This window comes from Pholcus phalangioides, unplaced genomic scaffold, assembly GCF_987345545.1.
Source record: "Pholcus phalangioides strain wild (caught in Gottingen) unplaced genomic scaffold, Ppha-v1.0 ptg000020l_1, whole genome shotgun sequence".
NCBI classification, from domain to species: domain Eukaryota; kingdom Metazoa; phylum Arthropoda; class Arachnida; order Araneae; family Pholcidae; genus Pholcus; species Pholcus phalangioides.
This window is the reverse complement of record NW_028301613.1, coordinates 1,598,644-1,742,822: the sequence shown is the minus strand read 5'-3', so window position 1 is coordinate 1,742,822 and position 144,179 is coordinate 1,598,644. Positions and strand designations below refer to the sequence as shown.

The window sequence follows — 144,179 nt, the reverse complement described above, 5'->3', positions numbered from 1 at the left end:
ATAATTGGTGGCACATATCTCTGTGATTCTCGCCAAATTAACGACAAAAACGACGATCAGCACCTCCTATAGATAGGCCTCTGCACTGTTTGCCATAAACGTCATTCAGACTACCTAGCAAGTTTGCCACATTTTGAAACACAGCATATCCTATTTCGTTTCTTCTTATTTTGGCGTAGAATCTTCCTGATTGGCTCACAAATACCGCATAGTGATTGGATGTGGGGCACAGAAATTGCCAATTCTGAGCCCGATCATTTCTTTTCCTCACAACGATAATACTGGTACGAGAAGAGAATTTTTTCCCCTGAATATTCTGAGGGAAAATGGACTACTTACTGACGTCACATGCAGACTGCGGAGACCTATCTCTATAGTTTGTTTCAGGTTAACTTTGCAGTGGAGAGAAAGGTAGAGAGTGTATTCCTTCGCCGCAAAATATAGTTCCATACATCGGAGGTTTATGATGATCATTTATATAGAATATTTCAAATTTTTTTATGATTTTGAAAAAGATACTGAAAAAATACCGTTTTGAACCAATGTATATTCGTTTAAAATTTTTAAATTAGAAAAATATTGGTTACCATTATCAAAAATCCATGGCGAGCTCAAGAACATTTTGGCGCGATTTCCAAGAAATTTTCCCCGCCAATATCACTGTCGTGCTTTTTTTTTTTTGATTGCTCAGTTATATATGTATATTATATCGTCATTTTGTTGAATTTTTTCCGATACAATTTTTCATTCAGTTTTGCATGTAGTTATAGGCCTACACACCCAGACGAATATTCAATCAGGTTTTTTTTTCTCGCGAAAATAACCTCCAACGAATTCAGATATTCACTCACAGATTACAGGAAGTGTCCCTCTTTCACGACAGCGCCGATACCGTTGTGAGGCTCTCTTTATGGGTGTAGGTTACGGTTCCAGACCCCCCCCCCCCCACCTCTCTTTTTTTAATATCTATTTCTTGCCGTGTTCGTAGGATAGGGGTGGTTTCTGAATTCCAATAGCCGATAGCGGAGGGTGTTGACATAAGTAATGTCTCTTTTCACCACACCAACTTCCTCCCCCACAGCAGAGGCTGCTCCTCCAGATGACCCTTCAGTGTCTCTCCAGATAAATATAAATAAGCAAGAGAGAGAGAGACCCACAATGGTTTAGGCTTGCAGTGTATTTTTTTCTTCTGTGACGGTTGTATCTTGCTTTTCACCAGAGATAGACACGCTAAAACGTTCTCCGTTCTTTTTGGCAATAATGCATAAAGCACGTTATTGAAAAAGAATAGGAATTTCGGATTGCAGGTGGCCTGATGGAACACATGTTGGAGCAACAACAATTAATAAGATAGTTCTACAACGTCAAGTGAGGATTCCATAGAATGGGAATCCGTGAAAAATGACTAAAACTGTAGTGATAATAAGTGGCATCGACGTATATGCGTTCGGGTGGATGAGCGACGGAAATTTCGGCAAGAAAAGTGAGTAAAAGAATTCTAAATTTTGCCTTATCATTTTTATTATTATTATTTGGGGCTATTCCCAAATTCAAACGTCAAAACCGGTTAATAAGAGTTACTAAGATACTTTTCAATAAAAAAAAATGATTTCAAAAACCGCAACTTTGATTTCTGAAAGTATCGACAATGATTTTTTTTTTTCATTAGCTAATTTTTTGTTACTAACTGACTGCAATTTTTTCTACAAGCATTACGTTACACGTAAAAAATATTTTTTTCTGCGAGATTGGCGAGAATCAGCCATACCTTACCAAGGCCGCGCATCGATACATAGGTTAAGAGGCTTTCGTTGCCATAACAACGAGTGATGCGGTTCCCTCGTAGCTTCCTCTTCACTGCAAAGTTAACCTGAAACGGACTATAGGAGGTGCTGTTCCGATGCGATGCCAAACCAGGAGTGTAAAGATGTTTTTGGAGAAGATACTAGAAAAATCTCGTAGCTCCTTTCATGCCTATGAAAATGATACCACCAGAAGGGGTCAGTTTGTTGGACTTCATCCTCAGTGCGAGAATTCTTATTTGTAGGCCGCTCTCCGATTAGCGTGTTATCGTTGCTTGTAAATACCTGCTCTGTGACGTCCTGCATTTTGTTTCATCCTTTGCTCATTACAAGGACTTGAACACCACAAAATTATTTTTTCCCATCCAGATGAAGTTTTTAATGACTACTTTACTTGTTGAACCCTCAAACTGAGCGCAAAAGAAAAATTGATAAACCAAATGGGGTTCACATATAGCACCCTCATATAACCTGGAAAACGATACAATTTCTGCTTTGGCGGAATCACTAATTGCAATCGACTACATTTGTATTATTTGGAAATATATTGATCCGGATAATGTCTCACAAGTCCTTGAATCAGAGGATGAAACAGTTTTCAGGACGTCACAGATTTATTCACAAAAAACAGTTGTTTTATACGTACTCACAATCAGACAGAACGCCATCGACAAACAAGAATCTCGCACTAAGCTCAAAGTCCAACAATTCTGTTTTTATAGATACGACTAAAAAATTCTAGAATTCCTCTAGTTCCGGTTTTGTGGCGCCATCGTCTGGAGACCTCCTAGATAAATCTAGAAGCTTCGATCATATATTGATATTTCCGGTTTGGCAACAGATTATTGTCCCGAGGGGTTCTTCAAAATATGTGCTACGATATTTTTCGTAACAATATCGATGATTTCCTTGATTAAAAACATTTACACAAATTTTGTTGATGGGATTTTGTAAAAATAAAAGGAGGTCAAACGAGAAAGTAGGACATTTCAGCAAAAAAGTAGGTCAGTTGGCATAAGGCATAATCACTTGTGTTAAAAAAATAATCCTTTACGAATTGTCACATTGGTTCACAGTATGGCAATTTTCTATGCCAAGAAGTTCACAAGGTTTAAAAAACAGTGCAACAACTGAACTGAATTTTAAATTTTTATTTCTTCACATAACATTCAGAAAGACGAGAACATTAGATGAAATCTCTTCTTTTTTTTCCCCGCATGTTAGAATATGTTAAGAAACGTTATGAAATAATATAATTAACATCACAGGCACTCTATAAAGACAACTTTTCGCACATTATATAATTATTATTGCAGTGATTATAAACTCCAATCTACGGCCATATCTGGATCCAAAAGTACATCATCGGTAGGTAGAAATATGTTATTACACGGTACCAGGGAGGGAATTTGTGGAATAGTCAGTCACAGGATAATCTTTCACATGCACTATTATACCTTCGCTATCACTCGCTGTAATTTTTGGCATTAGAACTCACTTTCGGATGGTCAGTTGAGGTGTAAATATGCTACATTCAGCATACTCAAAAGATAGTTGTTCATTCGAAAATGGCACGACAATGCCAAAAACAACAGCTGAACTATGGAACATGCTACTCACTCTCACCTCGCATAAATATCATTTGTATAAATACACGTTTCTTCGGCGACAAATAATATACAATAAAACAAAACAAAAATCACAGCGTAGCACAAACGTAACGTCATATATATATTTTTTAAAAATCAAATAGGTCACCATGGATTCTACCATAATTTATATACAGTCAAACCCTGTTATAACGAACCTCAAGGCACAGTCTAATAAGAGAACGTCCTATGGGACAGGGGACTAAAACCTTTGTTCATTATAAGTGAGGTTCAACTGTGACCAGGATCGATATGGCATGTCGGCATAAGTATGGAGGAACATATCTTTGAAACAATATCAACAAGAGCTACAACGGACAAGGTTCAACACGACGCACATTTAAGCAAGATGATATCAGCCAATGGGAACGCCATTCAGAAACAATCACTTTCGTCAAACCCTGGTTCATCTTAAACACACAGGAGCTAATCCAATCAAGGCTTACAGCTTAAAGTAGAGTGACATACTTTAATGCAGCTGGGAACCAAGGAAATTGATATGCCTCTGAGTGATGGCCACCATAAACACAAGCTGGTGATGCTCGGAAATTTCAGTCCCATGAGGACTGATATTCATGAGCACAGTGATCGCTTTTCTTTTTCATTCTTTCAATCCGAGCACACTCTGATCAACTTGATCACCTTGGCCAATTTACTACCAATTGAGTTGTGCCGGACGTGTAACTGCATGTACCTAACAGTATGAGTGAGCATATAGTGTTGAGAATTTTTTGTGCTGCCATCTATATTTCAAATTGTGGGTGAAGTGTAGTTATTGAATATTTGTACTGTTGTAGGACTATTTTTCTCTCTCTGTGACGAGACTTTCTAAAGTGGAGACCGGCTTGCATTTGTGCCTCAAAGTTGGGAAACACAGAAAACTAACTTCTGGAAAACTCTTTGAGAACATGCGACTCACCAATCGCTTCATCGAAAGTATGAGAAATCATTGTGCCGAATGCGTGGCCACTAGAGGTTGCCACACTGTATTTAAGTTCAGCATCACATTAATCTCATCATTCTGTTTCGCTAAAGTTGGCCCTCGTATTGTGAACCTTTTTCTTTCAACCCTTTTCTTTGGATAATTAAAAAGTAATTATTATCGTTGTTTTGCATTTTATTCTTCTTCCATAACCCTATTACAGCGATGCGTTCCTTTCTAATGCAGATTTCCTGAAATATTCACATAAACAGAAATTATTCGAGGATGAGTTGCCATCTGGTGGCAGTGTCAGCAATTGCGAGCTTATATCTGAATAAGGTTCGACCGTCCATGTACGGGTCCTGTTCAGTGCACATGAGCTCTAAGGAAAGATTTAAGATATTCATTGCCTTTGTAGTCCAGTGCGCTCACCCGGCAAGTGAGAGGACGTTCGCCCACAAGGACGAGTAGAATTTTCTCTCTTTCCTAAACTCACCCAGCTGTTAACCTTCATAAACAGCAATCATGCTTAACTTTTGGACATGAATCCAATCAAGCTTTCAGCTGCTTCATTGAAGCAGAACTTTTTTTCAATGGAAAATGCTTCGATAATGCACTTTGTCAAATTAGGTGATACATCGCTGGCCTGCAAGCCTTCTATTAAGTGTGAAAGTGATACTGCCGATCTGTTGAAATGCATGTTTCTTAAATTGGCACAACATATTTTGCTAGAATATTCAAATCAAATAAAATCAAAGGCGACATTCGCATTTCAACCAAGATCTGTATGAACACAATTTCGAACATGAATCGATTTGCTATTTGACATAACACTTTCGGAATTGCATTGCCGACTGCGATTCCTACGCAGTGTGCCACAGAAATCTGGGTGCGTGTTAATTCGTTCAAAAACTAATATACAGAAAAAATTTATTGGATATATATATATTTATATCGGTGCTGATTTGAACAAGGGCGAACCATGTTATCACCATAGTTACGAGACATGCCATACCATCAGTCCAACGAAAGAAAGTCATAAAGAAAATAAAAACGGCTAAACTTTTCTACGGTATCCTTTAACGACATTCTATAATGCACATATATTAATGCATGTATAATATATACAATAATGTTTTATAAAGGAAGCAGCTAAAAATCATTCATGAAAGTATGACGCGAAATACTGCAACAATAAATGACAATTAATGGGAACAGAACGAAATTGTGTTGCACCTGAGGAACATGGGAAGATGTCAGCACCAGTTTCGAAAAATTAAAGTTTCCGTCACATGCAATATGAAACAGTCTAGGGGGGGGGGGGGCAAAATCAAATCATCCCACAGATGAGAACTTAACGAGAAGTTTAACCCTAATCTCACGTCTTACTACTCGAAAACTATTCATATAATAATCACTGAAAATCTTTGAAACAAAATTATTGCATGATTCTATCACGCAAACGGTCAGAGGCGGATTTAACGACGGGCGCACCTTGACCCAGACTTCTATATATAAATATATAAAGGGCCCAAAAAACCCAAACTTCACACTTCTTCCAATTTAAGGGGCCCATTATTTTCTTTTGCGCCTTGGGCCTCGACCGACTTTAATCCGCCACTGCAGACAGTGCAAGCAATTTTTTTTTTATTTTGGAAACCAAATGTTTAGAGGTTATCAAGGCCAATCAATCGCTCAATACTAGCATTAGGGAATTAAAACGTGAAAAAAAAATTTCTGCACAAGAAAATTCATTGAGGTATATAATATGGGGGAAGAAAGTTCTTGCCAGAAATGATAGGGGGCATCATAAGCACTATCTACCTTCGGAGGGGGGCCACAAATATTTTCCCCCATTCTGAGTTAGCGCCGTTCAAAAAGCATTCAAATTAACAGAAATTGGTTAATATAGCATACAAAGGGTATTTTCTTTCAATGTTTAAACTTTGACTGAAATATTACACGGCTTAATTACATTTTTCTTTACATTTTTGGTCGGCTTGGGCAACCCCTGCGTAAGCCTCTGGTGCCAGACAAGCTGCATCAGTTGTGTTTATTGTCTAATTTGCGCAATTACAATCATTTTGGAAATGTTACAGTGTGTTCTAGTAGTACGCAAAATTTCGTTAGTTGTTTACAACAACTCGATAAATAGATTCCACATCAATTGACTCAATGATGGACAAGCGCATTGAGATTTTCCAATCCTAGCTGCAAAGGGCGGGAAAACGATCCATTTCTCAATCGCATAATCACCCGTGATGAGAAGTGGGTGTACTATGGACATTCCAGCTGGAGTTTGCCCAGTGCAAGGGCAAAAAAAAAGGTTGCCGGACGTACACTGGCCCACAAGAAGGCCCTTCGTCTGTCTGGTAAGATGGAATAACCTTCTATGATTTTCTTCCCAGTGGATGGGCAATCAATACTGAAGTATATTAGAGCTATTTGGACAGTGGTTTGCAAAATTTCAAAGCAGAAAAGGGCATCACTTGTGAACCACAAGGAAATTCTTCACCTCCAAGATAACGCTAGGCAGCACACTAGAAAGCCAGGAAGACAAAGATTCAAAAATTGGGTTGGGAACTCTGCTGGACCACCCTCCATACTCTCCCAACCTTGCTCCCACCTATACCTGTCCCTACAGAATCACTTGAACTAGGGAAAACCGAATACTTCTGAAAAGACCAAAAATGAGGTAGACAATTTGCTCAACTCAAACACTCCCAATTTTTTTTGAACGAACTTTCTAAAATTTGAAACAGAGATGGCTGTGTGTGAATGATATAGATAACTATGCGGATTATTTCAAACAAGATATTTTTTTCTGTATTCTTTTATCCAAAACAAATTTGTCAAGAACTTTGTCCCCCCCCCCCCACCTTATATCATCTGTGGGGTTTCAGGAACCTTGAGCGGAACTGTCAAGAACAGGCTGATAATGACACATAATACACAATATGCTGTCATAAAAGTAATGAGTGTGTGATTGAGTCCTCGGGTCGACTTTGAAAGTGAAATAAAAACAACCATTTTCTCAGAAATGTTTGCAATTGAACACTGTAACTGTTTCCAATGTACAACGTTCTCATTTATTATGCAACCCAAACATTAGTAGCAATGAATAAGAAAGCGCAGCGTGAGCATTTCTATTTGTGAGCATCGAGAGAAGCCGCTGTGGTGGTTGAGTGGTGACGGACTCGCATCGCGAGGATCCGGGTTCGAACCCCACAGACGAAACAATGGTGGTCGGCTGAAGTTGGTTTTCTGTGGTTTCCAACTTCAAGGCGTGAATGCGAGCCGCTCTCCCCGTTAAAAAGTCTCGCCACAGTGAGCAACAGGCCTACAACATTACAAATATTCAATCATTACACTTCACTCACAATTTGAAGTATAGATGGCGGCACTGAAATATCAAACGCAATACTAGCTACACACTCAGACTGTTAGGTGCACTCACTTTGTCTCAGATTCTGTCATGAAGCTGGGCTGGAAGAGATCTTGGCAACAGGATAAGTCCAGTGGCAGAGCCCCTGACGTTCATTCAGCATCAGGAGAACCTTAGAGACGGCTACTGTGGAGGTTGAGAGAAGAGCAAGGATTTTTTTTAGTAGGGACGCCCCCCTCCCCAAAATACAAAGCGAGAACGTGAACACGGTGTGTGTAAATACACATCATGCATTCATTGTTAAAGATTATTTTCATAGCATTGGTGGAGGGTTTCGAAACCGGCATCTAGTGAAAAACGAGTATTTACGATCATTTGATCATTTTTGTCGCACCACTGTCATTTACTGCACACCATGACTAATTAGACCGGGACCTACAATTTATTGCCGAATCCGAATGGCAGCCTGGTTTTTTTTACACTCATTGAGAGGTTGGTGTGCTAACCTCTTGATGGGGGGACTTCCCTGTGGTAGCAATCTTTTTCTGTGGTCATATCACTGTTTTTGTTGCATTCCTGTGTCAGGAAAGTTTCTGACAAGGACGAACAGGGTATCGAACTCGTGACACCTCTAAACATGCTTTGGTACTTCAACCAAAGACCTGGGCTATTGTGCCCAAAAGGATTTACGAGACCATTTGGCCATGTTTTCTGTATTAATTTTTAATGTTCTGCCTGCAGCAGTGGCGGACATATTCAGATCTGGAGAAGTTACTACTGAATACCGACCAATGAGGTGTCCTCCTTATCAACTTGTTTGGATACACTACCTGTAGTTCGATATAATTGGCTGGATCCCCTGACTATTTTCATTAGTCATCCTATGGGATTGTTCAGAAATGTTTTAAAAACATGTTTCCAGATTCTCCCATGCCTAAAAAATTCATGACCGAGCGTATCGTCACGCACCAATCTTCACATTCACAATAGAACTTGAGAAAAATATTCAACTAGTGCTTGTGCCTTAGACAAACTCACTGAAATTGCAACATCAGTGAAAAAGTATTACAGGCCAGCATGCATGCACAAATCTCAGCGACACTCCCCCCCCCCCCCGCCCCACAGAAAAAGAACCGAAGTATTTTTTTTGTTAGCAGACACACTGACATAAATTTCCAAAATTTTACAGTTTTCTGCATGCGCACTATGTTGGATAAAGTTTTCTTCAGTGATGAGCAGTGCCGTCTACAGAAGAGTCGAAACGTCGGGAAAAAAAAACACATGGAAATGAATGCTGAATCGCCTACAACCTTCTGAAATGTGCCGCAAAGTGTCGAATTGAACAAGATTGACGTTTTTTAACAAATTTTACAGTGTTTGGATCACTTAAACATAATTTCTGTCTGTTTGCTTGCAAAATAAATTAGAAACTCTACTTTCGACCAAATCTGTACAGTTACAGACACAAATACGGCAGAAGGTTTGAATGAAATTTCAAATTTTTTTCAGATAAGTCATAGTGGAAATGTACTACTAACATTCGAAAAGTTCAGAGACTTTATTTTATTATGGAAGAATGAATACAGATAGAACCTGTTTATTTCGTGTTTCCTTCAAAGTAACTATCCTATGCAATTATGCGTTTTTATCATTGCTCATACAAAGATGTAAATGCAGATTGCAAGCCTTTTTTTCCATCACATCCTCCAGTGTACTTATTGGTTCTTTACCAACCTAGCCTGGGGCGACCACCAATCGATGGAGCCTTCATTTCCCGTCCAACTCCACTGGTTGGAAATTGGCTTATGGCGACATATGACTAGAGTTAGTGTGCATTAAAGTAGTGTCTTCGTCGCTACTCACTACTGCACTTCTGAACTTGAGACTTGTTGCCTCTTAAACAAATTTTTTATTCACATTGGGCAATGTGAAAGTATCGGAATGTAATGTTTTGGCAAGTAATCTGACACCAAGAGGGACCCGTGAGTCATTAAACATCTGCAAGATTCGTTGAGATGCAAGCAACAAGATCTTTGTAAGGCCAAGTCATAGATGGTCCATGATGATAATGTGCCGGCTCACAGGTCCTTCCTGGTGTCAGATTTCCTGCAAAAAACACAACATTCCGATAAATATCACAACCAGCTAATACCCCCAACCTCACATGATTTTTTTCCCTCTGATAAAGCATTTGCTTAAGCAGCAACGATTCTCAGGTTCCAAAGACGTGCAGTGAATAGTGACAAAGGCACTGGAGGATGTGACAAAATGCGGCTTGCAACCCGAATTTAAATCTTTGTATGAGCAATGGCAAAAATAGTTACTTCAAAGGAAACACCAAATAAACAGGTTCTATCTGTATTCATTCTTCCGCAATAAGTTCCGGAACCTTCCGAATGTAGCAGTAGTATTACCAACACATACATATATCATAATTTTGATTATTTTTCGCCCGTTCCATTCTTCCATTCGGGGACACATTTCCTTGCGTGATTGGGTTTCCAACATAAGATATGCGAAACATATGAGTGAGCACAACATAAGTGAACCGTGTGTGAAGCATAATGTTTATGAACGGCAGTGTTATTTCTTAAAACAAAAATATAGAAAGATCAACAGCGACGAACGAGAATAAAAGCAAAAACTATAAACTCATCTCCTGTCAAAAAACAAAGTTAAAAACTCGAACAACAAAAACACTCGGGTCAGAACAAACATACACAAACACCACAAAACGGAACAAGAAAACAAATTAACCAGTCAGTAGATAAACGACAATATCATTTAAAAAAATCTAATAAATCTCTCGAAGTCAATCACAATAACATCTACAATCAATTTTTCAAGATCGGGAGTAATTTTTCCTGTACAAGGTAACTGATGGCACGCTCTTACATGATTAGGAACAGGGCTGATGCTAGACATTTAGACACCTGAAAGCGCATAATATTTCACTGCCTTTGACATACTCAGGAAAAAAAAGCGGGAAAAAACCAGACCACTGTGTATGGTTGCATTATCCCACTTGCAAACCAAAAAAATTCATGCACTAATCCTATTCTTGCACTGAGATTAAAGAAGCCACCCAGTAAAAACTTCTGTCAGTGCAAAGCAAGGGATACAAACGTTCTGGCCTGAAAATGGTACAACAGCATGCACATTCCAGTAAAAATGTCTCAGATGTAATCTGATTCTCGTGTCGATTGTTCAAAACAATCATAGAGTCATACTAAGAATACTGATGTGGACCAAGTCAGCAGTTAAGACGGAATCAAATGCAGCCGACTTATGATTGTTATTGCTATGAGAGCATCTCGAGTACATGATTACTAGAACAAGGGAGTCAGTCGTGGGTGGAAAAGCATTCAAGAATCGCTCTGTATGAATGAGCCACCATAGTATCAACCAAGACCCCAAACAACAATCCGAAGAATGTTGAATAAAGGGACAACACTCTCCATATGAAGTCCATTTGACAGTTTTCATGAATGGGTAGTCCCAGCGAATTGTGAGACCTCAAATCACAAGAGAACGCTATGCCTGCGATTCTTTAGACAAGTTATTTGGCGCTATTTATCAATTATCAATGCATCTATACCGCAATGGATTTCTTAGTTATTTGATTAGCAGGAAAATTTTATCTATATATAAAAACACAATTACTCATGCAACATTGCAGTTGAAACCGGTTCTAATTCCTAATCACGAGAAGACGATATGATACATTACTGAGGGGAATTTTAAAGATATGAAAAGGTTGAGAATAATTCCCCAGATATTGATTTTCATAATAAATCTCTGAAATGATATTAATAATCGAAAACAAAGTGTTTACTCGATCATTTTCTTCTTTTCTGTAAGGCAGATAACGACAGATTCTCTTTTTTTCTTTCCAGCGCAGCATCATTGACGTAGTTGTACTGATATGGAACTTAAACCCAAGAGATTCAGCAGATGATGATGATGATCGTCATCATATCAAGTGCACTATTGTATTTTCTTGAGGCAAACGGCCTGACCTGAGAAGATCGTCATAGCTTGGGGGCGGCATCAAAGGACTGAAACCTTCTGGGAGACCAACGTCAGACCTGCAAAAGACGGGAGCACAGATGATTAGTTATCGTTGATTCATGCATAGCTAGAGATTGCAGCAGGCTGGAAAAAGAAATTGAAATGCTGTTTTCGTGTTAAACAGCGCTCCCACTTGAAAAATTAGAAAGAGCAAGTTGAAGGGAGACTACCCCCCCCCCCCCCAAAGCAGAATGTGTCGAAATCTGTGACGTACGTCGCAGAACAATTTGGAAGAATTTTAAGAAAAAGTGCAAAAAACACTATTACATGTATGGGGATTTTTACCGCAGAACATTTCCAGTCAGCCAAGGGCTCGTCGCAGAACAGTACTAAACATTCCTTTGGGGGCTACCCCCCCCCCCCTTTTCAAATTCATAGCACTATTTCAACGTCCCGTAAGACTGACTCGAGTCAAAGCAAAACGACTGAAATGACTTGGTTGCAAAAGTAATTTTCGGTCAAAATGGTGCACTAGCAAACACAGATAATTCTTTTGTCTCTCTTCACAATATATATTACATTTTTTTTGGGCAGTGGGGGGTCTTCCAAGGTACAAAGTCTGTCAACTTTCTTCGACAATGCACACAGCAAATTATGAAGACATGAACGTTTTTTTTTAAGAACGACGCTCTTTCGAGACCACTTTCAAACAGCACAGTGCAAAATGTGTTTATTTGATCATTTTTGTCGCACCACGGCTAATTAGACCGGGACTCACAATTTATTGCAGATTCCGAACAATAGCCCTTTTTTAATACTTATCGAGAGGTTGGTGCGCAAATCCCTAGATGTGGGACTCCCTGAGGTGGCAATCTTTTCCTGTGGTCATGTCACCATTTCTGTTGTACCCGTGGTTATATGACAAGGATGAACCGGGTATCAAACTTGCGACACCTTTAAACATTCTTAGGTACTTCAGACCAGTGTCTTATAGACCTGGGCTACAGCGCCCTGTAAAATGTGTAAATTACACGCTTCAATGTAAAAGTCAAGGTGAACCTTTTACTGTACCGTCCCCCCCCCCCTGTTTTAAAGGTATTTGTTTTCATTTTATTGTTCAATATACCAGTAATTGCTTTTAACAAATGAAGCACTTCATTGGTGTTTAAAAATAATAATCTTTAAATTTTAGGTAGAAACCGGAACGAATTCAAATGATTTTCTACGAGAAATTATGTTTTGGCTAACAAACGTGATTCCGGAATGAATCATTTTTGCTAGCCGAGGTATCACTATAATATTAAAGTGAAATATATCACCGTTAAATTTGACAGTATCATGGCAATAAAAATCTTTCAGTTACCAGTTCTTTAAAGTTTATTTAAATAATGAACGGAACAATTAAAATTCAATATCAATCATTTTGATACCACAAATAATTTCATTTTCAATTAAAACCGATCAACCAATTGTATTTATAATTATGGTGAATTTCAAAGGAAATTGGTAATCGGACAAAACATTAGCTGAATATTCGGTATTCGGCCAACGTTTCGGCAAATCACTATATTTGTCCCATCCCTGGTTAATAGCAGGGTGTGGCGATTTAAAACCCCTTGATTTAAATCAAAAAATTCCAATTTTGTTTTTCCTTTACATAACTTCAATGAAATTGAAGTAAAAGTAACCTAGTATCAAGGTTGGGAAGTTTCTGCCGCAAAAAAAAACCATGGTAAAAACCACCCCAGGCAAAAATAGTTTGCCATATTTTTTGCCAGTGGCAAAAGTTCATAGTATTAAAAAATTAAATTTATCTGTTTCAAATTTTATGAATAAATAATTATAAAGCGTTATACTTATCATTTTTTTAAATAAATAATCTGGACAACGCATATTTTATTTGCATAGCTGCCAACTTTTGAAAATGAAAATTCTGGAGATTTTCGCGCAGACACGTAGGCCTATTTTATAGTAAAACAACTCCATAATACATACAAAAGGGATTTTTCCAAATAAAATAGGGATTTTCTACACATAAAAGTTAAAGTGTAGGGAATAAAATCTCTACTCAAAAATTAAAGTCAAATAAAATAGGGACTTCACACACATGGAAGTTAAACCCTTGGGAATAAAATCCCTACGCTAAAAACAAGTGAAATTGGAGGCTAACACTTCAATGGTGATCTAAAAAAAATATATAATGTTCAATCAGAAACGATGTGAACAAACATTCTGCTCGAATGACCCCAAAATCATCAGAAGATGAAGGGAAAAAGCATCAATTTTTGAAGAACATGTGACTTTTTGTGACACTTGCTTGACGTTTTTTTGATTTCACATGGGTGATAATGTCAGCCTTTCCACCATGACCGATGTTCATGTCCTTAACACAACTTGTCCTTTTTCTGGAACGTGCAATGAAAGGAAAATTAATCTGAATAAGTATCTTTAAAATTGATTGAATATTTTTTTGCTTATCACTATCTATGTTGTGTTATTGCACGTACGTAACTACAACAAAAGAGGAGGTAATGACGTACCACATGCGCTTCACTATAATCTTCAATTATTATCCAGGACTATTGGCTGCTAAGCCATTTCCCTGCATGATAAGACAAACAAATTTTCTTGTTACCATCAGAGGGTTTGTAAAACTTCCTTAAAAAAAGGAATTTTTCACTATTCCCCCTCCCCATTTACGACGTGTGACGTCATTTCGAAAGGGAAAAAAAACAGACAAAAGACATTTTGCTCTACGAGAAATTCCTTAGGGATTGTTTTCAGAAACAGGGATTCTTTTCAAATGAAGTAGGGAATTTTTAGAGACAATTAAGGGTTTTTGTGATTTTCGTAAAAATTGGGGAGATTTACAAACTTTTCGGGAGGTCGAGAGATGAAACTGAAATTCGGGAGACTTGGCAGCTATGTATTTGGGTAAAACAAATACTTTTGCCATATTTTTGACACCTGGCAAAAATTCATAGCATTAAAAAAATTAGATTTATCTGTTTTCAATTCCATAAATAAGTAATTACGAAGTCTGTCACTTATAATTTTTTATAACAAATCTACAGATGTGTATTTTATTGGGATAACGCAAACATTTTTGCCACATTTCCGCAACCTTCATGTTAATACATGAAGATAATTTGGGCTCAATGACCTTTCATGTGACATGAACACAAACTTTTGATGTTCATATTTTTTTGCTTGTAGTTCATTCGTAGCTTATTCATTAATGCTTAATTAAATTTGAGCGATTAGGAGAAAAAAGCATGTAGGTGATATGGAAATATGCATTCTTAATGATTATCGAGATGTGCTTCAATTAATAAGCAGTTTGTTAATTTTGATGAAAAAAATCCGATTTAAATCAGAAAAAAATGTTTTTTATACCCTGGTTACTAGTGTAACTTTTAATTTCGTGAACGTTGAATAAATGTTCTATTGTGGAAAATGGACTTGCGTCTATTTCCTCTTGCTGTCTGTCAACTCGGGATGAACAAAAAGAATCTGGGAGCGCAAGTTACCCCAAATTACAAAAGAAATCTAAGCAACAAATTACCAGAAGAAAAAGGCCCAAAATAGCGTTTCATTTGACTTCTTCCGGGCATATTGAACACCTCTTTCAAGTTGGCAAATATGCTGCTATAAATTCGAAACATTTTGGTGCTGCTCCCAGTCTGCAATTTAATTACACAAAGAAAATTTTCGGCATCAATACTAATTTGTTAAGTCACCTCGATGACCTGGCACCTGGAATTCGTCCAGCCCTGCCTTACACTGAATTTCCAGTATTAAACAATGCATAGGTGGCAATTCGCAGACTTTATCAATCAGCAGATTATCACGTCATGACACATTACGAATGAAAGAAAAAACTTCAAACGAATAAAAGGGAAAACCTGGGGACTTTGAAATTGCAATGGGTGACCATAGTCCTGTCCTGTTTTTCCGGGATAAATTTTTTGCTGTCCCGATTTTTTTTCGCCAATAATTAGGCATTTTGCTTGCTTTTGGCAACAATTAGATTTTTCATACTTGCCGATTCCCCATATTTTGCCTGAGAAAATGGGGTCAGCCTGAAATTGCGAGGACTGAAAGAGTATTTTCTTTAGGGATTTTTCCATTCAAACAAAGCTCAATGAGGACTTTTAGGGATTTTTTCATGAAGGAAAAATTGGAAGAACTATATTTCCAACCGGAAGATTTTAATGGGGCAGGAAAATCAGATGCATTGACACCTATAACAATGGATATTTAATCTTCCTTACTCACCGTGGCAACTGAGGTCCAACAGTGCTCAACAGCGGTCTATGCACTTGCCCTAGCGGAGGTGATTTGTGATACGCGGGTCCCTTGGTATACCTGTGATGACTGACAACAGAGCCAGACCTGTGATATGGCGCCCCGTGCAAGAACTTAGACTGCGCAGATTCAGTTGGGGATTGTGCAAAAACTTCCTGGCCGACAGGAAAGTCCTGAAACGAAGGCTGACCAACATTCGGCGAATGCATGTGGTAATGTTTGTACTGAAAGGGCTGAACGTCGGCGGTCGGTAAAGTTTGAACCACGGGGGGCTTCTCGGCACCAGACGAGACAGTCAATGTTTTGTACCGCACCATACCACCGGTCTGAGTAGAGGCCTGAACTGCAGACGGACGTGCCGCCGCCTGATAAGCTCTGGCCCTCCTCTTCTGCTTCCGACGCACGCAGCACTGGATCATCAGCAGGACCGTATTGACGCTTGCCAGCAGCACCCCGATGTAGACAAACACCAGGAGCTCGCCATTTTGAATGTGCATGACTGTGCCCGCAATGATCAGCGCGACGCCCGTCATTATGGCAAGTATGAAGATGGCCTGCTGGAAGTAGTAGCATACCTCGTGGCACGTGCATTCCGTAGAAGAAGAAGACGTCGCGGATGGGGGAATGTGGTCCGTGTGCGTCGACGTCCCGCCGCTGCGGCTCGAGGGCGCTGTCCCATGAGTCCTGTGCTGGTGATGATGGTGGTGGTGCGTTTGGTTGTAATGCGGCCGCGGAGCGAAGGGTGGTGCTGCAGAAGCACTGGTTATGGTGGTGGTCCCTGTATAGCTTCCTGGAGCCGGGGGCTGAGGGAACAAGCCATGAGATGTCGGCAGTGTCAACCTTTCTCTATCCGCATCAGACATGGCCTGAAATGAAAATAGTTGTGACATGCGATTAAGATGTTTCAAATGCTCACTACATCATTCTTTGCCTGCCGTAAAAGCAACATATTTCTTACCTTGACTAGTCCAAGGTTCCATCCCCAATTAAAACAACTTCAAATTTCTATCACCATGAAGATGAGGAAATCTGTAACAAATAGAATGACCAATCAAATGGTAAACTAATGGTTACCAACCAAATAACTGAAAACATCCAATTATTTCAGCGATAGAAATTTTACCCTTTTTTGTCACACCATTGTTATTTTATGCTTACAAGAGCTATGTATGGCAAACATGACCTAAAGACGTCAAAAACTATCACAGTTTAAGGCGTGTATACAGTAGCGAGCCAATCTTGCAACGTACAACCCCCTGCAGCGGTTCTAATCCATCTATGGGCCCACAAACATCCTTTACGTTCTTTTCTTTCTTTCATTTAAAAAAGAACTGATTGCAGGTAGATCCCGTTCAAACAGATCAAGAATCGTTCACAACACCTAAAAAATTACTGAACCACCAATTGTGAATGCTTTCATTGCATGATCCGTGCACTAACCCATACACGCCTTTAAGCTGTTGCATCAAAAACCTCAAACACTGCTTTTCAATGTGAAAATTCCCATTGGAAATACATGCGTTAATTGCGTGTAATGGTTAAAGTGACTACTACTACTACTACTTCAGAAATGCACCTCGTGCCCATATTCCTCTACGGAACTTCTAACGAATCGGTACATGTTGGAATCTGTGTATGTGAGAATAGTGAACTTTCCGTGAAGTTTGTTTTTGCATGTGTAACAAGGGCGTAGCGAGGGGGAGACTTAAGGTCTGGTTCCCCCCCCCCGAAATGTGAGAAAATGACTGAAAAAGATGGCCGAATCTATTGTTCTGTCACTTTGGTCCCCCCGATTGAAATTTCTGGCTATGCCCCTGTTGTGTAATGTTTGTTATGTGTAGTGCTGCCATCTGCCATCCATTTTTATAACTATACATGAAGTGTAATGATTGAAATAGTATACCGTTGTAGAACTGTTGCTCTCTGCAGTGAGACTTTTTGACGGGGGGAGATCGGCTCACATGCTCGTGCCTCAAAGTTGGAAACCACAGACAACCAATTCCAGCAGATTCGGCAACAGCGGGGTTCGAACCCGGGGCCCAGCAATGCGAGTCCGTCACTATGACCACTCGACCGCCACAGCGGCTGTTTAAAGTGACTCTGTTATACAAATAATAAATATTTAATACGACTGCAAAAGGATTTCCTACTTTCTACAGAATTATTTTGAAGAATATACGGCCATACTTCTGCATTCCTAGGGGGGACCTATAAATACGGGAAATCCACAAATAACACAAACCCTAAAATTGTGTGTTGTTTAGGCATCTCATTTTTACAGTATCTGCTTTGTGTGGAAGAAGTAGGAGGGGGAGTCTCGTGATTCAAAACGATGCTTTCTGGAAAGAACAACATAATATTTGTGAGCCGTTTCTTCTAAATTCCAATCAATTTGTTACAGCCCGGATCCAGAAGGGCTACTGCCCCTTCCAAGAGTCAAAAAACAACAGAAAAAATTTATCTGTCCCTTAAAATACGAGACAATCCAACGAATCAAAGGTTTCCTCCGCATCCTCTACATTCGCAGCTGATGATGATGCAAACATCACTCAATTCGGAGCTGAACATGTGAGATATCTGCCTTAGCTTTATTCTCAGCTGATGGCCTCCACCCCATTCCCCGCTAAACCTCTTTGCCTCAGCTTCATTTGCAGCTGAACATTTCTGAATTCACTCCATTCGCAGCTGATAGTGTCTGCTCGATTTCATTTGCAGCTGGAGATGTCTGTCTTCGCTTCGTTCTGGGTTGAAGAGGTCCACTTCCTTCATTTGTAGCTGGAGATATCACCTCAGCTTTATTTGCCGCTAATGGTGTCTCCCTCGGCTTCATTTGTAACTGAAAATATCGGCATAACCTTTATTCACAGCTGAAGATGTCTGCATCAGCTCATGCATGGTTCAGAGGGGGACAATCGCCCCCTCCCAAAAGTCAAAAATGAGAAAATTCAACGAGCCTAAACAATAAATCGCACCATTAATGATCACCACGCACGAGTGATCACCATTACCTAGCACATCGCCCTAGATCATAGTTTCTCAACCTTTTTTGTCCCATCGCTCCCTTCTTCAGAAATTTTTTTCTCTCATTGCCCCCAACGCAATCTAACCCATAGGATCCTATGTTATGGCCGTAGCTTTCACCACCCCCCTGGAATATTCCATCGCTCCTCCCAAGGGGGCATTAACATCCACATTGGGAATCACTGCCCTAGATCAACACCAGTTTGCAGCACTTCCCCCCTATTCATGGGGGGAGATATGGGTGACGTTGGGGGGGGGGGGGACACTGTCCCCTAGCATCAAAGGTGAGGTTGACTGCTCTAATGTATATATGCATATATGAATTGACATCATAATCGTGCCCCCCCCCCAGACTCCCAAGTCTATCTCCACCTATGCAGGATAGGGTCACATTTGGAAAAAGGGCCAAGTGTGACCCCATCCCTCAAATTTGCCATCCTGGACTATAGCCAGGACCGTAACTAGGCTGGACAACCAGGGCACTGACCCCGGGCCAAATGGGGCCCCACAAAAGTTTACACTTGTTTTGCATAATAACAATAACCCTTGGTGGTCGGCTGAAGTTGATTTTCTGCGGTTCCCAACTTCAAGGCGCGAATGTGAACCGATCTCCCCCTTTAAAAAATCTTGGCACAGACCTACAAACAGTACAAATGTAATTCAATCATAACACATCACTCGCTTCCCTTCTGAAATATAGATGGCAGCACTGAAAAACCAAACACAACACTACATATGCACTCAGACTGTTAGGCGCACACCATGGCCCCCACAGGGCTGGGGCTGACAGGGCCCTGGGATAATTCTCATAATTTTTTTGCTTTTTCACGCTATACATGACATATAGCAAGGCCTGTGAGAAGTCTGACCAGGGGCCCTACTCCTGGATGTGGGGGGCCATGGCGCACACACAGTTACACTTCCGGCGCAATTCACAAGGTAGTAAAACGCCCTTAAATGGTGACAGGCCCAATGTGCTCAGTTTGAAATAAACAAACAATAACCCTTTCAAGAGCCCCCCTTTCCTTTCCCCCCCCCCCCGGGAGAAGGCTGGCTGTAGCCCTCTAAATAAGCCTCTGAACACCGAAACTTATGTTACAGGCTGTCGTGACCATGTTTAACACATCTATCGAGTTATAACACAATTTTGAATACATACTAAAAACATCACATATATATATCTATAAATTGAATTATTAATAGCAATTAACACAATATTTTGAACAATATCACTGTCAATGATGACTGTTGGGAAAAGAAATTAACAAGAGGCGAAGGGTCGGCTAACCCCACGATGACCTCCTTGAAGAGGTGCTCTCTCAATAACTCTCTCTTTCACACACACACACATAACTTCATTACTCACCTGTGATGTGTGTGTGTTATGAGGAAGGAAGAAAAATGTTTCTTTTCCTCATTTCTCTCATGGGTTAATGAGAACTCATTAATAAGGGACGGGTGGTCCACCGAGAGGCTCCATGTCGCACAATGTTGAGGATCATGTCCACTCATTAACTAGAGTCAACACTTTTTGTGACAACATGATTCATTCCCATCCACACCTGTCAAAAATTACCTGCGCAAATTAATTTAAAATATTACTATAATACAACAGCGCCGTCCATCCCTCCACGCACCGTTGCCACCGACTTGTAGCAAAATTACAGCACATCAAATCGGAAGCTTTCTCGGCCGCTCAAATCGACCAATAAACGTACCGCTTATTGATGACTCCGAAACAAAATATTCTTGGATTGGTTCAAATCGATAGTCTTGAGGGTGTGGTGAAAAATTAGGTTTTTGTTTTTTTTTTACGTTTTGGTAGATTTTGTTCATGAGAAAAACAGTATTTTGGTACATGAAAAATTATTTATATCCTTATTTATCTCAGTAACGTCTGTTTCGATCTGTTTTGTCCCTTTGAATTTTACTGACATCTAGTGGGATGTATGATAAACTGTCAAGTGGTGACTATTTCGATCTCTTGAATCAGTGGTTCTCAAACTTTTGTCACCTGCTGCTGCTCCCTTTGTCCTAGTCATGGCTTATATGCGGCTCCTCCATAGGCGGAGATAGACTTGGAAGTCTCGGGGGGAGCACGGTCATTATTGCTGGGCGGGCACGATGATGATGATGTCATTTCATATATACATGTATGCATTTGATAAGTCGACTCCACTTTGACGCTGGGGGAGGGGGGGGGGAATGTCCCCCCCACGCCCCCTCCTGTATCTCCGCCCATGGACTCCTCAGAATAGTTTGGTGGGTACTTTTACTTTTAGAAGAACCACTTGAAAGCATAAATAGGCACGCAAATCAATATCTCCAGCTCGCCGTCATATTGATTGGAGCCTCGATGCCAGTGCCGTCTTGATGCATGGGCCCACCGGGTCACGGCCCTGGGACCTCAAGCAAAGAGGGGCCTCACAAAAATTAGATCTGGTTGAAATTTTCGAGAATTTGTTTGGTAGGGCCTAAGAAAAATTAATTGGCCTGGAGGCCCATGATACTCTTAAGACGACCCTGGCCAAGACAAGAGGGGGGGGGGGCCTCACAAAATCAGATCTAGTTAAAATTTCCGAGAATTTATCAGGCCAGGTAGGGGCATCAGGAAAAACCACTTGGCCAGGAGGGCCCATGATGCTCTTACGGCTCTGCTCGACGCACACTGCTGTGAGAAACACTGTGTTGGATGGATGAAGAAGTGATACGCAGAATGATCACCAGACTGCGCTTATATCCACTAAAATTGCCTGTCGAAGTGCCGTTATCATTTAAATTCAATCTAGAAAATCTCTGTATTTTTTGCAATGACATTTTGAACGCATTTGATCATTTATATAGTTTTTTTTGGATGTACGTTTTGCACTCCTCTCAGATCGACCCATATTTCTAAGTTCATTCACGACAACTCATACCCTCCTAATTATGCATCTTTTTTTTTTTTAATGTGCTAACATCTGAAAAATGTTATTGTATTTCAAGGTTCGTGAAGGACACCGTGCTAGTTATAGTTCACCCCCACCTAAAATATTATATTCCCAGATTGTACGTCATGTTTATTGATTTGTATTTCGAATAACTCCCCCCCCCCTACTTTTTTCTCCAACGATTACTGTTTGCTACATATTGCTATTTTATTATTTGAAATTTGTCATCTAAGTGCATGTCAATAAACATAGTCTCTTGAAGGAATGATGCTTTCCAAAAAGGAGCTCGGAAACAACGAACATGCCGGAATGCGCATAAGTGTGTTTATCAAAAAATGGGGAGGGAAGGAGGTGGTTCCTACTGCTAAATTGGCGCCAAAGCTGTTAAAAAAATCTATTCTTTACCCAACTTTGGTTGGCACCAACATTTTTCTGGCTATTGGGGCATCGCGTATTTAGTGGCATTAGCGTCGGAGCTGGGGTGCTATGGCAGCAACGCCTTAACACTTGGGTCCACTAGGGCACCGCCCGGGGGCCTCAAGAGCAAAAAGGGGGGGGAGGGACTCGTGATAATAAGACCTCCTAAAGATTTTAGAGATTCAGCATACAAATTTGTAAACTTCTAGTCAGATAGGATCTTGATAAATCTAGCCTTGTCACTTCTAGTCAGATAAGGGGCTTCAAAAAAATCAATTATCCGGGAGACCCATGATGCTGCTCTCACCCCATTTTTGACTGACGAAGCATTTGCGCAACGCTTTGTTTAATTTTTTTTTTTTTTTGCAAATACTTTTCATTCAAACTCTTTTATAAAATTAAGATTTTTAGGAACTAAAAAGTCTAATGAGTGTCATGGTAATTTTTTAAATTTGTTTATAATGAAATTTGATTTTTTTTATTTTTCAAAAACTAAACTTTCAGAAATTTTATTCAGATCTGAATTTTTACTTTGTTTTCCTGACAGTGAACAGAAATAAAATTTTATAAAAATACGAAAAATATTATTTTTCTCCAAATTTTTTTTTTTTTTGTCACATGGTACATGAGGTTTCCCCCACAAAATTATAATTACCGTAAAACCTTGATAAGTCGTCACTCAAGTTTTAGGGAAATTGTGATGGCTTAAGCGGAGTAACGACTTAAGCGAAGTATCATCAGGTGCAATACCGTAAAAATCGTATAAATTTAAAATAAGAGAATATTATTAATCAACATACAAATTAAAATTACAATAGTAACATATTTATTGATTATAAAAGAAAAAAAAAACTATTTTTTTTCTTTTTTTGAGTTTTACAGTATTCACTCATTATGGTTAAATTTTACACAGGTACACTTACGATTTGTACCAATTTTTTGATCTAATTTAGACTAATCAGAGCAATTGTTATAACAGTTAACTCTTATCCTTAGCGCATCAGTTTTATATGTGGAATATACAAGATATACAGAAGACTGGATGTTGTGAAGATATTTATTATTTGAGATGTTAATTTTTTAAGGAAGGAAAAAGCTCATCTCTGCCTCTACCGGGAGTCGAACCCGGGTCCCTCGATTGCCGGACGAGTGCTCTGACCACTAAGCTACAGAGGAGATAGAGATTTTCCTTCGCTAGAGCGTATATATGCTGAACGGAACCATGCGATGGACGGTTGTATTAACAAGTGGAGAGCGACATTCATGTCATATATGTGGAATAGTTTTGATATTCCACAGATGTTTTCTTGTTTTTCTTGCGCTAATGGAAGAGATGGAAACACATCTGGAAGAACGAAGTTTCACAGAAAAGTCTGACCATAAAAGTGCTTAGAACGAATGCTCGAAGGGCTTTTAGTCTTGAAACAGTAGCGGGACAGTTCGAAGGGACTTATTCATCTTCAACGAAAGAAATGTTTGGAATTCCTATTTAATTATCTATAAAAAAAAAGAATGTGCTGTATATTCGAAGGAAGTACATCAACACCAAGTGTAAAGAGGACGAATATTTTGAGTAGCACAATGTAGTATGCTACATGGTACAAACATAAAAAAAATATTGAATATGAGGTTTGATTTTGACTTAAAGGGGCAATGGCCAGGGTAAAGTTGGCATTAGAAGGCCTCCTGGACTTGGGGTAAAAATGTCTGGTGTGTAAAACAAATCTATTTCATTCAAATTTGAAGGTCCCCCAAATTAGTGAAGGTTCTTAGGAAATACCTCGCTGCTTATGCAGAACACAGACCCAGCCTGAACAGTTCTTAATGCTTCAAGGACTTTTCTTTTTTGTTTTTTCAGTCAGCCATAGGTGGAGATAGACTTAGAAGTCTGGGGGGGGGTGGCACAATGATGATGTCAATACATATATACATTAGATCAGTTGACTCCACCTTTGACGTTGGGGGGGGGGGGCAATGACTCCCCACGCCCCCCCTCCCGTATCTCCGCCCATGCAGTCAGCAAATGAACTCCCTCTGTGTCACATTTGTTACTCAAGCTGTTTTCCATTTTAAGGGGGTTGGTGCACGCAAATTTTACAAAATAATACATTTTCCCATTTTTCGATTTTTAAATACTATGCAATTTTCTGCGTCTAACTGTGTTAAAATTTTTGTTCTAGCTGTATTAAAAGTATTTTTTAAAGTATTTTTATATAAACTGCTGGCAGGCATTACACATGCTAATGTTTTTCACTAAAATGCGTTTTTCTCAAAATTAAGTTTTTTGTTAGACAAGGAACATTTTTTCAAACACCGCTCTTTCAAACGACATGAAACTTTGTGTGTCTCTCAACACTATTCTGTTACATACTTTAACATGAGCTTTCAGGGTTTTAATTGTTGGTTGTGTTTTTATCGAAATTCAACTCGAACAACATGCAACTTTTTCAAAAAAATCATCAAAATTTGCCCATATTTTGTGCCATAAAATTTTTTTAAGTAATTTTAATAAAAAATCCTCGCGTTAAAGTGTGTAACACTATAGTGTTGAGACACACACAAAGTTTCAATACATTTGAATGAGCGATGTTCGAAGAAATGTTCCTTATCTAACAAAAAACTTAATTTTTAGAAAAACGCATTTTAGTGAAAAACATTAGCATGTGTAATGCCTGCCAGCAGTTTATATGAAAATACTTTTAATGCAGCTATAACAAAAACTTTAACACACAGTTAGACGCAGAAAGTTTCATAGTATTTAAAAATTGAAAAATGTGTTTTTTGGAAAATTTGCGTGCGCTAACCCCTCCCCCCCCCCCCCAATAGATAAGGCTTTTATGGCAGCTTTGCAACATATAACAATGCATTTAATCAAGCTCTTTAAAGCGAGCCACATATAAATCATCTGTTCCCCTCTTTCAAATTTTTCAATAGTGACGAGTTTGACCGAAATTAGCGACGAGTAAACGAGGGTTTAATAACATTGTTATCTGTGAAAGCTAGACGGGACCAAAGCAAAATTACGACTTATTAGGGTGACGACTTGACGAGGTTTCACTGTATTGATTATTTTCATTAAACTCAGATAACACTGGGGGAACAAAAATTTTGTTGCATATATGCAAGCGCTTGATATTATCTAATTCGCGTATGCTGATTTCAAATCTGAGTTCAGTTTCAGTTTTTGCTGTTATAAGCCCCAGATTTTTTTTCCAAAATAAAATTTTTAGTTTTTTTCTGAATTTACTTTTGTGGCACTTTTGCAGGCAAGAATTCGCGCTCTTATAGACTTTATGTTCTAACAGTAGTCTGTCATCATATTTTTGTCCCAGCGATCTTGGTAGCGCTGTTCTATCGTCTTGAAGTCTTGATGAAAGCGCTCTCCCTGTTCATCACTTACAGCCCCAAGATACTTGGAGAATTGATCAAGGTGACTAAACAAGAAATGAAGCTTTACACTCACGTTGCACCCGAGTCAGGTCCGTAACTAGGACTTTTGTCCGGGGCAAATACTATTTTGCCGCCCCACAACTTTAAAATTCGGTAATTTTATAACCGGGTTCTCTTTGTCCCCACCTAAAACTGCTTAAAATTTTGCTTCCCGTGCGGCTCCCCCGCTCCAGTTCCGGCCCTGACACGAGCCCACAAAAAGGCCAATAGTATTCTAGTAACCAGAATCTCATAGTTGTCTGGATCATAGTTAAAAATTGGATCAAGAATTCGACAATTTCCATAAAATATCATTGATACTTCGGTGGGCTCGTGATATCTGATGATTCTACCTGATGCTGATCCAATCAAGAGATGGTGGGGTCGGGCTAAAAAAAGCTAATCAATTGCAAGCCAGCTGTTATCGGCTCTAAAATAGCGACAATGGGATTCACGGTTGAGATCCGATCCAGATCTGTGCTGGAGACTTATCGATTCAATGTCTCGATCATCACGCGTTTTATCATATTGCCCTACCAAATACTCGTGTAATTCCGCTTTTGCAGAAATGTCCCGTTTTCTTTACCCGTATTGTGAAGATTCAACGATTCTGGGTTTACATACATAACAAACAAAGGCAATAAACACGAATTCGATCATGTTTATGAAAATATTCATGTAATAATCCGTTTCGAGTCAGATGTTCTAGCTTTTTTGAAACAAAGATGAAGAAGTAATTCGACAATTAAGGAAAATAAAAACATTCAATCTACTTTATGCAAATTTTTTTGCATAACTCACCTCTTAGAAGATGAAAATGCAAATTACGTAACCGTACCCTTAATTTGGGCTTGACAACTTGAGAATTGCATGAACAGCTCTCGTAAATTTCTGGGCTGTTCTGATTTCTTGAGGGAGTGAGGTGTATTGCTTAATGCGTTCTAGGGTGTGTTGCGTATTGTGATTATTTTGGTAATTATTTTTGTTGCGGGGCCGGGGGTGGGAGTAACGGTTTTCACGGACTTGAACGATGACTTTCTGAATGCTGACCATGGTTATCATTGTTCCCGAACAATCTTGGAGAAGCTGCAAGGGTTCTGGCCTAGGATGATTTTTTTAGGATCACTGTAAAGTTACCTGTCCAAACAAGGCTTTACGTTGAATCATGCCCCAGTAGCACACAATATCGTTAGTACAGTCGAATCCCGTTTTGACGAATACCGTTATAGCGAAAACCTCGTTTTAACGAACACGTTTCTAATTCCCCGCAGATAAGTTTACATAGGAATAATGCAAAAGCTTGGAATTCTTATGTAACGAAATTTCGTTATAACGAAGTGATTTCTCCAGTCTCCAGGCCCGTCATTTGGGGGATCGGGGGGGGGGCCGTTGCTCCCCCGACCTTTTGAAAATACACTAAAAATGGTATATATATATATATATATACGTATATTGGGTACATGTTGTTTGCCCCCCCTGGAAAAAATTGAAATGACGGCCCTGCCAGTTTCTTGGAGTTCGTTATAACGGGATTCGACTGTATATCGAACCGGTACCGGTCCAGTATACCAACGATATAGACTGGGGTGAAGATTAACTGCTTTTTTTTTTTTAATTTTGCGGTTAGAGTAAAATAATGCGACAGTGCATCATCGCGTACTACGCACACACAGAGATCAAGTACATAAAAATACCATGCACCAGGCAAATACTTTAATGCATTCACAATACATATATTGTACACACATTGATGAATGAAATAATGACCAGCAGGTGTATGTTTGCAATGTTCTGAAATAATTTATATGAATTACCGTGCAAAATCCATTGTGAAAATTAGTTTCTTTTGCCACCGCCCTCCCTTCTGCTGCTGCTGTCGTAAAAGATACGGCCAGCTGTATGGGGGGGGGGGGATGTCGCGTGAACCATTCTTTCCGACTAGCACAACGTGGTGAAGCTCGTGATTTAGACTCTTTATGTCGTAGTTAGATGATAAGTGCGTGAAACACAAGCCATTTTTAACGAGCTAATCGGTATTCCAAAATGTTCACCAGACTTGGTTTTTTGCCCAACAGACCTATGCTCTGCCGAACGGCAGAAAACCAACAATGATTCAATGAATGAAAGTTAAGCGCTTGCCGCTTTATGACGAGTTTCAGATTGGATTGAAAATTTTTGAAGACGTACTTTTCCCAAGAAGTAAAGAGTAGAAATAATTACTAGCGGACCGGAACATAATTTGGGGGAGACCAGAGCAAAAAAAATGAAAAAGTCTCGCCGCAGAGAGCAACAGGCCTACAACGACAAAATCTTCAAACGTTACACTTCACTCATAGTTCAAAAAATATGTGGTAGATGGCAGCGCTATAACAAGCATTACACATAATCAAGCTTCACGTTAGGCTCATAACTCCGAAACGCACATCCCAACATGTACCAATTCGTTGGAAATTCCGCAGAGGAATATGGACGAGGTTACTTGTGTGATTTAGTAGAAGCAGCAAAAAAATAAACTAAAGAAGCGACAAAAAATAAACAGCAGAAAAAAATAAACACCGTAGAACAGCAATTTGCAATAAAGAAATCGTAGAAATCATTTGCGGACCAGCAAAAAAACAAATAGAAATAATTTGTGGACAGGCAAACAATAAACAAATCGAAGAAGTAATTTGCGGACCAACAAAAAAATAAACAAATATAAATAATTTGCGGACCGTCAAAAAAATAAACAAATAGTAGAAATAATTTGCAGACCGGCAAAAAGTAAACAAATATAAATAATTTGCGGACCGTCAAAAAAATAAACAAATAGTAGAAATAATTTGCAGACCGGCAAAAAATAAACAAATAGTAGAAATAATTTGCAGACCGGCAAAAAGTAAACAAATCGTCGAAATAATTTGCAGACCGGCAAAAAGTAAACAAATCGTCGAAATAATTTGCAGACCGGCAAAAAGTAAACAAATATAAATAATTTGCGGACCGTCAAAAAAATAAACAAATAGAAATAATTTGCAGACCGGCAAAAAAATAAACAAATCGTCGAAATAATTTGCAGACCGGCAAAAAGTAAACAAATATAAATAATTTGCGGACCGTCAAAAAATAAACAAATAGTAGAAATAATTTGCAAACCGGCAAAAAATAAACAAATAGTAGAAATAATTTGCAGACCGGCAAAAAAATAAACAAATCGTCGAAATAATTTGCAGACCGGCAAAAAAATAAACAAATCGTCGAAATAATTTGCAGACCGGCAAAAAAATAAACAAATCGTCGAAATAATTTGCTGACCGGCAAAAAGTAAACAAATAGAAATAATTTGTGGACCAGCAAAAATAAATGGAAAGTGGGAGTTATGATAAATGAATTGGGCGAAAAGTTTCGTGGGCCGGTAGGAAATTCCCGCGGACCAGCAGTTGAAGAACACATACGGGTCGAGAAACGCTGTCTTGTGTAATTGAATGAAAATTGTAGCCACTCTGTGATTCCCCAGTGATTCTCTACTCTAGTCGAATTTTTTCTACACTCATTCCTCGAATTTGCCGCCCTGAACTTGTTGCCCGCTTAGTCCCCGTCCCTGAAAATATACCTCTGTCTTTTAAGTCCCTCTTTTAGTCATTCACATGCTAGCACGCACTCTCTAGGTCACTCTTTTGATCGCTCACCGACCCGCTACCTCACTCTATTTATCTCATTCGCACGCTTGCGCACTGTTTTGGTCACCACTTGCATGCTCGCAAACACTTTAGGCCATTCTTTCGGTCGCTCACTCACCTTTACCCTTGCTCTCTAGGTCACTGATTTGGTTGCTCACACGCTTGCACACACTCTCTAGGTCACACACTTTTGTTCATTCCCCATGTTTACACACTTTTTTATTCACTCACATTCCTACACACTCTTTTCGTCACTCCCATGTTTGCATGTTCTTTTCGTCACTCCTATATTTACATGTTCTTTTCGTCACTCCTATATTTACAAGTTCTTTTCGTCACTCCTATATTTACATGTTCTTTTCGTCATTCCCATGCTTACACACACTCTCTATATATAAGTAGGTCACTTTTTTTTATCTCACTAACCTGCTACCTCACTCTCTGAGATATCTCTTTTTCGTCCCTCGCATGCTTGCAAAATCTTTGGGCCACTCTTTTGATCACTCATGGACCTGGTTCCTTGCTCTCTGAGCCACACTTTTGGTCGTCACTTGCGTACTTCCACACTGTTTTGGTCACTTACATGCTGGCAAACTTTTCAGATCAGTCTTTGGGTCGCTCACGTGCTTCCACAATGTTTTTTGTCGCTCACATGCTTGCACACGAATGTATTGTTTTACCGCCTGTGGCCTTTCACAAAATTTGCCCCCCCCCCTCTCTATTCTACTAATTTTCTTGACCATTCATTCCTCAAATTTGCCGCCCTGGGCTAGAGCCAGCTAAGCTCCACTGTAAATACGCTTCTGGATATCCACCGAAAACGCTATCTCAGAGGCTGCCATATAGAAAACGATAACGATCGACAAAACTGTTATAACTGGTGTCTCGATGAGGACTAGAGATTAAATGTAACGATTATAACATGATTAATTTGGCAATCGATTCTTCTCGACGTCGACAATCTTTTAAAATACAACAGTTTTGTTGCGTAACACATAATACGTAGTGTGTGTGTGTGTGTGTGTAAAAGCTCTTTCGATATAAAAGCTCAGGTATCAACGACTCGTTTGGCGCAGCTTTCTTTCTATGTGTTGCTGTTCCCAACGCACACATATACATAGAGAGCTCTTTTTTTCAGACAACGCTGTCAATGCTGCTGATGTATGACGATCCCGCCAACGACGGCGATAAAGTCTCTTCGCTGGCCAATGGCGGTAGATTCCTCGGTCTTAATGGCAACCTGCGTGAGATAAAAAGTGATATTAGCATTGATTCATCCCACTGAATTTGAATTAACAGAAATGGTGTGCCAACCGTGCGTGGCACAGTTCCAGAGCACTTAAGCGGCCCGGAAACATTTTCGGAGCACTTGAAGGATCCATGAAACATTTAGAGATCATTAAAGTGGTTCTGTAGGGGACTTATCAATAGGCAGAATGTTAGTTCAGGTGTCCAAATAACTATCGAAAGGTTTTTTCCGTTTTTGGCGCACCGAATAAGATGTCATTAAGCATATTTCATATCTTCATAAAGGGTGGTTGATGACGTAAACATCATCCAAACTCCCATCCCACCCCCTTGTCGTAAAAAGTCAGTAAATCGGAAACCCCCTCCCCCCATCGATGCTGACGTAATACTTAAGTCCTAACAATCGGGGGGGACCTGCAGTTTCCAACCACATCGGCTAAAGTTTGTTCCCTGTGGTTTTCCAGATTCAAGGCGCAAGTTCGAACTGAACTCTCTTTTAAAAAAAATCTCTTCGCAGCAATGAGGCCTATAACATTCGAAATCCACGCATATGACACATCTTCTCTTTCTTTCCCTTCCCTTCAAACCGGAGTGTACAGACGACAGAATAGCTTAGAGATGCCACAGGGCACTGAGCTGATACCTCACGCTATGAAAACACAAAGCGTCATTAAGTTACACGTTTCCACCGACGCGAAATGATCCTATTTGGTTCACGCGGCGAACAAAATACCTGCTCCTAGGAAAGCCCGGTTTTAGCTCGCGGTCGTCTCCGCGAATGGCAGTGATGCACCAGGTCACAAAATATTCCAATGAGTACTTGGCAGGTTTCCAATTAAGGAAATCTCCGAACGCAGTTTGATACATCACAATATAGAATTGACTATACGTCCCGTATTTCCCAGGACAGTCCCGATATTTTCTGTTTTTTGGGCCGTCCCGACTTTTTGGCAAAAGTGTCCCGGTTTTTTCCCGTATTTTACACGAAGCCTACTTGAATTTTTATTCTTTATTGAAGTCAAAGACTGAAATTATTTTTCAACTCATAAATTATATTATGATAATTACAACTACATATCAGAATATTAATCTCCCACACTTATCTTAGTGAACGTTTCTTTCCGTGGAATTCATTTTAATCCACTGCAATATGCAGTAATGCTTCATTTTCCGTCATTGTGATTTTTCCGTAATTTCAACAATATTTGGCAACTTCGTTCGATTTTGGCGTCATTTTTGGCGATAATTGGCGATGTCCCGTATTTGGAATTCCAATCTCCCGTATTTATCTCTAGGAAATATGGTCAGCCTATCACAAGAGGATGTTCTTACTAATCTTTTATGTAAAGAGATTCTTTGGGAAGAGGACGGGAGTATTTTCACCTTTTGTCAGCTCTGGCGATAGCTTTCGCAGGCGTCGCAGGTGCGCTCCTGGTCTCGAACCTCGGCGTGTCGTCGACGGGAGACGGGACTCTCGGATTGGCCGATTTGGGTAGCGTCATTATCAAGTGCGGTCCCATCGGGTAATCTGTTTTTCCACCAGGTGGCAGTTGGCTGTAGTACTCGACGTTGTCGATCGTCGCTACCGTCGATCCATATACGGTACACTGTGGATGGAAGGGGAAAGAAAATAAAATATAGATTTATAGAGATGGCATCATTATATACAGAAATAATAAAACTCTCTATTTCGGCCGCGACCCAAAATCACCAATACGATCGACTTTGCGACCCATTGGTCCATCTTTAATCTTGAAATTCTTTATTAAATACTTCTGATTAACATGTTTGGCGTTTAAAATTAGTGAAACCAGTCCACGGAGGTCTTAACAGGTGGGCCAACAGGGGCCCCAGTCTAAGGCTCCCCCCCCCCCCAAATTTATGAAATTTGCACTAATTCTGAAATTATTGCGTTCGTAAAGTCTGAGTTTACATTTTATATTAATAAAATGACAATGGAAAAATATGTTGAAGAAATACAATACAAATGCAATTTTTTTATCTTTGTGAAAAAAATATTCCCTGTAATTTCTGTAACTTTGTATATATTTTTCTTACGCTTCATCTTGCTCATACTCTGAAGCTCTGTGTATACAGGGTGGACAAAAAGTCTGTAGAAACTTAAAAAATTCATAAAAACTGGAAAAATAACCGAAATAAAAAACGATTTGCAAGGTTAGCATCGCTAGGTCACGGGTTTTTTTTCAAGGCAAGAGGGAAAAATAACCCAAACACAGCCGATAGGTGGCGCTGACACACACAAGTCAAAGAAAAAGATACGCAAATAACGAACAGAATGCCTCCAAATCGTTTATTACAGCAGTATGTGTTCCACCACCACAGGGAGGGGATAGCATATTACAGGAAATTCACAAATCCAGCAACGGCAGAGGTGCAGCAGGTCCACATACACAGGATTACAACAGTGAACTGATTGTGGATTAGGAGTGCAAGTTCTTATAACCGTCTCATTTGCATATTTCCGCTAAAGTCGCTTTTGCCAGCACCACCTATCGGCTGTTTTTTTTTCCTGTCTTAAAAAATTCCAGTGGCTTAGCGATGCTAACTTTGCAAACCGTTTTTTATTTCGGTTATTTCTCCGGTTTTTATTCATTTTTTAAAGTTTCTACGGACTTTTCGCCCACCCTGTATATATATATATATATATATATTTGTATTTCTTCAACATATTTTTGCATTGTCATTTTTTCCTCCAACATGTTTTTTGAGAAGGCAGGCGTCGGGGAACAAGGGTTGGCATTTTTAATGCAATCAGGGGCATGCAATCAGGGGCGTATAGCCACCCTTCAGAAACACCTACTCTTTTCGAACCATGCATGGGGTTCCCCCTGATGGTTCGAAATAACATCAGGGGGAATGATATTTCTATTTTAAAAAAAAATATATATATATATATTTTTAAAGATATTTTGCAGTGCGATGTTTTGGATGCCGACTCACCTTCTCACACAACATTTTAAAATCGGGGGGCTAAAGTGGGCTCTCAAGATATAATTGGGGGGAGGCCCTAAAATGATTATGACACACTCCTGGTCCAGCCGTGATTTCCGCGCAGTACCGCCCCCTCCCCTCAATGCGTTGTAAGGAGGGCAAATGATTTCGAACATTATCATTTTTATACGATTGCCGATGGTCACCTAAGACTTTGAATTACCAACACATAAATCTTGAAGTTACTAGACGATCTTAATGGTTAACTCTTTAATGGAAAGAAGAAGCAAAAGGGGAAAAACAACCCCCTCCAAATCATAAGTTTAATTTCGTTCTTTTATAGCTTTTCAGGAAGTGGACATTAAAAGGAAAAACCACCTTATATAGTAGCTTTGAAGCAAAACAACTTCGTTTTACTTTATGCGTTTCGTGACAAGAATTACTTTAACAATGTCTCCATAAAGTTATCAGTAGTTTGGTTTTTTTTGTTTTTTGTCGTCTGGGAAAGACTCGTAAAACGGAATAGTTTCGATCACACGCCATAATTCAAGTGAAGCGAAATACGTACATATATACTCAGTTGTGTACTTGAAAAATGCCCACTTTCTTTTCTTTCAAACCGAGCACAACCAACAGCCATGGTCCCCACAAAGGGTGGACTGACAAGGCTCCAGGGTTGGCTCCTGGGGCCCGGTGTGATTTTAATCATCTTTTTGTTTTTTCACGCTGTAAATTCATAATAAAGGGGCCCCGTGAAAGTCTGGTCGGGGGCCCGTAAAAGATCCCAGCCTAGGGGCCCTGCTTCAGGATGTGGGGGCCATGCCAACAGCATCTATAGCAGAAGGCCTCCGCGCGAAGCTCGTGATGTCACCGAAGAAGGTCGTCATCTCACCTATAAGCCATCGAATGTAGGTGAAGGAAGAATAGGGATAAGCAGTCCGACGCATGCGTCATCTTTACCCTTTTACGTTTTATATCCGATGGATGTAGGTGAGATTATAGCTTCTAGAAATATCTGATAGCTCCTTGTCCAGTCGCCTCAGCTGAGATGACTTCGTCACGAGCTTCGCGGGTGTTGGGGGGGGGAAGGCGAGGAAGGAGAGCCTTCTGCTATAGATGGTGTTGGCACAACTCAGGTCTATCGCCATGGGGAATTTAATATCTAGTAAGGTGGCGCCGGAAGTGTAAGTGTGTGTGTACCTAACAGTCTTTGAGTGCGTATCTAGTGTTGCTTCTGAATTTTTCAATGCTGCTATCTATATTTCAGAAGTGAAGTGTGATGATTGAATATTTGTACGTTTGTAGGCCGGGTCCGTGGGGAACTCGCCCGCATCTTTGGCTACTTTTAAGGATGAATTTTGCACGGAATTTTTTTAATTATTTGCCATAAATACCCTTAAAAACCCCATATGAAGGTCCCTGATCATCAATAGGATGTACCTACATACGTCTATCCCTCCGTTTCCTTTCGAGATGAAGGAGATATAGCAAATTTAACTGCCTTTTGTCCATACTTCACAATTTTATACAATAAAACCTGCCAACAACGGCCACTGACGGGACCATGAAAATGTAGCCGCTATTGGGGCTATATTTATTATTTGAGATGTTAATTTTTTAAGGAAGGAAAAAACTCATCTCTGCCTCTACCGGGAGTCGAACCCGGGTCCCTCGATTGCCGGACGGGTGCTCTGACCACTAAGCTACAGAGGAGATAGCGATTTTCCTTCACTAGAGCGTATATATGCCGAACGGAATCGTGCAATGGACGGTGAAACCGATCAGCTAATAGCTCATGGACGACGAGCCACCAGATGGCTATATATATGACATGAATGTCGCTCTCCACTTGTTAATACAAGATATACAGAAGACTGGATGTTGTGAAGATATTTATTATTTGAGATGTTAATTTCTGAAGGAAGGAAAAAACTCATCTCTGCCTCTACCGGGAGTCGAACCCGGGTCCCTCGATTGACCACTCGTCCAGCCTTCCGTATACCTTGTATTAACAAGTGGAGAGCGACATTCATGTCAGATAATATTTGTAATTGAAACTAAATACCAAAAAAATTATTTTTTATTAAACAACGTTATCCACATACGGCTTTCACTCAGGGCCATATTAAGACGTTTAAGGGGGGTCCTAAAGCCGGGTTTTCCTAGGAGTAGAATTTCTGCGCCGTGTGCAGCGTGAAAAGGCTGATTGGTTAAAAACCTGAAATTCAGGTTTTTTTGACTAATCAGAGGTTTTACGCTGCACGCGCTGTAAAAACCTGCTTCTAGGAGAACCTGACCTAAGCCCTTGAATAGTTGCAACACCCCCCCCCCCCACCCGATACCTACATATATATTTTACACGATATTGAAAAAAGTGAAATTTTATATTATATTATAGTAACTAATCTAAGGATGGGATTTCACTCTAAAAGGTTTGTGAAAGTTATTTTATAAGACTTAAAAAAAACCTTGCAAAAGGCTTTGGGATTAGGAGCGCAAGAGTTCTGATAACCGTCTCATTTGTGTATTGCAGGTATCTTGTACCAGCGCCACCTATCGGCAGTTTTTTTTAATGTTTTTGAATTTTTTTTTCCTGTCTTGAAAAAAAATCTCGTGACCTAGCGATGCGACCTAACCCTGTGCAAACGGTTTTTTTTTTATTTCGGTTATTTTTCCGGTTTTTATTCATTTTTAAAGTTTCTATGAACATTTTGCCCACCCTGTATGTTTAATATCCATGGTTGTTTGCAGTGCCTTTTTGGTGTAAAAAAAATCAAACCAACATGGGGCTCCAGAGTTCTGTCTGCTCCTACCCCGCCTTGTGCGGGCCATGACGTTAACAGATGACATCTTGGGACAGTCATCGGTCAGCTATACACATACAACGCAGTCCAATGCCTGAGCGAGCCATATTATAAACTGAAGAGCCAAAAAAACTGGTACAGGCATGCGTATGCAAATAAAGAGATATGAAACCAATCAGAGTACGGCGCTACGGTCGGCAACGCCTATATAACACAAGTGTCTGGCATAATTGTTAGATCGGTTACTGCTGCTACAATGGCAGGTTATCGAGATTTAAGTGAGTTTGAACGTGGTGTTATAGTCGGCGCACGAGAGATGGGAACGACATAGCATCTCCGAGGTAGCGATGGAATTTGGATTTTCACGCACGACCATTTCACGACTGTACCGTGAATATCGGGAATCCGGTAAAAAATTATATCTACGACATCGCTGCGGCCGGAAAAAGATCATGCAAGAACGGGACCAACGAGAATCATTAAACGTGGCAGACGTGTAACCCTTCCGCAAATTGCTGCACATTTCAATGCTGGGCCATCAACAAGTGTCAGCGTGCGAACCATTCAACGAAACATCATCGATATGGGCTTTCGGAGCCGAAGGCCCACTCGTGTACCCTTGATGACTGCACGACACAAAGCTTTACGCCTCGCCTGGGCCCGACAACACCGACATTGGACTGTTGAGGACTGGAAACGCGTTGCCTGGTCTGACGAGTCTCGGTTCCAATTGCTTCGAGCTGATAGACGTGTACGGAGACAACCTCATGAATCCATGGACCCTACATATCAATAGGGAACTGTTCAAGCTGGTGGAGGCTCTGTGATGGTATGGGGCGTGTGCAGTTGGCGTGATATGGGACCCCTGATACGTCTAGATACGACTCTGACAGGTGACAGGTACGTAAGCATCCTGTCTGATCACCTGCACCCATTCATGTCCATTGTGCATTCCGACGGACTTGGACAATTTCAGCAGGACAATGCGACACCCCACACTTCCAGAATTGCTACAAAGTGGCTCCAAGAACACTCTTCTGACTTTAGACACTTCCGCTGGCCACCTAAATCCCCAGACATGAACATTATTGAACATATCTGGGATGCCTTGCAACGTGCCGTTCAGAAGAGATCTCCACCCCCACTTACTCCTACGGATTTATGAAGAGCCCTGCATGATTCATGGTGTCAATTACCTCAAGCACTACTTCAGACATTAGTCGAGTCCATGCCACGTCGTGTTGCGGCACTTCTGCGGGCTCGCGGGGCTCCTACACGATATTAGGCAGGTGTACCAGTTTTTTTGGCTCTTCAGTTTATAAGCGAAGCATGTGGAGAAACAAAAATTTCTAATTTCCCTCAGCTTCTCTAACACGGGCTGCGTTCATTTGAAACAAAATCATTCACGGCTAACACCATCCGGTCAAAGCAAAGTTAATGAATGCCAACGCCAATCTCTCAGATCAATTTGGTTGAGTCTAATGTGGCTGGAAACGGGGGGAGAGGGCGGGCTTTCTGATGATAATTAATACTGAGTGAGAGTTTGGAAATTTTAAAAATGGCAACTTCTCAATGCCCGGAATATATCCAAGTTTTACAGATTATGGCCTCTGACATTCACTAATAAGCTTAAAACTATGTTAAAATAGGCATTTACGGGCACAAAAACTTTTACCAAAAAGTTAGAACATTGGCAAAAAAAAGGCATCCATGGCCTTTTGTCTGAAATTCCGGGCTCTAATGATCATTACAAAATTCATCTTAAAACGTGTAGAATATTTTTTTTTTCCCTGTGAATTGTCTTTTTTTTCCGACCTTTTTCTGACCTAGAGGTCAGACAGTCTGACCTCTAGGCCAGAAAATATGAATAGGAACAGTTATAAAAAAGGGGTGGGGCTTTTAATGGTATGATTGGAGAGATGGAGTGGAAATTTATAGAACTATACGCTTGTCTGTTATCCTAGCCTTCCGTCGGATTTTGAACGAAGCCGGAAGGCCCACCTGTACTTTTATTCATTCAAGCAATGAAATTATTTTTTATTCTGTCAATTATAATGATAATTACTACTAAAAATATGAATATTCATCTCACTTATTTTGCAGTGTTTAAACGTAAGAAACGAAGCCATGAAGTAAAGCATTTCATTAAGAATTCATTTAAAAACCCACTGCTATTTGCGGTAGGGCTTCTCATTTCCCGCCATTGCTATTTTTCAGTAATTTTAGCACCGTCGGTACAGTGGTGGTCGCTGGCAGAAGTGTTGCTTTTCTGTGGTTCCCAACTTCGCGGCGTTAATGCGAGCCAACCTCCCCGTTAAAGAAAAAGTCTAGCCACAGAGAGCAACAGGCCCACAAACGGTACAAATATTCTATCATTTCACTTCACTCCTAAAATATAGATGGCAGCACTGATAAAAATCAGACACAGCACTAGATACGCACTTGTTATGGTCACATACTCTCTCTCTCGCTCTCTCTCTCTCTATCTCTCTCTCTCTCTCGCCATAGCGAAACCACAAATCACACGCTTACACATATAGATACAACAGGAAAGCAACACGCTTGAGTTTTTACCCCTCGCAGGAATTCTACAGCACATTTCTCTTGTACTGAGATACGTACAAGATTGCGCAACATGATCACATCACCTGAGACAGACAATAGGCAAAGTCACAGTTTTCAAAACGTGCCTCTGAGCCAATGAGTGATCTTGTTGGTTGTCGGGTGACTAATCAGGAGAGTTTGAAATCGATATAGAGTTAGTATTGAGCACGTTTTTCGGCAGAGAGTAAACAGGGTTTCATGGTGTGAGTCGCGCGTTAAGATGTGAACACTCTCTCTCGGGAATCTGAAAATAAACCCCCTGACGGTGCCTTCCAGGGTTTCCTTAAGCTACAGGACAGATCGCCAGTGAAAAGAGGTGCGTTAACCAATTTTCGTTATTGATTATTATGAGTGGCCTTTTTCTGTATAAATCCTGTGTACTGTGAGGGTGCCTTTATTCGTTTATATTCTATATTGAGTTATTTGTGTATATGTACATATGTACCTCGTGTACCTATTGTGTATATGTACATATGTACCTCGTGTTCCTATTGTGTATTGTACATATGTACCTCGATTAGGGATAACCATGAATGAAATTAACTTGTAATTCTCTAAATGGAAGTGATTTATCATGATTATTTTCGCAATGTCCTTTCAATATTTCAGTGTCATATATATCGCGTGTAATTAATTATACGATAAAGCCATGCAAGTGCGTAACATAGAGTACTGGTACGTATTTCATTATTATTAATATATATTCGTGATAAAGGCGTCATACACTAAGACTGTTAGGTACACACACTTACACTTCCGGCATAAGGAACTAGGGGGCCGTTCAATTATTACGTCATCAAATTTCTAGCCATTTTTTACCTCCCCGCTTGTCAGCAAAAGTAAGCAAAACTCTGACCCCCCCTCCTCCCCCCTCATCAGTAAAATTTCGTCAGCACTGCCCCCCCCTCCTAACGCATATTGGTGGGGTCATAAACGTACGCAGAAAGGGGGGCATAGGGGGCTCGTGTGCACCTTCCTCCCACCCCAGACGAAAAAAAAATATTTTTTTAAAAATTGAAATTTCGGAAAATACCTTTATATGTTATTACGATCGATTTCTGTTAATTTAAATGCTATTTGAAAGAGATTTCTCTTTAAGAAATTCATTGCGACCCACTCTTTAAGCCACATGTGGTAAACCCTTGACCCCACGGACCAAATGTAGCCCTGAAGGTTATCTGATGCGGCTTAACCCCCAGACCCAATTTTGTAAAAATGAACTGAGCGACACATTTACACATCGCTTAAATGACCCGCGGCACAATTCCAGAGCATTTGAGTGGCCCGCGGCACATGTTCAGATCACTGAAGTAGACCCGTGGCACATTCAAAGAACACTTAAGTAACTCGCGACACAGTTCCAGAGCACTTAAACGATCCGTGGCACATTTAGAGTTCCATTGAGTGACATGTGGCACAATTTTAGAGCACTTAAGCGGCCCACCAGTGCGGTTCTACATCACTCAAGTTACCCGCCGAACATTCCCAGATAATTTAAGTGATCCGTGACATAATTACTTGAGTGATGCGTTGCACAGTTCCAGAGCACTTAAGAGGCCCGGAAACATTTTCATAGCATTTAAGCAGCCCAGACACATTTCCTGAGCACTTGAAGGATCCGTGTAACATTTAGAGATCACTAAAGTGGCTCTGTAAGGGATTTATCATAAGGGACAATGTTAGTTCAGGTGCTCACAAAATAGCGAAACATTTTTCTCGTTTTTGATGCACCGAATAAGATGCTATCAAGAATATTTCACACTTTCATAAAGGATGGTTGATGACGTAAGCATTATCCAAACACGCCCTTCCCCCTTGTCATCAAAAGTCAGCAAATCGGAAACCCCTGCCGCCCCCCCCCCCCATTGATGCTGACATAATACTTTGAATGACCCCTAGATAGTATATTACCTATGGTGATAGACCTGAGTTGCGCTCGGTTTGAAAGAAAAAGTTTAAAACGTCTCGCCACAGAAGAGCAAGGCCTCTAGAACGATGCAATTATTCAATCATTGCACTTCGCTAATGTGAATTAAATAATAATAATCAATGATTTTTTTTGTAGGATTTCTTGTGAAACGTTCTCATCTATGTGGGAAAGAGGGCGCCACATGCCGGAATCGAGTTGGCAAGTGTGTGTGAGCGCGCGTGCGCAGAGGGGGAACGGGGAGAAGGATTGACGACGCGGTGGACGGAAGACGTCTGTAACTGAATGTAAATAATAATTATAGTTTATGATTAAAATCTCACATCTATTACTTTGTGGCCGGGGTAAGTAATCGCTACAAGATACAAATACAACGCCACAACAGGCAAATTGCCCAACGAGGTGGCTGACTTAAGAACGCTACTCACGACAATGATTACAGGTAACAAACACTCTGGAATCAGCCCTTGGAGATTGTACCAGGGCGAACACGCTGGAGAACTGGAGAAACCGCGAGACACCCAGGCTCTGTCGCAAGAAGCAACGTAAGCACTTCGGCCCCCCTTCCGGGGAGGGGGGGGGAACCAGTGCATCTCCGGTACAACCAAAATGTATTGATATGTCAAAGATTACATATAGTGCACGGAAATCAAAGATTATGTAAATCGAAGAATCAAATTAATCAAGTTAAAATCAAAGTGCAACGCCGACACGGATAACAAATAATCGTAGAAAGTTGTATAAAATCATATCGCAAAATGCTCAATCAGAAGTCTGATTGATCAAGGATTGTATGACGGAAGGGCAGAGCGCCCCATTGCGCTCGGGCAGTTCAACACACTCAGTCCAATTCGCTTTCGATCAAAGTTGAAGGTCTTTAAAATGTCTCCGGGACACTTGATTAGATTTAGGATTCATCCTGGTCCTCGCCTTCAAACAGTGCCACCAGCGCACTGTCAGGGTGAAGACGCGGCGATCTCCTTAAGGTGCGCCGGTACCGGAGTTACAGGAGCTGGAGGAGACGGATCCCTTATCTTCTCGGGATGTTCCTCAAGGAATTTCAGCATTTTTCTTATCTTTTCCTTTGACTCCTCTCGACGTAGTATGCCAAGCATCCATGGACTGTGTAGATGTGGAGCCGGCGAACACGCTATACGAATATCACGCTCTTCGAAATACGTAACTGATCAAGTTTCCGAGAGGGGGAAACTCTGCTTTCAAAGTCGGAAAAACGCGTCAATTGGAGATGACCCTCCAGCTCAGAAAAGCACATTCCGAGTTCCTATTATTCTTTCAAACGGGCAATTTATTTCCCTTTGCGCTTGATTTGGGATCGATCTCGTGTTCCAGTGCTCGTGATGTCATAAGGGGAAATTCGATTAAGTGAAGAGCTCTATTTATTGAGTTGTGCTCTTGTAAAGACCCGACGAATGGGAATCGCTTCGAATGCATGTGCACAGAACCGCTAGGTATCGCTGCCATTGAACGCATAAAGCACTAATTTTGCCTCTTATCGACAGTTCTAGATAGTAAATCAAAAGCTGATATATGTTTAAAAAACAAAGATAATCATTTCTGGAATCAGAGATCCCCAGGATCTCTCTGTGTCGGCCTGCTGGGGGGGGGGGGAGGGGGGGGGGTGAAGGGGACGCCCTCCTCTGTAAAGCGATGCTAGGCACGAACGGGCTCAAGTATTTTGTGTCCAGGAAAGCCCCCAATCCCCTCCTAGTGTCCATGAAAGCCGCTGTGGTGGTCGAGTAGTCAGAATGCCGGACTAGCACCGTCTCCAGGGTCGTCGGCTGATGGTTTTCTGCGGCTTCCAACTTCGAGGCGCAAATGTGCGAGCCGATCTCCCAGTCTTACAACAGAGCAATTATTCAATCATTACACTTTACCCATAGTCCGAAAAATTGATGGCAGCACTATATATATAACAAAAGCATTGCACAGAAACAAACCACGTTAGGTTCACCTCACATTCCGGCATGTACCAATTCCGTTAGAACTTGCGTAGAGGAATGTGTGCGAAATGCATGTACAGTTAAGTAGTGGTGTCCATGAACACTCTGGCGCACGTCAAGTTACATCGGCACGGTAGTTTGGATGCTATCACACTACTATTTCATGGTCATTAAAAAAAGCCCATTCAATTATAAATTTGGACGATAGAGGCCGCTGCCCAACGCAAAAATTGCCGGGCACTTGAACGTTGGAGGCTATCGGTGCTAGAGAACCAATTATCAACCGGTTTATTACGTCATCGGACGTGCTGCACGGACGCTGTCGAAGTTTGAGTGAAGGGGGTGTTCCCAATTTTTTTTGGCCATTGAGTGTAAATTTCATGCGTGGTGCTGCGGACGGTCGATCCACCCATTAAAAATTCTTGCGACAGAGAGCAACAGGCCTGCAAACGGTATAAATATTCAATCATCACACTTCGCTCACTTCAGTTCTGAAATATAGATGGCAGCACTGAAAAAAATCAGGCATAACACTAGATACGCACTCAGACTGTTACACTTCCGGCACAACTCACCCAGTAATTAATAATTATATTTAGGCGATAGACCCAAGTTGTGCTCGGTTAGAACGCAAGAAAGAAAGTACCCCCTCCCCAGGCCAGACTTTTCATGGGTCAACTACTTTACTCTTTCAGCTGGGCAAGCGTACACATTACGCCTCTCCCGAGTAATTTGAACTAATTTTAAAAGAATTCAGCGTCCCTTTGATCCAGCACCAGATCACCGTGCACGCTTCTATTGGCTTGCGGGGGGGGGCGGGGGGGGGTCTGCCAAAACCCTAGACCAGAGGGGTTCGATGTCTGAATTTTAGGTCTTGGATAGAATTTTAAGCTATTGCTTTTTTGTTAAAATCAAAATGCAAAGTATTTTGCGCCCTGGTGTGGCTGCATCCTTCGCACCTGCCCAAATCCGGCCCTGATGTCCCTAGGTCTTGAGTATCATTCTAACTGACGGAACAGTGGCTGTCACAAACCAGCAGCCAGCAAACATCGTCATTTTCGTCGTGGATTGCAGATGGGATGGCTGGTTCCCACGTATCAGAACAAGGTAACTATAAAATTTTGTGTATGAGGCCCTGCTGCAGGATGTGGGAACCATGAAGACACGTGTTAGATCATAAAACCTTCGATTTGGGATTGCACCGCTGATGGTTCATTCCACGCCGTTGACAGAAGAGCCCGTTTCCTACAGACACATATGGGCCCCCCCACAAGGGCGGGACTGAAGGGTGCTCCAGCCCCGATTCTCGTCATTTTTTTCTTTTCAAGCATTTGACCCATGAAAAGTCTGGCCTGGGGAGGGGGCACTTTCTTTCTTGCGTTCTAACCGAGCACAACTTGGGTCTATCGCCTAAATATAATTATTAATTTACTACTTGGTGAGTTGTGCCAGAAGTGTAACAGTCTGAGTGCGTATCTAGTGTTATGCCTGACTTTTTTTCCAGTGCTGCCATCTATATTTCAGAACTGAAGTGAGCGAAGTGTGATGATTGAATATTTATACCGTTTGCAGGCCTGTTGCTCTCTGTCGTGAGAATTTTAACGGCTGGATCGACTCGCATTCGCTCCTCAAAGTTGCGAACCACAGAAAACCCACTTCAGCCGGCCACCACTCTGGCACCGGTGGGGTTTGAGCAGCCAGAGCATTCCCATCCGCAGCCCCACGCATGAAATTTACACTCAGTGGCCATAAAAATTGGGAACACCCCCTTCACTCACACTTCGACAGCGTCCGTGCAGCACGTGCGATGACGTAATAAACCGGATGTCCCTGATAAAAAGCTTTCTCCTGGTCAGAAGTACCAGTTGACGTTGCAATTTGACTGTCCATGGAGAAAAGCCAACAGATGTAAGTGAACTTTGAAAGCGGCATGATTGTGGGCCCCAGAAGGGGGCTGTTCTAGTATCTCAGAAGGCGCTAACCTTCTTGGCTGTTCTCATACAAATACAAATAAAACGCCACAACAGGCAAAATGCCCAACGAGGTGGCTGAGAAAAAGATGCCCATACAACAGTATCCCGAGTCTTCAAAAAGAATGACCAGCTAATCCAAAAAAAACTTCAAGCGGAAATAGATTGTGAAGGTGCCAGGTGACCGCATTTGTGTGCAGCAACAGAAGAGCCTACAACGCAACAAATTGCAGAGAAAATCAGGGTCACCGCAAAGTATATCCGTAAGCTCTACAAGACGGATCTTGAAACGCATTGGTTTTAATACCTGTCGACTAACGAGAGTCCCTTTCTGATTTCTCTGCAAAACCAAAGAAAACGGCTTTTTTGAGCTAGAGAACGTCGAAATTTGGCACTTGATTGAATGGAAGAAAGTTGTCCGCTCTGACGAGTCAAGATTTCTTCTCCATGACGTTCATGGCAAGATCCGTGTGTGGCGCTAGCATCACGAAGCCATGGATCCGGCGTGCCACATGACAACTGTTCAAGTGGATGGCGGCAGAATCACTGTCAGGGGGGGGGGGGCATTTTCCTGGTATACACTCTTGGCTCCTTATTTCCATTGGAAACATCCGTCAATGCCAGCGCATCAATGCTGACCACGTGCACCCGTTTATGGCCGCAATGTTTCCTGATGTGATGATGGCTCTATATATATATTTCCAGCAGGACAATGCTCAACCCAATTGAACATTTGTGGGACGAGATTGAAATGTCTGTTAAAAGCTCCGAAAAATACCACCTTCTAATCCGAGGGAATAAAGGGGGGGGGGAATTAAAAGAGAATAATATGGAGGAGTCTCTGGGGGATATTAGCCCAGGGGTCATTCAAGTATTACGTCAGCATCGAGGGGGGGGGTTTAGATTTGCTGACTTTTGATGACAAGGGGGGAGGGGAGTTTGAAGGTTGCTTACGTCATCAACCACCCTTTTCTGAAGATATGAAATACTCTAAGCTGCTGACGGAGGGGGGGGGCAGTGTTTTGCTGACTTTTGCTGACAAGGGGGGGGGTCAAAAATGGCTGAAAATCTGCTTACGTAATACTCGAATGCCCCCCCCCCCCCCATGCAATATTAGCATGGGGTAATATTTCTCCTCAACGGTGTCAGCAACTTGTAGAGTCCATGCCTAGAAAAATATCTGAGCTGTGTGTCATCTTCGAAGCCAGAGGAGGTCCCACACGATATTAGTGGGGGAACAGCAAGGTGTGTTCCTAATTTTTATGGCCACTGGTCGCGGTTGTGCCTCTTCTTGATCCGTGAAACCAGCCATCACGTCGCAATCCACGATAGATGGTGAAACATGCGTCGTTCAGTGATGACAGCGCCATCCAGCGTTACGACCACGAAAATTGCTTGTTTACAAGTGTTCTGGTATCTATAGCACTCCCTTAAAGTTTTGCACACGCGGAATCACTTATGCGGATGAAAGTAACGCGGAAATACAAAATGCGTGTTAATTACCTCGTTGCCGCATTGGAAGTCGTCGGTGAAGCACTTGTTCACCCTGATGTACACTATGAGCAGGAAAACTGCCATTAGGAAGCTCATCACGGCCGAGATGTACAGCGGGAAAGTTGTGCGGACGTTCAGCGCCCCGACGATGACGAGCCCCAGCGTGGTGACGAGGCAGATGGCCATGCCGTAGGTCAGGATCGTGCTCAGGCGCGGGTTGTAGAAGAGCCGCACGAGTCGCTTCCTGAACAGCGTGAAGGTGCTGTAGGTGTCCTTCGTGGATTTGTATCCCAGTTGCGTCATCGTCGCCGCCGTTGTTGTTGTTGTTGCTGCAGTACAGTTTGCAGTGTTGGCTTCGGTCTTGTTGTTGTTGTCCGCCGGGTCTTTGTTTTTCTTGCGGGAGGACATTTCAGGCGGATTTGAACCTGTGGGAGAATCAGAAAAGTAAAGCTTTCAAACAACGCCCCAGGCGTGAAGCTAGTTTATGAAATGTAGATGGCACTATTAATTATGTTACTTCAAATCACAACTTCTGTTCACTAACCATATTCAGAGGCGTTATTTACTGTTTTGTCGCCCTTCTCCCATTCTGTTCTTGATCATTTTCCCCCCGAATTCACCACCCTGAGCAATGCCTGGCTTCGCCTCCCGCTCCTGTGAATACGCCTGTGCCTGTAAGTCACTCTTTGGGTCGCTGACATACCGTTTTGGCCACTCGCATATCGCTCATTCACTCACGCATTCATTCGCTCACTCGTTCACTTGTTCACTGTACCATTCATTCGCTAATGTCGAACTGATGTCGGTGAATTTTCCTAGTGGTGGATTTTCCGGGTACGCCCCAAAATATATAAAATCGGGGCAAAGGCACTAAACATTTTTGGAGCCCGAAATTATTTAGACGCTCCTCCGGCCCCGCTATTACATCCTCACCGGGGCCCGTATCTGGTAAGGGCGGCCCTGGGCTTGACAAGAAGTGTGATCGAATCCTGGGTTCCCCCAGGTGGCGTTCGGAGCTACCACGGCTACATATCACGGCAGAAATTCGCAAAACTCTGTGGATATCGATTCGGGAGTGGGGGGTGGGGGTTCGTCTTCTTGGCTAGAAAAAAAGAGCAATCAAAATACGCTGACTCATGACTCGCTGGGAGTAAGTGAGTATCGAATCCTAGAAAGAGTATCTACCACGCATTATCCTGATATATAAGGGAGATAAATCAAGCTGTATAAGACTCCATTTTGTGCCGAAGTCATCTTTTCCCCTAGTTGAGAAGAGGGTTATTTATCATTTCCCCCCCCCCTTCCCTCCCGTTTTACGAGACTTTCTACTCGGTACCGGTGGCAACATCACATCATCGAAGGCTGCTGTTTCTGTGGATTGTAAGACAAGACTAATGGCGTCCTCCCCACCCCCCCCCCACTTCTCTCTTCATAACCAGGGCGATTCTTCAATAACGACTGATGAGATCCTTAAGGTTTATGGACAGGGGCCACTCTCTAGGCCTGCCCGATAATTTATCATGATTCGAGAGGATCCCGTACCGATAAGGATCCAAAGAACAAGACATCACTCAAGTTCAATATTACGTTACATGCACTGCCTGCTTGCATCCACATTGATTTTTGTCGGTCATTCGTTTTGATTAGTTCCGAGCGATGAGCATCCGTTATATCGGATCAGGGCGCTCAACCTCCAGGAGAGTGCGGGATAATTCACTGGCTCGAAAACGCGTCGAGGGTCACTCAAGTTATTGGTAGATATCCGAAGATGATGTCACTCTCCGCTATTACTACGAAAGTAGCAGTAGTAGTAGTAACAGCGGGGAGAGTGGCATCGTCTTCGGATAAGCCGCCATCTGGTGGCAGTGTCAGAAATTGTCGACATGGTTGCCTCGGGGGAACCCGGGGTGTCCAGGACGATCACTGAGGAGGAGCGAACCGGCCCAGGGCGGAAACGTAGCAGGTGCAGCCGGATCGTGCAGTAGCGGGATAGCGTCCGTGAATAGGTTCCTGGAATCAGCCCATTCAACATAGTGTCAGAAATTGTGAGCTTTGTCTTATGAGTTAGGGGCCATTCAAGTATTACGTCAGCAGATTTTTAGCCATTTTTGACCCCCCCCCCCCGTCAGTAAAATTTCGTCAGCAGCTCAGAGACCCCTTATGTCCGCCTGTCTATGTACAACCCCGTTCAGAACTCACGAGCTCTAAGGAAAGACAGATTGGTTGCCTTTTTGTAGGCTAGTGGTCCAGGGGGCGCTGAACCCACCCAGCAAGCGAGAGGACGATTGGGTTCGATTCCCTTGCAAGGGGGCCCCAGTTCAATTTTCTTTCCTGGATCTATCTTCGCGTCAGCCAGCTGTCGGAACCTTCTTACCTATAAATATGCCGCGGGTAACTAGACTGATGATGGATGTGGAACAGCACCGCGGTCCGCTTAAGTGCAATGGCGTAATATTCCGCTACAAACACTGGACTGGTTAAATGATCTGTAAAATTTTTTTCTCGTGCCACTTGAGTGCTCTGGAACTGTTGTCGCTGTGGTCATTCAGGAGTGATCAGTGAATACGCCGCGGCTCCCTTAAGTGATCTGCGAATGCGCTGCTTGGCTCTTTTTTTTAGAAAATTAGAAGTGAGGTCACGAGCCAACTCACACATGATTCCGAAGGCAACATTTGGCCCCGCGAGTCATGGGTTAAGCATATATGAGTTAAATACATTACTTAACATTACACACATTACTTAATAGTTTGCACAGGCCTTTCTGAAAATCTCGATTTACGTCTCGTTTACGTTTGCTAGGGCTTGGCCTGTGGGAAACGGCCCTGGCAGGAGAAGGTAGGCAAACCAGTGGGTCTGATACGTGCCATTGTCGTGATGTTGACCACTGTCTTTAAGATGTGGTTTTCAGAGCTATCCTCCTGAGGTAGTTGGATAGAGCCTCACAGTGGGCCCCCCCCCCTTCCCATGTCTTCGAGGTGCGAATCTTCGAGGTGTCGATCTGCCTTTTGAAAAGTCTCGCCACAGAAAGCAACACAGGCCTACGATACAATTATTCAACCATTACACTTCACTCATAGTTAGAAAAATTGACGGAAGGTGACAGCACTATACACATAACAAGCATTACACAGATACAGATTATACATTAGGTTCACAACACATACATACACAGCTTCCATTGTGGCTCAGGTTTAATTCGACCACCTGCTACAATCATTGAGCCAGAGTGGCGAGCCATGAACTGGTTGGTGTACGGAAAATCCACCGCTAGTAAAATTAACCGACCAACAATTTATCGACAGCAGTTCGACACGAGTCAGTGAGCTGATAAGTGAGCGAGGAATGACCAAGTGAGTGAGTCAGTAAATGAGGCTGTAGTTAGTGAGTGACAGAGTGGTTAGTGTTAGTGAGTGAGCGAGTGACAGTTTGAGGCGTGTCACCAAATGAGTGAGTCAGTAAATGATTTTGTAGTTGGTTAGTGTTAATGAGTGAGCGAGTGACTTAGAGATAGAATAAGCGACCTGAGGGGTGAGTGAGTGACCCAGAGGTAGATTAAGTGACCTATAGTTAGGAAGTGCGTGCCCCGGTGATTAAGTGTATGACAGAGTGAGCGACCTTGTCAATAAGTGAACGACTTGGTGATTTAGTGCGTGTGACAGAGTGAGCGACATAGTTAGTGAATGAGCGACAAACTGAGCGACCAGGTGATTGAGTATATAACAGAGTGAGCGACATAGTTAGTGAATGAGCGACAAACTGAGCGACCAGGTGATTGAGTATATAACAGAGTGAGCAACCCAGTGAGTTAATGATAGAATGAGTGGCCTGGGTGAGCGAATGACAAAGTGAGCGACCTAGTGAGTAAATGAGTGACAGAGGAAGCGACCCAAGTGAGCGAGCGATAGAACGAGCTGCGTAGTGATTGACTGAGTGACCCGGTGAACGAGCTAGCTCTAGTGACAGGCCGGTTACGCTCATTCACATTCACCCACTCACACATTCACTTGTTCGCTCGATGATTCATTCACTCATGTCGAACCGATATCGATGAATCTTCCATTCGGTGAATTGTTGGTCGGTGGGTCCATAGGGTCCATAGTCCACCCAGGGTTTTTGTTTGGTTTCGATGCGGTGCTGCGTGATCGGCAGAAGAAAGTCACCCGAGCGACTGTATAGCATTGGCTCACTGTAGTGTCCATCGTTCCTTGATAGAAGCAATCGAAAAAGAAGAAACTTGTCCGAATCAATTTCCAACAATTAATCCCATGTAATAGTCACATCCCCCGACATGTACACCAGCATGGATTAGCGGGCATGAGGAACATGTTCGACATGCCCACCTTCTAGCACAGCGCGAATGCTATTTCTCTAACAGAAATTATTTCTGGAAAACAAAATGTTCCGATTCCCCCACTTTTACGGAACATAGGAAACCTATGGCAGTAAGAAAGTATTTTAAGTCCGGGAAAAGAGCGAAAGAAAACAACAAAAACTTTGGGACAATGGGGGGGGGGAGGAAAAACCGGATTTACCGGAAAAAACACAATCACAGTTGAAAAAAAACATAAGTTTTCCTGAAAGTCTTCGATATAAAAACTCTCTTCGGAACACAAATAAATATCGCAGATACTAACAGGGGATGCGATAAAAAGGATTAAGAAAAAACAGGAAACAGGAAAACATCGTCTGGGAGTTTTGTTTCGTGGGCCGTTGATTCGTCTCCTGAGAAAAGAAATGCGTATAACAGGATATATATAATATAGGAAACATATATAGGTGTTTGAAAAAAAATTATATAAATCTATGCGGCGTGCTCTCTATGTAGCCTCTATAAGTACAGCGATGAGCAATTATATGTTTTGTGTGATCCTTCTTCCAAAGATTTTTTATTTGAACCGTGAAGACTGGCTCGCATTTGCTCCTCGAAGCTAGGGGGAATTAATTGTTCTAGTGCTGTATAAAAGCTGAATTGATTTTTTTCCTAGTGCCGTGTAAAACTTGAATTGATTATGTTAGTGCTGCATAAAACCTGAATTCATTACGCCAGTGCCGTATAAAAGCCAGATAGATTTTTATAGTGCCGTATAAAACCCTGAATTCGTTACGCCAGTGCTGTATAAAACCTGAATTCATTACCCAGTGCTGTATAAAAGCTGAATTGATTTTTCCTAGTGACGTGTAAAACCTGAATTGATTATGTTAGTGCTGTATAAAACCTGAATTGATTACGCCAGTGCTGTATAAAACCTGAATTCATAATGCCAGTGCTGGATGGATTTTTCTATTGCCGTATAACACCTGAATTGATTATGCAGTGCTGTATAAAAGCTGAGTTGATTATGCCAGTGCCGTATAAAAGCTGAATTGATTATGCCAGTGCCGTATAAAAGCTGAATTGATTTTTCTATTGCCGTATAAAAGCTGAATTTATTTTTCTATTGCCGTATAAAAGCTGAATTGATTATGCCAGTGCCGTATAAAAGCTGAATTGATTATGCCAGTGCCGTATAAAAGCTGAATTGATTATGCCAGTGCCGTATAAAAGCTGAATTTATTTTTCTATTGCCGTATAAAATCCGAATTGATTATGTTAGTGCCGTATAAAATCCGAATTGATTATGTTAGTGCCGTATAAAATCTGAATTGATTATGTTAGTGTCGTATAAAAGCTGAATTGATTTTTATGGTGCCGTATAAAATCTGAATTGATTATTCCTGTGCAGTATAAAAGCTGGATTTATATATAAAGCTGGATAAAAGCAGATTTTTCTTGTTCCGTATAAAATCTGAATTGTTTATGCCAATGCCGTATAAAAGCTGCATTGATTTTTCTAGGGCCGTATAAAACCTGAATTGACTTTTCTAGTGCCGTATAACACCTGAATTGATTATGCCAGTGCCGTATAAAAGCTGCAGTGGTTTTTTTAGTGCCGTAGAAAACATGAATTAATTATGCCAGTGCCGTATAATTAATTCTAGTGCTGTAAAAAATGCTTAAACAAATCTTTTTGTGCAATATGAAACTTGAATTTTCATTCATTTAGTTCTGTGTAAAAGATTAATCGATCTTTCAGTGTCGTATAAAACCTTAATTGATTATTAAAGCTGAATAATTTCCTCGAGGGTTGTATAAAAGCTGAATACGCTCCATTTACAGCTGAAGATGTCTGCTTCCACTCTACTTGCAGCTGAAGATGTCTGCTTCCACTCTACTTGCAGCTGAAAATGTCTGCCTTTGCTCCATTCGAATCTGAAGACGCCTGCCTCCACTCCATTCTCTCACGGCTGAAGATGCCTGACTCCAGTTCATTCGCAGCTGAAGATGCATGCCTTCGCTACATTCCAATCCGAAGATGCCTGCCTTCGCTATATTCCGATATGAAGGTACCTGCCCCCACTTCATTCGCAGCTCAAGTTGTCTGTCTTCGCTCAGGCACAGGTCGGGGGGAGGGGGGGGGGCTGACAGATAGGAACGATCACACGTCGAATAATATGGGAAAAAAATTTTCCTGTCCCGTAAAACACGGGACGATCCAAAGAGTTCCTCCCGACACAACATCGTCTCGGATCGACACAATTTCGCCTGAATGTCGTTATCACCAAAAGTTTGACTTCGCTATAAATCACAGCATTTCATCACTTTCGTCGGACACGTGGAACAACCTCGTAAAATGGTATGAGGCCGATCTCCTGCGGGAGTGGCCATAATGTAACGGCCGTGTTTGTTTTTACCTCTACATATTCCTGAAAGGATACATATTTCCCCCAGATATTTCAAATTTATAGGGAGTGGAATGTGAAGCTCAGAATTTAAAAATCAGCCCGGAAAGCTCTGGAAGGAAAAAAAGGAAAACCCTTTTAAAATGTTCTTATTCATTTTATTTTTTTTCCAGGCCGTTATGGCAAAATATCCTTATAAAAAGTGAGTTTTCTTCCGGGGAATCCATCAAAATATCGTCTTACATCTGCGAAAATATCGTTCGATAGGTATGTGTGCGAATATATTTTAGAGTGTGGGGGGAGGGGGGGGGGGAGGGGAAATCTGTCTTATATTTTCCGCCAATAGTTGGCGGTGAAATCAATAATTTCGATGGGTTTTTTTTCCCGTCAAATCAGAGGACGAAATGCTCGACACATTCGCTCCGGTATCCGATGTTTTCTGGAAACATGTGCACATCACTTCTTGCAAGATCTGCGTATTATACAGGGTGTTTCGGAAAATCACGTAAAGAATTCCGCGAGTATTAGCGTTCACAAGGACGGATCTCGGGTGGGGGGGGGGCGGGTCATAAGCAATGAAGGGCCGCAGATACCGCTATTGTAGTGATGGACAAACTACGGCCCGTCATACGTGTTCCGGTTGAAAAGTATCAATACGCACAACAAAATAAATATCTAGGCTGACCTTCATAAAAAAATATGGGAAACAGAAAATCAGGATCCATGAGAGGGATATCACAAATCATCGCCGAAAAAAATTTTAAAATGCAAGTTAAGTTGCTCATCATGGCCTAAAAAATTGTCAAAGGCAAGTAAAGTTTCCTTCACCGGGGGCCCTCAAGGGGCCCCAGCCTTTATGTCGGCTAATGGCCCACCTTTAGGGCCAGTCACCCTCGTAAAAATCTGAGTCTGGTCTGGTCTGGTCTGGAAGTAAAGTTTCCAGCCATCGACCGCCAAAATTTGCTGAAAAACCGCCAATGGCGGGAAGTAGCGAGCTTCCACAAGAAGCAATGGGTGACAGTTTATAATTAAACAAACAAAACGCTTATGTTTGACAAATGTGTGACATCATCAGCAACAACCATTTTTAATCCACTGCTGGAGATGAACGTCTCCTCTAAAATTTTTTTCATTTTGCTCTGTCTGATGCTTTAGCCATCCATTTGACTCCAGCCACCTTTTCTGATCTCGTCGATCCATCTGGCGTGGGGACGCCTTCTCGGACGCTTAACACTACGGGGGTACCACTGTAGAATACTTGTGGTCCACCTGTTGTCCTGTCTTCTTGCAATATGTCCAGCCCATTTCCATTTTAGACGTTTAATTCTTTCCATGATATCATAAACCTTTGTGTGATTCCTTATCCAAGTGATTCGTTTTTTGTGTCTCCTTGTGATGCCTAGCATACATCTTTCCATGCTCCTTTGTGTTGTCTACAGCCTTTGTATCGTCTTGCTTGTGAGTGTCCGTGTTCCAGCTCCCTTAGACAGTGCTGGTATCGCACACACTGGTTAAACAATTTTCTTTTCAGGCATAGTGGCATGTGGCTCTTCAGAATTACACAGTTTTTGCCAAAAGTGCTCCATCCAATCCTGATACCTCTGTTTATTCCATTAATGATTCCCTTGTCCATGGTAATTTCTTGTCTCAGGTATACATAGCTTTCTATTTCTTCTATTTCTGTGTTGTTGAGCAATATTGTCCTTAACTGATCGTTAGAAAAATGACACGTCAAAAAACTTAAAAAACCTTATAACTCAGTTTTTGTATCAGTTTCTCTCAAGGAATCACGTGTGTAGTTATTGGGCGGTCGATAGTTACCACCCTGTATAATGGCATGTCCTGATTTATCATCGTCGAGCCGAAAACACTGAAGTTATGAATATGCAATTTGGTCAGCAGTTTCATTTCATGAAGTAAAGACCCACTAAGAAAGGGTTTTGCGAAATTCGACACCTAAGGTTCAAAGGTTACATAGAGAAATCACGCCAAGCCGAAACCGTTGGAGCAATATTTATGAAATTTGGCCAGTAGTTTTATTTTGTAATGTGAAAACTCACTAACGATGGCAAAATTCATACTGTAAGGGGAACATGGGGGGGGGGGGGTCATAAGTTGTATGGGGCTATCATCGCTGAGCCCAAACCGCTGGAAGATGTAAATATAAAATTCGGTCAGTGTTATCTTATATATAAATGTGAAAGTATGTATGTATGTTTGTTCTTTACACAAATCTACAATTTTAGAGCGATCGCCGCCAAATTTAGCATATATATCAAACGGGACCGGGTTCGCCAGAGCTGGGCAAATGCCCGGCATGGGCGAAAAATGGTCGGGCAACAATGGTTCTCGAGTCCCCAACAATCACTTTCGGAATGGTGGTTCCCTAAAATGCGTTTCAGACATTCACATGCTTTTACAATGGTTTGTCACTTCTTTGATGCTGCCAGTATTAGGTACAATAGTTCATTCCTTTATAATGGTTTGTCACTTTTTCAATCCTCCCAGAAATTGAAGAAAACCCGGGCAGCGCCGGGTATTCTTGCTAGCATTTTATAATTTAGAGACTAGCCATGACGGGATTTCTGGAAATGCAGCACCCACGGGAGTGATGAGCGATTCGAATGCTATTGGAACGAATCCTCGCCAAGCAATTCCCAGATTACCAAATCCACGCCAGCGAAGCCGCGCGGGTAACAGCTAGTAATATATAGGCCTATATAATCAAATAATCACATAAAACCGTATTTAATGGCATTTATCTAGTTTATATGTAATATACAAATACAAATATATGTAATACATGTAATAAATAACTATAAAAATGATTGTGTGATGTATGTAACATGTAGCTTGTTATAATTAACGTTGAATATAACGTTAATTATATCGCCGTGAGGCCCTAACGGGCTGATAAAGTGACAATTTGTCACTGCCCTGATGAGTGCCTATTGCATTATTAAATGCCCCCCCCCTATCTGCTTAAGCTTCCTTTTCCCCGCAGATGAGTAATATTAAGTAGTTAAAAAATAAAATGTGTGTGTATACAACAACCACACGGCGAAAATCGTACTACCAAGTCCTGGATGGTGGCTAAGAAATGACTCAAAGGGGTATGCGCTGTTTGGCAATTTCAGTCGGAAACCACAGGCTACCAAGTCAAACTTAGGATTAGAATTATTCTTACAAATTGAGGATGCGGGGCCACATCAGATGACTCCGAGGACCATATCTGGGCCGCGCGAGAAAAGGGTTGAACATGTAGGATTAGCGTTCCCCCCCCCCCTAACTGTTTAACCCTTCTCTCGTTCCACAGTGATGATATATCACGTGACACTCACACAATAGGTGCCATATCGTAATCATCCCAACAAGGGAATAGGAATTCCCAAATAAATCATGTCGAAAAATCACCCCGAGAGAATATATATATATTTTTTCACTTTATCGACCGACGAAAACATCGTCTCGTAAAATCTGGACACACCCTGCATCGGTGCGTGATTCCACAGCTGCCATTTTATTATTATTATTGCTTTTTTTTTTTCTCTCCCCGGAAAGCGTTACCCGGGAAATGGTCAACGCTCCCTTTCCGCTCAAACTAGCCCTAACAGCCATTAGAAAATATCCCAAAAAGCTAGACGCTTGCTTGCTTGCATGCATGCATGAAACACACGTGGACTTACTTACGTTTTAAAAGGTAGGAAGGGTTGCGCGAGGACTGCTCCACAATTTGGACTGATTGGATGGGTGTGCCTGGCGAAAGGATTTCACATACCGGTAAATAAAGCTCCGGGCTGTGTTGCCATTGTAACACTGACATCAATGGAGGGGTGGATCGGAGGTTGGGAATCCGTCGTACCACATAATATCGTGGTGAATGGCATCGGTTACGGTCTGGCGCTGGGATATCTGTTAATAACCGTGACATATGTCTGTCTCCGTTATGTGTGTGTGTGTGTGTTATCTCTCTCTCTCTCTCCGTTTTTGCCTCTATTAGATGGACGTCCCGCCTTCTTTTAATCTTCCCATTACTTCATTTGTACCGTTTCTGTCGACGCGAAAGCGATGCATTTCAAAGATGCTGTTACATGAATGATGGAGGAAATGGATCTTTTTCTCCTGTCGTGATGGAACTGAAAAAAAGAGTGTAAAATGACCAGCAACATCTATACATTAGTGAAGTTTCACGCGATTGTGTGTTTTTTGCGATGTGTGTCTGTGGAAACTTGGTATACGGGGAAGGAGAGAAAAGAAAGTCGGCATCGAAGTGTTACAGAATTGCGATACTGGAGCAGCGAGAAGACTACTTTACCATACAAATTGGTGACCCGGCCGGAGTTGTTTGTGCGGTAAAGTAGTCTCCTCGCTGCTCCAGTATCGCAATTCTGTAACACTTCGATGCCGACTTTCTTTTCTCTCCTTCCCCGTATACCAAGTTTCCTCCACTTGGAGGAAACAGACACACATCGCAAAAAAACACACAATCGCGTGAAACTTCACGAAGAAAAGCAAGTCGGCATCGAAGTGTTGCAGAATTGTGATACTGGAGTAGCGAGGAGACGACTACTTTACCACACAAACAACTCCGGCCGGGTTACCAATTGTTGTTGAAGTAATGTGGTGGTTGAAGACAAACACTTCCTTCTACAGTTCAAAGATATAATTAAAACTACCAAGATATACAAAGGACCTACAAGAACTAGCAGACCGCGTCACTCAGTGATTATAACCTCGTCAAGCAAAATTTCCCCTTTGACTAAATTTTTCCCACACATTCCGAAAATTGTGCTGCCATCTATCGATGGAAGTATGTAATCAAGTATTTTACACTAGAAAAGCATTGTTTTGCATTTATATATATTTTTTCAATAAAAATTCTTTTGTTTGCTGAACTCTCAAAATTTCCTACAAATGCCAAGAAATTTCCCATGTACACCAATTTTGGCCAATTTTTCATACGAATATGGGAAATTTCCCGCGAGTTACCATCACTGGCGTCACTGTCTGGTTTGAGTCGCAAAACGCCAGTGCTCTTCCTCCATCGCGCAGGCGCGCTCTTTTCCCTATTATGCGGACAGCGCCATCCAGTGGTGGAGGCTGCCGCCACACGTCTGTACTAGAGAAAAGTGAAAAGTGAGTATCACTATGTGAGTTTGGTTTGAAAGTTTCCTCCAAGTGGAAGGAACTTTCAATCAAACACACATAGTGGGGCGACCAAGAGCTATTACGACGGCACTACTGCTTCTACTACTTAAATGACGCATGAACCTCGTCCATATTTCTCCGCGGAATTTCTAACGAATGGGTTGGAATGTTCGTGTACGTTTTGTAAACCTAACGGGTGTAATGCTTGTTGTTGTAGTGCATATTGTTTTTCAAGATTTTTTCATTAGGGGATGGTACTTTTTAGTTTTTTGACTCTCCGTTGAGACACGAGAGGAGAAGCACGTCTCTTTCAATGCTCTGATGATCGAACAGTAGAGCCCGATCTAACCGAGCTAGCGGCATGAAGCTAGAGCAAAGCATCGTTCCGTACTCAGTCGGACTTAGCCAAATTGAAATTCCGTAGGGTTTAAATAACTTCAACTTATTTTGTAATTCTCCCCTCAAACGACTTTGAAAATTCCCATTATGGCACTTGATCTCAAAAAGCAACCGATATGTTTCGTTCATGGACACTCGTTATCCCCGGGCAACAAAGCATGGTCCACCATGACAGAAGCCTTCAGCAACCAGAAGGTTCGACCAGCGGTACAGAGCCAAGCTGCTGTCAAATACCTCGCTAGAATTGCCGAGCATTATACCCTTTGGAGACGAGTCCATCCTCGAAACACGTCGGGTCGTTTCAAGACTCACTCGTGCCCGTCAGACGATATACTTGAGAAAGCCTTCCTGGTATACCTGGAACTCCGGAGACAGCCGAAAGATGGCAGCACGCTCCAGCTAGAGCTTGCAATCCGGCAGAACTTCGTTCAACTCCTCCGAGCCGACAGCAGCTGTTTTTTCAACCAGCCGTCGCTCAAGGTAGTTGCAGAAAACTACTCCACGAGGATCAACGAAGCCATCTACCAGATTGTCCGGAAACGGGACAAAATCCCGGAGTTTCTGCTACCGGAGTTGGTAATCCCCCCAAAAAGCAGTAGTGGTGATCTAGCTGCAGAAGACAAGAACACGCCACAAGGACAGAACGTCCCCGCAGTTGCCGCCAAACCAGGTAAAATCCCGGAACGGCCTGCGGAAAACCCGGAAAAAAAGACCGGAGACGAAGGCGAACCTCACACGTCAACGTCCGATTCGTCGGATTCACCACCACCGATGGACCAATCGCGCTCCGTCAGCAGCGAGTTAGCTCCGCCCACCAGAAGCGTCGAGCCAGATGTCCACAGTCATCCGACTGGAGAAGGTCCCAAGCGAGGGAAATACTCGCTGGTGATCCGATGCGATCGAAGATGGCGTTCGGTAGCCCAGAAATTGAAAGATCATTCAGCCGCGTGTGAAGTGAAATTTACGCGCGGTGACTACAGAATCACATTCACCGACACCCTGGATCGGGACAAAATAATCGAATTTCTCAATGAAGAGAAAATCCAAATCCTGAGGCAGTCTGCACCGGACGCCGAGATATTCAGCGTAATAGTACGCGGTCTCGACCCAGCGATGCCAGCTGGGGACATTCACCAGGAACTGGTCGATCAAGGATTTGAACCGATCCGGGTAACACACATCCGATCACGGCGGCGGCGGCTCCGCTCGAAAATTCTCCCACTTTGGAAGGTAGACCTCCCAAGCGGTGAGAAGTCCAGAGCCATCTTTGGGCTTAAGCAACTGCTCTTCGTTGCAATAACGGTTGAAAGACATCGCCGTAACCCAAACCGTAAAACCCCGAGCATCTGCTTCCGCTGCCTCAAATGGGGTCATATCGGAAAAACGTGTGATCTACCACAAAAGTGTAGGTTCTGTGCAGAATTTCACGACGTAAAAATGTGCACCAAAAAACGCGGAATCGACACCCCTGTATGCAGCAACTGTGGGGAAGGGCACCCCAGTGTCCATCGTGGCTGCTCGGTGTACAAGTCACACCTCGCGGCACTCCGAAAAACTCGCGATCCGAATGAAAATACACGCGGTGAAGAAGTGACCATATCACCCGCAACTTTCAAAAAATCCGGAAAAAACTGCGAATACGCTAAGCACATCCCGAAAAACGTCTGGAAACAGTTCCAGGACTACCAGAGACTAAAAAACCAAGAACTTACAACAAACCCGCCCAAAAACGCAGCAGAAGAAGTCGTGGCAGAGCCGTCGACGGACCTGGCAACAGAGCAGTGGCAGCCGAAAAAAGACAAGTCCCAACCTACGGGCAAACTAGCCAAGCGGCTAGTCAACTTGGCAAGCCAACGGTTGAAGCAACCGACTCAGCCCCGTCCCGGAAGCGATAGGCCAAGGCCAAACAGCTCCCCGAAGCCTACCGTCGGCAAGACCGGCGTCGCAAATGCCACCACCGCTGATGACGAGGAGAACAGCGAGCACCAGAGTTCCGGTCACACGACGGAAGAAGACACGTCGACGTCGTCGAAATCTCGATCGACCACTACTGACTCTGACTCTGAATCCTCGGCTAGTGCTTCCTCAGCTCAGGACTTACTAAATTTTGCAACAACATGCATGCAAGACATTATCCAGCGTAACTCTAAAAATGAAAGAAGAGTGATTCTTCAGCGATTTTTGAAGGAAGCTGGCAAAATGATTGCAAAATAGGCCGTAAAAGCCCAGGAGCAGTGATCAGCTCCAACTTATTTTAGCAAACTTAAGAGTTTGCAACTCTATCTTTCTCTCCATTTCCTTTCCCCATCTTTTCGAGAATATTTCCTAAAAAATCCCAGAAAAACTTAAAAACTGATTTTCAATAGAAATATTGAATTTCGCAAAAAATGTAAAAAATATCTTCTTCATCTATCCATTTCGCTACTTTTTAATAATACTAACTCTATTCCTCTGTTTTCTTCACCTTCTCACTAATTTTGAATTAATAAAATGTATTTTTGTGTATTCTTTCATTTCAGCCAATCCCTGACTTGCAACTCAATCCGACCAATGAGGATGAGGCACGGCGAAACCAAGATGGCGCCGCAGAAGCAGTTTACTTTTCCTGCCGAAAATATTAATAAGTAATATGACTAACAAGCTCGTTCAGACATGTTTTCCTGGTTAATTAATTTTAATTAATTAACGTTGACATACTCCCTAATTCTGACATACCACACGCACTTCACAATCCACATACATTTGCACCCTTGCCTTTCTCTTCACAGTGGTCCCCCGCGGGCCGGTTCAGAAGGCGGCAGATGTCTGAAAACAGATAGGCCCCGCCAGAAATCTTTTTAACTTTGAACTTTGAACTTGTTTTTCAAAGGTAGAGACGTGTCTTTCAACACATCGTCCACCACTGGATGGCGCTGTCCGCGTAATAGGGAAAAAGAGCGTGCCTGCGCGATGGAAGAAGACCACTGGCGTTTTGCGACTCAAACCAGACAGTGACGCGGTCCGCTCGTTCTTGTAGGTTCTTTGTATATTTCGATAGTTTAATTATATAATAAATGTTTAATTATATCTTTGAATTATAGAAGGAAGTGTTTGTCTTCAAAACCGCCACATTCCCTTAAACAACAATTGGTGACCCGGCCGGAGTTGTTTGTGTGGTAAAGTCTCCTCGCTACTCCAGTATCGCAAATCTGCAACACTTCGATGCCGACTTTCTTTTCTCTCCTTCCCCCAATGTTTATATTAAACCTGGTCAAAGGGGGGGACACCAAAAAATCTTCGGGTACTGAGGGCCCAGATCCTATCTTTTGAAGGCTGTGGATAAAAACTGCTTCATTTTCACCCAGTCTTTTGAGTTTTTCCTTAGTAGAGACATGTGAGGGAGAACGGACAATTTGAGTCATCCAGTCTACTGGAGATCGATTTGAATTCCTCGTGTGGTGGGGGGGGGGGCTGATGGTTGAGGAGTTAGCTACTGGACAACGGTAAAGGAATAGATACTCTGTGTGTGGAAATATGTTACGTTTCCGTCAGGCTAATTTTTTTTAGACATACATATGCCCAATGGCGTACAAAATGAGATTTAGGGTTGATTCCCGGCCCCATTGACCAGAGATTTCAGTGTTCTTGCTTTCAGTAAAAAAACGAAACCCACCCTTTCTAAAGAGAAAAAAAAAGATGACCTTTCCTCCCTTCTACTTTGAGAAAATCGGAAAATCTAGCGCAATTTCCCAAACTTTTTATTCCATCGCCCCCTCCTTCAGAATTTTTTTTCTCTCGTCGCCCCCCAACTCAAGTGAATCCATAGGATCCTATGTTAAATATGTAGCTGCTACCGCCCCTGGACCATTCCATCACCCACCGGGGGCGATATTGCCCACTTTGGGAAACACTGATGCAGCGTATACATATGTACATACAGTAACTGGTCAACAGAGTGAGTTACACACTGGAATGGCGACTCTAATAATTTGAACTATATCCACGAGAAATACATACTTAAAGTTCCTCTGTTCTGAGCTGTCTACGCCTTAACCACCCATAAGAAAGTTATGAAACTTTACGAACGCCTTAATGAAAGAATTTCTGAGCCCCTCCTTTTAACCCGTCATTTGTCAGTGTTGCTGTATGTAGAGCAGTGATTCCCAACGTGGGCGTTAACACCCCCTAAGGGGCGATGGAATGTTCCAGGGGGAGTGGTAGAAGCTACGGGTATAACATAGGATCCTATGGGTTGCGTTGGGGGCGATGGAAGAAAAAAATTTCTGAAGAAGGGGGCGATGGGACAAAAAAGGTTGGGGAAACTATGCTGTAGAGAAACACGAGTTTCTTATAATTTCTCTAGTTTTCATATATACTTCTAGTCACACCAGTTGTGCTGAGATCTCAGCCCCCCCTACACGGTTGCGATGTGTTAATTAAGCAATTTCGTCTATACTTGACGGGTATTTTTCCTCCATACCGGACATAAGTCCATGTGAAATATAAAATTGAGATAAATCAAAACCGACTCAAAGAGAATTGTACATTGTACAGGCGTGTTTGTTCGAATTCTCTTTGAGTCGGCTTTGATGTATGCACAGTGCACATGTCCCCCAATGTAATTCGATAATGCACGCGAAATAGATTATGATGGCCAAACCCATCAGTACGGAGCCATTCCAGACGTTCTGGCAGTGAAGAAAGCAAATATAAGCCAAGCCCACACACCCTGGAGAAGAGAAGACGCAGACATTATTTCAAAGACGAAAATATTTCCGGTATTTAATTAAAGGACCGACATGAGATAGCCTAGACCGGTCTAGTCAACTCCATTGTAATTGGAGGTCCCGTACTTTCGTTTCGAACAAATAAGAAGTAATAACGGGGGGAAGAAAACATATAATCTCGTCTTCGAATCACACACAGAATTCGCCATTTAGGTCCGTGATTGGTAGATTCCATTCCCAGAGATTTTTGCTGTCGGTTGGCCAGGCAACCGACATTCTATTTATAAAATAAAAGCATCATCTCGGTCCATACTTTAAATATCAAAATAAATCGATACCAAAAGGCGTGTCTTCATTTTCTTTTTCTGTGCACGTTCCGCACACACACAATTATTTCTTAAAGCACTTATTTATTTTTAGCAAGTGATGTGAGCACACACAAATGCAGCCTATATTAAACTGAAGTTCGGAAGCATCTCTTCGGATGGAATTCCTTGGCGGAAAGAGAGTATTCTGGTATGCAAGACTGATTGACAAATCGGTTGTCTGCAGTTTTCCCCATTCCACTGGATTAATATGAAATATGTGATTCAAAAGATATCGACATCATTGTACGCATTTATTTCATAGAGCAAATGATTTAGAAACATGTGATGAATTCGACGGACCCATCTTGCAGTAGCAACTCGGCTACTCGTTCTACTACTTCATATAGATAGAAATATAGATAGATGGAAGCACTGAAAAATCACACAACCCTCTAGATACGCACTCAGACTGTTAGGTACTTACACTTCCGGCATAACTCACTAGGGAGTAAATTACCCGTGGCGACAGACCTGAGTTGTGCTCGGTCCGAAAGAAAGCACTACACACACACACACACACGTAACAAAAGTATTACACAGTAACAAACCTCATGGTAGGTTCACAACACGTACAGGCACATTCCAAATATGTACCAATTCTCTAGAAGTTCAACAGAGGAATATTGACTAGGTGCATGTGTGATTTGGTAGTAGCAACTCCCAAAAAGTGAGGTGGGAAAAGCTCTAAATTGTTTGAAATAGAATCCGCAATCCGTCTCACCGGTATAAGGGTACGAACATAGTGCACGCTGGTTTCCGATTGTGTGAGTCCGCGTGGTTACGTATTTGCTAATTGTTAAAACCAATTGGCAACGGGGCCGAGTTTCAGGATCGGAAACCAGCATGCGCTATGTTCGTACCTGTGGACTAAAAAGTAAGGGTACGATCATTCGAGAACATAATCACCCTCGTCTCGGAAGGCTTGAGGGACAGAAAAGGAGTTATCTGACGGTCACTTCTCAAATCTTCTAAACTTCGCACAGTACATACATATAGTGGGTGTAAAGTTTCACTATTATACACCCTTTATCTTTCGAACCGTTGGTGATAGAAATATAATTTCAAATTTACCCCGTCGTGTGAAAAAAATGTATCTCATTAATGTGCCTATGATAGATGTGTCAGAACATAGCTTAAAACATTTAAACACACACATAAAGGCCGCTACACGCGTAAATGCATGGTAGGTTTCCCGCCAGGGTCGTCTTAACACATTGGCCCACTCAAACATTGTCTGTGGCCCTCAGTCACAAACTGGTAGGTTGTACTTCACATCAGGTAAAGGTCCATCCAAGGTACCGTGAAGACGGTTTTGCATCCTACAGGCCATGGGCGGAGATACGGAGGGCGTAGGAACCCCCCCCCCCCCAGCATCAAAAGTGGAGTGGGCAGATCTAATGTATGTGTATATGAATTGACATCATCATCGTGCCCCGCCCCCCCCCCGACTTCCAAGTCTATCACCGCCTAATATGCTACAGGTGGGTTCTGAATGAGGAAGATAGACGTTCCACGCTTCTGTTACGAATCCACAAGTTATACGCGTGATGTCATAGAGCTTAAAGGGTTTCAAATTCACAAGCTATATGATAAGTGTCTAACGCCTATAATAGTCCGTTTCAGGTTAACTTTGCAGTGAAAGGGAAGCTACGAGGGAACCGCATCACTCGTTGCTATGGGAACGAAAGCCTCTTAACCAATGTATCGATGCGCAGCCTCGGTAAGGTACGGCCGATTCTCGCCAATCTCACTGAGAAAAATATTTTTTACGTGTAACGTAATTGCACAGTTAAATTAGTAATAATTATAGAATTAAAAGAAAACCATTGCCGATACTTTCAGAAATTAAAGTGAGGTTTTTGAAATCATTTGTTGTTTTTTGATTAGAAAGTGTTTTAAAATTTAGAAAAAATAATTATCTTCTATCAGAGCGTGTCATTTACTCTTCATTGATGTGCCGTAAGTAACACTAAAAATTTAAAAAAACAGTCAAATGTTTCTGCAATATTTCCCTTACCTCAGCTGAAATTTATTTACAAAAAAGAAATCCAAACAATATTATGAAAGCAACGTATAATTTTAAAATACTGCGTATATTAACCATGACTCTCAAAAACTTGGGGATTTTTAATTTTTTCTTCAATTTAAATAAAAAAATTAATATTAAATAAAATTGAGAAGAAGCAGATTAACTATGTTTTCACGTGTAAATGCAGGAATAGCACCAAATAATGATACGGAAAAGTTTAGAATTTTTCTACTCACTTTTCTCGCCGAAATTTTCGTCGCTCGGCCTTACCCCCTTCCCCGAACGGTATACGTCGATGCCACTTGTTTTCACGACAGCTTTAGTCTTTTGTTACGGATAATTCTTATGGAGTTTTGTTTACAGCGAGTATTCATAAACCAAAAACATAGTATTCAGGAATGGAGGACCAGAGAACTTTAGCGTGGCTATCTATGGTGAAAATAAAGACACAACTGTCACATAAAAGATGAAAGCCCAAACCGCTTTTGTTTTATCTGAAGAGACAGGTGGGTTGAAGATGGCGTCCGTTCGTGTGAGTGGAAGCCGCGACTCTGTCAACACTCTCCGTGATCGGAAACTAAAACTATCCCATAAACATGGCAAAAAATAAATAATTAAAAAAAAGGAGGACATAAAACCAAAACTTCTGCACCCATAGAGGGCCTCTCATAGCAATATCGGCACTCTCCTGGAAGAGAAACACTTCTTGTAATCTATGAGTGAATATCTGAACTCACTGAAGCCTATTTTTGGGAGAAAATAAAACCGATTGAATATTCGTTTTTATGTAAGCCTATAACTGCATGTAAAACAATGAAAAATTGTATCGTTATGGAAAATTCAACCAAATAACGAAAAAAATACATGTATACAGCATACAATTGTGTAACGGAAAAAACACGACAGTGATATTGGCGGGGAAAATTTCTAGGATATCGCGCCAGAGTGTCGTTGCCGTTGCTATGGATTTTTGATAATGGTAACCAATATTTTTTATAATTTAAAAATTTTAAACAAGTAAACATCGGTTCAAAACGATGTTTTTTCAGTATTTTTTCAAAATCCTATAAAAAAATTGAAATATTCTGTATAAAGGTTCATCTTAAACCTCCGATATATGAGAACTATATTTTGCGGCGAAGGAATACACTCTCTACCTTTCTCTTCACTGCAAAGTTAACCTGAAACAGACTATAGATCACAACTACTCAAATTAAACGCCGCGTACGCTTTTAAACCTCGATTCTGCAGCTGAACGTCAGAGCGTAAATGTTTTAAATATCGATTCTGAATCCGCTACTTATATACGCTACGTTCTAAGCCTTTATTTTGAAACGCCCAGTTTTTCGTCACACGTTTTACACCTTTATTTCAAATCATGTATCATTATACTTCACACTTTTTAAGCCTTTATTCTGAATCCACAAACTATGCGTCACACGTTCCACGACTTTATTCTGAATAAACAAGCTGTACGTCCCACGTTTCAAGACTTTACATTCTGAATCACAAGCTATAGAGTAAACGTCTGGCTGCTGAGTTATGAATCTGTAAGCTGAACGTTTTAAAACGAAAATAAGTGCATATTTTTAGCTTTTTTTCCCCCTATTAATCGCATGATATTAATATTTTCAAGATTATTTTTAACTTTTTGATCTTCGAAAATTTCATCAGATTTACTTCAATTTTTTCAAGAAAATATATTTTTTTTCTTGAAAAAAGGTTTTAGGTCTTTTTAAATGAATATTTTTGCATTTCTAAATGCATGTGTTCGTGGATACGTTCATATGGATATTTTTTTCCTTTTTGTGCATATCTTTTCATTTTTAATGAAATTTCAGCTTTTTTTAAATGAATATACAGTCATTGCCATAAAAATTTGCGCACCCAGAAGAAGTCATCAAAATGAAACGAAATTTTACACATGTAAGTACTACGTTGATATAAGTAAGTGATTAGAAAATCCAAGAAAAAGGATCATTTATTGCAGAAAAAAGTACAGATGAACAGAAGTTTTAGTACTCTGTTGGACCCCCCTCTAGCGCGAATGCACGATGCGATACGAGCGGGCATTGAGGCATACAAGTTCCGCATGATGTCCCGAGACATCTCGTTCCCCAGTTGTTGTAAATGCGCCTCTAGTTCGACCAACCTCGTAGGATGTCCAACTTGCCGTCCCAAATGATCCCAGATATGCTCGATTGGTAACAAATCTGGGGATAGAGCAGGCCAGGGAAGGGTGGTAATGTGGCGGAGGCAGTCTTGTGACATCCTTGTTGTGTGTGGCCTAGCATTGCCTTGTTGAAAAATGGCTCCTGGGAGCCCTGCCATGAGTGGCAACACATGTGGCTGAAGGATGTTATGGACGTACCACTGGGCTGTCATTGTGCCATGGATCAATATTAGGGGTGACCGCGTATCGTAAGCAATGGCACCCTATACCATGACACCAGCTGTGGGAGCGGTGTGTCGCTGTAAAGCGAAGGCAGGATTGAAGCGTTCACCACGGGGCCTCCACACACGGACACGATTGTCATCACTGCTCAAGTTGAATCTCGATTCGTCGCTGAAGACGACCTGGTTCCATTCCGTTGCAGTCCAATCCCGTCGTGCTCGACACCACTCCAAACGGAGGCGTTGGTGGGTGGGTGTCATTGGCAGTACACGTAATGGGCGCCGCGATACCAGATGTCCTTCAGCCAGGCGCCTTGCGATGGTTCGGGAAGACACGGGGGCCCGTAGTGAAGCTGCTGCCTGTGTCTGGATAGCGGCCAATGAGGCAGTTGGCTCTACGCGTGCGTTTCGGATGATGTGACGGTCTTCTCGACGACTGGTCTGTCAAGGGCGTCCTGAACCTGGTCGCCGTGTATATATATATATATATATATAAATGACGTCTCTTCTGTCCACTGGTCCCAACACCACAGTAAAATCAGAACGGCCTACTCGCCGAGCTGACCACCCAGCTTCCATCATCCCGATGATTCTTCCCCTATCGAACTCTGACAACTGTTCATATGGTCTTCGACGGCGGCGTAACGGCATGTCTACCTCAGCATTTCCTTTGCAAACGATTAAATACACTCCAGCAAGCTCAGCTTACCTGTTTTATACTCCAAGGAGAACGAAGTTCAACGCCCTCTAGTGGCATTACGCCATGCGCAATCACGCTGCATTTCTAATCATTTGCATATCTGCCGACTTCAGGCCAACTTTCGTTTCGATCCTCCCACAATTATTTCTTGGTGCGCAAATTTTTATGGCAATGAGTGTATATATATTTTTTCACGCATATTTTTCAGAGATCTTGTACATGCCGTTTAGGAAATATTGAAGAATTTTAAAGCATATTTTTCTATTTTATGCATATTTCGGTATTTTTAAATGCATATTTTCACAATTTTCGGGAAGTTTTATTTTTTCGACACTTTCAAATGCATTTTTTTTTCCATTTTTGCGTATATTTTTCATTTTTAGTGCCATATTTTGCCGTATGATATTAGATGGATTTGTTTTCATTTTTCGCGCATATTTTTGATTTCATGTTATGTCTCGGTACTTTTCAGTGCATATTTAGGAGTGTTTTAGTGCACATTTTGCCTCTTTTTAAGTGCATATAATCCGCATATAAAATCTTGCTTTGACTTAGAAAAGTAAATTGGACAGATTTGTTTTGGAGATCAGAAGCGGGTGCGGGATGGCTATTCTCTCAGCTATGATCTCAAGTTGTTTGTGGTTGCATATGGCAAGGAGTCTCGGGATGTGGCTGTGGGTTGACGGCGATTCCATCCATATTCACAAAACGATATCTCTTCTTTAAGAATTCTTCTTCTTTAGAATTCGTTATGCTTTAGCAGTTCGTCATTGTATTTTGAATAAATGAGAAACCAGCCATGTGCAGTCGAATCCCGTTATAACGAACTGAACAAGAGACCGGAGAACTCATTTCGTTACAACGAGAAATTTCGTTATAAATTAATTCCATGTTTATGCATTGTTCCTAGGTAAACTTATCTGGAGGATTAGAAAAGTGTTCGTTAAAACGAGAATTTCGTTACAACGGTATTCGTTAGAACGGGATTTGACTGTATTTTGTATTCTTCCCGACCATTCTTGGATGGCAAAGACCTATTCTGAGGCGTCAATTTTTACGACGTCGACGAAATTTTCCATAATTTTGATGTCCGACTTGAACTTATAAATTCATACTCTTCCGTTGGAGCGAATGCATTCACAATCGATTCATGTAGGCCCTATCTATCGATAATATACATGCGGAGTCAGGATTGTAATTAATTCCAGGGGAGCTTTTCTGACACAAATCGATCCAGACAAATGCTCATCGAATCGAATGAATACATATATAAGCGCCGTCTAGATTGTGGTGGTTATTCGATAACAGCGTGTAATGTAATCATGAGAAACTATTGAACCGCGGAACGAATAAGGAAAACAAGCCTCACGAATGTTCATCGAAAAAGACCGCTCACGACATCCATCATGTCGTTTCGGCCTGTGTTGCCATAATCAGATATCCGTTATTCGAGGATCAAAAATTATCCTTCATTCAAGGATAACCCAACTGAAGTGGTCGTGCAAAGCTGGAACGGGCCAGAAGGGCGGTTTGAGCTGCCGAGGCTGCTGTAGCCAGAAATTTCTTTCGTTTGGGGGGCGGGGCGGATAATACACAACGCTTGTTGCGCTTGCAGCCTTGACTCAGTTCGAAGTTCCACAACGTTCCTGGCTCGAAGTTCCCAACTTCGAGCCGATCTCCCCGTTAAAAGCGTCGCCACAAAGAGCAACAGGCCTACAAACGGTACAAATGTTCAATTCTGAAATTTGATGGCAGCACTGAAAAATCAGACACAGCACTAGATACGCACTAAGACTGTTAGGTACATGCACTTACACTTCCGGCACAACTCACTAGGTACACTGGTGAAATAAATTAAGAGAATTTGCATATTTTATCGAATTTCATGGACTGAACTGAATGTAAAACCACTGCTTCTTGACAAAAATGCGAATCTTGTACGTCAAATACGTAAGCGTACACGTGTGTGTAGGCGGAGCCAGTAGAGAAACAGGCTTTATAAGCGCGCGTAAGTTCAGACGCATTTCGTTCGCTAGCACATCTCGGCGAATTTCTTGGCGTTATTTTGCAGCAATAGGTTAATTTCAAATTATAACAGTAAAAATGAGTAACCACCAACGTTTAGATGATGGAATGAGGTGGCGAATTGTGGGGAAGGCTAGAAGCAGGCCAATCTCAAGTCCAGATTTGTAGAGAGTTCAATTTAACGCCCGGCGTCGTCTTATGGAAACAGTTCCAGGATACCGGATCCATCGAGAGAAAGGCTGGGCAAGAGCAGAGAAGATCGCCATTTGTCGATTACAGCGAGGCGTAACAGGAGTGCTACAGCTTCTCAGCTCTCTCGTGACTTGTATGCACGAGAGTGTATCAAGGGTGACTGTTTCCGAAAGACTTCATGAGAGAGGGTTGTTTGCCAGAAGACCTACTACTACTAAACCGTACATGCACCTCGTACACATTCCTCTTCGGAATTTCTAACGAACCGGCACATGCCGGAATGTGTGTTCTGAGTGTATGCTTGGCCCTAACGTAACTTATGTTGTAAAGTTGCGCTTGTTTCGTGTTCATGCTGCCATCTGGCTTCCATTTTCTGAAATAAGGATGGAAATGCTTGAATTTTCGTGTTTTGTGAGTATCGTGTTGTAGGCCTGCCTGCTCTCTGCGGAGAGACTTTTTCAAATGGGAGATCGGCTCACATTCGTGTCTTGAAGCTGGAAAACCGCAGAAAACCAACTTCAGCCGACCACCACTGCGCCGTCAACGGGGTTCGAACCTGGATCCGATTCTCGCCGTACGTTCATATGAAGAGAACCAGGGACCCGCTACCGCGAAATCGACCATTATGGCGGAGAAGGTTTAATGGTCTGGGTAGGCATCATGTTGGACGTCTCTCCATGTATTTGAAAGAGGCACTGGGGCTGGTGTAAGGTATAGGGATGAGGTCTTGGAGCCCTATGTTCGCCTTTTCCTGAGTTCATTTTAATGGACGATAACGCGAGGCCACATAGAGCTCTTCTGCTCGACGATTTTCTAGAGAGTGAGGATATTCGCCGGATGGATTGGCCAACCAGATCTCCAGACCTTAACCCTATAGAGCATGTCTGAGACGCTCTGGGGAGGGCAATTGCAACTCGCAACCCCTCCCTCCGGGAACCATCCAGGGAATGAAAACAGCGTTGCTGAACGAGTGGGACCAATTGCCACAGGAAATGATAAACTGCCTTATTTAAAGTATGAAATCACGCTGCGAGACCTATATATCTGTAAGAGGGGAATCATACCCACTATTAACCCATTTTTTTGTTTATTCTGCAACCGCTGTTTCATACCTTCCGACTCCAACGACTGTTACGCACGATCATGCGTGTGTATTACAATTATTGAATGGTTATTTGTTTTGTATTGTATCAATGTACGTACATATCAAATTTCATTAAAATCGGTACAGTAGTTCTAGAGATAATCGACCAAGTCTGCAAATTCTCTTAATTTCTTACACCAGTGTAGTAAATTGCTTACGGCGATATAGACCTGAGTTGCACTCGCTTTGAAAGAAAAAAAAAAACCTTGGTTCAGTGGGCGTGGTTTCGGAGCTGCTACGTGACGTCATGGCCTCTACTTTTTTTTCCCGCAGACGACATCAGCTTACAAAACGTACTTTATTGAAGGGGATTGTTTTAAATTTGTCAGAAACACTGGCCGGGTTAACATCCCGGCATGACATCACCTTAAAGTGAAGCGCCGTTCGATTTATACGAAGGTTTTATCATCTAATTAATGCGAAGATGTGAAATCAGGGGAGAAAATCAAACTGTTTAGGAGGAATCGAACCTGCGTCCTCTCGTATGATGGGCGAGCGCGCTATCCCACCGAGCTCCAGAAGCAACGAATTTCTTTCCTTAGCTTTTAGTGTGCGTTGAACGGAAATATGCATCGAAAGACCGATTAAACTCAGCTAACAGCTGAAGCCGCTGTGCTGGTCGAGTGGTCATTGTGACGGGCTCGCATCGCGAGGTTCCGGGTTCGAACCCCACAGTGGTGGTCGGCTGGAGTTTGTTTCCTGTGGTTCCCAACTTCGAGCCGGTCTCCCCCTTTAAACAGTCTCGCCACAGAGTGCAACTGTCCTACAAACGATTGGATTTTTTTTTTTTTTTGGATTTTAAATTTATTGGCGCAAGGACCAATTTGGTCAAACTGCGCCACCTACAAACGATACAAATGTAATTCAATTACACTTCACTTCTGAAATATAGATGACAGCACTGTGAAAAATCAAATACACCTGATACGCACTCAGAGTGTTAAGTACACGCACTCACACTTCCGGCACACTTCACTAGGTAGTAAATTGCTCATGCGATAGACCTGAGTTGTGCTCGGTTTGAAAGAAAGAAAGTACATGGAGGAAACCAGGGCAGTGCCGGGTATTTTAGCGAGTTACTAATACAACGTTTCTTTCACTGCTGTTAAAATATATACGTATAAATGATTGATCTTAAATAATTCACGTCCAAATAGTCGCAAGACTACCCAAACGTTCGACCTGCTTTTTTCCACGGCTACTCTGCATCGCTTTTTCATCTCCCGGGTGATAAGTGAGTACTTGATCACCGGAAGAGCACGCATAAACCAATGAGAATCGATTCTGGGAATCGAACCATCACGCCTTACACGTGCAGCGAATGCAATTCCGAGTCGCGTTCCACGCGATCTCACCCACGGCCGACAGGAAGCTGATCGACTGCCGGTTATAAGATTTCGTGATCGTTTCACAACGAACATCATTTTGCCACACCATAGAGCCTTATCACACAGGAGCTGGCAGCTTACAGGGGAATACCGTCTTTGGAGACACTCGGTAAGTATTCCCACTGACCAGCAGACAACGCAATGGAATTGTATCGCCAGACTCCCAAACCGTTTGGACTTTATCGTTTGGCATCTGATCTGACCAAAATCCGCTCCCGCAGGTAGTGGTGGACTGTCGACGATGGAAACAGGTCTGAAGTCCACACGGAATAGCAAGTCCTATTTATAGGCAGTTGAACTCATTGTTTGGATCCAAACAATCCCTGATGCGACTACTGTTGACACCCCTCTGTCACAAGAATAATTTTTTTTTTCATTGTTGAAACTCGTTTCATTGTTGGCAATTGTTGAAAGAATTCAGAACTCGCGCAGATTCCTGTTGGTGAATCAAGCTTTCGACCTGGAATTCTTCAGAGTTAACTATGGTATTATAAGGCGGTGGTTCCCAAACTTTTGACGCGAATATACGTCACGTCTTATAGATCGGTACGATTTTCGAGCGCCACGAGAAAATAACTTTGACTCTAAATAACTTCTGGACAATATATGCGAGGACAAAGTTTCTAGGGATAAGAATTTGATTTCGGTATGACGTCATCGGAGGACAAAATGTCGCAACTATTGGGACTATATAGTAAGGGCTATGTCATCTCTTTGATGCTGCACTTGCCGCCTTGATTCGATTCTTGGCAACGGGATAAGTCCAGTGGCAAATTTCTGGCGTTCATTCGCCTTGATTCAGTGGGCGTGGGTCTCAGAGCTGCTGTGGGACGTCGCGGCTCTACTACTTTCTTTTTTTTTCTCGCAGACAACATCAGCTTACAAAAGTACTGTATTGAAGAGGATTGTTTTAAATTTTAGTCGCTCGTTTTACTGTTTCAAGTGAGTGATCTCTCGTCCATGGCGTTGTTTTAGTGTCACTGGTATGCACGGGTGGTATTTTTATGATATTTTCTTGTGATTCTTGTGTTAAATCAGGGACAAACAAATATGAGTTCTTATGCGATTGCAACGTGGAAGAACATTTCTTGGAAGACAAAAAATTTGGGATTCAAGTCACTTGTCACAATCTTCCTAAAGACTTAAAAGCGGTTGTTCAAATTTAAGAGGCTCGATCGAGTAAACTGTAAGTACGCTTATTATTTGCTGCAATAATCTTCACCATAGTGATTATGAAGTTGACCCGAAGAATCATCTTTTAGGTTTACAACAAAAACTTTTCAAACGATAATTGAAACTATCTGTCTCTAATTGTGTTTCAAACAACCATAAAAGTCTACTTTCGTGATTCAACTGAAATGGATCCTAGAAAAAAATATTCTTAGTTGAAGTTAAGCGCAAATGGAAACTTCAACTTCATAAGAAAATGCAACTTCTTTATTTTAAATGTTTAAATGGCTAAACGAAGCAAGCCAATAAATAAACAGATAGTAATGAAAATAATCGAAAAGATAATTTTGGAAATAATTAAGTAAAATGGTACAGTACAGCCAAACTATCGTAATTAACAAGGTCGCTCTCGGTTCTGCAGTGGAATGGCGTCAGCTACTTCACCAAATAACTAACTCTGTCCATATATCAGCTGTATTGCAATTTAATGCCATTAATGAGATGGATTTTGGAAATGAAGGCGCGTGTCTATACAGCACCTCCTAGAGATAGAAGGCCTCTGCTGTGTTTGCCATAAACGTCATTCGTACTACCTAGCAAGTTTGCCACATCTTGAAACACAGCATATCCTATTTCGTTTGTTCTTATTTTGGCGTAGAATCTTCCAGATCGGTTCACAAATACCGCATGGTGATTGGATGTGGGGCATCGAAATTGCCAATAGAGATCGCCCGATCATTTCTTTTCCCCACAACGATGATACTGGCACGAGCAGGGAATTTTTTCCCCTGAATATTCTGAGGGAAAATGGACTACTTACGGACGTCACAGGCTGAGTGCGGAGGCCTTCTATCTGTAGGAGGTGCTGGTCTACATCGGTGGTCACCTCAAGCTCGTTAGGGAAAATATCTCACCTATATCCTTCTTCGGGTTAGAACCTGGGACTGTTATGGCAACCTTCATGGTGGTAGACGAGCCCCTTACCACCACGCCACTCGGGCGTGAAACTTTGACCCGTATGAGGATCGTCGATCGAACCCACGACCTTCGCGTTATTAGCACAACGCTCTAACCGACTGAGCTAACGGGCCACCGTCATGTCACCTAGCACTGACTCTTGCGCCTCATGAGACAGACCTTGTTATATGGCTCTGGGATAAGCGGCTACGGCCTTGCTAGTGACGTATATACGACAGCGAACCGAGCGCAGCCAGGCTCAGAAAACGGGTTGCAGAGATATTTTTCTCTTCTGAATCCATATTCTGAATTAGGATTTACGCCAACGACATGGTCATCGCCAAAATTCCACCTGCGTAAGAATATAGAGCAGTGATGTGGTAACCTCTTCCAGCAAAATTTCCCTTTTGTCTGAATTTTTCCCACACATTCCGAAAAATTTTCTGCCATCTAACGGGGAAAATACGTAATCAAATATTTTACAATAGAAAAAAAAAAAGCATGTGTTTCATATTTATGTATTTTTTCAATAAAAATTCTTTTATGACATGACAAAATTCTTTTGTGTGATGAACTCTCAAAATTTCCCACAAACACCAAGATATTTCCCATGTGGACCAATTTTGGCCAATTTTTCCCACAAGTTACAGTAAAGTTTCCCCCGACTTCTTATCGGTGGTAGGTCCTCGGCTGTACCTCCACTACGAGGGCGTCGGCATTACCTTGCATATCCCCCTTCAGGGTCCCCCAGGCCAACGCATGACGCTATCCGGTAGGCGAGCGTTGTATCGTGCAGCAGTAGCTACTTTGGCGGCGGCGGCCATACCATCCTTGAATGGCAAATAACGGTTGTTCATCCAAGAGTTCATGGGGTGGTGGTCACCACCGGCATAAGAGAAGGATGGCCTTTCCCTGCCCCGATTCCTGGGCACGCCGTTGTTGGCGATTGAAGATTTAGCCGGTTGGCTTCTGGTTTTCTCGGTCTTCAACTGCCGGTTCGTAGCTCTGTTGATTCCTTTGGCAAATGGACACGAAACAATCGCCAGTTCGATTGCTTGGACGTTTCCTGCCTAGCCGGGAACCGGTTCGGTGCCGATCTCCTCCCTTTGACAGCATGACCATCGTCGTATCGTTTCGTCGTATCTTCTTGAGCTGCGAGGCCTTGCCCTCGGATGCGGACGCGACCCGATTGGTCTTGCACTTGAAGAGGGCGAACGTCTTCTTCACCATGTTCCCGTTGACGTAGGGACAGCGCCTCGTACAGACATCCGGTATCTGGTCTCGAAAGCCGGTACGGGCACAATCCGGCGCACTTTAGTGCCTCCTCCGTTGACTTGGAGTTTGTTCAAGTTCCTGAGACAGTACCCTGTACAGTGGGATATGATCCTCTCTTCAAATTCTTCGTTAGGTATGCAAAAATCGTTGTTATTGCCGTTGTTGGCCTTCTGTTTGCCATCGGCAGATGAAGTACATACACCGTCCCTACGGCTTGGCTCATTGATCGGACTTGGAACTAGTGCATTTCCCAAGAGTGCGTCGTACGCCGTCGGACATATTAACATTTCATTTATCAAGCGACTCGACACTGCGCAAGAAATCGGCACGTACCCGTGTTTGCCGTCGCTGATCTTCATCATACATATTTTCAGAGGGGCTATCTCACTTTCGCCAAATGCGGACTTGATCCTTATTCTCCCCTCGCCTTCACTGTCGTCGATCTTAACCAAATCCGATCTAACGACTGAGATCTGGGTCCCAGAATCGACTACGCCTCTTATTCTCTCTCTGTCTTCTGACCACATTTCAAACTCGCGGTCTGCGGTGTGTCAATGTCCGCACCAACACCAGCTGCCGGCACCGTGATATGTGCTGTTAGGACTGTGGTCTCTTCAATCGTGTCCCCCTCTTCCATCTGGACAGAGTTTGCCTGGGCCAGACTCAATGACTCCTGCTGGACTCTTGCAGGACAAAACCTTGCTATATGGCCTTCTGCTCCTCACGCATAACAAGTGACTGCGACTCTCTCTCTGGTATTCGAACCCATCGTCTCCTTAGGTGGGCAGGACTTACCCTGAAGTCTCTAGTTTCCGCTGGCTTTCCATCTCGGATTTTGATGAACAGGTCTTCGGGTTCTCGTTCTGTCACTAGGGAAGGGTGTCCTCAGAGTCCTCTTCACATCATCGAACCTATCTAGTTTCTCCGATAGCTCACTTGGAGACACCATATCACTCCATTCGTCCAGATAGTGTTCCTTAAAATCTGCTGGGACGCGTTTTTTCATTTGATCGGTGGTGATTAAATCTCTTAGTCCCTCAAACGTCGTGACCCCCAAAGCCGCCGTCCATCCATCAAAATAGGTACACAGTTCGTGGTCGAAGTCTCTCCAAGTGCCCTCTTGATTCTTGTGGCGCGAAGAAAACATCTGTCGGAACTTCTCTGGGGTGAGTTTGAATCTACGCAATAATAATTCTTTAACTTGGTTATAGTCCTGTACTTGCTCTTCCGGTTCGCGGGCAATTAACTGGTTCACCTCGTAGGGAAGAAGTCCCAAGAGCTCAGGTAACCAATCTTCCCGTGCCAGGGCCACACGACGAGCTTGCCGCTCGAACAGCACCAGGTACAGACTTATGTCCTCTTCCATCCTGAACTTTTGCATCAGGTTCTGGCAATCCCGGCCGGGGGTTCTGCCGCGCCCAGCTTGATTATTCTCCTCTCTTCTGGCTCCTGTCTCGATCCTCAGTCTTTCGAGTTCATGATCCATCTCCTTTTCTCTACGCCGCTCCCCCATCTCCATCTCTCCTCTCTCTTTCCTATTGCTTTTGATCGTTTTCAGCATCTCTCTGCATGTCGCTTCGTTGTACAGTTCACTTTCCTGTATGGTACTCACTAAATGCATTAAGCTGAACTCCGGTCGGACTTCTACCCCTAAGTTGGCGGCCATGGTCTCCAGATCCTCCTTGTTCCCTTTTGCCAAATACGCCATCTTTATTTATCGTCTCGATACCGCCGCACAACACTTGCTTCTCTTCCCTAGGCAGGATTGCCCCTCTCAGCACCGGTTGTCGTGTTGACTTCACGAAAAAAAAAAACAAACAGCGTAGGAGCTCGACGCTGCTGCTATCCTTCTATACGAACCGGGGTGGTTCCACCGTCGCTAGGACACTCTTCTTCGAATTCAGCTCACAATCTTGAGTCGTTGAAGCCACGACCCTATCGTGCCGACTGCGCCAGTAAAGTTTCCCCCGACTTCTTATCGGTCGTAGGTCCTCGGCTGTACCTCCACTGATTCCAGGACGAAATAACTGGATTCTAGACTCCCAAAAGAAGAAAACAACACTTTATTTAATTTATTTTCCAACACCTCCATGAAACCGTCTTGTCTCTTCGGTACAAACTTTCGCACCCCCTTCTCTTTTTCGAATGTCTCAAATCGTTCTCGTTTCTCTCTCTCGCGACTCCTGTTTCTCCTCGGCCTTTTTCCAACCTCTTTTCTCCTGAACCTTACAGTTACCATCACTGATATAGAGTTGTATCAATAGCATTAGCAAAGGACGAACATTCACCAACGTCAAATTCGGTTGGGAGTACGCCAGTTGTTGGCGGGGCAGCTGAAATAAATAAATAAATACCTACAGAATATATCCCAGGCCCGTGATTTCAACTTTTTCCGGGAGGGGGAACATATATATACAGGGGGGGGGCAGCGTCAAAGGTGGAGCCGACTGATCTAATGTATATATGAATTGACATCATAATCGTGCCCCCCCCCCCACTAATAATGACCTTGCCCCCCAGAGTTCCAAGTCTATCTCCACCTATACTTCATATTATGTATCTATATATTACCTTGTTGGTTAATTTCTATTGCACTTTTTAAAGCCGGGGCGACCCCCCCCCCCCCCAAATGACGAGCCTGCAGAGTCCTATCTTATATGGACAAATACGAAAATTTCGCGCGAATGCTCTCTGCACAAGAGAAGACTCTTTGACACACCTTTATTCAGGACGTTTTACGAAACGCTGATTCATTTACAGTATTTTGCCGTTAATCCCGCAATCAAATTACCAAAAGGCTTTGGCGACTTCTACGCACATCACCGATAGTAGATTCAGATACCACTTCTTGTGAATTGTCGAACGCCCACTGGTTTGGACTGCGGTTACGTCACGTTTCATGAATAAATGCAACCTCGTTTCGTCCAAGGAGGGCACGGAAGACTGAATGGGAGGGACAGGTCGGTAGGGGATGCCCATCGAAATGCAACACAAGTATGTGCATGGGGGGATGACTGGCCTAGAGAAATCGTTGGCAGCTCTGTAACATCCGAGATGTACTCATCCTCCGAGAACGCTTTTGATACCCCCATGAGATGTGAAGCGGGGTGTGTCTGATTGGTCCTCCAATATCAAGGATTCAATTCAGAGGTTTTTAAAAACCCGTCTACACCGCGATTATTCGGGTACTTCGACGGTTGCTAGAAAAATACACCCATATCCATAAATTAAGGATAATTCAGAATCACACGGAAATCGAAATCTAAAGTAAAAATTTCACCTGTAGAATTATCACACACACATCTGCAAGAATGATATGCAAATTTCAGGAAGCCACCAGATGATACCGATAGTACGTCACAACGACGAGAGTGTAAGAGGGGGGGGGGTATATAAGGAATGGTGGCAAAGAAGTAAAATTGTTCGCAAGAGTTCTGTAAGGCGCTCAGTGCCATAAGCGAATAGTTATGACACATGTGGATGATTTTTTACGTGGTAGAATTACCGGCCGCCTGGAATGTGGGCGTGCTCAGATGGAAGTATCCGAGGAACTTGGAATTGCCCAAAGTGTCATCTCTAGGCTTTGGCAACGATTCCAAGATAGCGGAAATGTCAGTAGACGTTACAGTACAGGTCGCCCCCCGAGTTACAACGCCGAATGAAGACCGGTATTTGGCAGTAACTGCCAAAAGAGGCAGACGGAGCACAGCATCCGACCTGTCTCGTCAGCTATCTGCAGCCACGGGTACCACAGTTTCAAGGCAAACCGTGTATAGACGTTTGGGAGATATTGGTCTATATGCTCGCAGGCCGGTCAGATGTGTTCCGCTCACGGCAACTCACTGTCGTCAGCGATTAGGCTGGAGTAGAGAACATGCAATGTGGACATCGTCACAGTGGGCTTGTGTGATGTTTTCCGACGAGTCCAGGTTTAGCTTGCAGTCTGATTCACGTCGGACTTTCATATGGAGAACGCCAGGTACCCGTTACCACCAAGACAACATCATTGAACGACACCGTTACGGTGGTGCAGCATTGCTCGTTTGGGGTGGAGTTATACTGGTTTCCAGAACAGATCTGCATGTTCAAACCAGAAGCATGAAAGCAAAAATTTATCGGGACATCATTCTGGAACAACATGTACGTTTATTTAGGGGTGCCATGGGCGCAGAATTTGTGTTTATGGATGACAACGCCCGTCCTCACCGAGCAAACATCGTAAACGAATGCCTTGAATCTGAGGATATAACCCGTATGGAATGGCCAGCGTTCTCACCTGACTTGAATCCGATAGAGCATGTGTGGGACATGCTTGGCCGACGAGTTGCAGCCCGTCAACCACCTCCTACACGTGTACCGGAACTTCGGAGAGCATTGCTTGCTGAGTGGAGTGATCTTCCCCAAGATCAGATCGATAATTTGATACTCAGCATGCCTAGGCGTTGTACGGACTGTATTTCATCGCATGGGAGACATACAATGTATTAACCATCATACCAACCATGTAATAGTAAGTTTTTGTAAAGGAGATATTTTTTACAATTGGTCCAGGGAGCAAAAATCGTAGTTTCTATGAATGGTATCATACATACACCATCGTTTTTGTTTAATAAATGGGCTTTATGAATAAGTAACGTTTGTTTTGTTTCTGAACCTTTATCTGCCGGAGCTGGCATTATCCTCAATTTATGGACATGAGTGTATATAAGTCTGGCTTCTCTGATTATCTTCTTTCCCGCTTATTTTTCAAACTGATTGCGACTGCATCTCGCCACAGCCTTACACCATCCCTGAGACGTGGGTGCGGGTGCGATGCACCGACAAAAAAAAAAGGGGGGGGGAAGAAATATATGCACAACATGTTACAGACTGAAGTAATTTTTGATACACTGAGAGAGAGAGTTACATATGAGTTGACAAGGGGGTAACTTGGTTACCCGTACTGACAACATACAATGAAGTTAAAACTAGAAGTCACTAGTGAAATTAGTATTGCTATGTTAAAAGGGGCCGTTCAAGTATTACGTAAGCAAAATTTTAGCCATTTTTTACCCCCCCCCCCATGGTCAGCAAAATTTCGTCATCAGCTCTGCCCCCTCTGAAACCTAACGCATATTGGTGGGATCAGAGACGTACACGGGGGGGGGGGCATAGGAGGGTTCTCTCGTGCCTTCTTTCCACGATCAAAAATTTGGTTTTTTTAATGCAAAAAATTATTTTTTTCTAATTGAAATTTCGGAAGAAAATACCTTTATATGTTATTATAATCAATTTCTGTTAATTTCAATGTTATTTGAACGCAATATTTATCTTCTAATAAATTCATCGCGACTCACCCTCTAAGCCATATAATGATAAATCACATAAAGTTGGCCCGCGGACCAAATATGGCCCTGGGGGTTACTTAATGCGGCCTGCACTTCCTCAAACCTAATTTTGTAAAAATGAATTAAACGGCACATTTACAGATCGCTTAAGTATCCCGTGGTATAATTCCAGAACATTTAAGCGGCCCGTGGCATATATTCAGATCACTTAAATGACACAGTTCCAGAATTTCCTAATTCACCTTAAATAGGTGAATTGAGAGATCCCTTGATTGACATGTGACGTAGTTTTAGAGCACTTAAGTGGGCCCCAGTGCGGTTCTACATCACTCAAATTACCCGCGGCACATTCTCAGATTATTTAAGTGATGCGTGGCACATTTCCAGATCACTTGGATCCGCGAAACATTTAGAGATAATTGAAGTGGCTCTGTAGGGCACTTATCAATAGGAGGGATGTTACTTCACCCACAAACTATCGAAAGGTTTTTCTCGTTTTTGGCGCACCGAGTAAGATGAAATTAAGAATATTTCATGTTTCCATAAAAGGTGGTTGAAGACGTAAGCATTATTCAAACCCCTCCTCCCCTCCTTGTCATCAAAAGTCAGCGAATCGGAAACTCCCCTCCCCTCCTCCCCCCCCCCCCCCCCATCGATGATGACGTAATACTTGAACGGCCCCAAACATCGAAAATGAAAAGCAAATCGATCGGCAAATCAAGAAAATACATGCACTGAGTAATAAGTTAATCTTATATAATCGCAGCCCCCATGTAAGTAGACCGCATTGTAATGATGAATGAACCCAGGCATAATAAACACAGCGCAAAAGAAAGTGTGATGAACTATTCTTCGCAAATGGTAAAACTTATACAAGAAAAATCTGAAATTTCTCGTGAGGAATTCAACATGAGAATTTCCATTTCAAATTAGAATCAACGTAGATATTTCCACGAGAAGACCTCTCCCAGACATTGACAACTAGAAGCGTGAAGTGAACAACCTGTTGCATGAGATTTGAGAACAAGATATAGAAATGTTCTCACCACTTGTCAATACAAGATTCATTGAAAGACTGGTTATTTGTGGAGATGAAGATTACGAGGAAGAAAATTCATCACTGTAACCAGTCTTGGGAGCGGTAGACCAGGTCGATATGATACTCGCCTAAAGTACCAAAGGATGTTTAGAGGTGTAGCGAGTTCGATACCCGGTTCGTCCTTGTCAGAAAACTTTCCTGGCACAGGAGTACAACAAAAAAAACGCCGACATGACCGCAGAAGGGTTAGCGCACCAACCTCTCGATGAGTACAAAAAACACGCCTGCCATTCGGAATCGGCAATAAATTGTAGGTCCCGGTCTAATTAGCCCTCGTGTGCAGAAAATGACCGAGGTGCGACAAAAATGATCAAATGATCTGTAACCAGTCTTTCAATGAATCTTGTATTGGCAAGTGGAGAGGACATTTCTATATGCATGTGGCCATCTGGTTGGCCTTTGTCATTCACGAGCTATTAGTTGATTGTTGACGCCGTCCATGAACGGTGCCTTTCAACATATCTATATATACGCTCCAAGGTTGAAATATTCTATCTGCGTCCATAGCTTAGATGGTAGAGCACTCGTCCGACAAGCGAGAGACCGGGGTTCGTGTCCCCGTGGGGGCAGTGATGAATTTTCCTCCTTGTAATCTTCATCTCCACAAATAACCAATATTTCAATGAATCTTGTATTGAGAACAAGATTTGAGTTGGGACTTCCCCTGAGGCAAAAGTGCATAAATTTCGTTTTGTCAAGGTTTAACCTTATATCATTCTCAGCAAACCAATCGTTAATAATTAGAAGATCTTGCTCAATTTGAGATATCAATGTAAATTGATCGTCGCATGAATGAAGAATTAAAGAGTCATCCGCGTATGCAATAATTTCACCGAAAAGTTTGAAAGTACAAAAATCATTGATGAAAATAATGAAAAGCAATGGACCCAAAATGGATCCCTGAGGAACTCCTCTACCAATGTTCGAGTAAGAACTAAATGAATAGTTAATGTTTACATTTTGTGTTCTATTTCTTAAGTATGATCTGAACCAAAGAAGTGGTTCACCTCTGACACTGACACCAGCATAATACCGTTTACTAAGTAAAATTTCGTGATTTACGGAGTCAAATGCCTTAGAGATATCAAGAAAAATAGCTGCAGTTTGTTTATTTCTCTATCAATGAGATAGTAAGTAAATCAGAAGTTTAGTAAAGCATATTCGGCACTACGCCCCCGCAAAAATCCATATTGATTAGGAACAAAGAAATTGTTAAGTAAAAAACTAACAATGCTGATTTTCATTGCGGATTCTATCAGTTTTGAAAAAAAAATGGGTAAAATCGAAATGGGACGATAGTTGCTCAAGTTATTTCTATCTCCAGATTTGAAATGGGAATCACAGCAGCACATTGTGTGTGTGTGTGGTGTGTGTTCTCTATACAAATCTACAATTTTATCTCGATCGTCGTCAAATTTGGCATATATACCAAATGGGACCCGACTTAAACGATAGGCTACTTTAAAATTTCGAAATTTTAAAATCTTAGTATTAATCCCATCTTAATCCGAAGTATTCTTTCTACAGATTAAATTTACAACGCTTAGTGTTTCAGAGCCCTCAAGTGGATAGAAGCAAAAATGAAGTTGAAGATTGGGTTAAGAATTTATCAAAATCAACAGTATTTATATCAATCAAGGTGTTACAGCTTATATTATTGAAATGAGAATTGAAGTAGTCTTCGGCTAAAACGTTATCGTCAGTGCTATCAGGTAACACATTCTTAGAAATACTACCAGTTAAGTTATTTATGAAAGACCATTGTTTTCTACTTGCGTTGCATTTTTTTTTTTTTTTAAATTCAGTGCAGAGATATTTATTTTTTGCAGTGATAATTTGTAATTTAAGATTTCGAGCAGATTTATAAATGTGATTTATATTCACATTTATAAATTTCATCAAAAGGATGAGATATTCGTTGGCTCTGTAGGTCTACGGCAGAGGTCGGCAAACCGCAACCCTTGAGTGTGGCTCTTCCCACGTGCGGGCGAACAAAAGTTCCAGATTTTTGCAAAATCATTTTCAGACACGCATTTTGGCCATTTTGTTCTCGCTCTCTCCCCTCCCAAGTGAATCATCTTTTTCACGGTTTTTTGCCGAAAAAAACAGAGTGAAAGCCTGACGCTGATGTCACGTTACACCTCCGCGACCAATCAAAACTGGATTTCGGGCCGGAACTGGGAAGTTCGGGAAAACGTTGTCGAAAACGAGGCTTTTTTCCTAAGGTACTCGGGGTAGATAGACTCAAAAAACGAGTCTCCTCTCAGAACAGGGGGGCGGGGGAGACATGCAATGTTTTCCAAAGTAAAGAACGTCAACCTCTAACCCTGCCAGATCATAGAAGACGATGCCCCTGGGCCACCACCTCTCATGACAGCCTCCCGAGGCCTCCTCCCTCCAACCAACGTCGGTGAACACTGCTAGAAGCGATCCACTAGGGGCCACACATCTGAAGCCGACGCTCCTGGACTACCATCTCTCATTACGACTCTACCGTGGCCACCTCTCTCAATCTGTAGCAAACATGAGTCATCGCTGCTGAAGCAATCCACCAGGAGCGAACATCCGAAGAAGGTGTTCCTGGGGGCCTCTGCACCACAAGACGGACCGCCTTGGGCTGTCATCGACGACGTCCTCCGGCTAACATCTTGTCGGACGAGCTTACAGTGAACCCGTCTTCCGAGAGAGATAGAGAGAGAGAGAGGATGGACGAAAGGAGATAGACGAAACAAGTATACAAGACCAGTGTGGATGGGAGAGTCTGAAGGGGTCGACCTCAGCGAACGTACCTCAATCAGATCGAGGACGTTTTTAGCAAAGGCCACAGCTTAGGAGTACCCTAATTAAGTTAATAACAATGTACCTATCTATATAGTTCACAAGTTTGAAAAATTTGGCTCTCAAAACAAATTTCAATCGTTGTACTGTTGATATTTGGCTCTGTTGACTAATGAGTTTGTCGACCACTGGTCAAGGGCGTTCACTCGGAAAGTGAAAAGACGTGGGTTCGATTCCCCTCAAATTGTCACTCGTCGGCAAGGAAATGAAACAACTGGTCGTGTGTGTACTTCCCTCATTGAATAAATATTGTATGGGGGAAGTAAATCGGGAAAAAAATCGCTTTGTGTCCTCAAGGAGGCGCACAAACAACGACGTCTTCGCGCTGTTTCCACTATTTGCACCTTCCCCCGCCCATCAGGCTAATCTCCACGGATTTCTACGTGGATAAGCGAAAACACGCGAATATCATGCCCCCACACACAAAAGAAATACTCTGTGCATGCGATATATTCAAATACACACGAATCTTTAGGAAATGTAGGGGGAGGGGGGGGGGGAGGGGAAATGGGACGAAAACACGCGAACGTCTTGGCGAAGCAACTCGCGGTCATTATTTTTCGTCCAGCCGACAATTTCGAAAGCCATTGCACGTGCCTCCACGATGTGCATTTATTATTAGCATTATCCCCCCCTCCCCCCCCCCCACACGCTCTCACCCGCGAAAAAAAAAAAAAAAATGCTACGAAACCACAGAAATGGAAAAAAAAAATCATTCCATCCTCTTATTGTCAACGGAAGATTGCACCGGTGATATCAATACATTCTCCCGAACTCGAACCCATAGGGTTACCAGATTCGAACTGAGAATGGAGAGGACGCTTGCACGCGCACCCCCCTTGGGGACATCACTTTTCCTAGTTCCCACGAAAGATGGCGCCACTCGCTATACTATTTTTCTTTCCTTTCAAACCGAGCACGAATCGAGAGACGAGAACCTGGAGTGCCTTGAACCCGAAGCAAGGCTATTCTATGCCACAGTCCCACGTGCTCCAGGCTAGTAAAAATGAGAGTCTAGGGGGGAGGGGGGGGGGAAGGAGCGAAACAGCTCTGGAAGCAAAAATCCATAACATTCATCGTGATAACACCATTTGCTACCCACGGCCAACAGCATCATGGGCCCCCAGCAGACTGGGAAGTAATATTCTGGGACTTCTTCTAACTGGATGGAAATATCAACTCACCAATTAAAACATTTTCAAAATGATAACACACCAGACCTCATTATCATGAAGTATACCTTCCGTCCCCGTCCCCCATTATGCACCTTCTTCGCCTTGCCCGGCTGGGTCCATGCGTCAAATCAGCCCTGGGATTACCAAACCGAGCACAACTCAGGTGCACTATCACTATGGGCAATTTACTACCGATTGAGATGCGCGGGAAGTATAAGTGTGTGTATACTTAACACTCTGAGTGCGTTTCTGGTGTTGTGTCTGATTTTTTTTCCCCCGTGCTGCCATCTATATTTCAAATTGTGAGCGGAGTGTAGCGATTGAATATTTGCACCGTTGAAGGCCTGTTGCTCTCTGTGGCGAGTCTTGTTATTGAGAAGATCGGCTCGCATTCGCACTTCGAAGTTGGGAACCACAGAAAAACCAATTTCAGCCGGCCACCCAGGACCGTCATTTCAACTTTTTCCAGGGGGGGCAAGCACATGTACTCAATGTATGTATATATATATATACCATTTTTAGTGTATTTTCAAAATCCAGGGGGGGGGGCAAGGGCCCCCCTTAATGACGGGCCTGCGGCCACCATTGTTTCGACGGTGCGGTTTGATCCCGGGTCGTCACGATACGAGTCCATCATTCCAACCACTCTACCACCACAGCGGTATGACGCCACTATACTGACAAACAGGGCCGCAACTAAGGGGGGGGGGCAGGCGGAACTCGTGCCCCGGGCTTTGGACCAGAGGGGGCGCAAATTTTACTCTCAAACCTCTCCTTCAACATTACAAGGGAGCACCCCGGATGACCGAGCATCCAGTTGCGGCCCTGCTGACAAAAAAAAAAAACCGTCATCACAAATAATTTTCCCAACTAAAACAGAACAGCTATATAAAGGGAAAAGAAAAAGAACAAATAAAAATCCATCACCCCTCACTTATAATGAATTGTTCGCGCAATCTGGTCAGTTTTATTACTTTGTCTGGAGCAAGGCAAGCGCTTTTTGTTTCTCTACCCTCAGAAGGTTTTCTTTTCCTTTCAGCAGAGTTGCTGTTTTTTGGCCGAAGGCAATTCCGCCGTAGGAATCAGCAGTGATTGTTGTTTCGATCTTTTATTTTCTTTATTTCTGCATGGAAGAAACAAATAAACAAACTAACTCCCCCCTCCCCTCCATCACTCCACAAATACAAGGCCACAACAGGCAAAATGCCCAACGAGGTGGCTGCGAAATAGATGCCCGTAATAAATTCCAATAATCGGGTTTCTGCAACAGTTGGTAATATAATTTTATAGCCGCTGTGGTGGTCGAGTGGTCATAGTGACGGACTCGCATCGCGGGGACCCGGGTTCGAGCCCCACCGTCATCACAGTGGTCGTCGGCTGAAGTTGGTTTTCTGTGGTTCCCAACTTCGAGGCGCAAATGCGAGTCGATCTCCCCGTTAAAAAGTCTCGCCACAGAGAGCAACAGGCCTACAAACAGTACAAATATACAGTCACTACACATCACTCACTTCACTTCTGAGATATAGATGGCAGCACTGGAAAAATCACACACAACACTAGATACGCACTCAGACTGTTAGGTACACGCACTTACACTTCCGGCACAACTCACTAGGTAGTAAATTGCCTATGGCGATAGACCTGGGTTGTGCTCGGTTTGAAGAAGAAAATAAAAATATATATATATATAATTTTATAACTGTTATGAAACAGTCTCGCACAATCAACAGGGGCTCCATGTAACAGCCCTCGCAATCTATATATATATATAACATTTATTTTCTGTGTGTCCCCTTATAACGAACTCCAAGAGACCGAAGAAATCGCCTCGTTATAACGAGATTTCGTTATAATGGAATTTCAGTTTTTTTGCATTGCTCCTATGTAAACTTATCTGGGGTGGGGGGGGGGGATTTGAAAAGTGTTCGTTAAAACGAGATTTTCGTTAAAACGGGATTGGACTGTGTATTACAATTATTAAATTATTAAGAAAAAGAAATTATTTCAAAATAACCAAAAAGTTAACGAAAGGGATAACTTCAGAGTAAATAAGTGTCGTCCCCCCCAATATAATATGAGGCCGGATCTCTGTTTATTCAAGGGGAATAAACACCACGAGGTATGAATTGGAGACCCCGCGGGCTTCATGGGGAAGTTTTAATTTTGCCAGCACAGTGTAGGGTCCCTTCCCTAGGAGAACGAGAAACCCTTTTAGAAAAAAACCGAGCATTTTCTCTATTCGTTTGTTGTCGTCAGCCGCTAAGCCAATGCCGCTAAGCCTAAGCCGCTCGCCAATGAGAATTCCCAAATCGGTGAGCGTAGTCGTATTCGGAGTAATTTTACCATGCAAATGTACCCACTATTGTATGCCCATACTGAGTTGGCCTCTGACCTTGACCAGCACCTCCTAGAGATAGAAGGCCTCCGCACTCTGCTTGTGACGTCAGTAAGTAGTCTATTTTCATTCAGAATATTCAGGGGGGAAAAAATTCCCTGCTCGTGCCAGTATCATCGTTGTGAGGAAAAGAAATGATTGGGCTCAGAATTGGCGATTTCTATGCCCCACATCCATTCACTATGCGGTATTTGTGAGCCAATCAGGAAGGTTCTCCGCCAAAATAAGAAGAAACGAAATAGGATATGTTTTGTTTCAAAATGTGACAAACTTGCTAGGTAGTCTGAATGACGTTTATGGCAAACAGTGCAGAGGCCTTCTATCTCTAGGAGGTGCTGCCTTGACGCGCGAAGGGGGGGGGGCGGTTAATTTCCAAGGAGGGGAAACGGGGGGGGGCGGCGGGAAATGGAAAAAAACTCGCTAAAATAGCGCAAAAGACGACAACGGAAAATGCCAACCTGCTCTTTTTCCCTGCGACCTTTTAGCCGAAAGAAGATAAATGGAATCGCCCATCATGACGTTTCGTGACGTCGCCAGTCCAACTCGCCGTGGGTATACAATAATTACCCACTAATGTGCCGCTACACATATGACAGTAAATATTATGTCTATGCGTGCCGCGAGTCACGTCATCTGGAACTGCGCCTCGGGTCACTTAACTGATCTGGGAATAGGACGTGAGCCACTTCATTGGTTTGGAAACATGTCACGGGCCGTTCAAGTGATCTGTAAATGTTCCGATAAGACCATCCCGCCTTACATCTTTTGCAGATTTCGAAGAGTTCCCAAGATATGGTTGCATCTGGCGTTTATTTATAAATCAAACTTGTATACGGACAACTGCATAAGAAACACGGGGAAAAAGAAAATACCATACTCCAGAGATTTACCAGTATTTCCCTTGTTTAACCTGTAGACCAGTGGGTCTCATCCTGGGGGGAGCCACGTGGCCCCTCTTGTGATCCTGAGATATTCTGGGGGGGAGGGCATGACAAGTGAAGAAGGGGAGCCGCAGAGAGCCATGAAGAAATAACGCTTTTCAATGAAATATGTTGGGAAAGAAAGCGACTGTGCTTTCATAATCCATGGGACCCATGTGAGCATTACCCGGGCCCCTCATACCCGTGCCTACAGGATGAGATCTTGCATTACTATTTTCGAATGTGAACATGTAAGCTGTTACTTCCAGTTAAGTATGGGGGGGGGGGGCCATTATGGAACATCACTCTGTCCGGAGAACTATGATGTTGAGAGAGCCATGCGTTAAACCTCCACGAGGTCTGCAATAGGCACATCTCCAAAGTGAAGTGTTGCTGCCAGTGGGCATTGGCATATGTAAGTGCCACAGAGAGCCCACGGCTCCAAACACGGAAATATCGTTGTCTGATTTTTTTTGAAGCGGAGAAGATAACTCGGGAATGGCCCATTCTGTAAATGTGAAGCGGGGGTCGTTCAACTGATTTGGGATAGGGCGTGAGTCACCCACTTAACTGATTTGAGAATAGGACGCGTTCCACTACTTCATTGCTTTGGAAACGGGTCGTGCGCCGCTCAAGTGAAGTGATCCGTGGCACACTTGCCTGGAATAAGACGCTTCATTGGTTCGGAAACGCGTCAAGGGCCACTTAAATGATCTGGAACTCTGCCGCGGGCCACTTCGGTGATTTGTAAATGAGCCGAGGGCCACTTCAGTAATCTGTAAATGAGCCGAGGGATACTAAAGCAGTTCGGTGATCTTTCTAAGGTCACTTGAATGGTTTGGTAATCGGTCGCAGGTAACGATCGAATAAAACGTTCCATGATTTTCCGATTCCTTATAAAATTTTTACACAGCAATAAGAACACGTTTAGCCCGCGGGCCGTGGGTTGAGCATGTATGCTATAGGACAGGGGGGCTCTTAACTTTTTTTCAGCCGCGACCCAAATTCAACAGCAGGATGAGTTTTGCGACCCATGGGAACTGTTTGTCATTCGAAATTAGAGAAACCAGCGTCCCAATTAAGTGCATTTGTAACACGCGTAGCTCTCAAAAAAAAAAGACCCTTTCCAACAGAAGCCCTGCGAATTAGGTTTGGTTTGGGGCCTCTCAAGAGCCCTCGTTATCAATGAATTTGACCGACCCATCTCGACCCAGGAACCCCCTGCTATAGGAGGTATGAATTCGTTATCCCGAGGAATGTTAGCTCATCAAATCGTCAATATGCAGTAGCTGCAATCTGCTAGGCCCATCGCTTTTGTCTCTTGTGGTTTTTTTTTCCCCCGGACGGTACGATACTACGTGGTATGGGGGGGGGGAGGGGCCACGGGTCATGCAACATAACTTTTCTCCTTCCGCCAGAACAAAAACTGCGTGTCCGACGGGAATGTTAATTAAGAGCTGGCTTTATATGAGAGTTCTCTCTGTCTCACTGTCTGTGGGAGCACGAATCAATTAGTATAGATGGGGTTTCTTTTCTGTGGCATCTGTGTGTAGTCCTGAGTAGGAGGAAGCCAAGGAGTGAAGAATGGCTTCTTTTCCACCCCCGAACTCTTCACTTAACCGAATGAGGCCACCAAAGGAAAAGAAAAACAAAAATTGGCTGCATCTTCGGAGAGTGTTCAGCCAATTTCCGGAAAGTGAGTGAGCAAGAAAGAGAGTTCATGTTTTTCCGCTTTCTGTAAGGGGTATGTGGTCATCATCAGATCGCGGTAGACACCGTAATAATTACGATGGTTATCATTGTTATTCCGCGCGGAAGATGAGCGCGTGCGAATTCTTCCATCGATTTAACGGGGCGATATAGGTTCAGGGAAAATAACTTTACCGACACCGTACGCAACCCTGGTCCATCGCCACGGAAGGAAATCCACTTCCGTCCACAGAACTATGGTTGCCAGGAGATCCCAAACTTCGAAATGAGGACGCATGTGGACGCACCCTCAGCAAATGTCACTTAAATGTTTGAACAGATGGCGCGCCACTATACCTACAAGAGATTGTGTTTTCCAACCGAAACAGAACCTCTTTTGATATGTACAGTCAAACTTCCGTTGCGGGCAATGTTTCTCAACCTATGGTTTGCGACAATAGTGAAGGGGGGTCCACAGGCAGACTTCATAATTCGATTCTTACTGAATGCAATATTATTCGATTGTTGCAGTTGATTCTCCGTATGCGGCTATATAAAAACTATACCTTCATACTTAGGGGTCATTCAAGTATTACGTAAGCAGATTTTCAGCCATTTTTTACCCTCCCCCTTGTCAGCAAAAGTCAGCAAAACACTGACCCCCCCCCCCCTGCCAGCAAAATTTCGTCAGCAGCTTAGAATATTTCATATCTCCAAAAAGGGGTGGTTGATGACGTATTAAGCAACCTTCAAATCCCCCCCCCCCCGTTGTCATCAAAAGTCAGCAAATCCGAAACCCCTTCCCTTCCCTCTCGATGCTGACGTAATTACTTGAATTACCCTTAGGGGGTTCACCATATCTCATCAAGGAAAAAGCGGGAAATTGCGATCTTGGGGCCCATTCACACGGAGCGAATGCGGACGCGGGTCCGGAAGAAGTTTTAACTATTGGTACATACGGAGCCTTTCAGACGATGCGGAATGCGCCCGCAACGTGGAAGTGTTCGTGCGGGTCCTTATGGCGTCCACATGTGTCAAGGCTCCGCATCCGGTTTTGCACATTAGGTTATATGGAGCTATTCACACGACGCGGGTCCGGGTGGAACTCGTCCGCATCTTTGGCTACTTTTTAAAGATGAATTTTGCACGGAATTTTTTTAATTATTTGCCATAAATACCCTTAAAAACACCATATGAAGGTCCCTGTTCATTAATATAATGTACCACATACGTCTATCCCTCCGTTTCCTTCTGAGATAAAGGATATATATATATAGCTACATTGACTGCCGACATGTTACATACTTTAACATGGGGATTTTTTAATTAAAATTATTTTATAAAAAGTTTTATGGCACAAAATATGGGTTAAATTTTGGTGATTTTTGTAGAATTTGCATGTTGTGTTAAAGTTAAAATTCAATAAAGAAAAATAGCCATCAATTAAAATCCTAAAAGCTCACGTTAAAGTACCGTAAACTGGGGTGACTTTGTGCCGCTTTTTTTGAGGCTTTTCTCCTTGATATCTTCTTCCCTTATGCTTTGCCCTAGGCTGATGGGGATTTTACTAAAGGTAGCCTCACATGTCAGCTTTCGATTTCTGGTTTTAAAAAAGAATTATGACTACAAGCAAATGACAACGAATTTTTTTCTCGCGTGGCCACATAGTCACCCCCGGGGGTTGCCATCACTTTTTCTCGCCTGTCACACACACATTTTCATTGAACTCCTGTTGTTAAATTTACTTGCGAACCCTTTGGGAAAATTATTTCTGCCCAAAATTAGGTCATTTTTTTTGAATTTTTAAATAAAATAATCCCATGAAACCTAAAAAGAAAAGTTTATTGACATTTTTAAGTAAAAAGAAGGTTTTTTTTTTTTGGAAAATTTTAATTCCCTGAAACATTAACAAAAATGAAAAAGACCTCGAAAATATAAGGCTCTTCTTAAATAATAGCACACTATAAAATGTAACATTAATTTCTTCGAAATCACTACAAAGTTGTTGTCCCTGCCAATCTGTCAAGGTTTTTTTTTTGGTTTTTATTAGGATTCGGCACCTCGGATACCAAATACACTGCTCAAAACAATTAGGGGAGCAAGCAAAAAAGTGAAGAAAACCGTGCGAGACAGCCACGTATCGGCATACAATGGTGGATAGTACACGCGTATCAATGCGCAATACACAAAAAAGACGTAAAAAAATTTGGAATTAAGCTTTAATTCTTTGAAAATATGGAAAAAAGATGAAAAGATGATTTAGGGCAACAATTTGGTTACATGTAAACGATAAAAAAAAGTACTGTTTAGACATGATGCATGAGTTTTAATAGGGCGTGTGGTCTCCTCGAACAGCTAAGACTGCTGCACACCTGTTTGCCATGGATGCGATGAGGTTATCGATCAGACTTTGGGGAATACTGTTCCACTCCTCAAGAAGTGCAATCTGCAAGTCTCGGACAGTAACAGGCGGCCTTGGACGCGCAGCAATGCGTCGTCCGAGCATGTCCCAAACATGCTCGATTGGATTCAGGCCAGGAGAGCACGCTGGCCATTCCATACGCTGTATTGTTTCATGTTCTCCACCAGACGAGCTCTATGCGGTCGGGCATTATCATCCTGGAAAACAAAGGAATCTCCAATGGCTCCAGCGTAAGGGATGACATGAGGTCGCAGTATCTCGTCTGCAAACCTGCCATTCCGAATGATATGCAGGTCCGTACGTCCGCCTATGCTGATTCCACCCCATACCATCCAACCAGCTCGTCTGTATTGTGACCTTTCACGAACGAATGCGGGGTTATTTCGAGTGCCCCTGTCCCTCCATACCAGAACACGTCGGGTGTCACACTCCAGACTGAATCGGGACTCGTCTGTAAACAGCACTTGGCTCCAATCATGTTGCTCCCAATCTCGATGTTCAGCAGCCCATCTTCTTCGGGCCGCACGGTGTCGTGGGGTCAATTGAATGCACACCATTGGCCTACGTGCATAGAGCCCTCCCTCATCAAGCCGATTACGTACTGTTTGGCTGGACACCCTTCGTCCTGTTGCCAAGAGCAACCGTCTTTGCAGCTGCGTAGCATTCTCTGTTCTGTTTCGACGGGCTGTTAACTGTACATACCGGTCATCAGTTGCTGTAGTGGCGCGTGGCCGACCTTGCCCTGGTCGACGTCTAACATTTCCTGTTTCTTGGAATCGATTCCACAGCCTTGCAACAACACTTCTGGCGACTCCAACAGCGTCCGCGACACTACGTTGTGTTTGCCCGGATTCCAGTCTGCCTATAACACGCCATGCCATGGATTCCGGTAAATCACGTTGTTGAGACATCCTCAAGTCACCTTGTCTCAAAAAAAAAAAAATACTGTGCAATCGAATTTCACAGTTACGGCAGTAAAACAGACGTTTCTGCAACATCCCGATTTCTGCCCTTATCTCCTTTTTCTGGTTTTTGACGTCATGAATTTGCAAATGAAGTTTTCTTCTTCAGTTTCCTGCTAGGCTTTAAATTATGGATGATTTATTTTATGTTACTTATCGGTATACATCTTTGCATAATTTTGTTAAAACCATGTGCTCCCCTAATTGTTTTAAGCAGTGTACATTCGTCAGCTGGGCCACAGGCAACGAATAAAATTTGCCAACTTTCTTCATGGGCATTCCTTACACACGCATCCCTAATATGATAAAAAATGTGTTTGTTTCTTAATACACTATAACGCCGGGATTACACTATAAAAGTTTGATAAAAGTTATTTTATGAAACGAAAAATGCAACCAATAATCGTACCGGTTATATTCGCGCAAATGCAGCCGATAGTCTTATTGGCTGCATTTTTTAAAGTTTTATAAAAGAACTCTTATCAATCTTTTATAGTGTAATTCCTGCCTAAGGCCGGTATTACACTATAAAACTTTGATAAAAATTACTTTATAAAACTTGAAAAATGAAAACAATAAACACATCTGTTACATTCGAGCGAACTTAACTGATCCGCCTATTGGTTGCATTTTTCAAGTTTTATAAACGAACTTTTATAAAACTTTTATAAAACTTTTATAGTGTAATCCCGGACTAAGAGCCTCTTCGAGGATTTCATTTCAGTAATTGTGGTAGAGTCGACTACCCAGCTTCCCCACGTACTTGCGAACCTACCCCCCCCCCGAAATGTGAGAAAATGACCGAAAAAAGGGAAAAAGATGGCCAAATCCATTGTTCTGTCACTTTGGTTCCCCCCCCCGAAATGAAAGTGGTCCCCCCCTCCCCACGAACGAAATTTCTGGCTACGCCCCTGCACACAACACACACTGTCTGCACCAGGAGAGGTTTACACGCACTTGAAAAATTTCGTGTAAATCACAATATAACCTAAAAAATTCTCTAGACAACAGCTGACAGCAGCAGATGATGCAATGAATGCTGTCGGTGAGTCACCTACAGCTCCTGAATGAAAAATCTTCAAGCCGACAGTTCTCATCCATACGATCCCAGGAAGCGCTTTCGCCGTCCTAAAATCCGTGAATGGCACGTGGTCGGAACCTTGGCACAAAGTCACCCCAGTTTACGGTATGTAACACCATAGTGTTCAGAGACACACACAGGGTCTCAAGATATTTGAATGAGTGATATTTGAAAAAAAAGTGACGGACTCCGGGATTCCGGGATCCCGCGATGCGAGGATCCGGGTTCGAACCCCACATTGGTTGTCGGCTGAAGTTGGTTTTCTGTGGTTCCCAACTTCAAGGCGCAAATGCGAGCCAATCTCCCCGTTAAAAAAGTCTCGCCAAAGAGAGCAACAGTCCTACAACGATAAATCATTCAATCATAACACTTCACTCATAGTTAGAAAAACTGGTGGCAGATGGCAGCACTACACATAACAAGCATTACAAAGAAACAACAAAAAACTTCACGTCAGTTTTCACTACACGTACACGCACATTCCCGCATGTACCGATTCGTTGGGGGTTCCGCGGGGGAGGGGGGTGTGGGCGGGGTGCATGTGTGGTGTAGCAGTAGTAGGTAGGGGCTCGGGGATCCATGATGTTCTTAAGTCAGCCACCTCGTTGGGCAATTTGCCTGTTGTGGCGTTGTATTTGTATCTAACAAAAAACTTAGTTTTGTGAAAATAGCATTTTAGTGAAAAACATTAGCATGTGTAATGCCCACCAGCAGTTTATATTAAAATATTTTAAGAATGTTTTTAGTACAGGTGAAACCTTCCTTTTGTCCATACTTCACAATTTCATTCTCAAATAATAAAATAAAACTTAAAAAATATTAAAAACAACACACGCTATCCACGTACAGCGTTCACTGGGTGAAAACAAAATGAGTCTAAAGATGTGGGCGAAACGCCCGCAAATATGCGCTCGTGTGAAAAGGGACGTGGAAATCCTTTGTGTGAACCTTTTAAGTTGAGTTTAAGTGAACCTTAAGCCCCGTTCACATGTGCAAGGTTGGGGGGTCGCTTTGGTGATAATTACCGGCATGGCAACTGTTTTCCCCTCGTAGGAAAAAAAAGATGGGAGAAAAGCCCCGTTCACACATGTGCAATAAAACATCCCGGAAAGTTCCCGGTAACGGGGAGATTTTCGCTAGAAACCATTCACATGACGTTTAGTTTATACAAATACAAATACAACGCCACAACAGGCAAATTGCCCAACGAGGTGGCTGACTTAAGAATATCATGTATCCCCGAGCTATTTTTTGGAGGCCCTACCTACTACTGCTACACCACACATGCACCCCCCCCCCGCGAAACCCCCCAATGAACCCCCAACGAATCGGTACATGCGGGAATGTGCGTGTACGTGTAGTGCAACCTGACGTAAAGTTTGTTTCTGTGTAATGCTTGTTATGTGTAGTGCTGTCATCTGCCCCCAGTTTTTCTAACTATGAGTGAAGTGTTATGATTGAACGATTTATCGTTGTAGGACTGTTGCTCTCTGTGGCGAGACTTTTTAACGGGGAGATCGGCTCGCATTTGCGCCTTGAAGTTGGGAACCACAGAAAACCAACTTCAGCCGACCACCACTGTGGGGTTCGAACCCGGATCCTCGCATCACGAGTCCGGCACTATAACCACTCGACCACCACAGCGGCAAGCCAATGCCGGTAATCCCCTCCCCTCTTCTTTCCGGAAGTCGTCACTGGTTACGTGGGTTTAACGGAAGTGGTTGATTCAAGATGGCTGACGAAAGAGCTTACAGTAGTTTTCGTGGCGCCAAGGATTATGGGAGAGAAGGTCGGTGTCGGCCACCAATCCACGCCAAGAAAGATGGGCTTTTTTTGATGAGCTTCTCTCCTACCTTTTTCTTTCCTACGAGGGTAAAAAAGATGTCATGTCGGTATATCACCAAAGCGACCCCCAAGCTTGCACATGTGAACGTGGCTAAAAGCTCTTTAAAAAAGCCCATCTTTCTTAGGGTGGATTGGTGGTCGACACCAAATCGTCTTTAATACGCTTTGGTCGACACCGACCTTCTCTCACATAATCCTTTGCGCCGCGAAAACTACTGTAAGCTCCTTCGTCAGCCATCTTGAATCAACCACTTCCTTTAAACCCACGTAACCAGTGACGACTTCCGGAAAGAAGAAGGAGGGATTACCGGCATAAACTAAACGTCATGTGAATGGTTTGTAGCGAAAATCCCCGTTACCGGGACCAGATCAGACCAGAATAGAATATTTAGCCGATTCCCATCCGCCCGTTACCGGGAACTTCCCGGGATGTTTTATTGCACATGTGAACGGGGCTTTTAGAGTCATTTTTGGGGGCGCTGATTCAGAATCTGTCATTGGTTTTCACAAATCGACTCTAGTTTTTGAGATAAAGTGAAAATTTAATTTCAATGGTAAATAAATATGCAGCATACGTTGTTCAGAGTATACATTAGCACAAAAAGTAGAACCAATTCGGCAAAACTAGTGCTAGATTCGGCATCCTAAAATGACTCTAAAATCACTGAAATACCAAATTACTTACTTTATAACGCAGTTCCCAGTGCCGTCTTAAGAGCTTCATTGGGTCAATGGGCTAAGTGATTTTTATAAGGCCCTGCCTGGAAAATTATCTAAAAATTCAACTACTTCTCATTTTTCTGAGGGCCCCCCCCCCCTCTTTTTTTGAGGCCCCCGGAGCCCCGTGCGTGAAGGCGGCGCTAACAGTTCCAATGTGATTTGTATGCTGCTACTCATGGTATTATCATCGAAATTTAATTTTCGCTTTATCTCGAAAACTGGAGCCAATCTGACAAAACCAATGACAGATTCAGAATCAGCAGCAGCCCCCAAAAATGACTCCGAAATCACTGAAATACCTATCTTTGAGAACATAATCAGTGTTGAACACACAGTGTTATCGTTATAAAAATCTGTTTCTGTTTTTATTAATGCCCTGTGGTGAATGTTCGGTGTGGTGTGGTTCGGTGTGTGTGGAAAATTAGGTGTGTTTTTTTTTTACTTTACACAGTCTAATCCCGTTATAACAAACTCCAAGAGACCGAAGAAATCACTTCGTTATAACGAAATTTCGTTGTAAAGGATTTTTTGCATTGTTCACATGTAGACTTATTTGGGGGATTTGAAAAGTGTTCGTTATAAAATGAGATTTTCTCTCTCTCTCTATCGCTATTCGTTTAAACGGGATTCGACTGTATTAAACGTAAGGCTGGAATGACAGTTTAAAAAATTTCAAAAAACTCTTCTATAAAAGGAAAAATCCAACCAATAAGCGTTTTGGTTACATTCGCTAGAATGAAAACCGTACGCTTATTGGTTGCGTATTTTAAGTTTTATAAAATGACTTTTATCAGACTTTTATAGTGTAATCCCGGCCAAAAGTGTTAAATTCAGATGTAAATTATTTCCTTTGTGAGTGTGTGGAGATTTATCCGTAGGGTAAACCGATTCGCATCTGCAAACCCCCCCCCCCCCCCGAGCTAGGCCGGCAATACTTCTAAGACAGTGGCAAATGCAGTGGGACCGCAACACTAAGACAGGGCGAAAAATCTACCAGGTACTTCCAAGGGTGAGGCTCCAGGATCAAGGATGGGTTAAGAGCAATGACCCTGTTCTTCACGGAACACGGGCCATTCCCATCATACCTACAGCGGTTTCACCTTCGACGCACAGATGCCTGCAGATGCGGAAAGGTAGGAACACCTCTGCATTATGCCACTGAATGTCCACTGACTAAGGAATTTCACTTCGGAAAGCCGACCGAAGAAAACTTGGCTCTCTCGGCCCGGCACCCCTGACTCTCCCCAGCGCGACCCAACCCGCATGGGTAAAAGGCTTATATCCCGGGAGAGACTTGACTGTTACTTGCTGTATCACCTGGCCAGCTTCTTCGTTGTTATTTTGGGCTCCAGGTTCAGCTGCTATCCGTTTCCTCATGTGGATTGGGATTTCATCCCATTTTTTAGCTCTTTTCCATATGTGGTTGTTGATTTCTTTGCAGTATTCAAGCCAGATGCCCTCGTTCTCGTCTTCGTCAAAGAAGCAGTCCTTTCCTACCACGAAAGCTTGGCTGATATTCCATCTCAGCTGCTGCTTGAAGAGTGGTATCTCTGGGTCATCTGGCCTGTCCGTTATCTTTTGGTGGTTTTCCATTGCCTTCCGTAGGAACTCGTCCCCCGTGCAGTAGTACACCTCTGTCTCCGGGCGTCTGACTCTTGGGTGAGACAAGTTCCAGCAGTCGAAGTGATCCTTAATTGAGTCGAGAAAGGCTATAGTGGCTCTGTTTAGGTCGGCGTTTCTCACCTTCCTTCTGCTGTACTTTATTGCCAGCTGGTGCCATGCTTCGTTCTCATTGTCATCTTCAAGGATCGCCTCGTGCAGGAAGCATACTGGTTGTTGTGCATAAGTTTTTCTGTGGGCCATGTTGCAATATTATTTTTGGTTAAGTTTAGTTTTTTCCGCTAAGTCCGACTGAGTACGGACTGTGATTTGCGATAAAAATTTATTTACATTAACACTAAAGGAACATTGCTGCCTTTCTATTGCATTATCCGACTGAGTACGGATTGTGGTTGTAATGCCGTTTATTCTAGCATTTTTGGTTTATCCTAACATGGTGATAATATCAGGAGCTCATCGGAGCGTGCTTACTCTCTCGTGGCTCGGACGAGAATCAATCGCCCGGAATCCCAAAAGGGTCGTGTCTGGTCTGTCGGAGGCCGGTAATACAACATAAACGTTTCATGAAAGTTCTATCATTAAACTTGAAAAATGCAACCAATAAACTGTGTGATCGGTTACATTCGAGTAACCAATGGGCTTATTGGTTGTGAAAAAGATCCTTTATAAAACTTCAAAAATGCAACCAATAATCGCACCGGTTACATTCGCGCAAATGCAACCGATAGTCTTATTGGAGTTTTGTAAAATGTCTTTTATCAAACTTTTATAGTGCGATGCCGGCCATAGAAAACAATTTCGGCTTCGGCGCTTTTTGTATGCGTTGTCACTACGTTCGTCAAAAGATCTGTTTTTGCGTAATTAATTAAGTGATTAGCATAATTAATTAGTTTTTGATATCGTAACTGCTTCCTTAAGTTCCTGTTATGTTATTGTGGCCGTATGTCTACGAGATATGCTACAATCTTTTGGATGTGTAACGGTCGTGTTCAAATAGGCTGTAAATTGCGTAGCTTCTTGCGTTTTCGTCGTATAAAGAACTGCAGTACTACGAACATCTTTCGGTCGCCGTATAGTGTTCTACTGAATTTTCTAGCGGTCACCGTATAGTGTATAGGTTCTCTCTTGGTGGTTCCTGGCTTGTTTTGGGTAAGTACTGTGATTATTATTATCATGGCTTTTAGTTGCCCCTTCAGGAATCATGTATTTGATAGGGACCTTTATGAGTTAGCATTATGTGTTCCTTTGGCTCAAAAGTACTCTTGGACAAAACAAGGTGTTTTTTCCAGAATTTTGGATTTTCTTGGAAAAATCTGGCTCGAAGCCCCTAAAAATCCCCTGAACTTAGTGGAAAATTGTAAAGTAGCCAGATGCTTAAATGAACTCTTGGAGATTCATGTGAAATACTTAGCAATTGGTTCTGAAAAACTTCTTGAGTTAATCTTGCAAAAGATGATATATATGGTTGAGCTATTTTCTTGTTGCTCCTGCACATACTTTACTCAGGGTGAAGCTGACTCTGGAATAGGTATTGGTAAGGCATATAGTATCCCTCCGGTCTACTTTGTGGGCTCTATTGTGAGTAATTGGGATGATTTGGAAACTAGTGATTTTTCTAATATAGTAAATTATTTCTCTGATATTATGGAAGCTAGAATTTTTGTGAGTATCATTACTGAAATGTGTGTGCTGTTATACGCTAGTAAAAAATTTTCTCACCTTACTATAAATCATATGCTGGGTTTAATTGTGACTTTATTTTGGTCAGTTAGTAAAATTGCTTTGGATTAAAATTTTGGATTTTTTGGATTGGGCAGAAGTGTGTTATAAATTCTAAGGTGCTATTTGCAACTGATATAGTTGGAATAGTTGGAGTGTTGTCTTATACTAAATTGAAAAAAGTTAAAATGAAAGATATATTATTGAAAAATTGTTGACTTCGGTCACATAATTGGATTGTTTTTTGGGATAAAGACCCCTTGTAAATAGTGGATTTTGGGTTTATATCCCGTGTAAATACTGGTTTTGGGATAATTCCATGTATATAGTGATGTTGAGATTTTAATCCCTTGTAAATACTGGATCGGGATAAGATCTCTTGTAAATATTTTGAGGAAAATCCCATGTAAATACTGGATTGTAAATGGTATGGCTTGAGCATTTATATTTATGCTTTTTGCTAATTTAGTGCGTATTATTGTTATAAAATTATTGAAATATTAAATAGGATCTTCTTGTTAGTAATACCCCTGTAAATATTTAATTATGCCATGATGATAATGGTCATAGTGCTTGTTTTTTCAGGGTTTTGTTCCTGAATTCTTATTGATACATAAATGACTCTTAATTATTGAAGTATAAAGGTCTTTTTGCGCTCTAAGAGATGAGTGGTTTTTCTTACCTACTATCTTAGAAAAAATGGGTTTTTTGTTATCTTGTTTAATATCGGAAGATAAATTTTTTATCCCATATAGTTCCACAAGAAACTTGATCTGCTGTAGGTGGTGATCTGTAAATGGTCTTTGGCTTGTCATAAAGAGATTGTATAAGAACTTGCTTGTTGCTAAAGAGGAACTTGTCTCCGTATGGACTGTGGTGTGCTTCGTGCAAAGAAGGTTTTATTGTGACATTGGAAAACTCTCTCGCTATTGGACAATTTTTTCCCGATTTTGACTTTAAAATTTTCCCCTCTATCCTTTCTTCTTCTACACACACAAACTTTACACACACTCTCTAAACACAACAAATCTCTCCTTCACAGCCGTTTCATGGCACTTTCTAAGGTGGCAGTTAAGAATTCTTAGGAACCACCAAATCCAGTTTTTATTCAGTTCAGTTCAGTTCAAAACAATTTCAGCCGGAGTAAAAAGTACCCGAATATAAAGGGTGCGCGGTTAACTCCCGTTTCCCGAAAATACTGGCGAATCGTTGGTCCTAGAAGCATACTCACAATTAGAACCCAGATACGTCATTGATATTCATCAATATATAAAAAAACTAACTTTTTATACGTACACCCTGTGCTCAAAAACCCAATAAGAAAGTTGTTGACCTGTCTCTCCTGAAGAAAACAAAAAAAAAAAATACTACGTTTCTGAGTGGAATATTCGCTGAGATATTTGAATTAAAAAATCGAAGAGAGGTTGGGAAAGAGCAGCTTAAACTTCGAAAATTGCTACACGCAACTTGCGTGCGCGTAAACTAAAAATCTGATCAGGTAAAAAAGGCAAGCGAGTGAGTATTACATAGCTTTTTATACTCTTAGAGTGGCTGGCGTCATACGTCGCACAAAGTGTTGCTACCATCGAGCTTATACAGTCAGATCCCGTTATAACGAATACCGTTATAGCGAAAATCTCGTTGTAACGAAAACTTTTCCAATCCTTCAAATCAATTTACATAGCAGCAATGTATTGTGCAATTCCGGTATAACGAAATGAAAAATCCGTTATAACGAACTCGAAAACAAGTGTCCGAAAAACAGAAGGGTCTATCTCCATCTACTTTTTCAACGTTTTTTTGAAAAAATCGAACGAAATTGAAATTGCAAATTCAAACAGTAGTTATAGGATCTCCTAGGAAAAAGATCTAAGGGGCCGTTCAAGTATTACGTCATCATCGACCCCTACAGAGCCACTTTAGTGATCTCAATGTTTCACGGATCCAAGTGATCTGGAAATGTGTCCGGGCCGCTTAAGTGCTCTAGAACTGTGTCACGCATCACTTAAATAATCTGAGAATGTGCCGCGGGTAATTTGAGTGATGTAGAACCGCACTGGGGGGCCACTTAAGTGCTCTAAAACTACGTCACATGTCACTCAAGGGATCTCTAAATGTGTCACGGATCGCTTAAGTGTTCTGGAACTGTGTCTCGGGTCATTTAAGTGATCTGAAAATGTGCCACGGGCCACTTAAATGTTCTGGAATTATACAGCGGGACACTTAAGCGATCTGTAAATGTGCCGCTTAGTTCATGTTTACAAAATTAGGTTTGGAGAGGGCATGCCGCATCAGATAACCCCCAGGACCATATTTGGTCCGCGGGCCAATCGGCTTTATGCGATTTATCATTATATGACTTAGAGGGTGGGTCGCAATGAATTTCTTAAAGATAAATTTTGAGTTCATAGCCTTCAAATAACATTGAAATTAACAGAAATTGATTATAATAACATATAAAGGTATTTTCTTCCAAAATTTCAATTTAAAAAAATTATTTTTTTTTTGCTTAAATTAAAAACTAAATTTTTGATCTTGGAAAAGGGGAACGAGAGAGCCCCCTATGCGCCCCCCCCCCTTCTTCGTGTACGTCTCTGATCCCACCAATATGCGTTAGGATTCAGAGGGGGCAGAGCTGATGACGAAATTTTGCTAACAAGGGGGGGGGGGGTCAGCGTTTTGCTTACTTTAGCTGGCGGGGGGGGGGCGGCTCAAAAATGGCTAAAAATTTGCTTACGTAATACTTGAATGGCCCCCTAACTTCCGAATTTACAAGATGTGGATGCAGCTGTCTTTACCTGGTTTCAGGGCATTCGTTCCCAAAAAATGCGCCGGTCCACTAATACGAGAAAAAGCTTTGGAATTAGCACGTGCTTTAAATGCGAAAACTTTCTAGCAAGTGTCGGCTGGCTGAATTTCTTCAAAGAAAGGTATAGTGTGGTAGCAAAGCAGATTTTTGCGGGGAAGCAAATTCAAAAAGTGAATGAATGGAAAGCTGGTGGAAAATAGCAAAAGTGATGAAGTCATACTGTCCTTCAACGCAGATGAAGCAGGAATCTTTTTCCAACTGTTCTGCCTAACAAAACTTCGACATTTAAAAAAGACAAGTGAATAAGTGGTGGCAAAAACTCCAAGCAATGCTTATACAAATACAACGCCACAACAGGCAAATTGCCCAACGAGGTGGCTGACTTAAGAACATCATGGATCCCCGAGCCATTTTTTTGGAGGCCCTACCTACTACTGCTACACCACACAGCTCCCTTGAAACCATGCCGGATGAGCGGCTGGACTTTGAGGGCTGGGTGACGGCTGGCCAGGTGTCAGGCAGTTGAATGCATACAGTCGCTTTCGTGGCCCGGGGTATTTGGGGGGGGGGACACACACACACTCATACTTCCGGCGCAACTCAATCGGTAGTAAATTGCCTATGGCGATAGACCGGAGTTGTGCTCGGTTTGAATGAATGAATGAATGCTACACCGCACATGCACCCCGCCCCCTCCCCCCACGGAACCCCCCAACGAATCGGTACATGCGGGAATGTGCGTGTACGTGTAGTGAAACCTGGCGTGAAGTTTTTTGTTGTTTCTTTGTAATGCTTGTTATGTGTAGTGCTGCCATCTGCCACCAGTTTTTCTAACTATGAGTGAAGTGTTATTATTGAATGATTTATCGTTGTAGGACTGTTGCTCTCTGTGGTGAGACTTTTTTAACGGGGAGATTGGCTCGCATTTGCGCCTTGAAGTTGGGAACCACAGAAAACCAACTTCATGCCGACCACCACTGCGGGGTTCGAACCCGGATCCTCGCATCGCGAGTCCGTCACTATAACCACTCGACCACCACAGCGGCTTGATGCTTTGTTTCGCTGCAACATGAATGGAACCGAAAAAAAGAAACGTTTCAGTGATTGTGGCAAATCTGAGAAATCCTGAAGAAGTGATAAATCAGATGATCCTGCCGATGCATTCAACGCAGACAACGCCGAAATCTTTTTCCAACCTTTACCTAACAAAACATTGATTTGAGTTGCTTTGTGTTATTCTGAAAATTCAACTTCATTCTTTCTATTATCTAGATCAGTGATTCCCAACGTGGGCGTTAACGCCCCCTGGGGGGGGGCGATGGACTGTTCCAGGGGGTCGGTAGAAGCTACGGGTTTAACATAGGATCCTATGGGTCAGATTGAGCTGGGGGGGGCGATGGGAGAGAAAAATTTCTGAAGAAGGGGGGCGATGGGCCAAAAAAGGTTGGAAAACTATGATCTAGTTCAGTGATTCACAACGTGGGCGTTAATGCGCCTTGGGGGCGATGGAATGTTCCAGGGGGGCGGTAGAAGCTGCGGGTATAACATAGGATCCTATGGGTTAGATTGCGTTGGGGGGCGATGGGAGAAAAAATTTGATGAAGAAGGGGGCGATGGGCCAAAAAAGGTTGGAAAACTATGATCTAGATCAGTGATTCCCAACGTGGGCGTTAATGCCCCCGTGGGGGCGATGGAATGTTCCAGGGGGGCGGTAGAAGCTGCGGGTATAACATACGATCCTATGGGTTAGATTGCGTTGGGGGGCGATGGGAGAAAAAATTTGCTGAAGAAGGGGGCGATGGGAGAAAAAATGTGCTGAAGAAGGGGGCGATGGGCCAAAAAAGGTTGGAAAACTATGATCTAGTTCAGTGATTCACAACGTGGGCGTTAATGCGCCTTGGGGGCGATGGAATGTTCCAGGGGGGTGGTAGAAGCTGCGGGTATAACATAGGATCCTATGGGTTAGATTGCGTTGGGGGGCGATGGGAGAAAAAATTTGATGAAGAAGGGGGCGATGGGCCAAAAAAGGTTGGAAAACTATGATCTAGATCAGTGATTCCCAACGTGGGCGTTAATGCCCCCGTGGGGGCGATGGAATGTTCCAGGGGGGCGGTAGAAGCTGCGGGTATAACATACGATCCTATGGGTTAGATTGCGTTGGGGGGCGATGGGAGAAAAAATTTGCTGAAGAAGGGGGCGATGGGACAAAAAATTTGCTGAAGAAGGGGGCGATGGGACAAAAAAGGTTGGAAAACTATGATCTAGATCGTGTTTTTTTCCTGAAAATCAAATTCTCTGCTAAAACGAAATTTTTTCTTTTTTTTTTGCGCATGTTAAAAATCGGAAATTCCTTTATAACGAAGTGGAATTTTTCTCCGGTCTCTTGGAGTTCGTTATATCGGGATTCGACTGTATTACTGGAGAAAGCATCCAGCCGCCGCGACGGTAGAGACATCGAATGCAAGGGAATCACGTGACTCGGTGAATAACACTGTTCGTGCCTGGCAATTTCCCCATTGAAATGTACAGTTCGGTATCTAAATATTGCGTTTTAAAGATTTAAAAAAAGGATAGAGGACTCATCTAATGATGAAAAAAGATTAAATTATTTATTTCGTTAATACTCTAGAATCATTTCTTTCATTAATGCTAAAAAATTTCTTTCATCAATTTTGGATATGTTTCCTTCATTAATGCTGAAATTATTTCTTTTATTAATACTGGAATTATCTCTTCCATTAATTTTGGAATTATCACTTTCATCAATGCTGAAAAATTTCCTCTTTCACTAATATTCCAAAATTTTTCTTTCATTAATTCTAGAATTTTTCTTTCATTAATTCTAAAATTTTTCTTTCATTAATTCTGGAATTATCACTTTCATTAATTCTGGAATTATCACTTTCATTAATTCTGGAATTATCACTTTCATTAATTCTGGAATTATCACTTTCATTAATTTTTGGAATTATCTTTCATTAATTGCAATTATCACTATCATTAATTCTGGAATTATCTTTCATTAATTTTGGAATTATTACTTTCATTGATTCCGGAATTACCATTTTCATTAATGCTGGAATTTTTCTTTCATTAATTCTAAACTTTTTCTTTCATTAATTCTAGTGTTTTGCTGACTTCTTCATTGACTGACTCTTTCAATTCTGACTTTTTCATGACTGAATTTTTCTTTCATTCATTCTAAAATTTTTCTTTCATTAATTCTGGAATTATCACTTTCATTAATTTTTGGAATTATCTTTCATTAATTGCAATTATCACTATCATTAATTCTGGAATTATCTTTCATTAATTTTGGAATTATTACTTTCATTGATTCCGGAATTATCATTTTCATTAATGCTGGAATTATCACTTTCCTTAATTTTGGAATTATCTTTCCTTAATTCTGAAATAATCTTTCATTAATGCTGAAATTACCTCTTTCATTAATTTTGAAATTATCTCAGCGATGCTGAAATTATTTTTTTTTTCATTCATTGTTTTAAAATCCTATTCATGTCATTAGAAAATAACGGGGGGAATTGTGTGTGTGTGCGTGTGTGTGTGTGTGTGTGTGAGTGAGTGTTTTCACCGAGTCACGTGATCTTCCGACGAATGATGTTGCGGACAACGTTCTCAGCACTGCCAAGGCGAAGACCTCTGACCTCATACTCCCTCCAGTAATATTACAGCCTCTTCAATAGGGCCTTAAGTAGTATAAGCTCGATAGTTGCCACACTAACGGAAAACGCTTCTTTCACTCGTTCATGCTGTTCTTTCCCACCTTTTCCAGCGGGGTTTTTTTTCTCCCCCAATTTAAAAATCTCACCGAATATTGCTCTTAGAAACGATTGGGTTTTTGAGCACAGGGTGTCCGTATAAAAAAGTTAAATTTTCATATTTTGATAAATATGCAACCGAGGGCCGTCATTTCCACTTTTTCCGGGGGGGGGGGAGCAAAAAACATATACTCACAATGTATGTATATATATATATATATATATATATATTTGTATATATATATACCATTTTTAGTGTATTTTCAAAAGCCGGAAGTAGGGGGGGGGGGCAATGCCCCCCCCCCCCCCGAAACGACGGGCCTGATGCAACCCCTTGCAACATTGACGACGTATCTGAGTTCTACATGTTATTCGGGTACTTTTTATAATTGGAAGTATGCATCTAGGAAGATGATTCGCAACGTCGGGCCCTCGCCCCACAAAGGGGGGTGTGGGGCAATTTGAGAATTCGTTCTAAGACTTGGAATTTTTCAGAATTCCTTCCATTTTTCATATCAGTTGAAATTTGTACTTTTTAAACAATTTCTTGATTTACTTCTTTGTTTTATTTCTCTCTTCCTCGGAAGGAGCTTGACCGGGGGGGGGGGGGGGTTCTTAATGTTTTTTGTGTTTCCACGTACAGTGTCTGCCAAAATGAATAAAATGAAGAAAAATGAAAGCCACACGGACCTCTTTACAAAATAATATTTTGTACATAGCAATGTGAAAACAATGGGTTAATTGTTTTCTCATCCAAGCTCACGAAACCCACCCCTCCCCCCCAACGCCCCGAAGTCCCTCCAAGGACCCTCGTATGTGGAAAATTCATCTCCAACAATCAACTGCCGCACAATTTAAGCAAAGAAGAAAAGATTTACCTCTGGGTGAAAATTCACCGACACGACAATTCACCGCTAAGAAAATTCACTGCAAAACAATTTATCGGCATAGTGGCGAGTGGGCAAGTGAGCAAATGAGCGAGGGAGTGAGCAAGTGAACTCATGAGCGAGGGAGCTAGGAGCTAGGGTGAACAGCAAGTGAGTGAACAGGTGAGTGAATGTACAGTCAGTCAGTGCATACAATCGCTCTCTCTCTCTCTCTCTCTCTCAATCGTTTACTCACTCACTCGATCACACATTTTCTCACTTTCTCAATCACTCGGTCACTCACTCACACGAGACGAACTGCAACAACAACAGAAAAAGTTGTTATTGAAATATTGCCAGTTTCCCTGGAGGGAGTACTCCACCTGATAAGAGTTATGCTGACGGGGTGGGGGCAGTGCCGTAACTAGGCAGGTGCAACACGTGCACCCACACCGGGGCCCACTTGGAGGGGGAACAGAATGAGCCATTCTGGGCCCAAGAATGTACCAGAAGGGGCCTAAATGCAAATTCTTGCACAGAGCAAAGGAATGGCTAGTTATGGCACTGGTTGGGGGGGGGGGGGCATCATCATTTCGGAGATGCTTCGGTGGGGCGCGGCTTAAAAAAAAGGTTGGGAACCACTGCTCTAGGAGCTACGGTTCACCTGTAATTTGAGACAAGGGGGATTAGCAATTAGCTATATGCACTTTAGCTATATATAGCATTAATCAGATGCATTCAAATGCTCAACATATTGCGGCCCTACTTAAATTGTTTTGTCTGGTCCGAATAGTGGCATCGGTGTTGCTGTTGTAGGACGCCCGTGACGATTCTCGTGATTTTGTTGTTGTTGTTGTACTTTTCACACTATAAATCCCTATAGAGGGACCCGTGAAATGTCAAACCTCGGGGGTGCCTCCAAAGCTCCTAGCCCAGGGGTCCTGCTGCATGATGTGGGAGCCGTGGGGCCCCTAATTTTAATGCTAGAATCTCAAGCAAGAATATCTAGTGCTCCCAAGAATATTTTCTCCTGAGAAATTAAGGGGCCCCCGGGCCTGAATTTCTCACGGGGCCTTTCTAAATTCCACGGGGGGTCTTTTTTCAACCTATTGTTTAAAATATTAATAAGAATAATCTCACATACGGGGGGGGGGAGGCATAATTAACATTCAATAGTTCACATTTGAGCCATAACCTGTAATATAATAATCGTATAATAATAATCAATTACAATTTATAAAATAATTATTTTGATAAATAATTATAATTTTGATAATCAATTTGTGTGATAATAAAACCCTACAGCCTACCTGATCGGGGACTGGCTGGCCGCCTACGCACGGCACCGACAACAGACGACAGGACACCTAAGAAAAAACGAAAGGAGGAAAGGGGTGAATAGTATCTCTCTATCTCTCCTCTTTCTTACATACAACTGTGAAATGTTTGAAAATGCTCCGGTTCCCCGGGGGTCATGGTAACCGGGCCGCCACGACGCGAGCGACGTCTAGCGGTCGATGTCGGAAACTGTCCATCCGGGATTGTATTATTTTCTTGGTATTCTTCCCCCCCCCCCCCCCCCGGTGGGAGCGGACGGAAGATGGATTTTTTCGTCCTCCATTTCGCTCCTCAAAAAAAACACAAAGAAAGACAGATGTAAATAAAATATTATAATATCTATTATGTCCTTTCAGTGAGACATAATAGAGTATGTTCTTGATGATAATGAAGGGCGAGTTATTTTGGAGATGCGCAAGCCACCCCCCCCCCCCCCCTCCGCCTCCTCATCTGTGAAAACATTCTTTCCCTGGCTATTATCATCAATGGGATTTGATTGATACGAATGACCAGATGATGGATGACTTGGAAGAACATTTTGGAATGGCTATGGGGGGGGGGGGGGATTTGTTCCACAGATGGGAGTTTCTACATTTTTTTTTTCTTTTATGGAAGGTCCTATCACTTTAATTTTAATAACCAACAGTTTCACGTGTAGCAGCTACGAAATTTTTTCTAACAATTAAAGAACCCTCGATTATTTCGAGGCTGTTATACGGAACCTTTGATGATTATGAGACTGTTACATGGAACCTTTGATGATTATGAGACGGTTACATGGAACCCTCGATGATTTCGAGACTGTTATATGAAACCTTTGATCATTATGGGACTGTTACATGGAACCTTTGACGATTATGAGACGGTTACATGGAACCTTTGATGATTATGAGACGGTTACATGGAACCCTCGATGATTTCGAGACTGTTATATGAAACCTTTGATCATTATGGGACTGTTACATGGAACCTTTGACGATTATGAGACGGTTACATGGAACCTTTGATGATTATGAGACGGTTACATGGAACCCTCGATGATTTCGAGACTGTTATATGAAACCTTTGATCATTATGGGACTGTTACATGGAACCTTTGATCATTATGAGACTGTTATATGAAACCTTTGATCATTATGGGACTGTTACATGGAACCCCCGATGATTATGAGACGGTTACATGGAACCTTTGATGATTATGAGACGGTTACATGGAACCCTCGATGATTTGAAGACTGTTATATGAAACCTTTGATCATATTATGGGACTGTTACATGGAACCTTTGATGATTATGAGACGGTTACATGGAACCCCCGATGATTTCGAGACTGTTATATGGAACCTTTGGTGATTATGAGACAGTTACATGGAACCTTTGATGATTATGAGACTGTTACATGGAACCCCCGATGATTTCGAGACTGTTACATGGAACCCCCGATGATTTCGAGACTGTTACATGGAACCCCCGATGATTTCGAGACTGTTATATGGAACCTTTGGTGATTATGAGACTGTTACATGGAACCCCCGATGATTTCGAGACTGTTATATGGAACCTTTGGTGATTATGAGACTGTTACATGGAACCTTTGATGATTATGAGATTGTTACATGGAACCCTCGATGATTTCGAGACTGTTAGACAGAATCCTTCTTTATTACGAGACTACTAAACCACACGTGCCCCCCCCCCCCCCCCACGAGCGTCAAAGGTGAATCGACTGATCTAATGTATATATGTATATTTGAATTGACATCATCATCATCATCATCATCGTGCCCCTCGGCAATAATGACCGTGCCCCCCCCCAGACTTCCAAGTCTATCTCCGCCTGTGTTTGATGCCGGTTAGGCTGTGATATAAAATTTTTCTTCTTTACATAGACAATTTGGTTTTTCCCCTCATTTGATGTTTTATCACGGCATATTTCTGTCACTCTTGGATAAATTTGAATGCATTTCTATCCGCATGCATGTTTAATCACTTTTACCGAAAGCGGAACAATGTCTTGCTGTTTATATCATTATATATATTTATAAGATGACTTCATGTCATACACTTCAAAAACACAGCAACCCAATTAAAAATGCAATTACAAACAATATATATACATGATAAAATATTATGCAATACCCATAAATAATACTTATGATTGTCTTATTCTAAGTATGGATAGCTTCTCGATTTACCCCAAAATGTTGGACAGTTGGACGTTGGAGACGGAAGGGGTGTATTCGCGTAAGAACTGTCGCCGTGCCGAAGAGACGGCGGGCCCCCCAACAACTTTCCACTTTCCGAAAATAATTTTTGTATGGAGACGGAAGGGGCGCAGCAAATGTCGCTGTGCTGAAAACAAAATCGAAGAAGAAACAACTTGTTGTGGGCCGAAAATAAGTTTTGTACGGCGACGGAAGAGGCCCAGTAACTTTCACCGTGGCAAAAACAAAATTGAAGCCTAAGGGACGGAGGGCCTCCCCCCAACAACTTTCCTAGTGCCGAAAATAATTTCTGTACGGTGACGAAATGGGCCCAGCAACTGTCGCCGTTCCGAAAACAAAATCGAAGCAGAAGAGACGGAGGGTCTCCGACAACTTTTTCTGTGCCGAAAATAATTTTGTGGCTGATTCGTTTATAGTTTCTTTTCCGTTGGGTAGATGGCACTAAAATACATCATATATCCGTGAAATTTAAATTTAAATTCGCATTAGCTTCCGATAAAGGGGCCCAATGCTTCAAATTGCTTTTTATGCACACGTTGAGAAGCATTTTTTCGATGCATGACTTGAAATATATAATTGCCTACGCCAGGGCTGCGCAACCTCCGACCCACGGACGAGTAGTGGGGCCCATCTGACCCCACGGTATGTGTTCGGGAAAGAAATATCAATTCTTCTTTGAGAAGACAGTGTCCGCGTCCTGCCCTGGGGCCCGAAAAAATCTCAGGCGTCCTGTAGCAGGTATCCCCATTGCTATATTATCTTCGGCGGGCCCCAGGAAACATTTTTCAAGAGCTCTTTCATAGTGAATTAATATTGTGGGGGGGGGGGGTGAATCATTTCGGGCCTCTCTGGCTCGACATCTGTCAGCCTCACCCTTCTAGGCCCATACTCTCAGCTTAGTGGGTCCATGTTTGATGTTCTACCACCAATTCAGTGCTCCTAATTTTACCAAAAAGCTTACATAGCAACGGGACAGAGTCAACGCCGTCTAAAGAGCATCATGCTCCCCCCTGGCCAAATGATTTTTCTGAGGGCCCCATCAGGCAAATTGTCGGAAATTTTATCCAGATCTCATTTTTGTGAGGCCCCTTGTTGTCTTGTGAGGCCTCCGGGCAGTGCCCAGGTGGACCCATGCCCTAAGACGGTACTGGACAGAGCCTGGGTCATGTCCAGCCCTAATTTGAGTGAAATATGGTGGGAGAAAGTGTGACTGCTTTCAGAATCCAGCAGATAGAACTGGGCTATATTCAGACACATGGGCATATTTTAGGGTCGCATGTCCATAAGCACCTATTGCTACATCAAGGGTCAAGGGTGCTTAACTTTTTCGAGAGTGCGGGCCACTTAATTGAACTGGAAATGTGTCGCGAGCTGCTTAAGTGAGATATAAATATATCTGAAAATGTGCCGCAGACTATTTAAGTAATCTGGATATGTACCACGGACTACTTAAGTGATCGGATTATGTACCGCAGGTCACTTTAAGTGATATGTAAATTTGGTGCGGGTCACTTGAGTGACCTGGGACATCACTGCGGACCACCTAATTCAAAGGAAAATTTGACGCAGGCATGGCTCCCACATCCTAGCACAGGACCCCTAGGCTGGAATCTTTGGTGGACCCTTAAGTGATTTGTAAATTTGGTGTGGGTCAGTTGAGCGATCTGTGACACCACCTAATTCAAGTGAAAATGTAACGCCCCCCCCCCCAGGTCAGACTTCTCGCGGGCCCTTCTGTATTGAATTTATAGCGTGAAAAAACAAAAAATAAGAATTACCCAGGGCTGGAGCCAAGGGCGTAGCGAGGGTGGAATTGGGGCCTGGTCTCCCCCGGGAAAAAGATGGCCAAATCTATTGTTCTATTACTTTGGTCGCCCCCCCCCCGAACGAAATTTCTGGCTACGCCCCTGGCTGGAGCCCTATGACATGTGAAAATGCCACTTAATTAATTTTTACAATGTAGGTTTGAGGTCGCGGGCCATTGGTTGAGCATGTATTTGCTAATGATGCAGTACGATGATTTCCAGGAATAAGTAGTAGATATATATAAGCTTTTTTTTTTCTCTTAATGCATGGGCCCACCCGGGCCCAACCCGGTGGCCACAAGAGAAGAGGGGGGTCTCACAAAAACGAGAACCGGTTGATATTTTCGAAAATTTCCCAGGTAGGGCCTCACAAAAATCACTTGGCCTGGGGGGGTCCATGATGCCCTTGAGACGGCCCTACTTCCATCCAATAGGTACAGGCTCCCAGAACATTGCTTAGTTCAATTAGGCATATGACAAGCACATTCAACTTGTTGCTCGTGAGCACCGCGGTGCTCCCCGAAGCACCCAGAGTTCTCGAAGCTCGTGTCCTATTTCATCCTCGCGAGCACTTGATCAACGTCACAATTAAACCACCTTGTGTAAAAATGGTGTTCAGAATTAACATCATCCCAATTTCACGCATATGTTAAATCTGCCTTCTGCGTGCACCCTTACTTGCCGTCGGGGGCTACAACTGGGACATGCCCCTCCCCACATCATAGAGCAGGGTCCCTAGGCTGAGATCTTTAGCGGGCCCCTTTATGATGAATTAATTCATAGCGTAAAAAAACAATAAATGATGAGAATCATCCCGAGTCCCAGGGCTGGAGCCCCGTCAGCTCTAATCTTGGTGGGGGGGGGGGGTCATGAACTGGAGGGTAAGCGTGTGTCGAGCCAGAGGGGGCTCAAATTTCACGCATTAAACCCCCCCCCCCCCGCACATTACAAGGGGTGGTCAAAATGCTTTGCTTGCTTCTATAGTGATCAATCATGTAGTTGCGGCCCTGCTTGCCGTAAGGCTGCTGCTCTTTTGATGACGCATGGGACCCACAAGGGGTGGACTGACAAGCCTCCAGCCCTGGGGCCCAGGAGGATTTTAATCATTTTTTGGTTTTTTCACGATATAAATTCATCATAAAAGGGGGGGGGCGTAAGAGTCTGGTCTAGGGGCCCCGTAAAAGATCCCAGTCTAGGGGGGGGGGGCCTGTTTCAGGATGTGGGGGTCAGGGGTATAGTCAACACTTCCTAAAGGAGAAGGGGCTCTGTAAGGTGTGGATATAGGGTATAGGCAGTACTCGTACTTTGGATGTCCGTCTCAGAGAAAAGGTCGTTCTTGGATTGGGTTGGGGGGGGGGGCATCCTGGGTAAGATGGGGGGGGGGACTGCGGGTTAAAAAACAACAATAATCGATGGAAATTTTGAAAAGGAAACAATAAATTGCCAAAAGAACTGGGTCTGACTATGTTGAATGGGCTAACTCCAGCAACCCATTCACGGACGCTATCCCGCTACTGCACGATGCGGGAGCTTTTGCCTGCTGCGTTTCCGCCCTGGGCCGGTCCGCTCCTCCTCAGTGATCGACCTGGACGCCCCGGGTTCCCCCGAGGCAACCATATCGACATCGGGCTTAGCGCGGACGTCCGATCGACACAGCGCTGCTGGGATCAGAACTCCCAACCTCAAGTCATCCGCCAGCTCAGGCTTCCAAAGCAGCTGGGTTACACGAACGCGCCACCATTCGCAGCCGTCCATTCGCGCTTATAAAACGTATATAAAGCTTACAACAACTTTATTTAGTTTTATTTCGAGTTTGATCATAAGAATTACGACTCTTTTAATTTCATTCTAATCTTTCGTTTTGTTAATTACACTTTAAATCGCATATTAATTAATGATTTACGTGCGTGAAACCAAAAATTAGTGAAACCGAAAATTACAGGAAACATACGAGCCATTGTTCATGGCGCCATCTATGAGACAAAACAAGAACTACGTGTGCTTTTGATAAATTGTAACTTGAAAATAACGCTATTCTGAGCGTTTTTTTCTCTCTGAGCGAATTATTTCTTTCATTAACTGAAATTATCTCTTTCATTAATGCTGGAGTTATTTCTTTCATTGATTCTAAAATTATAGCTCATTAATTTTGGAATTATCTCTTTCTTTAATTTCAGAATTTTCTCTTCCTTTAATTTTGGAATTATCACTTTCAACAATTGGTGAAATTATTTCTTTCATTAATTTTGGAATCATCACTTTTTCATCAATCTGAAATTATCTTTCATTAATGCTGGAATTATCGCTTTCATTACTTTTGGAATTATCTCTTTCCTCAATTGAATAATCTTTTTATTTATTCTCGAATGATATCTTCCATTAGTTCTCGAGTTATCGCTTTCAATTATTTTGGAATTATCACTTCATTAATGCTGAAATTACCTCTTTCATTAATTTTGGAATTATCACTTTTTAATTAATTCTGGAATTATCTCTTTCCTTAATTCTGGAATTATCTCTTTCCTTAATTCTGGAATTATCTTTCCTTAATTCTGGAATTATCTCTTTCCTTAATTCTGGAATTATCTCTTTCCTTAATTCTGGAATTACCTCTTTCCTTCATTCTAGAATTATCTTCCATTAATTTTATTATTATCTCTTTCATTAATGCTGAAATTATCTCTTTCATTAATGCTGAAATTATCTTTCATTAATGCTGAAATTATCTCTTTCATTAATGCTGAAATTATCTCTTTCATTAATGCTGAAATTATCTCTTTCATTAATGCTGAAATTATCTCTTTCATTAATGCTGAAATTATCTCTTTCATTAATGCTGAAATTATCTCTTTCATTAATGCTGAAATTATCTCTTTCATTAATGCTGAAATTATCTCTTTCATTAATGCTGAAATTATCTCTTTCATTAATGCTGAAATTATCTCTTTCATTAATTTGGAATTGAAGGGTCAAAAATGGCTGAAAATCTGCTTACGTAATACTTGAATGGTCCCATATCTATTGCATCTTGCTTGGGTCTCAAGAGGAAAGGGACCTCACAAATATGAGAAATATTGTTGAAATTTTCGAGGAGCATACATGTTAATTTGCCTGATAGGGCCGTAGAAAAATCACTTGACCCGGGGGCCCCATGGTGCTCTTGAGACGGCCCTGGCGCCCGAATAAAGTGATATATCTGAACCCCCCCCTCCCTTCTGGCTGGAAATGCTCACCTAATAATTTGAATGAAAAATTATCCGAAAAAAAAGGTTCACCAAATCCTATTATTCTGAGCGCCCCAACCCCCCGGGTAAACCCTGTTCCGTAAAAGAGCTGAGGCAACCAGAGTCCTGCCTCGAGAAAATGGAGGCTTGCAAAAAAATATACACTTATTTTGCATGATAATAAATCATTTCAAGAGGCCCCAAAAAAGTCTGCCCGGGGACACGAGAAGGCACGCTGCGTCCCTGGGTGGACCCCCATAGGCTCCTTCCCACAAACAGGGTCTATGCTTGGTCAGCCGGCCAAGATCGCATTTTAGCGACCTTTGTAATGTTTGATGCCCGCTCTGGTCCGGTGCTAGGAACACTGGACACGCTTGCCCACCCCCACTAGTTGCGGCCCTTTCCACAAGAGTAGGCAGGACTGCAACTAGATGTTTAGTCAGCAGGGGCAAGGACGTATTTTGGTGTCCACCCCCCTCTGATCCGACGCCCGGGTAACAAGACCCACTGCTCCCGAGGGCCGCAACAAGAGGGGAGCAGACACGGGATGATAATTATCATTTTTTGTGTATTTTCCTACATTATAAACTTACTACGGGGGGGGGGGGGGCATAAAAGGTTTGGCCTGAAGGCGTACCAGAGATCCCAGCCCAGGAGCCATGCTGTAGGATATGGGATCCGTGGTTTCTTATAAATTCATTACAGAGTAATGAATATCCGGTAAAAAAATTTGACACATCGGCTCTGCTTCTGGAGGGGGGGCTTGTTGCACCAATATGCGTTAAGAACAGGGGTGACTCGAGAAGAAATCTGTACTTGTGCGGAACCTATTTTTGTTGTCCCCTGCCCACGTCTAGGGCCGAAGATCTCACTCGAATTTCGCACTCCTCTTAGAGCAGTGCCCAAGTGCGGATCCAGTCGGGGAGCGATCGCCCCTCACGAATAATATGGGAGAAATTTGTCTATCCCGTGAAATACGGATGATCCAATGTACCTACACAGGAAGTCGTTTCTCCGCTTGCCTTCACTCCATTCGAAGCTGAAGATGTCTGCCACGGCTTTATTCGCATCTAAAGATATCTGTCTCGGCTTCAGTAGCAGCTGAAGATACCTGCCTTCGTTCCATTCGCAGCTGAAGATCTCTGCCTCGGCTTTATTCGCAGCTGAAGATCTCTGCCTCGGCTTTATTCGCAGCTGAAGATCTCTGCCTCGGCTTTATTCGCAGCTGAAGATGCCTGTACCTCCGCTCCATTCAGAGCTGAATATTTCTGCCTCCACTCATTTCGCAGTTTAAGATGTCTGTCTCTCAGCTTCTTTCCCAGCTGAATATTTCTGCCTCTGCTCCACACACACACATTCACAGCTGAAGATATTCATCTCTGCTCCATTCGCAGCAGCTGAAGATGTCTGCCTTTGTTCAAGAACGGATCCGGGGATGGGGGCGATAGGTAAGAACCGAATAATATTGGAAAATTTTCCTGTCCCGTAAAATACGGGACGATCCAACGAACTTACACAATTCGCTTCTCCCGACACATCGACCTGGATCCACACCTGGCGGTGCCCCATACAGACACGCAGGTCGCACGGCCAAAGAACCGTCCCTAGTTAAGAACACCGATTATGGTTTATTTTCTGAATTGTTTCCAACTCTGCTTCAACATTGCAAGAGGGTTCCAAAATGCTTGCTTGACACAGCTGACCAAACCTCTAGTTGTGGCCCCGGATCTACGATGGTCTTAAGGTGGCCTTGATGTACAAATGGGTAGGGGCAGAAATGAGAAAGGAATCTCTACCCGTGCGCCATAGGCGGAGATAGACTTGGAAGTCTTGGGGGGCACGGTCATTATTGCTGGGGGGGGGGGAGGCACGATGATGATGATGTCAATTCATATATACATTTATTCATTAGATCAATCGACTCCACCTTTGACGCCGGGGGGGGGGGCATGCCCCCGTATCTTCGCCCATGCCGTGCGGGATCTATTTTTGGCGCCCCCCCCGCCTGCTGCTGTCTATTTTCGAAATCAGAAGTGCCTTATGTGGTGATGACGAAGCTAAGGTATAAAAAACTAAATTTTTCATTCAGCTTTGCTCCTTATAAACGAAGCTTATAAACTGACCTGAAAGAACAAACTTCCAGTTCAGTAATTTTTTTCAAGACCCAACAAGGAAACATCCAAAACAAAAGGACTCCACACGAGCAGACGACAGGTAAGAATCATAAGAACAGGTAAGAATCGTAAGAACAGGAAGACTTACGATCTTACCGTAAGATCGTAAAAAAGTGAATTTTTCACATACTCCACTTTATAGTAATGTGCTGCCATCTAATCTCAGATTTAAAAGTGACTCTTGTGGTGATGATGAAGTTTAAAGTAAAAAAACTATATTCTTTATTCCGCTCAGTTCCTCATAAACAAAGCTCATAAACTGAACCGGAAATTCAAACTGAAAGTTCGGTTATTTTATTTGAGCATAAGGAGACGTCCAAAACAAATAGCCTCTTAATGAGCAGACGACAGACAAGAAGTCGGTTCCCTACAAGCTAAGCTCACAAACAGAACTGGAAGTTTGAACTGTCAGTTCAGTAATTTTCTCAGGACACAAGGAGACGTCCAAAACAAGTAACCTGGAGAGAAGCAGACGACAGAGATTCTGAGGCTTGCATCGAACTTCTATTACTGGAGGGAGCATCCAGGCGCCGCGACTGCAGCGACATCAAATGCAAGGAAATCACGTGATTCGCCTCGCAATTTGCCATTCGGTCTCTAAATATTGGGTTTTAAAGATTAAAAAAAAAGGATAGAGAACTCATCTAAAGATGGAAAAAGATTAAATTATTTATTTCGTTAATGCTGGAATCATTTCCTTCATTATTTCTTGAATTTTCCTTCATAAATTCCTGAATTTTCCTTCATTATTTCTTGAATTTTCCTTCATTATTTCTTGAATTTTCCTTCATTATTTCTTGAATTTTCTTTCATTATTTCTTGAATTTTCTTTCATTAATTGTTGAATTTTCTTTCATTATTTCTTGAATTTTCTTTCATTATTTCTTGAATTTTCTTTCATTATTTCTTGAATTTTCTTTCATTATTTCTTGAATTTTCTTTCATTATTTCTTGAATTTTCTTTCATTATTTCTTGAATTTTCTTTCATTATTTCTTGAATTTTCTTTCATTATTTCTTGAATTTTCTTTCATTATTTCTTGAATTTTCTTTCATTATTTCTTGAATTTTCTTTCATTATTTCTTGAATTTTCTTTCATTAATTCTGGAATTATTTCCTTTATTAATTATTATTTCTTTCATTACTTCTGTAATAATTGCTTTCATCAATTCTGGATTTGTTTCTTGCATTAATGCTGAAATTGTCTCTTTCATTAATGCTGAAATTATCTCATTCATTAATGCTGAAATTATCTCTTTTATTAATGCTGAAATTATCTCTTTTATTAATGCTGGAATTATTTCTTTCATTGATTATAAAATTATATCTCATTAATTCTGAAATTATGTATCATTAATTCTGAAATTATATCTCATTAATTCTGAAATTATAGCTCATTAATTCTGAAATTATATCTCATTAATTCTGAAATTGTCTCTTTCATTAATTCTGGAATTGTCTCTTTCATTAATTCTGGAATTATCCCTTTTTTATTAATTTTGTAATTATCTCTTTCCTTCGTTCTGGAATTATCTTTCATTAATGCTAAAATTATCTTTCATTAATGCTGAAATTATCTCTTTCATTAATTTTCTGGAATTATCTCATCGATGCTGAAATTATTTTTTCATATTTTTTTGAATTCCTATTTATGTCATAAGAAAATGACGGGGGATTGTGTTTGTTTTCACCGAGTCACGTGATCTTCCGACGAAAGATGTTGGGGGACACCGTTCTCAGCCACTGAGCTAGCTATAAGGAAACTTACTTATACGGAAGTAAGGTGCTTTGCATCAGTCCGGGGCTGTGAGCGGTTCTATCTACTTATATGGATTAAAGTTTACTTATAGCTCAGTGTTCTCAGCACTGCCAAGGAGGAGACCGCTGACTTCATACTCTATTATACGGATTATGTCGTCTTCAGATAGGGTTACCAGATTCAAAACTGAAGAAGGAGGACGTCTGGTGCGAACCTTAGGCAGTGCCGTCCTAACGCATGCCCCCCCCCCCCCGGGCCGTGCCCGAAGGGCCTCAAGAGAAGAGGTGCCTCAGAAAAATGAGACGTAGTTGAATTTGTCGAGAATTTTTCAGGTAAGGCGTCCAAAAAATCCCTTGGCTCGGGGGCCCATGATGTTATTAAGACGACCCTGCCTATCAGCCCCACCCTTGTGGGGGTCATGGAATTTCAGTACTTCATTCCTTTACTTCTATTAATTTACAATAGTTAAACAAAAACAGCAATGAAAGATTCGAAAAATGATCAAAGTTATCGAATTGCAACGTATATTTGATAAAGAGATGATGAAGCGCGTGGACCACGATAATTACTATTAATAATTTATGAATTTTGTAAAATTAATTTAAATGCAATTCCCTTTCAATGGATCGTGTTTGATTACGATGGTTCAGAAGAGAAAAAGCAACAACTGTCTAATTGGAAGTAAGAGGATGGGGGGGGGGGAGAGGGGGAGAGATCGTATAAAAATTTACATTTTTTTATTTTGTGTACACTGTATTTTCATCCTCAAAACTCGCACTGGGTGATTTCTGGTCACATTTTGAGAATTTTTAGAATTGGAACCATACCGCTACGACGAACGGTTACGGTTGATGAGATAAAGACTGTAACAACACTCCAAGGAGAAACCATTGAATGTTAGAATGGCCATAATATTAGCCACTACTGCGGCAACAGGGCCGCAAGTAGTGGGGGGGTAGCAGATGGTTCTGGTGCCCCGGGCGCATCACAAAAGGGGGGCGCAAAATTTCACCGTTCAACCTATCTTTCAGCATTGCGAGGGGTGTGCCTAAATGAGTGGTTGCCCCGGCTAACCAAGTATCCAGTTGCAGTCCCGCCAGCAGGTATCTTATTTCTGACGAATCACCGTTGTATTGGGTATTTTTTTCTCTTTTATAGATACTACATTCTCAAGTTTGCAATTTACACCTGGTAGCATTTCTTTTACTTCTGCTGATCAAACTACACAGTTGATCCACTAATGACACAAAAATCAAGTCCTTATTCTGCAGAACTTGGTTCACTGCATGGACCCATCTGGGCATTTCTGGCACCGGGGTGTCAAGTGGCAATTAGATCTGGTTCCGATTTTCGAGAGTAAATATGCAAATAGGTAGGTAGGAAATTTTAGCTAGGAGGCCATTCAAGTATTACGTCAGCATTGATGAGGGAGTTTCCGATTTGCTGACTTTTTATGACGGGGGGGGGGGGGGGGTTGTATAATGCTTACGACTTAAACCACCCTTTATGAACATATGAAATTTTTTTACTGCCGTCTTACTCGGGGTTCCCCAAAAACGGGATAAACCTTTCGACAGTTTGTGGGCACTTGAAGTAACATTCCCCTATTGATAAGTGCCCTACAGAGCCACTTAAGTGATCTATAAATGTTTTGCGGATCCAAGTGATCTGGAAATGTGTCCGGGCCGCTTAAGTTCTCTGGAACTGTGCCACGCATCACTCAAGTGATCCGTAATTATATGCCGTGAATCTCATAAATAATCTGAGAATGTGCCGCGAGTAACTTGAGTGATGTAGAACCGCACTGAGGGCCAGTTAAGTGCTCTAAAACTACGTCACATGTCACTCAAGGGATTTCTAAATTTGTCACGGATCGTTTAAGTGTTCTCGAACAGTGTCACGGATCGTTTAAGTGATATGAAAAGTTGAATGAAAAATTAATTTTTGATCGTGGAAAGGGGGCCCGAGAGAACCCCCCCCCCTATGCCCCGCCCCCGTATATCCCACCAATATGCGTTAGGATTCAGAGAGGCAGAGCTGATGACGAAATTTTGCTGACAAGGGGGGAGGGGAGTCAAAAATTGCTAAAAATTTGCTTACGTAATACTTGAACGGCCCCTTGTGCAAATTACATTCAAGGATTGTGCAATCGTACGTTAGACTTGCCGTAAGAGTGCTCTTCTTTTGATGATAGCTCCATGATGACAGACATGGGTACAGACAGTGCTCGCGACTAGAAAAAGGTTGAAGACCTCTGCCTTAGGCAAAAACCGGAAATCTTTGACACAAGTAAAAATTGTGAGGAAAAAAAGGGTGGGTCCTCCTTTATACGGCACCTAAAGGCTATATCAATTTGTTTTGAAACCAGAGGCTCCAGCAAGATTTTTTTTTTCTCAAGACGCATAGGAAGGAAACAGGCAGTTTTTCTTATCATTTTCTTTTCATGTTCGATATTTGCGAAAAAAATGAGAAGTCTATGTAAGAAATTTTTATTTCTCAATCAATTCTGTGGGTGCTCTGTCCCGTGCCACAAAGTACTGTGGGTGCTCGGGCTCTGACGCCACTAAAGAAAACACAACAAAAGTGAAGAGAAGATCCACGAAATACACGGCGCACGACGCATTTCAGACTCCCCGTCGGCCAATCACGCCCAACGTAAAGCGCTGGCTTGAGGCTTGTTGCGTGCTGTAGGGAAAACAGTCGTACCGCTTTTCCTATTGGCCAGTGAACGGCGTGTCGCGCTGGACGATTCACGTTGCGCGTGGCACAGAAAACCTGCTCCTAGGAAAACCCGGCTTTATATCACCACAGAAATATTCAGACGACAGAAGCGCCACGCTATGAAAACATAAACACGTAGTGTGGTAAAGTTACACGTTGCTACCGACGCGAAAGGGTCCTAAAGCCGGGTTTTTCTAGGAATAGGTGTTTTGCGCCGCGTGAACCGAATTAGATCATTTCGCGCCGGCAGAAACGTGTTACATAATCACGTTCCGCGTTTGTGTTTTCCTAGCGTGGCGCATCAGATCAGGGCTGCTATATTATAGTATATGGCCTCGTCTGCATGCTCCGGTTTGAAGGGAAGGGAAAGAAAACACACAAGAGTGAAGAGAACATCCGAAAAACGCGCGGCGCACGACGCATTTGACTGCTCCAGAAGCAGTCAGCCAATCACGCCCGACGTCCGTATTGCGCGCGCTGTTGGAAAACAGTCATACTTTCTTTCAAACCGAGCACAACTCAGGTCTATCACCATCTCTACGGGCGATTTACTACCCGGTGAGTTGTGCCGTAACTGTACCCTAACAGTCTGAGTTCGTATGCAGTGCTGTTGTGTTTGATTTTTTCAGTGTGCTGTCATCTATATTTCATTCAGAAGTGATTGATGTGTTATGATTGAATTACATTTGTACTGTTTATAGACCTGTTGCTCTCTGCGGTGAGACCTTTTAACGTGGAGATCGGTTCGCAATCGCGCCTCGAAGTTGGGAACCACAGAAAACAAACCAACTTCAGCCGACCACCACTGTGGCGACGGTGGGGTCCGAACACGGACTATGACCACTCGACAATCAAAGCGGTTAAAAAAGGCATACTGCTTTTCTTATTGGTGAGTGGACGGCGTGTCGCGCTGGGCGATTCACGTGGTACGCAGCACATAAAGCCTGTTCCTCCTAGGAGTAGAATTTCTGGGCCGGGTGCAGCGTGAAAACTCTGATTGGTTAAAAACTTGAAATTCAGATTTTTTTTTTTTGACCAATCAGAGTTTTCACGCTGCACGCACTGTAGAAACCTGCTTCTAGGAAAACCTGGCTTTACCTGTTCACGCGGCTCAACAAAAAAAAAAAATAATAATAATAATAATAAATAAACCTTCTCTATTTTCAGGCTCATTCAAAATTTATCTGTGTTCTCACGAGATGGCGCTTTATGTTCGGAGGCTATGTTTCTTTCTCCCTGACGTACTTCCAGTTTTTTGTTCTGACCCGAGTGGCATCACTTCGTCTTCTCCTTCCGCCCTTGAACCGAACTAGCAGCTACGGCCATAAAACAAAAAACAAAAAAAATAATTGCGAAAGAAACCGTCTGCTTTCTGAAACAAACATGGCGGCCACGGAGTACGGCGATCTGCGCAAGAAGTTGGATTCGAGCTACGAGAGCGAATACTTCGTCTCGACATTGAAATCCAGGGAGTCTTCTCCGCGCGAGAACAAGGAGAGGCGCAGGAGCTACCACCACCACCAACAACAGCTCAAGAAGAAGAGGTACTACGACTCCGAAGAGGACGACTACTCGCACCTGGAGACGCTGAGGAAACTGCACGAAGGCATCCAGCAGAGGAGGCTCTTCACCGACGACGAATGCAGGGCCATCGAGGACAAGATCAACGAGGTCGTCGAGGACGGAGAGAAGGGTCTCTACAAGGAGTACACAGTCGACCGGGCCCCGCTGAGGAACAAGTACTTCTTCGGAGAGGGGTATACCTACGGTTCCCAGCTTCTGAGGAAAGGCCCGGGGATGGAGAAGCTTTACCCACGCGGGGAAGTCGACGAAATACCTCAGTGGGTGCATGACATGGTATATATAAAAACATATATGTATCCTTTATTCCTATAGATACTTCGAATGCATTTCATAATTTCCCTTTCAAAGTGAGCTTAATTTAACAAATGTGATATACATAGGGGTGGGGGAGAATAATATTGTGTATTGCAGGGGTTCTCGAACTGGGTACCATGGTGTGCCCAGGGCCACAACTAGGGGGTGTACTAGAGGGGGTTGCCAAAATGCATGCTTGCCCCGGCTGACGAAGCATCTAGTTGCGGCCCTGGGTGTGCCTCCAGCCTTTGTCGTGCCCGAAGAGATTCTTTGTTAAACAGCTCTGGGAAACCGGCAAAGCTCACAGATGAGCATTGAATAGGGAAAAGGGGGGGGGGGTGCTGTGGGAGATGGGAAAAGTTTGAGAAGCCCTCTGGTGTATTGGAGAAGTATCTAAACCAAGTGCTATGTTTTTTTTTTTCTGTCACGAGTGTGATTTTGAACTGCTGCATTGCGGAAATGTTTCATACCTGTGGGTACTAGATGGTACCATAGGAGATTTAAATATTTCAATTTCCGAATTAATTTTGGAGTTGCTCAGACTGGTGCTACAGGATATTGTCCCCCCCCCCCCCTGGCTCTGACTTCACTGATTTTAAACCTTCCCGAAGAGTGGGTGCGTTTGGGAATCCACAGCACCAAGAAAATGCTATCTAGCCATCTCACGGCTGGCTCATAGACACGCCCGTTTACACGATTTAATTGATTTAGAGTAAACTAAATTTTATAGAAGAGGATACCTATACAGAATCAGGCAATTATTCTGTGTACACTGCAGAAGACTCAGTGATGTCATGTTCCCTTGCCAGATCTTTCTGAGTTGCGTGACACTGGATGTTTCTACGATGTACCAGTAGATTTTTGATCAAATCCCGAACTTAATTTATGTACATGGACTTGCCATACTTTTTGGAAACTAATAAGACGTGATAGCAACCAGGGTTGTCAAATCCCCTTCCCGGCTGGGTTTTTTAGCCTAAAAAACCTGGTTTTCTTTTTTGGGAAAATTAGTTGTTTTCAAAGAATGTTGTTTTTTCAGGTTAAAATTTCATTTTAAGGTTAGTTTATGTATTCCAAAAATTGCTGCATAGTGCAGTGTTTAGAATATGTATATTTTTATACAGGACATGAGACTTTCATAACTGAAATAATCAAGAGACAAAAAACATTAGCTCATAACGAAAACAAAATAACTGTGGGATTCTTGAATTGAACATTGTTAATGAACACCTTCGAGTGAAACAGAACGAAAAGTATAGTTTTTTTCCGAAACTAAGACCTAACCAGAAAATAAGCCTTAGCTTGATTTTTCAAGATGCCCATAATATTAAGCCTGACCACGAAAATTCGCCTGGTAAAATTATCAGCAAGATGAAGGTATTATGTAGGTCTGTTGCTATACATGACAATCTGTCTTGTATAAAGTGGTATTAAATACACAATAATGTTATTGACATTTGTATTTAATGATAATTCAAGTTATCCTGTAGTTTTAAGTTCCCGAAAACGGCTAATTTGGACAAGTGGAAAACACCTCCAGAGTAACGAATCCTCAGAATATGACTGCTATCTCCTCCTCTTAATCAGATCATTTTTTGATTATTACTTGTGCTTTTAAAAAAATTTCAGAATTTAATTTAATGAAGCAGGGATATTTTTCAACAGTGAGGAATTCAAGAAAGAGAAGCATGTTACTTTAGCTCCTCAAAGTTAGGGTTCGATTTAAAAGAAAAAATAACTTTATGGTACTGGTTACATAGCTACAAGGTTTTATTTTTGATGGATTTGCACTTTCGGATACATTTTCTTTGGAGTTTGAAAAAGTTGGAGAAAAAAAATTTAGGCACTATCTTGATTTCTCAGAATTTTCATTACCCAAAATTCATTTATTTCACCACAAACAATCGTCTTGCTACAGTTCCTGCATACAGCTCAAGATTCAGATAAGTTATGTAGAAGTGGGTGTGTTTGTACGTGAACAATTATTCCCTTATTGTATGGTCAGTTTTATTGATCAAATACATAGTTTAACACACACCAAAAATGTATATTTAGACATAATATAAGATGCACACATGTGTTTAAATTAGATATTTTCAGGTTGTGGAAAAAAGGAAATTAAATTTTGCCCAAAAAGCTCACCCGGTCTGGGTTTTGTTTTTTACAACCCTGGTAGTAGTGTAATTGCGGCGAGAAACAGATTTCCAATCATAAGTATGCTATCGAGTTAAACCTACCCAGAATATATCTTTTAGCTTCTGAGTTTTTTTTTAGCACTCACTGTAGATGTCTTTAAGGGGTCATTTTCAAGTATTACGCCTGCATTGATGGGGGGAGGGGGAATTTTGATTATGCTTATGTCGTTAACCACCCTTTATGAAAATATGAAATATTCTTAATGGCGCCTTACTCTGTGCTCCAAAACCGAGAACAACATTTCGCTAGTTTGTAGGCACCTGTGAATGAACATTCCTCTCTATTGATAAGTGTCCTACAGAGCCACTCATAGGCTGAGATAGACTTGAAAGTCTGGGGGAGCACGGTCATTATTGCTGGGAGCGCAATGATGTCAATTCATATATAAGTAGGCTCCACCTTTGACGCTGGGGGGGGGGGAGGCAATCGGACCCCCCATATCTCCACCCGTGGAGCCACTTTAGTAGTAATCTCTAAATATTTTGTGGATCCAAGTGGTCTGGAAATGTGTCCAGGCCGCTTAAGTCCTCTGGAACTGTGCCACGCATCACTCAAGTGATCCGTAATTATGTTGCAGATCTCTTAAGTAATCTGGGGATGTGCCGTGGGTAACTTGAATGATGTAGAGTGGCACTGGGGACCTTGTAAGTGCTCTAAAACTGTGCCACGTGTTAGTAGTCAAGGGATCTCTAAATGTGCCACAGATCGCTTGAGTGTTCTGGAACTGTGTAAGAGCTGATAACCTATTGCTCCTGATCACTGAAGTTTCCTGCAGGGTTGGCAGATTTAATCATCTTGAAATATGGTCAACCCTGTTCCTACATGTTAACGAAAAATGTCTTTCAAGTATCATTTTATTGTTATGTGCTGGAAAGTTTTTTAAAAATGAACTTTAGATTTCTGCCTTATCATATTTTTTGTTTCTTTCCATTTCTTCAGGTTGTGAAACCCCTTGTTAAAGCAAAAGTGGTGCCGGAAGGATTCATAAACAGTGCCGCTATCAACGACTATCAGCCAGGTGGTTGTATAGTTTCGCATATTGATCCCGCCCACATATTTGATCGTCCGATAGTGTCCGTTTCTTTTCTGAGTGATAGTGCCCTCTGCTTTGGTTGCAAATTCAGCTTCAAGCCTATTAGAGTCACTGATCCAGTTCTCTGCTTGCCTGTCAGTAGGGGCTGCGTCACCATATTAAGGTGAGAAGAACTCACGCAGAAATAAAACCCAGCTACCTTCCATTCATTTCATGTATTGCTCATGATCATAGACTTTTAAGTATTTGTTTATCATAATAACTTGTCACTTGTGGGAGCGAAAATGCCTACACTTGCAGTTTTGTGCAAATTGATTAAAACCGGGTGAACTATTGGCGGGACTAATACCATTTCTCCCTAACCTGCTCAAAGGGTTATGATAGATTAAAAAGACATTTCGTATATTTTTTTGATTTGATTTTACCCTCTGGTTTCAGAATTTTGAAAAGTATTGTCCGCAGAAAGTGACAAAAACATGTTTCCTTGAATAGTGTACAGCAACGTTTCTCTTTTTTTTTTCAGCCCATGGGCCCCTTTGAGCCATATTTTTTTTTATTGTGCCCCCCCCCCATTTTACCCAGGGTTCCTACCCTCCCCCATAGATGATTACTTTATACTTATGGAATTGAATTTAGGCTAATCAAAACTAAATTTATAATGAAATTGTTTTGCAAAGATCAACCTCTGGTACCCTGGGCACCAGAATGAGACAACTAAAGACACAGACGCATATAAAATGCAACATTGAGTACAATGGCATAGCTGCCAACTTTTCAAAATGAAAATTCGGGAGATTTTCGCATAAACCCGTATTTTACGCTTAAACCACTCCCTAATAAATACAATAGGGATTTTTCCAAATAAAATAGGGATTTTCCAAACAAAAGTTCAAGCGTAGGGAATAAAATCCCTACTCAAAAACTGAAGTCAAATTAAATAGGGATTTTACACACATGGAAGTTAAACCCTTGGAAATAAAATTCCTACGCAAAAAACAAGTGAAATTGGAGGCCAAAACTTCAATGATGTAAAAATATATATTGTGTTCAATCAGAAACGTGAACAAACATTCTGCGCGAATGCCCCCAAAATCATCGGAAGATGAAGGAAAACACCGTCAATTTTTTAAGAACACTGACTTTTTGTGACACTTGCTTGATGTTTTTTTTTCATTTCACATGAGTGATGATGGTAGTCTTTCCATGACCGATGTTTATGTCCGTAACACAACTTGTACAAAAAGGAAAAGTCGGCCCTCTTCTGGAACGTTTGATGAAAGGAAATTCATCGGGGAATAAATATGTTTAAAATTTATTAAATATATTTTTGCTTATCATTATTCATGCTTTGTTATATCGCACGTACGTAACTTCAACAAAAGAAATTTTGACCATATGCGCGTCACTATAATCTTCAATTATTATCCAGGACTATTGGCTGCTAAGCCATTTCCCTGCACGATAAGACAAACAACTTTCTTGTTACCATCAGAGGGTTTGTAAAACTTCCTTAAAAAGGGAATTTCCCCATTTACGACGTGTGACGTCATTTCGAAAGGGAAAAAAAAGGGCTTCATGCCCCACAAGAAATTCCTTAGGGACTGTTTTCATAAGCGGGGATTTTTTTTAATGAAGTAGGTAATTTTTAGGGACAATTTTAGGGATTTTTGTGATTTTCGTAAAAATTCGGGAGATTAAAGAACTTTTCGGGAGGTCGAGCGATGAAGGTAAAATTCGGGAGATTCCCGAAAAATTCGGGAGACTTGGCAGCTATGCAATGGTGTATGCATGCATGTATGGCCTCATCTGAAAACAATTAGTAACTGAACATGGGCCATTCCAGAGTTATCTGACTTCAAAAAATCGGACAATGCGTGTGTGAAGCCGCCTGCTCTCTATGGCATTACATATGCCAATGCCCACGTACAGCAACACTTCACTTTGGAAATGTGCCTGTTTGCAGGCCTGTGGTGGAAGAGAAGAATTTTACAAAATCCAATGAACTATGCGCGATTTGCAGGGTTTAAGCTATGGTTTCATTTTTTGCAAAATGTGAAAGAAAATATTAGAATGCTAAAGAAGTAGTATCCACTTTCGCAAAAATGCGTACAGGAGGTACGAAAGGAGAAGACATCCAGCCATAAATCATTATTGCAGCAATAATGTATCAAGTATTTCAGCATTTTGCTAAAGCTTTTCCCCCATTTTTGCTTTCTTGGTAAAGGAATATTTTATCTAGCTTAAACCTTGGTGACTTAGTTGCATTATCCAATTAGTGGAAAGAAACTTGCATCGTTTTCACAATAAGAGGAAAGTTTGGTCAAGCTTATTGCAATCAACGTTACAAGACCTGGATAATTTACTGGCGAGAGATCCAGGACCACTCCACAAGTGTCGTTACAACCTCTGATCAGGTCGCTGTTTTGATTAGTGTCCGGCACCCTGGATGCGGGATTGTCACTGAGAGTGGGCAGATTCAAGATTATTGTTTATTACTTGTCATTTTTAAATTTAGATTTGATTGTGATCATAGTTGTATAAAAGTTGGATTTATAAATAAATGCCAGATGCATCCATCTCTTGGGAACGCCTTGAAATCTGCAAAAGATCAAAGGTGGGATGTATCTGGTGTTATCGGTACCCTGGGTCCAGCAGGGATCTGGAAGGTGGGTGATAATCCCTTCCAAGAGCTAAAATATGTGGAAAAAATATGTTTATGTAAAATAGAGTACAATCCAACGAACTTATAGACACATCACCCTGGGCTAGAATTCAGTAAGCTCTGTCCCCAGACAGAGCGATGTTCCATAATGAGAGGGAGGGGGCTATACTTAACTGGAAGTAAACAGCTTACATATTCACATTCGAAAATTATGATACAAGATCTCATCCTGTAGGCACTGGTATGAGAGCCCGTGTTATGCTCACATGTGCCCCATGGATAGCTCCGCTGGATTCTGAAAGCAGTCGTATTCTTTCCCAACATATTTTACTCAAAAGCGTTATTTCTTCATGGCTCTCTGTGCCCCCATTTCTTCACTTGTTGTGACCCCCCCCCCCCCCAGAATATCTCAGGATCACAATCATCATGGAGGTTGGTCAATCATCATGTGGCCCCCCCAGGTTGAGAACCACTGGTCTACGGGTTATACAAGGGAAATATTTGTAAATCTCTCTCTCTCTGGAGTGTGGTATTTTCTTTTTCCCGTGTTTCTTATGCAATTGTTCGTGAAGCAAAATTTCATGTGCATCCCCTAACACGGACAATTGTATAAAAAACACGGGAAAAAGAAAATAACACACTCCAGATTATATATGTCTATAAACCTGTTCTTTCTTTCCTACGTCGCCTTCACCTCCCCCACTCCCTTCTGGAAGAAGAAAAAAAGGTATAAAAAGAGAAGGTTTTTTTTCCGGCCTGTATGATTGTTGACTAAAACTAGTTTCCAAAAAATAAAGATGATTGCAACCGAGAGCCCCCCCTGATGCATGCGTGGCCAGGGCGATGCATTGAGAGAGGCTGTTTAATGTGTTGGTGTTCCTATATTTCACTGGTCAGACTAGTTTCTTCCTATATTATTTGGCTTGGGGGGGGGGAGGGTTGGAACGATCACCTCCATTGGCCCTCCCTGGGTTCAGCACCAAGAAATTTAATGCAAATAGCTGAAAAACTGTAGTTTTACTCAAGTGATGTAGAAACATGATGTCTTTGAAATTTGTGATTCAGCTCTTGATTTTAGCTGAACATTTTTGGCATCTTTATTCGAGTCTATGGGTTACTAATTTCTCTTTTATATCTCTTGTTATTTCAGTGGGTATGCGGCAGACAACATAACCCATTGCATCAGACCTCAGGATGTCAAGAAACGAAGAGCTGTCATTATATTACGACGGTAAGCATTTTTTAAAGCATCTATAGCATAGTTTCCCAAACTTCTTGTTCTTCAAAAAAAAAAAGTCTTCTTCAGCCCCCCACTTAACTAGAGCAAACTCATAGGATCCTATATTAAACTCAATCACCCCCTGGACCCTTCCATATCTTCCGGGGAGCAATATTTCCCATTTTGGGGAACACTTATGTTTCGTGGGAAGCCTTTATCTCAGCTTGTGATATGTACTTTAGCTACCATGATTTGCAAACAATGTGTTTCAGTCATGTTTGCTACTTTACAATGGTTTGTCATTCCTTCAATGCTCCCAGTACACAGGGTGTAACCAAAATGATGGTCTGACAATATAAGGAGTGATAGAACTCGCCAAAACAAAAAACTTTCACCATACAGTGTGGGGGTCAGAAAGCAAGTCGCACTAGGGCTCCTGCATGGTGAAAATAAAGAACACAGTATTTGTCTTTGCTGTGCTCTCCTGCATGGTGAAAATGGAGAACACAGTAAAGACGAATAATGAAGGACAAAGAATCTTTTCTATCGAAAAACTTCGCAACAAGCTGAAATGAGCGACCACCGGCTGCATGTGAACGTAGCTCCATCCATAAACAGGATAGATGCTGTAAAGTGTGGCTGAGTATGCCCTGTTGCAAGGACCAGCACACAAATGTTGCATGTTGTGGGAAAATCCATTTAATATCAGGCATCGACCTGTTGGAGATGGTAGGGGTGTAAACCTTTCTTCATGTGCAACGCACTCCATACCGTCATATGGTCAACACCTTGGTCACAAGACAAGGTGCTCACATGCTTCGTGTATGCTGGTCGTCCACTGCATCAAGGGATTGCCTCTCCTAAACCAGACATGCACCTCATCCATATTCCTCTGCAAAACTTAAGGGATTGCCTCTGTCCGATTAACTGTTTTCGCTTGACCTGTGTCATGTCTTTGGGCGAGGAACAAGTCCATCTCCACGCATTGACTGTGCAACAGTTAAAATATTCTCTGATCCGGTACAGTCTTTTTTTGTGGAAATGGCTCTTGATAAAGTCTTGCCGTTTGTAGCCCCATAAATATAGTGCATATCGGCCTTCTCCGCATTCAAATATTGCTGTCTGTCTGTCTGCTGAGAAATAGCAGCTGATTGACAGGTTCTGCGTAATGCTATGTTTCATCGACTGTAGAGGTAAGCAGCCTCTCGTGGCTTGCTTTCTCGCGCCCCCCCCACATTGTATGGTGAAAGTTATTTGTTTTGGTGAGTTCTATCACCCCTTGCAGTTCCGATCATCTGTCTAGTTACACCCTATATATAAAAAACCTGGCCAGCGCTGGGTATTATAGCTAATAATGTTGTAAGTATATAATTTTCATTTGTGATGTATAGGACATAATATCAAACTTCATACTAAAATGTGTAGGACAAGACCCCCTCATATCATGCACCAGGGTCCCTATGTTGGGATCTTTGCGAGCTATTTAATAGTGAATTTGCAGTGCGAAAAAAACAAAACAAAAAGGGGCGATAATTATGCAGGGCATGGCGCCTTGCCCAGCCCTGAAAAAAAAATATGACTGGACTAAGCTATGGTCCACATTTACGTTCTTTTCATGTAAGCTCTAGTTACGTCTGTGTGTGAGATGTTCGTCTTGAATTCTGGCCTCCAAAATGTTTTAGATTCATTTCATGGTATATGCAAACATGACAACATTGAAGCTTGTCAGTAGTCATGAACGTTCTGCTTTGCCATGGGGGGAGGGAACCCCTAAGGGCAACAAAATCGTACTACAATAGAAAAAAATAACTAAAAAATTAAATTTTTTAATTGAAAGTTCATTAAATACAGCACCTTATTGGCACTGGAACCTACACAGCTCAGGCCACGAAAGGTTCCCCCCCCCCTCTACCCAAGCAACTTTCAGAGGTCGCGGAGTCTCTTAATAATTTATGAATATTCAATGCAATCCCAGCCTGCATACGCCCTTGTTGGCAGTATATACAGACGTCTAGCAATCCTGCACCCTCCCATCCCTGTTTCCATCCTATAAGAGCTCTTACGGCACCTATGATGAAACATTCTTTCTGGCGTAAGTTTCGTGAGCTTGACCATGCGCTATGCAAATGAAGCCGGGTCCAGACCCGCCATGCTTAAACCACTCAAAAACCTGTTTTTAGCCCACAGCGTGGGGGTGGTTTTGACAGAAAACAGGTTTTTGAATTTTTGCGTCTACTAGAGCAGCGAGTTTAGATCCAACTTTACAGATTGCCTTCTGAGCACAGACAAAATAGTTTGCTATAAGGTTCAGGAGAAAAGAATTGGAAGAAGGCCTGAGAGAAGCAGATCTCCGGAGAAAAAGAAGAGAACAAAAAATGGGACATTCGAAAAAGAGTAGGGTGAAGGTTGGTACCGAAGAGACTTGACAGTTTAGTTGGGGATGTTGGAAAATAATGTGGTTTTCTTCTTTCTTTTTTTTTTTTTGGGTGTTTAGAACCCAGTTATTTTACCCTGAAATCGCAGTAGAAGTACAGCCGAAGATCTATGACCGATAAGATGGGGCAAAGTTTACTTTTGCTTTCTGTCAAACTCTCTCCCATGCATATACAAATTCATCGTTATGGTAAAAGATTGATGCAGTTTTGAAAAATAATAAAAATAAGTAAAACAAGAAACACTCGGACCCGATTTTTTTTTTTTTTTTTAAAGCCAATTTCCATAGTATTGAGAGTATCTCCCGTAGTTCTAGTTTCTTGTGGCAATCCGTAGAAGCTACAATCCATAGCAGTTGGCAACTCTGTATATGATGATTGGTTTTTCTATTTGACAGGGTCTTGCCAGATGCTCCCCGCCTCAGCGAATCGGAGCTGGCCTTAATATCGCACCGCAAGTTCTTGAACATGTTATCTTCGCAGAACACAGACCTGACCAACACAGACGACCTAGATCTGACAATCGAGAATAAGCTCAAGGGCAGAAATGGAGCCGCTTTCAAATACCTCAACGATCGTATAAAGAACGCAAGCGCTAACAAGCGGAAACTTCAGAGCTCTGTTTCATGGGCGTCATCTGCGAATCTCCTCCCAGACAGCAAGGAACCGAAAGATGAGAACGAAGAGCCGAAAACCAAATCGCTCCGTACAGAGGAAGAAGAAAAGCAGGAAAAATTGTCAACAGAAAAGGTTCGGAACAGCGAGAAATCGGAAGACGATCCACCAGAGTCAAAAAAGAGGTCTGATAATACATAATTATCTTGTATATATAAATACACATTGTAATAATGCAAATTATATATATAGTGTGCGTACATGTGGATATGAATGAATGTTGTTTCGAGACTGAAGAGTTATTTTTGAGAGTTCTGTTTGTTTATGGTTAACTTATACGATAACGCCAGAGTAAGAAAGGTGTTGAGATTATGAAGTGTAATTTAAAGTAATCAGCAAGCGCAGTGTAAAAATAAATGTATTTTATGATATTCTTGGTTCCTGATGAGTATTGCGGCCATCGTTCATATGTGTAATCGGAAATACTGTTTTTATTTTTATTGCCGCAGTGTGTTCTTTTTCGGGGAGAAAATGTTTTAATACTTCTTGTTGGAAAGTTGTAACTAAATTTTTAATTTCCCCTTAAACTTTTTGAAATTTGTTGCATTGTTTCGAATTTGAAAACTTTGTTGCATTTGCTGTTCTGTTAATATGTATTGAACATGTTCGACTCCAGCCATATTTTGTTTTATTTGTTCCATGGAAATCACTGCGAGTAGTAAAGAGGGAAGAATCATGTGTGTAAAGCAGCGTTCTCGAGAGTTGGCTGAGATTTTTGGTGCTGAATGCAATAGGGAATATTGGGTGACTCGACGGCATTAATTTCCTCACCGAACATCTGTCAAATGTTCATCAGATTTTGACAGATGTTCGATAAGAAAACCAATGTGAAATTGTCGATTTGTTCTAATTTTTCTCCCTGGCTTACAGCTGATGCGAGTGTTCAGATCGAATTCTCCGCTGACAGAAATTTGTGAATTAGCTTTTAAGAAAAGGGGAAAAAAGAGCTGAATATGAGATATTGTGTTATTCCTCAAATTGATGTGATTTTTAAGAAATACATGTCCATGCAAATTATTTTATTAACGCTGGTGTATGAATTGAGCCGCAAAAAAAATGTGTTTCTAATTACAAAATGTGACATGAAGAAGGCAAAATAATTGAAAGAAAAATTAGATGAAAGAGAATTATTTGAAAAGATTTTATTGCAAGAAAATGTGGAATTTAGTTTGAAAGCAACTTCAGAAATATTTGGAAAGGTTTTTTTCTTCTCCCCTCCCTTGCGGTAATGATATATGTTGTATAGAATTACATTTTTTGTTTTGTTGTGTGTTGATGAGTGATATTTAAGTTGCCATTGTTCTGGACTTTTTTGCAAAAAACAATTATAATTAGTTCGATTTTTTTTCCTCCGAATGTGATTTCTTTTTGAATTGCTTTGATTATACAATTCCCAGTGTTGCACAAACAAGACACAGTTCCGAACTCTGCTGGAAGAGATCTTGGTAAAAGGATAATTCCGATGGCACTGTTCTGGGGGTTCATATCGTGCACAAACGATGCTAATTTTTCCCAGAATACGAACAAGAAAAATCCGAGTCAGTCATCTGGATCATTTGAAACTATAAAATTTGCTATAGCTGCTGCTGCAAAAATATTTTCTTATTCCTACACATCTATTGCCGCTAAACCAAATTATATATGCCTAGTGTGTTATTTAAAAATAACTAAAGTTATATACCGTCAAACACTGATATATATATATATATATATATATATAATGGAAAATATTTATTATGACCAATAAAATGGTGAAAATTACAATCTGACCATAAATGGAAAAAAATGGTTCCCTTTAATGCTTTGTAGCAGTGTTCTTCAACCTTATTTATACCTTAGAACTGGCAAAATAATTTTGTGGACCAGTGCGAAATGAAATAACTTGCAGACCGGCAAAAAAAGAATTTTGTGGACTGGTAAATAATAAATATAAAGAAATAATTTGCAGACTGGCAAAAAATAATTTGTGACCAGTCAAAAATAGAAATAAGACGAGAAATTTAATATCTAAAAAATAATAGAAATAACTAGCGCATTGAAGAAGTGACAAAATCCATTGTAAAAGGAATAAAGATGTCTGAAACGTATTGTTAGGAAACACATAGGAAATCAATGTATAAGGATTTGAAGACACGCAAAAAATAAATATAAATAATTTACAGACTCTTGCAAAAAATATATATACAGTAAAACCTCCTCTAATGGCCACCTCTTAACCACGATAATTTCCAAACAACGGCCAAATTTTTTGGAACCGAATGCATTCCATAGACTTAACATTATAATAAACCTCTAAACAATGGCCACTTTCGAGAAAAATAATTTTTATGCTGGTTTTTAAGGGAGTTTCCCTGTTCCCCAAACTTTATGGGGGAATGTTACGTATACTTTATATTATAATATGCATTTTTCCTGGGTACAAATGCTAGATGGGTATATTGAAGGCAGTGGGAGACAGAAAAAACTCGCACACTGCTAGTTTTATTTGGATGGTTCTTTTCTACAAGAGTTTTTGCACATCTCAAATCTCATTTTCTGTGAGAAGGACATCTTACATCTCTCTTCCTCAGATGAGATACCGGCCATAAACTCTTGCTGGTGCGTGACTTAATCTATTTTTCACCACTGGTTCTTAAATGCCCCTAGTCTTCCCCAATCACACAATCTCTTCAAGTAATGGCTCCTGTTCATGAGCTAGCCCCTCTCTCTGTCACCCTTCAATAATTCAAATCGGCCCAGTTTCCTCCAAGCAGAATTAAAAAAAGAAAACTTTTTAAGCGCACGTATGCATGGCTACAATGTTACATATAGTTTTGTATTGTAAATATTCCCACTTGCACGTGTTAATTTTCAGAGTGAGAAAGATTATGCTTATATATATATATACTGGAGACGTTTTAGGGGAGAATATTATCTGCAATTCCATAACACGTGTGTGGGCGGAAGCAAAACATCAGCTTAGTTGTGATAACGTAACGTTTTTTGCTCGTAAGGCAAATCATCGCTCGTTAACAGAGTAAAGTTTTTGCTCATTAACGGAAGTTCCACTATACTAAAAAAATAAATATGGAAATAATTTATGGAACCCACAAAACATGAATATGAAAAATATGTTGACTCTGTGTGTGACAAAAAATAAAAGTAATTTCTTGCGGACGTAAGAAATTATTTTAAAATCACATTTGCTGGCCGACAAAAAAAAAATAAACTGAAATAATTGCATGACAGAAAAACATAGTAACATGGAGGAATAACTAAATCGGCACACAAAAAGAAATAAATTAGGTGTGTTTTTAATCTGAAATTATATGTAGCAGCGCTACATGGATTAGGTGAAAATTTTAGCAAACCACTTGAAGAACACTGCTTTATAGCATTGATTCCTAACCTTTGGCATGTAGAAAAGCTATGGGTGACAGATACACAAACTTATACATGTAATAAGGGTTAAAAAAAAAAATCTGTTTTTTTAGGCAGAGAATAGCCTATACGGGGGGGGGGGGGAATTGTTTCTCTAACAAAAGTATTTCATCCCTAAGGGGGTGAACACTGGTTTCCGATTCTGCAAGCTGTTTTTTTTTTATTTTTTATATGCAATCCATAATGGCTGACTTGCAGAATCAGAAACCAGCGTGCACACCATATATATATGTGTGTGTGTGTGTGTGTGTGTTAATACCCTAACCATATTATTCAGAATCAGAACTTCGGCCTGTGAGTCATGTCTGAATTGGAAGTAGTGAGAGAATTCTCTATATCACAAAAACTTTATTTTAAACATTGGTTTTTTTTTTTCATCTATGTCTGTTGAATGTTTGATAAAGAAGAAAGCAATGTTGTATATTTCTTTTTTTAGTGGCAGAAAGAGTTAAGTTTGTGAAATGCATTGGCAAATGATGGTACGAACGGAACCGAAACTCACTCCCAACTTGCTGATGTTCCTTATGGTTTGTCGTCTGTTTCAGCTGATTGTCTGGTCGGCTTCTTTCCCCAAAGCATACATGATGATGAGGTGACCTTGATCAGGTCGTTTATCATCATTCACAGATTCCCATGCCTTGCCGAAACACTTGTGCCAATCCTGCACAATGTGTTCTCCGTATACAGCCTTTCTTAGCTGATGTATTTCAGGAACTCCTGCCACTAAAAAAAAAAAAAAAAGAATAACTCACCATATTGCTCTTTACTCCCAAACATGATGCAGATGAAAAAAAAAATCCCACTGATTGCCTACCAGATGTTACTGTCGGCTGACAACCAGCACACTTCACATGCTTCCGAGTAACTACCAAGAACAAGTCCATTCCTTAGTAAGGGTTGCCTTCCTTACCCCCCTTCGCTCTACACGAATAATTGTTCTTATTTGTTCCACCCTCATACTTTCTGGATAATATGGCGAAGTTGAACTCTGAAAAAAAAAGTCTGCTTCCCAGATGGGAATCGAACCACAGTATTCTTGCAACAATCTGGACTAGTGCGCTCCCCAATTTAACACAGAGACGTGAACTTTCGTTAATACTTAGAGTAGCACTAATATCTCAAAAGTCTTGATATATCGTGGGCACCCATTTCTCTGAACACAAATTTATGTGATTCATCGAATTAATATATTTATTTTTTAACGGGCCAGAAGTTACGAATGGCATCGTATGCAAAACTCTGACATTGAGCTAGCCGTCAAGCATGTCATTTCGAAATTTTGGTTGTGTCTGACAGAATGAGTGAACAAATTAAGCTACACATTAATTAATGCTATTTTCATTTCATTCTTGCCACTATGCTGCAATTGTTGCACGAGCATGCAGCGATTAATATCTCGTCTCAAAGTAACCTGATGCCATGATATTTATCATTTTTAACAAACCAAATCTAAAAAATTGTATCTTAGTCCCATAGTATTAACATTTCCATTGGTATGTATATCCACTCGGTCGAGATGAAATTTAACATTTTTGCTACCTCGTTACTTTTTTTTTTGGTTGTATGATACGCTAGCCCAGCATGCCATATGCCTTTTTTTTTTCATGTGTGCGTGTGTATATATGTATATGCATGGTCGTTGTAAAAAAAGCATATATGATATGCTTAACTCGCTTGTGTAACATCGTTGTTGCTTTTAAGCGTTCAAGCCAAAAGAAATAAAAATTTATATTATTACACAATGTCGTGATCATTTTTTTGTACCGTTACTTCACAAAATATAAACTTTGTTTTTTTTTATGTTAGCTAATACAGTGAAACCTGTCTTAAACGGAATCAAAATACCTGTAGTCTGTTCAATGACTGTTTTGATTTGCACCTTTATAAAACGGAAATATGTCTAAAAGTGAATATTATTTCAGTCTCTTGACGTTCCTTCTCGTACAAGTTTCACTGTATTACATTTTCTTCAATGATATTTTTCCGCTGTACAGGTGGATCACATTTCTAGATTTCAAAACAGAACCAAGTATCAAATATATTTTCTTGTAAGATGGGTTCTCAAACTTTTCCCCCATCTGTGGCACCCCCTAATCAACGCTTATCTGCAGCTCCCCGGATCAGGTTTAACAAAGAATCTCTTTGAAAAACCTTTGTCTGGCGGAATACAGTTGAGAACCACTGTTGTAAGACATTTGTGTAAGGTGCTGTGCACATTGAAGTGACTGACTGGATTGGTTAAAAACATGAAACTGGTATTGATTTGAAGGTTTTAACCAATCCATGTCGATTTTGTGGTCGCCTTGCTACAGTGTCCACCATAAGCAGACAATGGGAAGGGGGAGGGAGAAAATTGCTTGCTTTCTATCCCTCCCCCATTCAGTGAAAATTGTATTGGCATAGGCAAACATTTGCCATCCCACCCCTTTCCCCCATTTGAGGAGCCTGCATCTGCTTATAGGGGGTGTGTACAGCACCTAATTCACAGTCACATCTGTAATTGTCTGCTATTCTGACATTTTCCATCCTACGCCATGTGAACTATAAAGTGAGCCTGGTTTCTTCGAACTTCTGAGAATCATCCCATTTCGAAATATTAATTTATTCAGGGCCTTTCTATAGGTTGTGAGGGTTTCTAAACTCACAAAGATCGGTCGATGCATCGTACTGGCAAGTGTGAAGTAATTTCACAAGTAATGCCCACTGTGGTAACAAACACATGTACTCAGCCAAGACCAACGAAGCTACAGATTACGACTTTAATTGTCAGACCTACGAAATTTATTCCCTATGAATATAAATATATCCCCTACATTCATCCCCAGCATGTCGGACAGAGTGTCACGAGCCAATCACATGAGTCAGCCATGCACAAGGTTCAGACAAAGTAACATTGTCTCTAGCTTGACGTGTCAGCACAACACGCCTTCCAGGTCTTTACCCATGTCTTTAGAACCTGAATTACTGGCTCTGTTCTGGCCTATAGGCCTGAATTTGCATTTTGAATTCTTACCTGTGCTTCATGAAAATTCTCGGCTATG

The 144,179-nt window shown here is 41.9% G+C and overlaps 3 protein-coding genes and 2 non-coding genes across 6 annotated transcripts; 2 read left to right on the top strand and 3 right to left on the bottom strand.

Annotated features, from left to right (window-relative positions):
- Positions 1–11,607: 11,607 nt before the first annotated feature.
- LOC149070736 (uncharacterized) lies at positions 11,608–20,723 on the bottom strand. 2 transcript variants are annotated; one of them, XM_089248617.1, is made up of 4 exons: positions 20,465–20,723; positions 17,036–17,106; positions 16,048–16,943; positions 11,608–11,846 (listed from the first exon to the last, which is right to left on the bottom strand). In XM_089248617.1, exons 3-4 carry the CDS (start codon positions 16,938–16,940, stop codon positions 11,732–11,734), a joined length of 1,008 nt encoding a protein of 335 aa, XP_089104743.1. In that variant the 5' UTR covers positions 16,941–16,943; positions 17,036–17,106; positions 20,465–20,723; the 3' UTR covers positions 11,608–11,731. The 2 variants fall into 2 exon arrangements, with proteins under 2 accessions (XP_089104743.1, XP_089104744.1); XM_089248618.1 differs by lacking the exon at positions 20,465–20,723 and having other exon boundaries at positions 17,036–17,125.
- An 8,294-nt stretch (positions 20,724–29,017) lies between these two features.
- On the bottom strand, positions 29,018–111,790 carry LOC149070734 (uncharacterized). The gene is made up of 4 exons (XM_089248504.1): positions 111,688–111,790; positions 46,503–46,918; positions 32,165–32,388; positions 29,018–30,773 (listed from the first exon to the last, which is right to left on the bottom strand). The coding sequence occupies exons 2-4, from the start codon at positions 46,899–46,901 to the stop codon at positions 30,668–30,670; spliced, it is 729 nt and encodes a 242-aa protein (XP_089104630.1). The 5' UTR covers positions 46,902–46,918; positions 111,688–111,790; the 3' UTR covers positions 29,018–30,667.
- Positions 84,032–84,103, top strand: TRNAV-GAC (transfer RNA valine (anticodon GAC)). Its single transcript has one exon. It is a non-coding gene; the product is annotated as a tRNA-Val (tRNA).
- A 5,401-nt stretch (positions 111,791–117,191) lies between the features above and the next one.
- On the bottom strand, positions 117,192–117,493 carry LOC149070733 (signal recognition particle RNA). Its single transcript, XR_016195012.1, has one exon.
- Positions 117,494–126,882: 9,389 nt separating this feature from the next.
- Positions 126,883–140,475, top strand: LOC149070732 (RNA demethylase ALKBH5-like). The gene is made up of 4 exons (XM_089248407.1): positions 126,883–127,480; positions 130,637–130,893; positions 134,543–134,623; positions 137,442–140,475. Exons 1-4 carry the CDS (start codon positions 127,007–127,009, stop codon positions 137,857–137,859), a joined length of 1,230 nt encoding a protein of 409 aa, XP_089104533.1. The 5' UTR covers positions 126,883–127,006; the 3' UTR covers positions 137,860–140,475.
- Positions 140,476–144,179: the final 3,704 nt, after the last annotated feature.

Coding starts and splice junctions, on each gene's coding strand:
- LOC149070736 (XM_089248617.1), bottom strand. CDS start 16,940: ATGTCTGATGCGGATAGAGAAAGGTTGACACTGCCGACATCTCATGGC. Junction 11,847..16,047: donor GTTGGACCTCAGTTGCCACG/GTGAGTAAGGAA, acceptor CGTCTTTTGCAG/GTCTGACGTTGGTCTCCCAG.
- LOC149070734 (XM_089248504.1), bottom strand. CDS start 46,901: ATGTCCTCCCGCAAGAAAAACAAAGACCCGGCGGACAACAACAACAAG. Junction 32,389..46,502: donor ACTTCCAATGCGGCAACGAG/GTAATTAACACG, acceptor TTCCATCCACAG/TGTACCGTATATGGATCGAC. Junction 30,774..32,164: donor ATCGCCAGAGCTGACAAAAG/GTGAAAATACTC, acceptor TATCTCACGCAG/GTTGCCATTAAGACCGAGGA.
- LOC149070732 (XM_089248407.1), top strand. CDS start 127,007: ATGGCGGCCACGGAGTACGGCGATCTGCGCAAGAAGTTGGATTCGAGC. Junction 130,894..134,542: donor GGCTGCGTCACCATATTAAG/GTGAGAAGAACT, acceptor TTGTTATTTCAG/TGGGTATGCGGCAGACAACA. Junction 134,624..137,441: donor GCTGTCATTATATTACGACG/GTAAGCATTTTT, acceptor TCTATTTGACAG/GGTCTTGCCAGATGCTCCCC.